The 144179-nt window shown below is 43.7% G+C and overlaps 2 protein-coding genes and 1 pseudogene across 2 annotated transcripts; all 3 read right to left on the minus strand.

The window, feature by feature from the left end:
- Positions 1-7654: 7654 nt before the first annotated feature.
- ZW10 (zw10 kinetochore protein) lies at positions 7655-77075 on the minus strand. The gene is made up of 16 exons (XM_089673081.1): positions 76925-77075; positions 64241-64375; positions 62879-62980; positions 57494-57571; positions 53447-53606; positions 51826-51975; positions 51556-51747; positions 50936-51096; positions 50660-50842; positions 47768-47994; positions 45689-45760; positions 25130-25299; positions 24888-25018; positions 21313-21444; positions 14237-14439; positions 7655-7855 (listed from the first exon to the last, which is right to left on the minus strand). The coding sequence occupies exons 1-16, from the start codon at positions 77027-77029 to the stop codon at positions 7735-7737; spliced, it is 2322 nt and encodes a 773-aa protein (XP_089529207.1). The 5' UTR covers positions 77030-77075; the 3' UTR covers positions 7655-7734.
- On the minus strand, positions 66958-68491 carry LOC149465995 (uncharacterized; annotated as a pseudogene).
- Positions 77076-92954: 15879 nt separating the features above from the next.
- Positions 92955-117465, minus strand: LOC149465996 (G protein-activated inward rectifier potassium channel 4-like). The gene is made up of 3 exons (XM_089673103.1): positions 117190-117465; positions 113097-114336; positions 92955-93558 (listed from the first exon to the last, which is right to left on the minus strand). The coding sequence occupies exons 1-3, from the start codon at positions 117406-117408 to the stop codon at positions 93194-93196; spliced, it is 1824 nt and encodes a 607-aa protein (XP_089529229.1). The 5' UTR covers positions 117409-117465; the 3' UTR covers positions 92955-93193.
- Between the last annotated feature and the right edge of the window lie 26714 nt (positions 117466-144179).

A 144179-nucleotide genomic window follows, 5' to 3' on the forward strand; every position in this document is an offset into this window, starting at 1 on the left:
GAGAGCATGAAGGAGATTCCAGGAGACAGGCAGTTACTCTAGGAGAGCTGGACAGGGCCATAGAAGGTCCTTAACCCATCAGCAGGAGTGGTATCTGCTCCTTTGTACAAGGAGGAACAAGATGCGTACTGCCAGAGCTCTACAAATTGACCTCCAGTAGGCCACTGGTGTGAATGTCTCTGACCAAACAATCAGAAACAGACTTCATGAGGGTGGCCTGAGGGCCCGATGTCCTCTAGTGGGCCCTGTGCTCACTGCCCGGCACCATAGCGCTCGATTGGTATTTGCCATTGAACACCAAAATTGGCAGGTCCACCACTGGTGCCCTGTGCTTTTCACAGATGAGAGCAGGTTCACCCTGAACACATGTGACAGACATGAAAGGGTCTGGAGAAGCAGTGGAGAACATTATTCTGCCTGTAACATCGTCCAACATGACCGTTTTGGTGGTGGGACAGTGATGGTCTAGGGAGGCTTATCAAGGGAGGGACGTACAGACCTCTACAGGCTAGCCCAGGGCTTAAAATTTCAAGTCCTGAGCTACTCACCACCAGTTTCCCCACCCAACCCCTACCCTGCCCCGCCCATAAACATGCCCTTGTAAATTATTTCATGAAATTACACTGCTAAATGTTACAAACATTACATCAGGGTCCCCAGAGTCTCCCTACATCACATCAGGGCCTCCAATGTCCCCCTAAACACTCCACAATGCTTAGACCATGCACCGCATACAACCATAACCCCCCATAATCTTTCACTCACAAAACCATAACTCTACCAAGCCTATCCTACCTACTATCCAACCCAGCAATACCTCAAATGCCCCATACTCTACCACCCATAATAACCACATAATCCTGAAGCTGACCAAACCACCCATACATATAGGTTTAAATACAGACACATGTACACACACGCAGACATGTACATACATACACACACAGAAACATGTACACACACGCACAGAGACACATGAACACACACACACAGACACATGTACAGACGCACATACACACTCGCCCCCACCATAATTTCCACTCGCCAATGCGAGCAGGGGAGTGGAAATTTCAAGGCCTGGGCTAGACCATTGTTTCTCAACCTTTTTTCAGTCAAGGCACCCATTAAAGTTATGAACAAGCTTGAGGCACCCTTTAAAAATATGGACAATCTCAAGGCACCCCATTCTAAAATGTAAAAAAATATTCTCATAGTTTTACCTAATGCAGCAACACCCACACATGAAGGACACCCAATGTTAGAGGGGATTTATTCTTCCAAATACACTTTTCTACACGGATACTAAATAGTATTACAATGTTTCTCCCTCAGTTTCTCTGTATCACTCAGCTGATTTGACCCCATTACTGACAGAGGGGCAGGGGAGGGTCAAACAAGGATGCAGTGCAGGCGACCGACATCCTTCATATCAACTGATGGAGTTATTGGTTGTTAGGGGGCTAGAAGGTTATAATGGTGCACAATGAAAGCCTGTGGCTTTGTGTAACTAAAAGTTAAGCTTGATTCACCCGCTGGCTTGTATACAGTTTTTGGGCATTTTTTAGGCATTTTGGAAAGTCACCCCTGAAGAAACTTCAAGGCACCCCAGTTGAAAAAGGGTGGTGTAGGGAACACCTCCAGGTTGACATATTGGAAGAAATGCGAGTTAAAAAAAATAACACTGCAAATTGAAATAAAAATGAATTATAATAAAAGTTAGTTACAAAATGGTCTAATAAAAAGGTGTTTTACTATAGATATAAAATATGTATAAAATTAGGAGAAAAAAATAAATAAAAAGGGAATTTTGACTTAACTGTAAACCACATTTTAGGAGTACTGTACAGGACACAAGCCTTTCAAGAAAGAAAATTGCTCAGTATCCGCATCAACACAGTCAGTGTAGATGGGGGAAGCTCTCCTGCAGTACTAATGTGTTCTGCCTACAGAAGCCTTCCCTGCTGGCCGAACACAATGATTACTGCTGATGGCTATAGCTTCCAGTAGATATCACAAGCAAAACATCCGACAGGCTGGTTCAGTAGGGACTAGTAGAGATGCGAACCATCTATGGCCAGCTTTACGGGTAATGGTGTTGCTGGCAATCTTTTAGGACAGCAGGGATGATTGGAACCTCCTTAACAGGAAACACAATTAGACAAGCAATGAAAAAGCTCTCCCACATCTCAGCTGAAATTAAAGTAGACTACCTCCACCAGTGCAGAGAGGGAAAAAGAATACACCATAACTAAACACCAAGTCAAGGGTGGTAAGTAGGCCTGCTGTCCTGGAGGGTTCCCAAAAACACCATTATTGGCAAGTCTAACTTGAATTTTTTTCAGTTGTCTTCCAGGACAGCAAACCTGAGAGAAAAACCAAGTAATCTGGGTCTACCTCAAGGTGGGACCACTGCCTGTAAGACCTTTCTGCTGTATACAAAGTCCTGCTCATGAAAGCCAGGGGTGCCTAAGGAGTTAACGCCCCTGCTAGACTGGGTTTGAAATCCTGGAATACTAAGAGGAACTCATTGAGCTACCATGGAAAAAGCTCCACTGCACTCAGCTTTGCAGATCTGCCTTTAACAGAGACCTCTCAACCCAATGGCCAGGAGAAAAAAACAAACAAACAAACATTGAGCTGTCTGCCAATAGGAAACACAATCTTTTTCACTGCTTGTCTGGTTGCATTTCCTGTTAGGGAGGAGGCTATCATCTCTCAAGTTTGCTGTCCTGGAAGAAGAGAGAAAAATACTTACCATGGACTTCAGTCTTTTAGGGAGCCTGCCTACGCCTAGTGAGGGTGCAAAATATTCCAAACTTGAGAAAAGACACTTCTGCACAGTGCTAGAGATTTTTCTCTCAGGATTTTGCATCCACGTCTTCTACAGCAGGCCCAGTCATAAGGGCAACTAGGAAGTGGCCAGACGGATTATTTTCCTTTTCTCTTTACGGTTTATTTTAGCGTACTTTGTTTTGTTTGACACAAGGCATGAGAGTCTACAAGAGGTTTGCATTTTGATTCCAGGTCTGCTTTACTATCCTTGAATCCTTGCACAGAATTCAAAAGTTAACCTTTACCTACATGGACTTAAACTCACCTCATATACAACTCCATATTTGTCTGTCAGTTTTTATTTTATTCCCTGCTAGCAATAATTTATTGATCATTTGTGCATTAGACAGCAATTTCATAAAATTATATGGTGCATTCAATGCTATTTTATTAGCAATATTAAAACTGTCCATGTAGATCGCAAGCTAATTTTTCATGAAGCCTGGGCAAATGATGTGGAGGATACTTCACCTTCATCTCAGCCAAGCAAACATTATGGCAGCTCTCAAAATTTTCAGTAACTGACAAATACATATAATAAATGAGGTTTTAGGAACCATGTACCTTCGAGAACTTCAGGGAACTATTCTGCTTTATCTGTGCAAAATAGGATTATGGGCAAAGTAATTGTCGTTTTCAGCAGACCTGCAGCTATCTGAAGTGAGAATTGAATAATTGAATGAAGCAATAAAAACCTCTTATAAAAGTTTGTGCAATCAAGAGCATCTTAATCGCTCTGGTTTTATTGGACAAGCAAGCTATCCGAGTGTTCAGAAAGCAGTTACTGGACTGAATGCTCTGAAAGACATTGTAATCCTCCATTAACTAAAGCTATAAAGTGTTAAGGAATGAGGAAACTTCTCAGGATTAAAGACAGTTCAACTATTATTATCCTCCAGGCTGTACAGAATCTTAAAGAACTATGGGAAAAGAAGTAACAGTTTTTGGGAATCTTCTAGGATGACAAACCTGAGAAATGATTGGCTCTGCCCTGATAGAAAACACAGTCAAACAAGTGAAATAGCCCCACACTTACAGTAGACCCTGGCCTGTGTGGGCACTTTCACTGGTTCTCACTGCCCTAGGCCTGCCCTCTACCAACCTCAGCGGATTCACCCACCAGGCCGGTGAGGCCTTTCCAGAAGGAAGATGGATTATTGTATCCAGTGAGTCCCTCTTCCTGCTCCAGTTGGAGAGTAAAAAAAATTAAATTCTCTCAAGTGCAATTAGGCCTAAGGAACTGTTGGGATGGTTGCCTTCATGAGACCTAGCACCCTCATAAATGTTCCTCCTGGAACTCACATGAGCATTGGCTAGTAGAGATACTGCCATAAGCAGCTTAAATAACTGGCTGATTTTCCAAATATTGACAGAGTCTAACAGCTTCTCTGCCAGAGCTGCTAGGGGCAAATGCCCAGCCACCCTTTCCAACTAGAAACCCATGTTCTTCCCCACAGAGTTACCGATAAGGTGGGAACCATGGCGGAACAGTTTCTGTCCTCAGTTTTATGATCCATTTGATCCTTAATAATTCCCGAGTCCTTGAAGGAAAGGTCCAAAATTTTAAGATACCCGGGATAAGGCTGCATGGAATCATTTTAGAGATGTTTTCTTCATTATCCCCCTTAAAAAGGAAATCATCTTTTTCAGACCTTGAGCTTAAAAACTCTTTTTCCAGCTCCTTCTACTCTTTCAAGACTAAATCCATAAGGGTCTGACGAAACAGAAGGACACTGGCCTGCAGTTTTACTAAGCCTCTGTACATTCTATCCTGTGTAGAGAAAGCTCCTTAGGTGCATCAGGAATCTATGATCTCTGTAGGATAAAAGACTTTCCATGTCTACTAGAGCAAACAAGTGTCTGGTTTGTTTCAATACCTCACTTTTTATGTCAAGCTCCTTCCAGTGAGCTATGTTCGTTTGGCACCCGAGAAAAAAGAATGACTGAAGAAGGACCCTCATGGGCATTGAGATCTGCCTGGAAAGAGTATTCCTCCTGAGTTGACCTAGTGCCCTGTAGGGGAGATACCTAGGCAGTGAATAATGCCACTCTAAAGTATTGAAAGTTGGCCACCATTTTGGACTGCATAGTGGATATGAAATCCTTCATGAGGCCTGAGGTTTCTTTCCCAGCCAGAGTGTGGATGCACAGTAACCACAACAGCAATACCTAATACGAGAGGTAACTGGAGAGGAGGGGGGTTTAACAGCAGCAGCCTGGGCCATCTTTTCTGTAGATGAAGATTCTAGAAAGACAAAAAAAAACGAAAAAACAAACAAACAGGATGTAATCCCCAGACCTTTGGACTCAACCAATCAACTGTGTGTAAGGGACTCTGCTACCTCAGGCCACCATCCCAATCCAAAAAAAAGAGACTCACCCCCTGTAGTCTTCAGTTTTGCTATACTCATAGGTACCACTTTTCTATCCTCAGTATCCATAAGTCTGAATCACCTCAGACTGCTGTGTACACACTTGCCAAGAGCCATTAGCCACTTCAGCCATGGACCCCAACGGTGCTCATCTACTGCCAATAAATGCTGTCTTCCCCACCTGGTCGACTACCCTAGCCTCCATTTCAGCTACCAGGCATTGTTTCTGTAAAGTGTCCAATCCCAGACCCTGCCCAAATCGAGGCCTGGAACACACTCCACTTCTGTTCTTGCACCTTTAGGACCAGAAGTTGTCAGATGCAGCCAGGGGACAACCGATTACCAATTGTTACCCAAGTCAGCCATGAGCACATAGCCATCCGAGAGCTCCCCCTTCCACCCTGGGAGCCAGGAAAAACAGCATCTAGAAGTACCTCAGGAGTCAGACCATCACTATCGATAGGTCCTAGGATCCCGCAATACAAGAAAAAGGGGCAACACACCGAGTCTCCTCTGAAGCAGCTCCACTAGCACAGTTTGCACAGCTTCACCTCAGAAGGGGACCTTCCTGCCCAACAGCCCTCAGATGAAAAAAAAAAATACATTAAACAATGTTCAGTCCTGTGGCAAGAAACACAATCTAATATGAGGGATGAAGGAGAGGGTGGGGATAATTAAGCACTTGTTTCCCCTGTCAGGGAAGAGCCAATCAGGTTTGCCGTACTGGAAGATGATTAGAGAAATAGGCAAGTATATACTTTTATTTTTTGTTTAAAACAGGTTAGACAGCAAAGGTGTTAGGAGGGGGGAAAGGGACATTTTCAAGGCTAGTCAGGTTTAAGCTGGAATACTTTAACTCTACCCTACCTAAAACCTTTTCATCAATCTTTTCTCTAGCTAGAAGAGACACCAATATATATGATAACCCCAAAAATGAGACCATAACACCAACACTGAAGTCCAAGCTCAAATAAAAATTAGGGATGCACCGACCCCGGTTTTATCAACGAGTACCCATACTTTCGGTCAAGTACTCGCCGACACTGCATTGCGGTGCAATCTGCATTAATAGACGCAAATTGCATCGCAAAAGAATAGTATGGATGTGCATGGGCTGGCCAATCAGATGCCTCCTAGCCTGAACTGTCATCACTGCAAGGAGAGGAAAGAAAGCAGCAAGGATTTCAAATCCCCGCCACTTTCTCTTCTCTCCTGTCACTGACACTCGGCATGGGATACCTGCAGGTAGTTTTCCCGCACCGCTCCTATGTGAACTCTTGCTATGCCATGCCTGGGTTCACACAGCAGCAGTAGGGAAACCCAATGTGATTTATACAGGAATCGCATTCCTGTACAAATTGAATGCGAATCTTTGCAATGTAAAAAGAAAGGTGCAGGAGGCGCTACTGAGTGTAGACTGTAAAACACGTTATTACAAATTGCTTGACAATGCATTCACATTTTGGGAGACATACACAGGCACATCTATGATATATGGCTATCTTCCAGGGTGGATGTGGACACACTGCGGATGTAAATCATGCAGAAGCTGGATCTAGATCAGGCTTTGGGGCTGCAAAAGCTGAGTCCAGGTCAGGCTGTAGCAAGGAAGGAAGCTGGATGAGCTCCGCAAGATGAAGTGGAAAGCAGGTGGACCGCAGTGTTCCCTGTGACGTGACCGGAAGTGAAACAATGACATTTTAGAGCATACGCACCAGCTACGGGGCAGTGATCCTTTCTCAAGTTTCTGAAGTATGCACTGCTCTAGAAGCACTGAGAATCCTCTGTCAGACTCAGCAGTGGGTTTCTCTTCCAGCTTCCCCCTCCATCCCTTCTTCTTTTCTACCAAACTGGGACTATGGACCAGGGGCGGACTGACAATTTGGAAACTTGGCCACTGCCCGAGGGCCCAGGGTCAGTAGGGGGCCCCATAAGATGCCCCTAGTACCTTTTTCATAGGCTTTATTGAGTTTGGGCAAGGACACAGGGGCCCCATGATCCCCTATTGCCCGGGGGCCCCATGAGTTGTCAGTCTGCCCCTGCTATGGACTAACCAGAGGACATTCTTTGCGCCAACACCGTTCCATGTAATCTGTGCGGTGCAATTTTCATCCATTAAACACAAATCACACCGAAAAGTATCGGTTCAGGCATTGGGAGGATTTTAATGAGCACTCAAGAAAATACTCGGTATTGGCACCGATGGCGCATCCCTAATGAAAATAAAAAAATTAAGATGGCAATTATGAAAGGACATATGTATTATGTATTGCTGGGCTGTTGGTAACCCATAAAGCTCTAGGAATTTCTTGGCATGTACTAAATTTTTAATTTAAAAAAAAAAAAAACATATAGCCATAAAAAGAAGAAAACGCATACAAAGTTTAAACATATATGTAATTATTAAAATATAAATACATGAATCAAATCCCACCAGAAGAGAACAGAAGCTTTCTTAAGAATGTATTTAATAACGTTCTCACAGTGAAGTATGTACATAATATTACAGATCGAATACAAGGCATCCAAATTATTTAATTCTGGCTAAAGCTGCTGCTCTTCTCTCTGTGTTCTGGAAGAGAGCTCTGATCAAACTCTTTACTTCATTGGTGGAGAACTCTGTAGCAAGGGGTCCTTTACCATCGGCCCACCTGAAGATTGGGAAAGAAAAGCACAAAGTGACTTCAAGCTATCCTGCAGAGCAAAGCATTATCAGCACACAATTGCAGATAAATATAATTATATCTAATATATAATCTCCAAATCCGAGTTTCTTGTCTCCCCCCAGCCCGGACACCACCCCCCATTGACTTCTCCGTCACATCCAACAACGCCACCATCAAACCCGCCCCGCAGGCCAGAGTACTTGGTGTCATTCTGGACTCCAACCTATCCCTCCAGCCCCAAGTCCAATCTTTAGCAAACTCGTGCAGACTCCACCTCCGCAACATCGCCAAAATCCGCACGTTCCTAACCCCAGAAACCACTAAACAGCTCATCCACTCCCTCATCATATCACGACTCGACTACTGCAACTCCCTCCTTACTGGCCTGCCTCGCCGCTGGCTATCCCTGCTTCAGTCGATCCTGAATACGGCTGCCAGACTCATTCACCTTTCCAACCGCTCCGTTTCCGCCACCCCCCTCTGCCAATCCCTCCACTGGCCTCCGATTGCGCAACGGACCAAATTCAAAATCCTAACGCTGATGTACAAAGCCATCCACCATACTGCCCCGAACTACATCACTGACCTAATATCCAAGTACCGCCCAGCACGCACACTCCGCTCCTCACAAGACCTCCTTCTCTCTAGTTCCCTGGTCTCCTCCTCCCATGCCCACCTCCAGGACTTCTCCAGGGTGTCACCCATCCTCTGGAACTCCCTGCCCCAACCCATCAGATTATCACCTACTCTCCTCTCCTTTAGGCGCACCCTGAAAACCCATCTCTTCAGGGAAGCCTACCCCACCCCCTGCTAACTTGACTGACCTTCTCCACTCTTCCCACCACTCCATCCCCCACAGCTATCTCCTCCTGCGCCACCATCCCCTCCCTCCTAGACTGTAAGCTCGAAAGAGCCCTCGATCCCCTCATGTTTTGCATTGTATTGGTATTGTTCTGTCACATGTTCTGTCCCCCTTTGTAATGTACAGCGCTGAGCGAACTATTGGCGCTTTATAAATACTGTATAATAATAATAATAATTAGCAGTGCAGAAAGAGCAAAAAGGTGTATTCTAATTCTGTCTGCCTGCACAGCCCAGCTCCAAAACAATTTTTGATAGTATGGACAAAAGGTTACAACCTCATCAGACTTATTTTGATGTCCTGTCTCAGTGGGGAAATTTCCTTTCACTTCCTAGTGACTACATAACTGAGCATTATTGCACTTAACAGACACAGACAGCAAAAAAAAAAAAAAAAACTGACAAAGGAAATCTCTGCAGAGAGTTCAAAGATCTCTTCTACAATCACTCTGTATATACAGTAAAGCACAGGTGTCAAACTGATAGCTCTCCAGCTGTTGCCAAACTACAAGTCCCATGAGGCATTGCAAGATTGACAGTTACAAGCATGAATTCCAAAGGCAGAGGCATGATGGGACTTGTAGTTTTCCAAAAGCTTGAGGGCCACTAGTTTGACACCCCTGCAGTAAAGCATGCTTCTTCTACTCACTGTGGAACATAAGGGGTTAATCCTCTGCTTTGTGTAAAAAGGATGTTTGATCCTGTCTTCTCTGATCCTCCACTTCTTCCATGTTCCCTATTTCATCTCCTGAAAGAACACAGCCTCGGGGACACACTGCACATGCTCAGTTTGGTGTGTACTGTTTTTTTAAAGTTTTTTCTTTTTTCTTGGGAGGGTGCATGTGATCAACACAGGGCCAAATCAGCACTGTCCAGACAGAGGGTCATGGGTTATGCAATCTCATAGGGCAGGGTGAGGTGAATGAAAACTCCTCTGACAAGCTTTAACCAGTGCTCGGCTGGAAACTGATAGAAGTCAAAAGACTGCTATATACTGCTGATGAGAAAAGGTATTTAGCAGTTTATATTTACTAAAATAATTGCATTTCCATGTACTGTGTACTGTGGGAGACCAGATATAGTGAATGCAGGGTCCTGGGAGACCAGATATAGTCAATGCAGGGTCCGGGGAAACCAGATATAGTGAATGCAGGGTCCGGGGAGAGCAGATATAGTGAATGCAGGGTCCGGAGAGACCAGATATAGTGAATGCAGGGTCCGGAGAGACCAGATATAGTGAATGCAGGGTCTGGAGAGACCAGATATAGTGAATGCAGGGTCCGGGAAGACCAGATATAGTGAATGCAGGGTACGGAGAAACCAGATATAGTGAATGCAGGGACCGGGGAGACCAGATATAGTGAATGCAGGGCCTGGAGAGACCAGATATAGTGAATGCAGGGTCCGGGGAGACCAGATATAGTGAATGCAGGGTCCGGGGAGACCAGATATAGTGAATGCAGGGTCCGAGGGGACCAGTTATAGTGAATGCTGGGTCCGGGGAGACCAGATATAGTGAATGCAGGGTCCAGAGAGACCAGATATAGTGAATGCAGAGAGACCAGATATAGTGAATGCAGGGTCCGGGGAGACCAGATATAGTGAATGCAGGGTCCGGAGAGACCAGATATAGTGAATGCAGGGCCTGGAGAAACCAGAAATAGTGAATGCAGGGTCCGGGGAGACCAGATATAGTGAATGGAGGGTCCGAGGGGACCAGTTATAGCAGCGGTTCTCAACCTGGGGGTCGCGACCCCTTTGGGGGTCGAACGACCATTTCACAGGGGTCGCCTAAGACCATCGGAAAACACATATTTCCGATGGTCTTAGGAACCGAGACACCGCTCCTGTCTCAGGCGATCTGTGGGCGGGATGATATGCTGCCCCTGTAACCTGGCCACACCCCAGGGATCACTCAACAGCTCCGCCTCCTCGCCGCTGATTGGCCACCGGAACTGTAGCTCAGGAGAGGCACACAGGCGGCCAATCACCGGTGAGGAGGTGGAGCTTGGAGGAGGAGCCGAGCGGCAGCACGCGGAGATCGAAGAAGATCGAGGGAGCTGCAGGAACGAGTGAAGAGGAGAGCGGCCAGAGAAGGAAGACAGCTGACAGGTAAGTGCAAATTTTGCTGCTGCAGCCAGGTATGCAGGCTGTAGATGGGAGAGGGAGAGAGCGAGCCCAGGCTGGAGCAGGAGTCAGCAAGGTAAGTATCATTGGTGTCAGTGGAAGGGATAATGCCCCATCATTTGTGTCATTAATAGAAACGATGGGGCACTATTCCTCCCCCCACTGACACCAACGATGGGGCACTATTCCTCCCCCCACTGACACCAACGATGGGGCACTATTCCTCCCCCCACTGACACCAACGATGGGGCACTATTCCTCCCCCCACTGACACCAACGATGGGGCACTATTCCTCCCACTGACACCAACGATGGGGCACTATTCCTCCCACTGACACCCATGATGGGGCACTATTCCTCCCACTGACACCAATGATGGGGCACTATTCCTCCCACTGACACCAATGATGGGGCACTATTCCTCCCACTGACACCCACGATGGGGCACTATTCCTCCCACTGACACCCACGATGGGGCACTATTCCTCCCACTGACGCCAATGAATGGGCACTATTCCTCCCACTGACACCAATGATGGAGCACTATTCCTCTCACTGACGCCAATGATTGGGCACTATTCCTCCCACTGACGCCAATGATTGGGCACTATTCCTCCCACTGATGCCAATGATTGTACACTATTCCTCCCACTAACACCAATGATGGGGCACTATTCCTCCCACTAACACCAATGATGGGGCACTATTCCTCCCACTGACGCCAATGATTGGGCACTATTCCTCCCACTGACACCAACGATGGGGCACTATTCCTCCCACTGACACCCATGATGGGGCACTATTCCTCCCACTGACACCAATGATGGGGCACTATTCCTCCCACTGACACCAATGATGGGGCACTATTCCTCCCACTGACACCCACGATGGGGCACTATTCCTCCCACTGACACCCACGATGGGGCACTATTCCTCCCACTGACACCCACGATGGGGCACTATTCCTCCCACTGACACCAATGATGGGGCACTATTCCTCTCACTGACGCCAATGATTGGGCACTATTCCTCCCACTGATGCCAATGATTGTACACTATTCCTCCCACTGACGCCAATGATGAGGCACTATTCCTCTCACTGACACCAATGATTGTACACTATTCCTCCCACTGATGCCAATGATGGGGCACTATTCCCCCCACTGACGCCAATGATGGGGCACTATTCCCCCCACTGACGCCAATGATGGGGCACTATTCCTCCCACTGACACCAATGATGGGGCACTATTCCTCCCACTGATACCAACGATGGGGCACTATTCCTCCCACTGATACCAACGATGGGGCACTATTCCTCCCACTGATACCAATGATGGGGCACTATTCCTCCCACTGATACCAATGATGGGGCACTATTCCTCCCACTGATACCAATGATGGGGCACTATTCCTCCCACTGATACCAATGATGGGGCACTATTCCTCCCACTGACGCCAATGATGAGGCACTATTCCTCTCACTGACACCAATGATTGTACACTATTCCTCCCACTGATGCCAATGATGGGGCACTATTCCCCCCACTGACGCCAATGATGGGGCACTATTCCCCCCACTGACGCCAATGATGGGGCACTATTCCTCCCACTGACACCAACGATGGGGCACTATTCCTCCCACTGATACCAACGATGGGGCACTATTCCTCCCACTGATACCAACGATGGGGCACTATTCCTCCCACTGATACCAACGATGGGGCACTATTCCTCCCACTGATACCAATGATGGGGCACTATTCCTCCCACTGACACCCAATGATGGGGCACTATTCCTCCCAATGATACCAATGATGGGGCACTATTCCTCCCACTGACACCCAATGATGGGGCACTATTCCTCCCACTGACACCCAATGATGGGGCACTATTCCTCCCAATGATACCAATGATGGGGCACTATTCCTCCCACTGACACCCAATGATGGGGCACTATTCCTCCCACTGACACCCAATGATGGGGCACTATTCCTCCCACTGATACCAATGATGGGGCACTATTCCTCCCACTGATACCAATGATGGGGCACTATTCCTCCCACTGATACCAATGATGGGGCACTATTCCTCCCACTGATACCAATGATGGGGCACTATTCCTGCCACTGACACCAACGATGGGACACTATTCCTCCCACTGACACCAACGATGGGGCACTATTCATCCCACTGATACCAACGATGGGACACTATTCATCCCACTGACATCAGTGATGGGGCGCTAGTCCTCCCACTGCAAAATTACAGTTATGAAGTAGCAACTAAAATTTTATGGTTAGGGGTCACCACAACATGAGGAACTGTATTAAGGGGTCGCGGCATTAGGAAGGTTGAGAATCACTGAGTTATAGTGAATGCTGGGTCCAGGGAGACCAGATATAGTGAATGCAGGGTCCGGAGAGACCAGATATAGTGAATGCAGGGTCTGGGGAGACCAGATATAGTGAATGCAGGGTCCGGGGAGACCAGATATAGTGAATGCAGGGTCCGGGGAGACCAGATAAAGTCAATGCAGGGTTTGGGGAGACCAGAAATAGTCAATGCAAGGTCTGGGAAGACCAGATATAGTGAATGCAGGGCCCGGGGAGACCAGATATAGTGAATGCAGGGCCTGGAGAGACCAGATATAGAGAATGCAGGGTCCGGAGAGACCAGATATAGTGAATGCAGGGTCCAGGGAGACCAGATATAGTGAATGCAGGGTCCAGGGAGACCACATATAGTGAATGCAGGGTCCAGGGAGACCAGATATAGTGAATGCAGGGTCCGGAGAGACCAGCTATAGTGAATGCAGGGTCCGGAGAGACCAGCTATAGTGAATGCAGGGTCCGGAGAGACCAGATATAGTGAATGCAGGGTCCGGGGAGACCAGATATAGTGAATGCAGGGTCCGGGGAGACCAGATATAGTGAATGCAGGGTCCTGGGTTTACAGTGTATTCCTTGATATGCTTTGCTTTAGAGGGCAGATGGTTGGAGAAAAATACCGAGTCTGCCATTGCTAATGTACTTTTCAAAATTCTAGCTCATTGGCATGCTAAAGAAGATTTATCAATGGAAAATGACTATTTCAGCTGTGGGGATGGGGGGGCGGAGGGGAGAACTAAACAATGGTTTTAAAGGAAACACTTTAAAACCTATTGAAACTAAAAGCTTAGCTAAACCAAAGAAATTACTATTTTTACAGCACTTTCTATAAGGTATCTGCCCCTTGAAGATATAGTGCAGGACAAAGATTATTACTTATAGTCTCTACCAATGAACATTAAAGGAGGAGATGCTTGAAGCCTCATTAGGTGTAATATGGATTGCCTAATCTCATTTCTTTTTTCTCAGAAAGGAAACCTGACACCTACCGATCAATGATCTCCTGCAGGTTGGCTTGCAGGATGATCATAAGCTCTTTGAATTTCATCCACTTCTGTACATAGACTGGTACTTCCTCCTGAAACTTCTTGTTTTTGCCTTCTTCAGGAAGCGGTGTAAACACAAGGGGTCCCTCCTCCACCATGGTCCGGCACAGAGCATACAGTCGTTCTCCATCTTCAGTGGAGATGTCCTATCACACCAGAAAAATACAACACCTGTTGGAATTTTTTTTCCCACCTAAGACATGCAGAATACGTTTTGGCCTAAATTTATGAAGAAATTGGATTTTTTAAAAAAAAATTTTATTGGATAGGTTTTATAACAGATAGTAGAAAATATTATTTATTGTCTCAAATTTCTGTTCTTTTTTTCATTTATATAATAAAAAATAAAAAAAAACTAGTGGTGATCTAATATGGCCAAAAAAGGCTTTATTTCTGTGCAAAGAATTATCTAAATTTCATTTGGGCACAGTGTTGCAAGACCACACATTTGCCAGTTAAAAGTAGTGCAGTGCTGCATAGCAAAAAATGCCTTTTTTGGGGGGTGAAACCTTCCAGAGCTCAAGTATTTAAAAACAAAAATGTCAACACATCTCTGTGCAGAGTCACTGTGGCTTTAATAAGCAAAAAATAGATAGGTTTGCACTGACCCCGAAGCATCTCTATCGTGTATCGGTCACTGACCACCTACGAGGTGGAGTAAGGACTTTTCTTCTCATCTACTACAAAAAGGAAGCCCCATTCATACAGTTCCTGCCCATGTGTGAAGTGGCGATATTGCTTCCTGCATCAGTCACTACACAGTGGGCAGGACCTGGCAGAAAGGAAAAACAATTCCGAACAACTGGATTCTGACACAATAATGAAACGTCAGACAACAATGTGTCTGTACTGCGGAATCTAGCTCCACTAGACATGAATTTACATAAACCTTTTGAAAGTAAAGTATATGGGATGCAATCTATGACCTAACAAAATGCTCGTTACCTGGCTGTGTTTGCTTTCAACAATGTTTGCATCCATAGACACACACACACAGTGTCTAGGCCCTGCCCCCTTCAAACAGGATATGATTGACAGCTGCAGGAGCCAATGGCTCCTTCCACTGCCTTTGTGTCCTGTGAGGAAAGTAACAGAGGTTAGCGCTGCTGCAGACAGGCAAGCCGCTGGACCAAGACAGGGCTCAGGTAAGTAAACAGAGGGATAAGGGGGCAACACTACTACTGTGACATTTTTTACCCTAATGCAGGGAATTCATTAAGCTGTAAATGCTCTGCCTTTAGAACTACTTAAGAATCAAAATGATTGGCAAAGAACAAACACTCTTGAAAAGGAAGGGTCATCTTGGTATATCCCTGGACCCTCGGGCATAGGGACCACGTGTAGACCAACGAACTCGTTTGTGCTGTCGCCCACCAGCAAACTTAAAGTAAAATATTTGTTGCGCACCATTTTGCTCATGCTTACTTAATGCAATTCTTATTGAATTTCCCCTGCTTTGGTGATCTACTGTACATTTTATCTTTGCTGCAACAAAAATTATTGTACCAGAAAGGAAAGGGTCAGCAATGGCAGCCTACACAATGCTCTAATGACAACACCTCTGGTGGGTAGATCTACTCTCTGAAAATCTTCTATGTAAATTCTGTATTCCCAATTAAATTCAAACTTCCACTGCTCCTCTGAATCTGGCTGGTGGCTCCGAGAAACCCCTTAGTACTGACCCTTTAATATATGCTTTCTGTATATGAGACAGCGTGCCAAGAATGTGTTTGGAAAGCTCTCTCCTACTTTGTAGACAGGTAAGTAAAAGGTTCCCAGATCATAGAATCCCTAAAAAAAGAAGAGAGTGACGTGGACTGGTGCACCGAGTGAACCCATTCTTTGCCCATGCAGGGAAAAGCAACAGGTTCATTTTAATATACATACTTCCCTTCCTTTTACTGCCCCGCTGCTCTGTTCAGCCGACAGGAGCAAACAAAAGTCCTGTGGAATCTGCAAGTTGCTGAAACTGTAGCTGAGAGATAGCTATGGACTATGCGTGTGGCATTGCTGATTGGCCTGAAGTCATGTGCAGACGTAATGGGTATTTACTTTACCACCAGATACTGAACAGGAAGGTTAAAGCATTCTGCTTCCACTAAGAATGCCTTGAATTTTTTTTTTTTTTTGTGTGTGTTTTCTCTGACAAGGTGGAAAGCTGGAGAGGAGAGGCGGTGATGTCACAATCTCCACCTAGTCCAACCAGAAAACACTTTGTATTCATTGAAAAATATACAAAGACGTTCTGTGAGTTGTGGCAGTGAGTGACCCCCTGTGGTCAGTGCGCAGTGGGACCCAGAAGATAGGGGCGATCACTGTAGTAGCACTGGACTATCACAGTGACTGTCAACTGCCCCAGAAGTATGAAATATGTATACTTACACTGGTGTTCACTACTGATCATATCTGGAGTTCAGCTTTAACTATAGGCTGAACAGATAAAAAGCAAAGTTTGCAGAAGGAGTGAAAGAGGCCCATAGTTCCCTTTCCAAACCAGATGAAACAGCTGTTTATAGATGAAAATCAGCCACATAGGAGAGAATGAGATTTCTGCTTGAAATACATTTTCATGTTATAAAATGTGTGAGTTTTCCTGCAGTACATATTACGTGACATAAAAAATGCAGACATAAAATGAGCGATTTTGCTAATTATTTTCTTCACAAAATTTGAACAAGTTTTGCTACTGAGTGCTATAAATAATATAGAGACATCAGAAAAAGTCCAGGAAAAAAACTAAGTGTACGTTTCTAGGCTGCTCGCATTTCAGGAACATCTCCCACTATATTCATGTACAACGTCACTCACTTATGACAGCTTTTCACAAGAATGAGCAGAGCAATAACATTTCAGTAATGAGAAGTGGAAACTCGCTTCTGATGACCCAGTACTTGGAAATAATTATAATGACATATGCATGGGCAGGCAGTCATTATTTTCTATTCATGCTCAAACCTCAAGATTATATGGAGTGATAACTGTGCGTGGAAAGCATCCAGTTATAAGCAAGAATTATGAACTAAATCAACTCGGATTCATAATGTTTCAGTTGTGTGGCTATTTATAGCTGGGTAATGAGCATTTTGTCCTCCTATATTGGGGTGTTCAAAGACATATGCTGCAAAGCTTGTGTCTATCATGATAATGGGCAACTGTCTTCCCAAGATCTACCAAAGAATGAAAAAACATGGTGGCCACCCAGAGATATAGCCAATAAAACCATGTACAAAGTAACAAAGTAAAGCACACCGACCCACTACCAACCCCCATAGACGTAGCCATTAAACCCATGTACAAAGTAGCAATGTAAAGGACAACGACCCACTACCAACCCCCATAGACGTAGCCATTAAACCCATGTACAAAGTAGCAATGTAAAGGACAACGACCCACTACCAACCCCCATAGACGTAGCCATTAAACCCATGTACAAAGTAAAGCACACCGACCCACTACCAACCCCCATAGACATAGCCATTAAACCCATGTACAAAGTAGCAATGTAAAGGACATCGACCCACTACCAACCCCCATAGACGTAGCCATTAAACCCATGTACAAAGTAGCAATCTAAAGGACATCGACCCCCCTATCAACCGGACTACATATGTGAAGTAAGCTGTGTAAAGAAAATAGAGTTGAGACTGTATTTGAAAAAGCATTGGCATGGTACACAACCCAACTCTTCCTTCCAATGGGGCTGCCTTCACGCTGCAAGGGTTAACTGTCCATTTTATGTCTAGGGGACGGGACAAGCAGTTTTACTTACCCGATCCTCAGCTCTACTAGCAAAGAGAGCTTCCCCATCTCCAGTAGTGGTCTGTTCTGGGCACCCTCATGTCCAATACAGGCCAATGTAGTCAGAGAACATCAGACCACTAAAGCATAGGTGAGATGAGGCTGTAGGGACCGGTATTGCAGCACAGAGGCCCTTGAAGGAGCTAAGGATTGGGAAAATAAAACTGCTTTGCTTTTTCCCCTAGACCAAACTGTGGCCAGGGAGCTGGATGTGGCCCTTTGCTTGCTTTTATTATGCCCTTGGGGCATTATTCTCCTCACTGTCAGAAACAGTGGAGCATAGTTCCTGCCACAGACACTGACAATGTGACACTAGACCTCCCACTGACACCAATGATGAGGCACTATTTCACCCACGAACACCAACGATGAGGCACTATTTCTCTCACTAACACAAATTATGGGGAACCATTCCTCTCACTGACACCAACGATGGCGCACTATTCCTCCCACTGACACCAATGATGGAACACTATTCCTCTCACTGACACCAATGATGGGATACTAGTCATCCTACTGACACAAATGATGGGGAACCATTCCTCTCACTGACACCAATGATGGGGCACTATTCCTCCCACTGACACCAATGATGAGGCACTATTCCTCTCACTGACACCAACGATGGGACACTGGCCACAGTTTGACCCCCCTAAAGTTTGAAGGACGGTAAAGTGACCCTTTGTTTAGAATTTTTGGAGACCCCTGCCCTAGATCTACAGTAAATAAGCATTTAACCCTTGCAGTGGAGATTTTAGCTTGTCCCAGAGTTCAGCCTAAAGTATTTTGGATAAAAGTAGGGAAGAGGTAAACCCCCTTCTGGGTTATTTCATTTTTGCTGCCTGCGTGCCATTGTGGAAATTTCCCTTTACTTCCTGTCCCCGAAACACAAAAAGAAGTCAAAGGAAATTACTCAAAGTGAGGGGCATTCTTCTGTTACCTGTCCCTAGATTTCCGCTTATCTTTGGTGAAAACCATAACATTTGGGACTTCCTCTCACTTTCTTCCCAATGACAATGAACATCAGGACAAACAGAGGACCGAATCTCCTCAGATGGGCTCTAGACAGACTAAATAGTTAGACAGAGGGTCTAACTATTTCCACTCTAATAAAATGTAAACTAAAAAGGTTTTGCCTAAAGATACACCTTTGATTTAATAGTTTAAGCCTAAAAAAAAAAAAAGATAAAAAAATAAATTAAAAAAGATTAACAGTTCTGAAGTGCAGGAGGCAGCTTGTGCTAAATTGTCTGCACCTTGTGCTACCTTCAATCAGATACATGAGGAGCCCTTGTAAGCAGTATGGGCATGGGATCCAAAGAAATGGATATTAAAGGATACTTTCAACCTTTAAAATGAGAAAATGTGAGAAATCAAAAACACACATACTCAGCAATATGGCTGCAGCATTGGTCTGATAATGCAGCTGTACTCCGCTGATCGCTCAGTTCTCGGTCTTCATTGAGCCAGTGACTGTCGGACACTGCTCTCTCCCTCCAGTTCTTACTGGAGCTCAGGGCTGTGGATGGCAGGAAAGCAGCTGGCTCAGACTCTTAGTAGCGTGCTGAGGGTCTGAGCCCGCTACCATTCAGGCATCTGGTGGGGATCCGGACAGTAAAGTCAGGATCCTGGTAGAGCCTGGACTGATTCTGTGACACCAGCCCACTGTCAGCTAAATCTGGCTCACAGGAGTGCAGAAATAAGTGCACTTCTATGGTCCAGAAGAGAAGTAAGCTCAAAAAACCTTTGGCCATACTTCTCTTTGAACCAAAATTTCTCAGCAAATAATTTGTTAGGCAAGCCTGAATAAATTTCCACCCATTTCACATTTGATTTCCCTCCTCATGCACCTTTATCACAATAACTCCTCCCCAGTTTAGCAATTCAACCCCCTCAGCAGATTCAACAAGTGTGGTTACACGGAGATCAGCATTAACCGCTTTCCCTCCGCTTTATAGCAGAAACACTGCTGCAGGGCAGCAGGGGTGCGCAAAATCACGTACATTTGTCAATTTGCATTACCGGATAGGGGGCGCGCGTGAGCCCTACCTGCACTGCCATTCGTGGCCTCGGCTGTCAATCACCAGGTCCTGACCTGTGATTACTCTCCAGCATCCGGTGATGACTGAGTATTTCGGACGAGGGAGAGAACTGTATGTGGGCAGCACAGTGGCTAAATGGTTAGCACTCCCGCCTGGCAGTACTAGGGTCATCGGTTCAAATCCCAGCCACGGCACCACCTGCCTGGAGTTTGCATGTTCTCCCTGTGCATGCGTGGGTTTCCTCTGGGTACTCCTGTTTCCTCCCACACTCCAAGGACATGCTGGTAGGTTAATTGGATCCTGTCTAAATTGTTCCTAGTATGTATGAATGTAAGTTAGGGATTAGATTGTATGCCCCTTGAGGGTTAGGAACTGATGTGAATGTACAATATATATGTATGTAAAGCGTTGCGTAAATTGACAGCGCTATATAAGCACCTGTAATAAATAAAATTAAAAAAAAAAAACACAATACAGTTCTCTCCCCTGTCGGCTCTAGCACACTGCTTTGTATGGCTCTGCATAGCAGAGCCATACAAAGCAGTGTGCTTACAGTGGAAAACACAGACACACCTTCATATATATTTTTTATTATATATATATTTTTGGGAGGATTATTGTAGGCTAAGAGCGCTGCACTAATTTTTGGAAATATTGTTATACACTGTTAAGGTATCAGTTTTAAGTGCTGGCTGCTATTTTGTAGGCCACTTCCATAAGCACGGGAGGATTTTTATTTGTATTAATTACTGGCTAATGCCTTCTCTTTCTTAGAAATTCAGTTTGTAAGATTTTTCAAAAAGCAGTGTGTTCCTTCATTATTATATAGGATTAATATAGTGTAAAAGTTCCTATATATTCAAATGAAAGGTATCCTTAGGCTGGACCCTTCCCAATAGATTGCTTACTATACATTATAGAGCTCCTATAGGTAATGAGCAACATCATCTATTTCTTTGAAAGGACACATTAACTGGTTGGGACATCTAATGGTATAATTTTTGGATATTGGAAGTCCAGAGGAGATATAGCCTAGTATGTGTTATAATCCATTAGCAACAAAAACAACCTGGAGCTCCACTTTAAGTGTATTAGTGGATGGATGAAGGAAGAGTAGAGATGGAAAGAAAAGCTATCGAAATTGGAGTAAAAAGAAAAAAATTATAATTTTTAGCTTACCTGCAAAGCAGTGATTTTGCTGATAATTTCTGTGATGGCTGTGTTCAGCAAGGTGCCCATAGCTTTGCAGTATAAACCCACAGGAAGAACATCCTGCCACACCTTTCCCAGGCGACTCAGCTGATGGATAACCTGTGAATTATGGATCCGTCAGACATATTGCTAAAATTTGTACCAGCACTCCTCTTAGGCCTGTCACCACTGGGTAGACATGAAAACTGTCAGTGTAGCGCAAGAGGGTGGGCAAAGACACAAAATATTACACAGTGTGAGGAACTAGACTACATGAAAGTGGCTCTACTGCAACAGAAGGAGGCAAATGGATTCAATTGGACACGTGTAAAGACCTGCTTGTACAATCTAAGTTTTAGACAGAATTATACAAAAATGTAAAGGTATTTTGACTCATACTGTACAATGAAGTGGATTCAGAAAACTGGAAGGAGGTTGCATGAAATGTTAACTGAATAACTTAGAACATTTTCTATCAAAGGGAATTTTAAAAGAACAATTCCCCTTTAGATTAGCCAACAACTATACAGTGCAAGAGCATGCTTGATTGCATGTACTTTGAACTGATCGTTTCTAAAGGTCTTAAAAGCGAATGTTTGGCTAGCTTAAATATCAAAAACAAAAAGTCCTGGGAGAGGAACTTGGGCGTTAACCTTTCCCCAGAACACCAGGAACACGTGCTTTGCTCACTACTCCTCCATGCCATGCAAATACCAGCAACTAGGCTATAAAGTACTTACCCGCTGGTATAAAGTTCTTATGCTGCTGAAAAAATACATCTCGATGCCTTGAACATGTGCTGGCAATGTAAAGAGGAGGAGGAGAGTATCATCCTTCATATAGTCTGGACTTGTAAAAAAAAACTAGATGGCTTCTGGTCTCAGGTGCAGGACCATAATAATCAGCTCACCGACTTTGACCTGGGTAGAGACACAGCCAAGTCTAACAGTTCACGTTAAAAACGTTGTTTTTAGTTAGCACATGTCTGCGACAACATGTGTAAGCTGTAGAGCCACTTCAAGGCACTCCAGTATTATCTGCAGTCATACCTATAAATTTTGAAAAAAAAAAAAAACCCAAACAAGGGCGCACTCTCATCGTGCATTACCGTGGTATAACACGTAATTTATAAAATAGAAATGGAAATGCCCATTATCACGTTGGTTTGCGAGTATACATCCTTTCTATTTAATAAATTACGTGTTATACCACGGTAATGCACGATGAGAGTGCGCCCTTATTTGTTTTTATTCATCAGTGGTCAGATTTCCCGATCTCAGAAGGGCAGCACCTCTTCGGTTGGCATTTGACAATTCCTTGGTTTGCATGAAGATTGGAGCGCTGGTTTCGTTTGTTTTTCTATAAAAAAAATTTTTAAAGCCTACATAGTAGGAGCACATACAGTATATAATAATGGATAGATTGAGGGCAGGTATGCCTGGAGGGAGCCCACCCATCCTTAAAGGCACAAGAAAACTGGACAGCCAACATACAACACAATGACAGCAAAGGTGTCCAGTACCCCACCAAATTACCAATGGTACAAACAAACAGCAACTGCCTCAACCTATAACTGGCCTTTGCAGCTAGGAGCACATGGAAGGGCGACGCATGTCAAATAACAAGAAAAATTCCCAGCTGGCAATTTTTCGTTGTTATTTGACATGCATTGCCCTTCCATGTGCTCCTAGCTGCAAAGGCCAATTGTAGGTCGGGGCAGTTGCCATTTGTATTGTTGGAAATTTCGTGAGGGGCGCACTGGACACCTTTGCTGCCATTGTGCTATATGCTTGCTGTCCAGTGCACACCTGTGCCTTTAAGGAGGGCTGAGCCCCCTCTATGCATACCTGCCCTCAATCTATCCATTATTATATACTGTATGTGCTATACTATGTGTTTCTACTATAGAAGCTCTCAAAATGTAAAGAGTTAGGACTGCAGATAATACTGGGGTTCCATGAAGTGGCTTCTGCAGCTTCCACATGTATTTGCAAATGTGTGCAAACTAAACCCATGTTTTTTACGTGAACTGTTAAACGGGACAATTCAGTTTGTTGCAGGCTGGCTGGTAAGTGAGCTGGGAATTTTTCTTTGTTGTAGTTTGTACTGACACAGAAGTACCTGCTTCTTCTATTGATCTCCCCAAAACAGCATTTTAAACAATCTATGCTGATCCACTTGCTGAATGCTGCTAAAACATTTATCCCGGCTCTATGGAAGTAGGATTTCCCGCCCCTAAGCTCACACAATACTTGTTAAGAATTGCAAGCATACATTCCATGGAAAGCCTCTCTGCCTCCTTGCATGGTGAGGAGGAAAAATTTCACAGGAGGTGGTTCCACTGGATACTGTCCATGTGCTCCCGGGAATATGAAAGGGTTCTTGCTGAGGGGAACTGAGACTTTTCCTATCTCCTACCCTTTCCCTACTCCCCCTCCCTTTCTTCCCGTTTTTTTCCCACATCTGTTCTATTGTTTCTTTTGGGGTGACCCCTATTAGAGAGGGTGAGGATGTTGGTCTACTTTTGTTTCTGTTTATACAATAATGCAGGCAGGATGCAAGATGGCCACAGTGTTTTTGACGTTTCTATCATGTCAACCCGAACACTGGATTCTTTCATTATTGTTCATGATCTTGCCTATTTGTTACTGTTGCTTGATTTGCTGTACAGTACTGACCTGCTTGCATCCTTGCCTGTACCTTCTGAAAAATGTAAATAAAGAATGTAAAAAAAAAAAAAAAAGTCCTGCACAAAGAAGAAAGTTCATTCTTGCCCCTTCTATTGCTGATCTGACTTGTCAAGAAATAGAGCTTCTTGAAGAATCTTCAGCATTCAACAAATATTTTGGGTGTGTTGGATTGTTATTCACTGCTGCACTGGTTAGTCACTGGTACGATCTGCTGACCCATATGCCACCACTGAGGATCCAGAGCGCAACAAGGGGACAGGAATCTGACACTACAGAAAATTCAGGAAATTCACTGGGAGGTGGAGCAAGTATGAACTGCAATAAACTATTTCAATTGCTAACCAATGCGGCCTCTGAGTGTGCTTACTATACTGTAGCAGCATCAGCTATATACAGTATGTCTTTTTAAGTCCATCAGAAGTACGGACGACTTCCCGTCTGCTGAAGGAACTAAATCAAGTTTGTTTGAATGCTTCTCCACCATTCAGAAGCTGCCTTGTATTTTTAGCAATGAATAAAAGGTTCCTCTGATTGGCCGAGGTGAAAATCGCAGCATTATCTTCCCACTTCTCCACCTCAGCCAATCAGAAGCCTTGTATTCATTGCGAAAAATACAAGGCTTCTTCTCAATGCCAGAAGAGCAGACTCGACTTAGTTTTGACAGCAGACGAGAAGTGGCCCATGCTCTTACTGTATTGTAGCTGATGCTACTACAGTATAATTCAGTACAGACAGCGGCCATATCAGTTAGTAATGTAAAAGGTTTGTCTGGGCTAGTAAACCTGGATCTCTACTTTAAAAGTGTATCAGTTTATTTTTGGTCCACCATTCTTAAAGGAAACCTTATGCCAAAATAGGAAAGTCCATTTTCACCTGTCGTATTGCCTTATGGGCTGCGGTGTAATTGTCTTCATCCTCCATATTGCTAAAAGATCTAGCATTTGATAAGCGGTCAAGCAGCTCCTCCTTCTGTGTACGCATCTGTGCCAGAAAAGTCTCTGTGCCTATGTATGAATGAAAAGGACATTTAAACACATGTACAAAACAGACTATCCGTTTACATTCTGTAATAATCTAAGCAGAAATCACTATACATGTCCTATTAGTATGCCCACCTAGTCGTCTGTAGCCAGGTACCATGTCAACAAATGTAGCCGCTCCATCGTTGAGCGGAGAAGGCAGATGATAGCGGAACTGGTGCCCGAGTGTTATTAGATGGTGGGCTATGTACATGCAGTTGTTGTGGTGAATGGCAGACAGCTGAGGAAGTTTCTGAAGGTTCTGTCTGTAAAACAAAGACAACCAGAATATGAATGTAGTAGCAGTAGCAAGACAAAGAAATACTGCGCACAAAAACAATAACCAGGGCTAAGCTTGACCCTTCACTTTCAAGTTACCGATACATGCTCAGGAATTTACACATTTAAAAAGAGACTTCAGCAAAAATGTTACATTTAAAGTGTTCATCTTTACAGAAAAATGTAAAGGTGAACACCAAACCCCATACACACCCCCAGTCCCTGCTGTACTTACCTTCAGGGCTGCCAAGCCATCAGCACCCCCACAGCTGCTCCAGGGATTTGAAATCCCTGCTCCTTTCTCGCTTCTCTGTTTGCGCTTCCAAGATGGACTAGATGGGTTCTGATTGGTCAGCACCGGCATAGACCAGAATTCATCTGGTCCATCCTGAAAGCGCAGACTGAAAACGTTGACTGAGAAGAGCAGGGATCTGAAATCCCTAGTTCACAGGAGTGGCTGAAGGTGGGTGCTGACAGCTTAGGTAAGTACAGTAGAGACCAGGGAGATGGGGAGTGTCCAGTGTTAGTTCACCTTTACATTTTGTCTGTAAATCTGAACTAATGCAGGCCATAGACGGTTTGTTTATTGGCTGATTTTTCGTTCGAAAAACGAAACATCGGTCGTTCTGTTGCCACCAATGATTGTGAATATCCGCCGTTTTTCAAAGATTTTCCAGCATGACCAATAAAAGAAATGAGGAGGAAAAGCGAAAAATCGGCCGATGCCATTGCCCCACTAAAAGTGCGAAAATCGGCCAATTATTCTTTCGGAAGAAAAATCGTCCGATAAACAAACCGTTTATGGCCTGCATAACTCTTTAAAGTTTATTCATAGCTTTTTTTTGCAGTTTTGGTTAGAAGAGGGAAAGGTTAAAACCCATCATTTTATTTCCTTCTGTCTGTGTCACGACAAGAAGGTTCCTCTTCATTTCCTGGCCTGGAAACACAACAGAAAGTGAGAAAAACACTCCTCTAAGACTGTTGTTAACCTCTTGCCGTCCGCCTGCTGTTTATAAACGGCAGGACGGTAGCAGTTCAGGGGCGGGTTACCGTTCATAAACGGCACCCGCCTTTTCTAGCTGTGCGCGCTCCCTGGGAGCGCGCAGCACCGCGATCCGGTGCCCGCTGTGTCCTCAGGACACAGTGAAACACCGATCGTCGGACGGACCTCTGTACGAGGTCCCAATCATGTGATCACTGATTGGCGAATCAGTGATCACATGCAAAGTAGTAAGCAAGATGTCACTTGTGACATCATTGCTTACTACGTGTGAAATCTGTGAATGATCACAGAGGTCACATGGTACAAGGCTATTCACAACAGCCTTGTACCATGTGACAAGCTGTGACCAATCACAGCTCACTCAGTACTTCTCAATGACTGCAAGAATGCAGACAGAGAGAAAGAGAAATTATTGCTTTTACATCCTAAATGGGTGTAAAAGCAATCAGTGTAAAAAAAAAATCTTCATCACCCCCCACAAGTAGTAGTGTCACCATGGTGACACTGTACTGCTAGGGTGACAGTATGCAAAAAAAAAATTAAAAAATAATAAAAAAATAAAATAAAAATGTAAAAAAAAGTTTAAAAATTATAATTTTTGGTTATAAACTAATTTGGATTTTTTTTTTACTAAAAAAATAACGGAATAAATTTTGGCCAAGATTTATGATGAAATATTTATTTGCAAAATTTTATTAAAAAAAACACTTTTTTTCAAAATTTTTGGACTTTTTCATTTACATAGTAAAAAAAATAAAAATCTCAGCGGTGAATAAATACCACCAAAATAAAGCTTTATCTGTCTCAAAAAAATGGTAAAAAATTCATATGGGTACAGTATTGCATGACCGCGCAATTGTCATTCAAAGTGTGATAGCGGGGGGGCGCTCGTGAGCAGCAGCCAGGATGGCTGCCTATTAATTTACTGTCTCGGCCGCCGGACACATCGGCCGATTTCTGACCCTCAGGGGGGGTCCCTCCGCTTCCTCCCTGGCCCCCTGTCCCTCCAGCACCCTGATGGGGAAAAAAACCCCGGCCCCCCGCACCTCCAGCGTCCGGCGGACCGTTCGGGAGGTTGCGGCCTACCCGCCGGAGATCGCGGGTGAAGCCGCGGCCTCGATTTTAGGCCGGCCGCCGGAGGCTTCCAGGACCCCGGCCGCGGATTCGCGGTTTTCGCCCCGGACAACAGCTGAAGCCCTGGCTGCAAGTTTGGGTCCCCTGCCATCACTACCTGCAGGTGAGATGGATCCTGGCAGTGGGGAGGACCTGGATCCCGAGCCATCCCAGCGGTCGCACATTCCATCCCTGCGGGATGCCGAGCTCCTGCGCCGCTTTAAAAGTATGCTGCAAACAGAATTGTCCTCCGCTACCACCAAGCTGGCCGACCGTCTTTCGCGGGAAATTCGGGATTTGGGCAATCGGACGAATGATCTCGAAGATAAAATAGACGCTGCGGCCACAGTCATTGAAAATCACGAACAGGACCTGTGCGACCTTAAGAAGGAATTGGCGGACGCACTTCTGCGGCTTGAGGATTTCGAAAACCGTTCCCGCCGTGGCAATTTGCGATTAAGGGGTATTCCGGAAACGGTCACGGATCTTACCTCCACTGCTACTGCTCTGTTTCAGGAGCGGACACCCACTATTCCCATTGACCGGCTCGAATTTGACCGCATACATCGTTCTTTGGGCCCCAGACGACCGGATGGGCCCCCGAGGGACATTGTCATCAAGTTTACTTATTACCGCACTAAGGAAACTATCCTCTTGGCGGCCAGAAATAACCCTGATCTTAGCTTCCAGGGGCACCGCTACCAGCTTTTCGCGGACCTCTCTCAGACCACTCTCCAGAAGCGACGCCAGTTGAAGCCCTTCACCTCGGTCCTGGTGAAACACAGAATTAAATATGCCTGGGGCTTTCCGTTCCGCCTCACCTTCACCTACCAGGGCCGCAGTCATTCTGTGGCTACGCCGGAGGAGGCCCATTCTCTCCTGGAATCTCTACATCTTCTCTCGCCGGAAGCTGCTGATCGGAGCCCGGCTCATTCCTCTGGATCCTCGGCAAGGCCGCCCCCTCTGGGCCGCATCTGGGAGCGGTCGTCCAACAGGAGGGGGGCTCTCCCTCAGACCCCTTCGCGATCAAGTCCTTCCTGTTCTTCTCCAGGCTGAAGATGCGCCTTGGAACTCCCACATATCGTCTCACCGAGGGACTACCCTGACGAGATTGTGAGTTTGGCCCTTAGGGCCTCCCCGGTTTGTCGACATTCTAGGTTGAGACTGCTCCGGCTTGCCCTTTTGGGTTTCATCCCGGGTTGGGGGGGGGTCTCTTCCTGGACTTAGGAATCGGGACTTTTTGCTGCCGCAGCCTGTTTTGGGTCCATGTGATGGTGCTTGGGTCTACGTGTGTGGCATTGGGTGATGGTTCCCTTGGGCTCCAGGGTGGGAGGTTGACCCGGTGGGCCTGGTTGGGTGGAGGGGGGTTGGCCCCCGTGGTTCTCTGGGTTTCTATGGGAGGGTCGTCGCGGAGGTTCCTGCTCCTGGGACTTTTAGTTTATTAAGATTTACTATATTCTATTATGTACATTGCCTTTTTGCCCCCTGAGGGCTTCTGTTTTGATGTTTCCATTTGCAGCCATGTGTCCGGTGGTAGAGTTACCCCTAACTGTATCCTTCATGTGTAGGATGCACGTCACCATTGGTGTGACACGATTGCACTGTTGTGTATACTTTTTGTGTCTTTTTCCTTTTTTCTTTCTTTGTTCTTCTCTTTTTCTCTGTTTTTTTTTTGTTTTTGTTTTCTGCAGGGTTCCGGGACGCCATGGTCCGATCGCCATTGGGAGTGGAAATTGCTGGCTGCTTTGGGCTTTTTTCTGCTGAGCGTGTTGCGTTGATACCGCCATGGCCTCACCCCTTTTGAAAATACATTCACAAAATGTTCAAGGCTTCAATTCGCCTCAGAAACGGACTAAAGTTTTTCATCACCTCAAGTCGCAACAAATAGATGTGGTATGTCTACAGGAGACCAGGTTTTCTCAGTCCTCCGCTCCGCGTTATCTTTCACCTCACTATCCCATCTTTTACACGGCCTCGGCTCCTGAGAAGCGTCGGGGTGTTCTGATAGCTTTTAAACGCAATCTCCCCTCTGTCTGTGCTCGGAATATAGCGGACCCCACGGGCAGGTATTTGCTTCTGCAAGGCACCCTCTGGGACCAGGAGGTTACCTTTGTCTCTTACTACGCGCCTAACCGTTTCCAGCATAAATTCTTTTCGCATCTTTGCACCATTATTTCTCGACACTCTAAGGGTCTTCTTCTTGTTATGGGGGATTCGAATGTTACCTTAGATTCCACACTGGATAGGCGCTACGCACAAGGAGCGACCCACTCTCATGACTTGGTGCTGGAGGAACGTATGCGCTCTCTTTTGCGGACGGCGGGGCTAGCGGACGTCTGGAGGGAACTTCATCCAACTGAACGCGACTTTACGTTCTATTCTAACCCTCATGACAGTTTCTGTAGAATTGATCATATATTCATGCAGGTCCAGCAACTCCCCTCGGTCCGGCGGATAACTATTCCCTCCTCACCCTGGTCAGACCATGATCCTTTGGTACTCCTCCTTGCCCTTTCCGGGTCAGAACGACGCCCTTTTCATTGGCGCATCAATGACTCTTTACTGACCACTCAGGCTACCTGCCAAGAAATAGAATTCTTCTTACGGACATACTTTACGGAAAACTCGGGATCGGTCTCTTCAGCAGTGCCCCTATGGGAAGCGCATAAGGCCACGGTGCGGGGTCATGTTATACAACTGGCTGCAGTCCGGAAGCGGGAGCGGGAACGTCGACTCTCGGAGCTTCATTCTCTCCTGGCCTCTGCGGATGCGCGTTGGAAGTCATCTCCATCCGTGGCCCATAAACGCGCTCGGGACGCTCTGGCGACAGAATTGGACCTCCTTGCCTCTTCGGAGGCGGAACGGGCCTTGCGTTGGACCAAACATAAATTCTATTCCTGTGCTAATAAGCCCGGTCCCATGCTAGCCAGGAAACTCAATTCTGTGGGGAAACCCCATAAACCGATTCGGGTTCGACTTTCCACGGGTGGCTGTACTTCTAATCCCCAGCAGATTGTTTCCCGATTCTCGGACTTCCTTTCGCGCCTCTATGCTGCCCCAGATCCCTTCCCTGTGGCCCAGGCAGAGGCATTCTTTCAGGACCTCCATCTTCCTGGATTAACCGAGGCAGCACAGGTGGCCCTCAACGCAGGTGTCACCGTACCGGAAGTGCTACAAGCAATCAAATCTTTACGGTCCACCGCGGCCCCAGGTCCAGACGGCTTCTCCGGTCTCTATTATAAAAAATTCTCAGCCCTATTGGCGCCCTTTTTAGCTGCCTACTTTAATGAGTTACGACAGGGCTCCTTGCCCTCTCTGGACGCACTTAGGGCACATATCTCTATGATTCCTAAGACGACCGCTGATGTCCAGGAACCGCAAGCCTTCCGGCCCATCTCTCTTCTTAATGAAGACTTGAAAATATTGGGCAAGATCCTTAGTTTTCGCATCAATAAATATTTGTGTAGCCTGGTCCACAGGGACCAAGTAGGGTTCGTCCCCGGGAGGCAGGCGGGTGATAATGTCCGTAAGGTGGTCCATCTTATACATTTTCTGCAACAACGGAAAATCCCAGGATTCTTACTGTCCTTGGACATATATAAAGCTTTTGATTCTCTATCCTGGGAATATCTGCGGTTTGTGCTGTCTCGCTGGGGTTTCGGGGATTCTATTCTCTCTTGGATTCAAGCCTTGTATTCCTTTCCTTCGGCTTCCGTTAAATACGCTGGGTATTTCTCGGATCCCTTTCCTGTTGGGCGAGGGACGAGGCAGGGCTGCCCGCTGTCCCCGGCGCTCTTTGTCCTGGCGCTTGAGCCACTGGCTTTAGCGCTCCGGACCGACTGCAATGTATCGGGAGTTCCATACGCGGGACAGGAGTTTAAGCTGAGCCTCTTTGCGGACGATGCCCTCTTGACCCTTACTAATCCTCTGACGACGCTTCCTAATTTGCAACGGGTTCTTGAGCACTTTTCCTTGATCTCGGGTCTACGTATTAATTTGGATAAAACCGTTGCTCTCAATATTACTTTGGCTTCAGATTTGGTTTCGCGCCTACAATCCCACTTCCCTTACCGGTGGGCTTCCTCTTCTCTTGAATACTTGGGCATTCGCTTGACCCCCACCTATGACTCCCTTTTTGCTGCAAATTATTATCCTTTGCTTAGCTCCTTATCTTCTCTTATGCATTCCTGGCAATTTCCGCACCTGTCTTGGATAGGACGGGTTCATTCAGTGAAAATGACCATCTTGCCGAAATTGTTATATTATTTTCGCACCCTCCCAGTGCAAGTTCCCCCTCATTTTCTTTGGTTGCTTCAGGCGAAGTTTATGCGTTTTATCTGGGCCAATAAGCATCCCAGAGTTTCTAGAAATACGCTCTTTGCTCATAGACTCCAAGGTGGTCTTGGGGTACCCAATGTAACTAAGTATTATCAGGCGAGCCAAATTGCCCCGCTGTCTATGTTGCACGCTTCCTCCGATGTTCCTCTCTGGGTCCTGCTGGAACTGCCTAATTGTGCCCCTATCGCACTATCGACACTTCTATGGCTTCCCCCTGCCCTGCGCCCTACGGTGCTGAGTCCGATGTTGCTCCATGGCCTACGAGTCTGGGACTCGGTACGTTACTCCAGTGGCCTGATGTCACCTTTCTTGCCCTTGCTTCCAATCGTTAATAACCCTCTTTTCCCGCCGGGTCTAGATCACCCGAGGGCATTTTCTTGGTGGGTGGCTCATGGTTTCTCACATGTGCGACACTTTTTGATTTTTCGGTCCTTTCCCACCTGGAATGTCCTCCGGGAGTCTCGGGATGTTCCCCCAGCGGAATTTTTTCGGTACCTTCAATTGCGGCACTGGCTACTCTCGCTGAGGGCCACTTCTGCTTTCCCATATCAGACATCTGCCTTTGAACGGCTTTGCCAGCAGCGTCCGGGCGCCCCGGGCCTTATCTCCCTTCTTTACGCAGCTTTGAACAGATGCTCGTCGCACACTTCTCTTTCATATGTAGTTCAGTGGGAACGCGACCTGGGAGTGGCTGTGGATCCGGAGGACTGGAATTAAGCCTGGTCACTCATAGCTAAATGTTCGTTTAATACGACCACGCTGGAAGCAGCCTATAAGGTATTGTTTCGTTGGTATTGGGTGCCGGCTCGTTTGGCCCAGGCTAACCCTGCCTGTAGTGATCGATGTTTTCGGGGTTGTGGCCATCGTGGCGATGTACTGCATATCTGGTGGTCATGCCCGAGGTTGGTTCGTTTTTGGTCTCGTGTGTTTGGCCTCCTTTTCACTTTGTTTCATCTCTCCATACGCCGGGATGCTCGGTATGTTTTGCTTCATTGCCCCATACCGGGCCTCTTGGCTCGTCAGCAGCGATTGGCTTCCTATTTGTTTTTATCAGCCACTAGGACAATTGCCCAGGCCTGGAAGAGTCCGTTTGTACTTTTTCAGGGGGTGCGGGATCGTATGACTACTATGATGCTCAATGAACAGATGTCAAGTATATGCAATGACTCTCAACATAAATTTTTGAAAATATGGGAACCGTGGTTGCAATATGCCTTTCCCACGCTCCCCCCGGCCAGTGTAGGGAGGTGATGGAGTTTTGTATTGGCGCTCATGGACCCTTGCTCTCTGGTGTGTGTTTTTGTTTTTTCTCTTTCTTTCTTCTCTGCTTTTCTTCTTTCCTTTTCTGTTTGTTTTGATGTGACAGTGGACAGCTGTCTTTAGTTGCGATAATCTGAGTTTCACTGATGTTATTGTTACCTATGTGCCATTGATAGCCCCTACGTGGGCATACGTTTTGCCTTATTGGAATTAGAGCGTTGTCTGCTCTATTATACATTTTCTATCGGTGCAATTGATAGCCCCTGCGTGGGCGTGTTTTGTTGCCTCTGTTTTATACTGTTTAAAATTAATAAAAACCATTGAAATACAAAGTGTGATAGCGCTGAAAGCTGAAAATTGCCCTGGTCAGGAAGGGGGTAAAAGTGTCCGGACAGGAAGTGGTTAACTGATAAAGCTACATTTTCTAACAAGAATATCCTACCTTTTCTCTTCCGGAGACAAATCCAGTATTTTGGATTTCATCACTTTCTTTCAAAGGGAGAACGGTCACCATATAGTGATGCTGAACCTCCATAACAGCGGCACACCAACAATTAAAACTTGTCAATAGCTCTAACCCCTTATCTCTCTATTGAAAACTAAAAAAAGTTTTAGTGTTTCCTTCACTAAGTCGTTCAGAGATATATGAGGGAACTTGGAACTGCAAGTCACAAAAAAGAATTTTTTAATCTATTTATTCATCAAACAACCTAAATTATCTTTAAAGTGTAACTATGGGGTATAAAAGCACCATATAGTCTGCAGTCTGTCTTTTAGCATTCACACCAGGTTTTTTTTTCCTGAGCCCCTTATAGCCGTTTTATTACTATTGTACTGCCAGTAGATTTTTTTCCCCCACTCTAACAGGGTGACAACAGTGTTGGATCTGCAGTAAAATCACATAGCAGCATTGTCACCCTATGGTCAGGATAGTCAGATAAATATCCGATTTCCGGTACACTTTAACCAAAATGTAAAGTGCAATGCCAGCAAAGACTTTTTACAGTTACAGCAACAATTTGTTTTTTCTTTTTTTGGAAGCATGGAAGCTGACCTCCAGCAGTGTTAGGTAGTCTGTCCCAGAACATGTCAATTTGCTTGACAGTTTGGCTTGCATGTAAATGTGGAGAAAAATATAAATAAAGGCATTTGAAATTTAAAAAGGGAATTCATATACATAACATTATCACTGCGCTCATCAAAATACAATGGGGGAATTATTAAAGGGCGACATGTCCAACCTTTAGAATTCAATAGGGCCACCGCACTGAAATTTGTTTACAAATCCCCCAATTGCATTCTGCTGTCAATGAAAAGTAAGGCAGACCACATAGTTAACTTGTTTCCCATCAGGCTCCACCCACTCAGTGACTTAAGTCATTTCCCAAATCTGGGTTTGCTATATGTGGGTAATGACAGAACCAATATCTCATGTCCCTTTGTTTATATTTAGCTTTCTACTGGGGAGTCTGCCAGCTGACAACTGAATGTGACCTGAGAAAGAGAATCTGTCACATTCATGACAACTTTCCAGCACAGACATACCCCAACCTGAGCACTTTTGTACCTGTGCACACTAGCTCAAAGCTGATCTTTAATTACCACCAGTTTCTTCATCTGCAAACTGGTGGTAAATCTTTACGTTTTTTTTTGCTTCCACAACAACAAGTTAATAAAGTGAATGATCAATTAAAAATAAATAGTGTAGTGCTAATAATACTAACAATTACGTGTTACAATGCACAAACTCTATATACATCCCCTACATATATATATCCAAGGTGATAAATCAATACATAAATAATAAAATAGTTGTGTCATACGTGAATTCCCTCACGGGGAATATTTAGTGAAAAAAGTGACAAACATTCCCCGTGAGGCATTGTAACACGTAATTGTTAGTATTATTAGCGCTACACTATTTATTTTTAATTGATCATTCACTGACTTGGGTATAAGTTTGGTGTCGGCAGCTTTTGAAGGATAGGATTCCATTTAAGCGCAGGAGGTTGTTTTTGGAATTTTAAGTTAATAAAGTGGCATTACTTAGAATGACCTACAGTTGTGTCCAAAATTATTCAACCCCCACTGAAATTGAGTGTTTTGGCCAGTTTGACATTGCTTTTGATCATTCAGTCATCTTGCTTACATTTACATTAAAGAGGCACTTGTAGGTCAGACAAATATAACATAACAGTTATAATGAAATAACCACAAATGTCTTTTCTGTGCTCACAGCATTATCAGTTTTATTCAACCCCCAAGTGACATTCAATCTTAGTACTTAGTACAGCATCCTTTTACAGTTATAACAGCTTTTAAACGTGAAGCATAGCTTGACACAAGTGTCTTGCAGCGATCTACGGGTATCTTCGCCCATTCTTCATGGGCAAAGGCCTCCAGTTCAGTCACATTCTTAGGCTTGCGCACTGCAACTGCTTTCTTTAAGTCCCACCAGAGGTTCTCAATCGGATTTAAGTCTGGTGACTGCGATGGCCACTCCAAAATGTTCCAGCCTTTCCTCTGCAACCATGCTCTAGTGGACTTGGAGGTATGCTTGGGATCATTGTCCTGTTGAAAGGTCCAACGTCTCCCAAGCCTCAGGTGTGTGACGGACTGCATCACGTTTCCATCCAATATCTCCTGGTACTGAAGAGAATTCATGGTACCTTGCACACGCTGAAGCTTCCCTGTACCTGCAGAAGCAAAACAGCCCCAAAGCATGATTGACCCTCCACCATGCTTCACAGTAGGCAAGGTGTTCTTTTCATCATAGGCCTTGTTCTTCCTCCTCCAAACATAGCGTTGATCCATGGGCCCAAACAGTTCTAATTTTGTTTCATCAGTCCACAGAACACTATCCCACAACTTTTGTGGTTTGTCCACATGGCTTTTGGCATACTGCAGTCGACTCTTCTTATTCTTTGGAGACAGCAAGGGGGTACGCCTGGGAGTTCTGGCACGGAGGCCTTCATTACGCAGTGTGCGTCTTATTGTCTGGGCTGAAACTTCTGTACCCACATCTGACAAATCTTTTCTCAGTTCCTCAGCAGTCACACGGGGACTTCTCTCCACTCTACGCTTCAGGTAGCGCACAGCAGTCGAAGTCAGCATCTTCTTTCTGCCACGACCAGGTAGCGTTTCAACAGTGCCCTTTGCCTTGAATTTGCGAATGATGCTTCCTAAGGTGTCTCTTGGTATGTTTAACATCTTTGCAATCTTCTTATAGCCATTGCCCTTCCTGTGAAGAGAAATCACCTCTTCTCTTGTCTTCCTGGACCATTCTCTTGCCTTCACCATGTTTGTAACCACACCAGTAAATGTCTAGAAGGAGCTGAGTATCACAGTCATTTTAAAGCTGCCTAATTGGTGCTTATTATGCTTGATTGCTGCTCGGTGACATCCACAGGTGTTTTCAATACCTGATGGAAAGCACCTGTATGAACCTCTGTTCTTCAGAGTGGTAGTCTTTAAGGGGTTGAATAATTGTGGCAATGAAGAAACCACATAAGAACCATTTACTACTGTATTACATAAACAATTGATGTCATTTTAGTTGCATTTGGGTAGTTACAACGTCCTTGTAGGATTTGATTCTGAATACAATTCCAAATGTACACTATAGTCCCTAAACCCCTTTACAGCATTGGGGGTTGAATAATTTTGGACACAACTGTAAATATGGTACATGCATAAGTAATGTTGCTGAAGGTGGCACAAAATAGTTCCCTGAATTAGGCACATGTATAGCCAGAAAAGTGATGTTAACGCTTTATTAAATCCCCAGAATATTTTTAATGTAGTAGTCCTCTAAAGTGGTTGTAAAGATACTTTTCTTACTATTATTAAAACAAACATATTATATTTACCTGCTCTGTGCAGTGGTTTTGCACAGAACAGCCCCGATCCTCCTCTGCTCGGGTCCCCAGCCAGCTCTACCGGCCCCTTCCCGCTGCCAAGTGCCCCCAGAGCAAGTTGCTTGCTCTGGGGGTACTCAAGTGTGCTCACTCCGAGCCAGCCCTGTATGCCCATAATATCGTATGTACTCTCCAGCGCCTCAGGATATGCACAGCCAAAAGGGAAGCCAAGGGTACCAGGACAGCGACAACCAAAGGAAATGTTCCAGGGGTGCAGCCCTCCTCAGACGGGGAAATCAGCCACTGGATAGAGAGAAAACAGGTGGCGCACACACCTAGTGCATTATCCAAGGTTTATTGTAGGAATGAAATAATAAAAACATACTCACAGACGAAGCATGTATCTAAAAAGCATAGAAAAATGACAATGGCAACAATGGCAGGCAAGGTGTTCTCACTGTCAGTGCGGTAAAATTCCTGACGCGTTTCGGGGACGAATCCCTTTCCTCAGAGCTGATGACCAACCTCTGATGCTGATGTATGATGTGTGGACAGAAAGAGCCTCGCATCAACAGCGAGGCTCTTTCTGTCCACACATCATACATCAGCATCAGAGGTTGGTCATCAGCTCTGAGGAAAGGGATTCGTCCCCGAAACGCATCAGACATTTGACCGCACTAACAGTGAGAACACCTTGCCCGCCGTTGTGGCCATTGTCATTTTTCTATGCTTTTTAGATACATGCTTCGTCTGTGAGTATGTTTTTATTATTTCACCTTGGATAATGCACTAGGTGTGTGCGCCAACTGTTTTCTCTCTATCTGTATGCCCATAAGACACACAGAGCATGGCTTGGCCCACCCCTTCCTTACTGGCTGTGACTGACAGCAGTAGAAGCCCATGGCTCTCGCTGCTGTGTCTCAGCCACCAAGAAGAGAGAGACCCAGGAGAGCTGAGGCTCTTGGGCACAGCACTGGATCGAGATGGGGCTCAGGCAAGTATTATGGTGGTTGAGGGGGCAGCTGCACACTGAACGTTTTTTACCTTCATGCACTCTATGAACCACTTCAACATTTAGAAAAGGTCTGCTTTAATTGGTAGGCAAGATAACGCAAAAACTTGTTACACGACCTCCATCAGCTACACAGTTAAAGAATACTTAGCAAATTCTAACATTACACCATCCTTGTCTGGCACCATTTAGTGTGACGAAAGCTCAGTAACATCTACAAAGCCTAAAGTCTACCATATGTTACAAACTAGTTATTTCAGTAACTTTGCTGAGAATTTTACAAACACCCAGCCTTCCATACTGCAGAACTTGTTTGCACATATTAACATACAACATGCCTTTTATCAGGCCAAAAGCAGAATATTCGTTATAACTGTTCATACAGCAGCTGCTCGCTCATGCTGATTTTTTTAGTGCACTTCTATAGGAAAGTACACTATTTAAAAAGCTTACTGCTAAAAAAATGGCATTGCTACAAAAAAGGCAATTCCCTTTATGCAGGTTTCCAGATTTAAAAAAAAAAAAAAAAATAGATTTGATCTTCCTAATTTTATTAGCGCTGCATGCTTTTATATATACATTTATCATTGAGGCCTTTGAGGTTTGCCTTTCATGCTAGTCGCTCCTTGGTTTTTATCCAGCGCTCGTATTCTCCATTCTGTTGTATACTCCGTGACTTAAGCTGGTCATACACGTAGATTTATTTAAAAAAAAAAAGAAAAAAAAAAAAGACACCTGCACTGGGTTGCCTCATGCAGAAAAAAGGAGCTCTACAGATCAAGACCTGTAGAAGTCAACCTGAATGAGTTTACGGGGGACCATGTTCTTTTAGACATGTTTTACCCAACTTAAAAAAAAATAAAAATAAAAAGGTTCTTTCATCTATGTAAACCCGAGACATCCTGCTTTTTTCTATCTAAGGGCTCAATATAATGAAGAAGACAAGGCATAAGTGGCAACGCTACAAGCAGTGCAGAACCACCCCAAAATTACAAAGTGAGAGGGAGATATGACAGAATATCCCACAAAGCAGCCAATAGGTTACATGTGGCAAAGAATTTGTAATTCTCTTCACCGAAACTTGTGAGTATCAGACTTCCACCACCCTGCACAGCCAGAGAGATTACTCTACTACTCCCTGACTCCCTGCGTTGGTGCGGTATGGGCGTCGCCGTGCGCGTTCGGTCATCAGAAGAGGGCGGCTTAGAGAAAAACACTGTAGAACTACCCTGAGGGTGCGACACTTGCCTAGCTGACGCTGGCCAGAAGATCCTCGCTGTGATCCAGTTCCCAGATGTGGATAACCAGGAGTTGGTTACTAATTACCCAAACGCGCATCTAATAGGCGCACCCTGAAAACCCATCTCTTCAGGGAAGCCTACCCCACCCCCTGCTAACTTGACCGATCTCCTCCACTCTTCCTACCACTCCATCCCCCACAGCTATCTCCTCCTGTGCCACCATCCCCTCCCTCCTAGATTGTAAGCTCCAAAGAGCAGGGCCCTCGATCCCCTCATGTTTTGCATTGTATTGGTATTGTTCTGTCACATGTTCTGTCCCCCTTTGTAATGTACAGCGCTGAGCAAACCATTGGCACTTTATAAATACTGTATAATAATAATTGCGCTATCCGGTTAGTGCAATCTACACTCATCTCCTTACAAGTAACACGGTCACAGAAGTCACCAATTGTTTTTCACTATCCTGCCTTGAAAGTTTCACTGTGCACTCCTTAACACTAACTCTGGACGTTTATATTCATCAGTATTGATCACATCTCTGAACGTCATTTTACCATATTATCTTTTTATGTATAAGATTAAGCCTTGAAGGGTTTACTTGTTTGGTATTTGCGTTTCAGGATATTATATTTGATCGTCCTAATTTTATTAGCGCTGCATGCTTTTATATATACATTTATCATTGAGGCCTTTGAGGTTCGCCTTTCATGCTAGTCGCTCCTTGGTTTTCATCCAGCGCTCGTATTCTCCATTCTGTTGTATACTCCGTGACTTAAGCTGGTCATACACGTAGATTTATTTTTAAAAAAAAAAAAGGAAAAAAAAGACACCTACACTGGGTTGCCTCATGCAGAGAAAAGGAGCTCTACAGATCAAGACCTGTAGAAGTCAACCTGAATGAGTTTACGGGGGACCATGTTCTTTTAGACATGTTTTACCCAACTTAAAAAAAAAATAAAAAGGTTCTTTCATCTATGTAAACCCGAGACATCCTGCTTTTTTCTATCTAAGGGCTCAATATAATGAAGAAGACAAGGCATAAGGGGCAACGCTGCAAGCAGTGCAGAACCACCCCAAAATTACAAAGTGAGAGGGAGATATGACAGAATATCCCACAAAGCAGCCAATAGGTTATATGTGGCGTCTGAACGTCATTTTACCATATTATCTTTTTATGTATAAGATTAAGCCTTGAAGGGTTTACTTGTTTGGTATTTACGTTTCAGGATATTATATTTGATCTTCCTAATTTTATTAGCGCTGCATGCTTTTATATATACATTTATCATTGAGGCCTTTGAGGTTCGCCTTTCATGCTAGTCGCTCCTTGGTTTTTATCCAGCGCTCGTATTCTCCATTCTGTTGTATACTCCCTGACTTAAGCTGGTCATACACGTAGATTTTTTTTGTTGAGCCGGTGTCCGGTGTTAGTTCACCTTTACATTTTGTCTGTAAATCTGAACTAATGCAGGCCATAGACTGTTCGTTTATTAGCCGATTTTTCGTCCGAAAAACGAAACATCGGTCGTTCTGTTGCCACCAATGATTGTGAAAATCGGCCGTTTTTCACACATTTTCCAGCATGACCGATAAAAGAAATGAGGAGGAACAGCGAAAATTGGCCGATGCCATTGCCCCACTAAAAGTGCGAAAATCGGCCGATTATTCTTTCGGAAGAAAAATCGTCCGATAAACAAACCGTTTATGGCCTGCATAACTCTTTAAAGTTTATTCATAGCTTTTTTTGCAGTGGGCTGAATGAAAACAAAAAAGCCTTACATGTTCCCCGCTCAGCAGTGCAGATGAAAGAAATCGCCTGCACTGTCTATTGTATTTTGACAGCTGGAACTGCTATCTGTCAAAATACCAGGACAATGCTTACATCTGAGGTGCTGTTCGGCTGACAATTTTTCACCCAGCTCCTTCAAATTTTCAAATCAAGGAATGTTGGGTGGGAGAAGGTTGAAAGGTCCACCCAATGAGGGAATTTCAGCCGTTACATCAGATACCATAGAAACATTTACTCCATGTGTGCCCAGCTTTAGCTTACAGCAATCCCCCTCCTTCCTGAAAAAGGTAATAGGTGCAGATTAATTGCTCAAGCAGACTGGAGGCAGATAGGTGACAAAGGAAGCTGTATTGCTAAACCATAATGCAAGTGTGTCACGTGCCTGCTGTGCAGTGCAAAAGATGTATCTAACTCCCAAGACTGAAAAAGGTCTCAGAAGCTCACAATGAAGACCGTCATAGATCACAGAAAGGGCACAATAAGGCAGACATCAGTTTCTTGTAAACAGAGAAAGGTACAATTCTGCACTTAAAACGTCCTAAAATACTAGTCCTGAACCGCCTGAGAGGACTTCTTTTCCGTCAACAAAATTGGAATTTAAAGTTAATAGCTTGCAGTTTGATTGATGGTTGTACATTGGCAAGCTGGTCAGGCCTGTTACAGATCTGCAATAACCTCAGTTGAACAGACTTGTAGCTCACTGACTCTTAATCCTTTACAATGGTTATAAACATAAACAGGACAAAGCTATGACTTAAGCCTTTCCTGTGCACTCTATAGGTTTGGGACTGATCTTGCAGAGCATCACCAATAGAGAACAGGTCTATAGAATTTACTTTTACGGGACTTTAGAGCTGTTTCTCAAGCTTTTTTCAGTTAAGGCACCTGGTAAAATTCTGCAGACATCCCATTTTGTAATGTTAAAACTAAGGGCACTAAAAAGCAGACATCAGTTGTAAAAAACTAAACTAATAGTTTTACATATTACAGCAACCTTCACAAAACATCCTCTGGAACTCACTACCCCAATCCATCAGACTGTCACCTTCCCTCCTCACCTTCAGGCGCTCCCTGAAAACCCACCTCTTCAGGGAAGCCTACCCCACCCTCACCTAACAGCTGTTCCCCTTCATTCCTCCTACCACTCCATCCCCCGCAGCCACTTCCTCCTGTACCACTACCCCCTCCCGCCTAGATTGTAAGCTCGAAAGAGTAGGGCCCTCTAACCCCTCGTGTACTGTTTGTTGTTGCTGTACTGTTTCATGTATTGTCCCCCCCTCTATTGTACAGCGCTGAGCAAACCCTTTGGCGCTATATAAACTCGATGTAATAAAAATAATAGAACACCCAACACTAGAGGTGGTTTATTCTTTCAAACCAAATACACCTTTGCACACAGGTACTGAATAGTATTCCAGTGTTTCTCTACTGGGGTCTGCTAATGTGACCCCAGTGTTGACAGAGAGGGACAGGGGGGCAGCAAACAAGGATGCTGTGCAGGTACTGGATGTTCTCTTTATCAAGCGATGAGGTCATCGATTGTTAGGTCATTGGATGTTAGGTTAGCCTAAAATGCAGGCTTCATCCACCATTCTAGCTTTTATACACTTTTTGGGCAATTTTTAGGCATTTTGTCAAGGCACTCCTGAAGAATCCTGAAGGCACCCTGGTTTATTAAAGGCTGCTTTAGAGTATGGCCAACACAACAGTCCTCTTAAAATGTCTCAGCCAGAAAGCATAATATCTTTGTGATTAGGGAATTACAAAAGCAGATTACAGAACACCACATTCTAGCTTTAAAGCAGTAACTTGGGCTCCCATAGATATGGGACTAAAGCTGGCCATACAAATAGATTGTTTTAATTCAGTCCGCAGGCTGATTTCTTCATGCACACTAAACAGCATGGATGGATGAGTCTTCTGCTGCGGTTATTGTATTCTGACAGTCGGTGCAACTGGCTGCCAAAACACCCAAACTGTGCCTGCATATGACTGGATGTAGGCACTGTTCAGGCAACAATTTTCTGCTCGGCTCCTTTGATTGAAAAATATCTAGCATGAGGGTGCCAGTAGGTCCACCAACAGAGCAAGTTTTATTGAGTTCCTAATGAACCAGATGACATTTTCTCAGTGTGAATACAAAATTGATGTCCACTCAGCATCCCTCAAATGGCCTGAAAGATTGTACCGCAAACAGCTTAGTATACAGGACTATGTCCAAAACGTATAGTTTTGCCACTCATTAGTTAAGGTGCCACAACAGGAGATAGTGAAAACACTGCTTTTTCTGACAGGACAGTTGGGAGGTATTAAAGTGTTACTAAACCCCGGACCCTGCATTCACTATATCTGGTCTCCCTGGACCCTGCATTCACTATATCTGGTCTCCCTGGACCCTGCATTCACTATATCTGGTCTCCCCGGACCCTGCATTCACTATATCTGGTCTCCCCGGACCCTGCATTCACTATATCTGGTCTCCCCGGACCCTGCATCCACTATATCTGGTCTCCCCGGACCCTGCATCCACTATATCTGGTCTCCCCGGACCCTGCATCCACTATATCTGGTCTCCCCGGACCCTGCATCCACTATATCTGGTCTCCCCGGACCCTGCATCCACTATATCTGGTCTCCCCGGACCCTGCATCCACTATATCTGGTCTCCCCGGACCCTGCATCCACTATATCTGGTCTCCCCGGACCCTGCATCCACTATATCTGGTCTCCCCGGACCCTGCATCCACTATATCTGGTCTCCCCGGACCCTGCATCCACTATATCTGGTCTCCCCGGACCCTGCATCCACTATATCTGGTCTCCCCGGACCCTGCATTCACTATATCTGGTCTCCCCGGACCCTGCATTCACTATATCTGGTCTCCCCGGGCCCTGCATTCACTATATCTGGTCTCCCCGGGCCCTGCATTCACTATATCTGGTCTCCCCGGACCCTGCATTCACTATATCTGGTCTCCCAGGACCCTGCATTCACTATATCTGGTCTCCCGGACCCTGCATTCACTATATCTGGTCTCCCAGGACCCTGAATTCACTATATCTGGTCTCCCAGGACCCTGCATTCACTATACCTGGTCTCCCAGGACCCTGCATTCACTATACCTGGTCTCCCAGGACCCTGCATTCACTATATCTGGTCTCCCCGGACCCTGCATTCACTATATCTGGTCTCCCAGGACCCTGCATTCACTATATCTGGTCTCCCCAGGCCCTGCATTCACTATATCTGGTCTCCCCGGACCCTGCATTCACTATATCTGGTCTCCCCGCACTCTGCATTCGCTATATCTGGTCTCCCCAGGCCCTGCATTCACTATATCTGGTCTCCCCGGACCCTGCATTCACTATATCTGGTCTCCCCGCACTCTGCATTCGCTATATCTGGTCTCCCCGGACCCTGCAGTCACTATATCTGGTCTCCCCGGACTCTGCATTCACTATATCTGGTCTCCCCGGACCCTGCATTCACTATATCTGGTCTCCCTGGACCCTGCATTCACTATATCTGGTCTCCCCGGACCCTGCATTCACTATATCTGGTCTCCCCGCACTCTGCATTCGCTATATCTGGTCTCCCCAGGCCCTGCATTCACTATATCTGGTCTCCCCGGACCCTGCATTCACTATATCTGGTCCCCCACAGTACACAAAACATGGAAATGCAATTATTTTAGTACATATACACTGCTAAATACCTTTTCTCATCAGCAGTTAGAGCAGTCTTGTGACTTCTATGAGTGTCGAGCTGAGCATTCTGCTATGAGTGTCCTATGAGCCTTAACGACCCCTGACCCTCTGTCTGGACAGTGGTGACTGGCCCTGTGCTGATCACATGCACCTTCCCAAAAACAAAAACCTCTCTACCAATACACACCAAACTGAGCATGCTCAGAGTGACTCCTAGAGCTCTGTACTATCAGCAGATGGATTGAAGACAGTAGAAGAAGGGGAGGATCAGAAAGGACAGGATCAAACAGCCCTTTTACACAATGTCAAAGATTAACCCCTTAGGTTCCACAGCAAGTATAACAAGCTTGCTTTAAGGTACAGACTGATTTTACTGTTGTGGGTTTAGTAACACTTTAAGAACAAAACTGGAGCCCAAGCACTGGATGCAAAGCCATTGTGTATTCTGCACTCATAACAGCGCTTAGTGGACAGGTTTAGCTTCACCACACCATAGTTAGTGTGGTGAAGCTAAACCTGAATAAGAGACAATTTTTTAAAAAGTCTAGGTGTACATGGGTTTTGCTTCTTGCTGAAGTCCCTTTTATTATCTCCATACTAGTCCTCAGCTTTTTGCAGAAGTTACTACAGACTTAATTTTTTTTCCAGAAACTGCAAGCATATTTTCCAACATGCATGCTTTGTGAATTAAATATCTGACAAGACTACTTATAATTTCAAAACGACTTGCTAAATTGCAGATCCTAGTTTTGCACTAGACTTACTTTTATGTAACCTCCCCATTATATGTTTTAGTTCTTTTCTCAAACATAGGCTATTTGAATGCTTTTTTTTTTTTTTTCCAAATTTTGCCAACACCCCAGCTCCTTTCTTCAAATCAAGACCTCTCAATGGCACTTGAGGCCAAGCGTGGGAAATGCTGCTGTAAATGTAAGCAAGAAAAAAAAAAAGAGAAAACGCATGGAGCACATACCGGGTCACCTAAGCACAAAAATCTGCACAGTTCATGCAAACACTTCAAGCCATGAGGTTCATGAGGATGCTGGAACACTCACTTGTGATACGTTGGGACAACATCATAGAACAGATGAAAAATGTTTCTGACAGTGTAGAATAGCTGGATGGAGCTGGAAAGAAGGGAAGGTGATGGAGAAAATAAATTACAACTACTAAACACAAGCATAAAAACATGCACAGGTATCATTAGGTAAAAAAGCAAAAAGTACAAGATTTATCCAAAGTATTAATATGGGTGTCATGGTCATATGAGCTGCTGCTTTCAAAACAAGGAAGGTCAGATTTAAAAGGACACATGTGAGGAGATAAATATGGGGATTACTAGTCCTGGTTTCTGCACATGAACTCCATACTTTTCTTACAGAAAGTACTGAAGCCAACAGGGACTGCATAAGAGCCAACTAACATGTTCAGAAGGAAAGCAGCCGTGGCATCGCCTATGTTTGTTTCATGACAGATTTCCTTTAACAGATATAGATATTCTTGCAAGATATCTCAGAAACGAGAATGACTGCAGAAGTGTGGGCACCCTTGGCCAAATGGAAGATTTGCTGGTTGTTGAAGTGAAAAGTAAAAAAAAACATGCTATATTCCAGAAAATGAAAATGACATATTCGCTCATCATCAATGACTGACCATCTTAGAAATATCTTAAGAAAAGTAATAAAAAGACCATTGGCTGGCTGCAAGGATGGTTTCTGCTACTAGACAGTTCAATATTTATCCCAACCTATTAAATTCATACAATAAAAATTGCCTATTCAAATGTGCAGACGGATAATCAAGGTCAAAGTTTAAAGAACAATAGGCAAAACCTTTTATTTTCCCCATTTTGGATAGAGCAAGGAAGGGTTATAACCCCTGTCAGATTCCCCCCTCCCCTTCCCATTTGTGTCCCATTGCGGAGATTGCCCTTCACTTCCTGTTCCATGACCAAACAGGAAGCAAGAGGAAATTCCTGCAAATTAAGGGAATTCCTTGGGGACCCCCAGGGCACCAGTACTAGTGTCCCCATTGGAAAAATTTCCCCTCTTTTACTTTTTCTGGGGACAACCCAAAATTTGTGATTTTCATTTACTTTCACAGATTATGGTAAACAGGACACAGAGGATGAATCTCCTTAACAGGGGCACAGATAGCAACAACAACTGACAGGTGTTCTAATCTCTCACCGCTCTATCCAAAACTAAATAAAAAAGGTTTTATTAATTTTTTCTTTATTCAAAAGCCAACTAAGACTAAAAACGTATTCTCACCCCCATTATAACCCTATTCTATGTAAACCTGTAAAGAAAAGATTTGTATACTTACCTATTCTGAGAATGCTCTGGTCCGGTCCCATAAGTTGTCAGCAGCAGTTTTAATGTAAAGGGGGGACAGCCAACAATGGATGCCCCATAGCAAGCCTATGGGTGACAATCTCCCAGGCATTTGCAGCCATTGTCAGTGATCTCTCCTCTACACAGAAGTCGCTGCTGGAGGCTGGAGAGATCATGTCATTGGACCGGAGCGGCTTCGGAATAGGCAAGTATTCAGATATTTCCCTAACAGGGTTAGATAGAACAGTCTTAGAATGGGGTGGGATTAGGTTTAGCCTTAGTTAGCTTTTGACTAAACCACTTTAACTCTAGACAAACCTTTTTTTATTAGGTTCGGCCATTTTGAAAAACTAATGACACTTGAAAGAATATACAAGTAAACGAAAGGTCTATTTCTATGACTTTAGCCAGAGCCAATTTGACCGTCTAGTTCACTAGGTACATTTTGTGTAAAATGGCATATATTTCTAAATCATGGACAAGATTAAAAATGGGATGGAGTTTAAGGGTCCTGTGACCACCGTGATTCGCTGTCACGGCAGTCACATGATCTGAAAAAGTCCCGATTGCAAGGGGAGATTGGAACCTTTCTGTGAGACACCCACATATGTGCTGGGAGCACTCAGGGCGTGTGCTCTCAGCACATATGTGTTTTCAAATGGTACGCAAATACGCGGCCGCTCGGCGTCAAGGCCCAGCCGCCGAGAGGTCGCATATTTGAGTACGCTCGGCGTCAAGGGGTTAATAACTGTTTGCAAGTTGAGACCATATGTTAGCATGCGTATTTTGCCTCCTTACCAAGGTGGATTGCTGGCAGTGGCCTCAGAGAGGGTCTGGTAAGCGAGCTGCATCAGTTTCTGAACAGACTCACTGATCCTGCAGGTAGGCAAAGAGAAGGTATGTTGGCTGAGCTTGGACTCATTTTCTAGACCTGACAGTTCATGTGAAGGACTCTTCTGCATCTTCACCTTCTCTCCACCAGGGCTTTGGAGTTTTGGCAGTGTTACTTTAGAATCAGGCGTAATCTAAGATTGGAAAAACAAAACAGCACTAGATGAAAAATTCAAAACCTGAACGTCTCCACTGAAAACCATTTATTTTATTCTGAGGAAAAAAAAAAAAGTCTCTAAAGCTATTTTCTGCACCTCTTAATACCGTTTAATGTATGTAGTCTACCCTTATACATAATAGTTTTCAAGAAAGATAAGGCTTTGAACTGATATATTTAGATATATTAGGATTCTTGTAAATCCTTTTCTTGAGTTGACGAGGAGGCACTGAAATTCAGATACAGTTGGGTTATATTACCACTCAATAAGAGGGCCCTGCAATTGCAAAGAAAAAAAACAGGCCTTACAAAGAGAACCGAGGACTGTCTGCAGCCCAAAAGGCCCTTGAAGGACACAGACCCAAAACCTGAACAGGATGAATTTTAGCCCCACAGAGAAACCATCAGACATGGCCAGAGCTAGAACACAGAGAATCAACCCACACAAGAATGACTCCTCATGGAAAAGAGCACTGAAAGTGAACCAATGAAGGTGATCAACTAAAAACTCAACTAAAAATTGAAAACCATAGCTAGAACAGAAGACCCACAACATGATGTGTATGCAAGGGACCAAAGCCTTGCATCCCTGACCTTCTAAAATCAAGGGGATGAGAAATCCATGTCTAAAATGGGGTTGTCTGGCCTGACAGCGCACCACAGCACACAAGGAGTGTAAAGTAACTTCTGAGACCCCCAGAGAGTTCAGAGCTTTGATTCCACAAAGTCAATGTGACTTAAGAGATAGGTTGCATGGGAAGTGCCCTTGCTCATGATGAAGAATTGCCCTGCCTAACAATGGACATAAGAAAAAGGTCTAGGAAAAAACTACTGATCTACCAGTCCAGCAGAGCATTAGATGCAGTAAAGAAATGGACAGGAATATTAGCAGAACAGCTAAAAGTGTTCCCCTGATTAGGGACAAAACAACAGAAATCACCTAAAGAACCCTCTTCAAGAGGATGCGGATCCTGACCCTAAGTTGACTGAAGCCAACAACAATGCTCTGTCTCTGGCAGAGGATTCCTGCATCAAAGTCTAGCAAAGATCTCTGCCTGTAACAAAGAATCAGGGGCGCACTCAAGTGCGAGAACCTCTCCACTCAGTCCAGAGACTGCCGGCTGAGATGAACCAGTTCCCAAGGCAATGGGGTTGCTTTACTAAAACTGGAGAGTGCAAAATCTGGCTACCATCCACACCTACACCAATCAGCTTCTAACTTCAGCCTGGAAGCTGATTGGTTTCTATGCAGAGCTGCACCAGATTTTGCACTCTTCAGTTTCAGTAAATCAACCCTTTTGTCTAATGGAAACAATGCAAGCTAGATTAAGACTCGGCATTGTCAAGCACAGAGACCAAAACTACTTTTTCTCTGCTGAAGGAAGAACTCCTATAAAGTCTGAACAAGGAGATCTGCTTGAGGCAGGATCCACAAACGTGGAAAAACTACCCATTTCAAAGATATACAGTGGCCCCAAGCAGGTGTGTTTTTTATGTATCAGAGAAATGGTAAAGCTCAAAATGAATGTTAGTGTCTTACTGTGGAGCCTTATACTCCTGTCAATGCTAGACTGTGATGAAGGAAAAAAAATTGGTTGGCTTAAATTGTTAGCAGAACATTTAGATAAGATAGAGTTGGGTTGGGAGGACAAAAAACTTGGAACATGGACCATGGCAACATTTTCAAAGCTTTTTGATTGTAAAATGTGAGCATTAAACACTCATGCAGCTAAACACAAATGTCATCTACAGCATCTGATGTCATTGTTGCAACCCAGACATAAATCTGGGAAAGGAATAGTTGTGATGACTAAAGAATATGCTGACAAGAGGAAAGAGCTGAGTGAGCAGAGAGATTAGCTGATCAGTTTACTGTTGCTCCTACTGTCCGTTCACAGGGTTAGCTGCTTGGGGTTGGAGATCACGTTGGACTGACTAGCTAAGTCATGGGTTGTGGGTGGGTGATAACAGGCCCTGGCTGCTGCCTCTAGAAAATGGCCTAAAGGTCTCTGGACGTGAAACTGGTAAGGTCGGTAGAAAGGAGCGCCCGATATCCAGTACATGCAAGTTGGAAGGTGTGTTTGAAATCATTTGAGTAGCAAAAGGTATGTCAAGCCAACATGTACACTGCCTCTGTAAGAAAAGCCAGAGATCAGGCTGATCTTTTCCTTACAGACACACCTGTCTGGGGTCCTCCCCATTTACTAGCATGCAGCAACAGCCCTGAAGAAGGGGGAGTCTCTGCTCCCAAAAAATGAGTTGGATTGATATTGTTGCCACTCTCAAAAAATTATTTCAAACTCACTTTCCAACTGGCATTTACTGGATATCGAGTGCTCCTTTCTACCTACCTTTCCAAATTTGCAGGTTTAGGAAGAGAGGTGACCAGGATGTATTTTTTAACTGAGAACAGAAAAGACAGGGCCCCAGTTTGGCACTGCCATGTGGAAGGACTGTCTAAATTTCAGAACAGGATGAATAGATACAAGAATCCAATCAGCTTTCATACTTCTATTTCAACTGAATATTTTGAGGTTTACCTGCAGCTCAATTTTTGTGCCATTTTGCTGAGCCTTTAAGCTTAGGTTTACTTTAAAGCTATTGAAAACAGAGTATTAATATAAGAAGTGTACATGTCGCACCTTCACTGTGTTGTGTATTTCAGAGGTCATGAGGTTCCTTGCGGTCACAATGACATCTTGGCATTTCTTGCTGGCAAAGTGAGCATTGACATTTCGAGCATATTTCAGCAGCTCTGTTGCATCACCCTTCAGATATCTCATACCTTTGAGAGCATTTTCAAATTCTTCCGTAGCCTTTATAACCTGAATTTTAAATAAATAAAAAAAAATCAATAAATACAAAATGAAAGCCTTCAGCGGACAAAGAAATTAACTAGCATAATATAACACGTGTACCTCCTCATACTGCTCAAGTTTCTTGCTGTTGGTAGGAATGGAGTATACCAGACAGTCTTTAATGATGGCCTCAGAAATCTCTTCCCAGATCAGATCACCAAGAACCTCTGCTAGAACCACTTTATCAGCCTCCTGGACATTCTGACCTTCTACTGGGACATCTGGAGGAGACAATGCACAGAAAAAATCCATTCCAAGGAGTTACTACTCCACTGTTGAATAGACTGAAGACAACTCAATAAGCATAGCAAACAGAGAATAAGATCTATTGCACAGGATAATGTAGCATATGGACTACCACAAATTGTCTGGAAATAGCAATAATTATTAGGAGGGATCCCCATATAAACTGAGGAAATGCAGTAGCAATTTGTACTGCACATGCCTCGGTATTCATGATCTTCCACATTCTGATGCAATTAACTTCAATGAAGAGGGCATATATACAGTACAAGAACATAGGTTGGAGATCTCAGGACTTAGTCTGTAGTAGGACCTTCAAGAAGCAAATCATAAAACCTAATGACCCACATATAAATACACTCAGCCTGCATGGAGCAACCCCTTAATAGGACAGGTTTACCACTCCCATTACACCAACTGCTAGAGCCGTGCCATACCCAGTAAGTGCTTGTGTAGTAGCTCCAGGACCAGCTTCAGCTTCATGAACACATGAGGTGGAGTTGGATGTTCCAACCCTGTCTTAGTGCTTTCAAAACGAAGTATTACTCCCTGAGGTTGAGACTCCACCAGAACGTGAAGGGATGGATATTTCACCAAAGGCTTAAGGATATAATTCAGCAGTAACTGGCCTGCAGCAGAAAAGGAATACAATTACAAAAAACATTCTGCAGAATAGAATGGTCTTAGTGAAAGAAATCTGGTCTTACTGAAGAACTTGAGCTTGGTGTTTAGCTCTCCTAGGATGGCCAAAGCCTGAAGGACAGAACCTAATATTGGTCCAGAAGGTGACTCATCAGCTGAATGCAAAGCACATAATTGCAGTTCAGTCTTCAAGATCATATCCAGACTTGAATAATCTGGAAAAGAAGGAGCAGAATTATTAAAAAAAAAAGAGGCAAAGTTTAGTATTCGCTTCCTTCAACTATAAGTTAGTACAGTACATTATTTGATTTGACTCACAGAGCCTCTGCAATGCTACAGAGATCATCTGCGTGTCTTTGGACGTGCCAGAAGGGGGAGCATATAAAAGGCAATACAATCCCTCATTTCTGTGTCAAAGAATATGCCTTATCCTCCCTGTCTGTGGAATTTTGATGGTCTTGATATAAAGTACTGATTGACCAGATAGGACACTTCAAAAGGCATAAACTGTGCAATAAAATATCTGCCTCATCCTAAAACCTTCATAATAAAATTAAAAATATGAAGTTTGTTTTAAAGTGTCCCCCTGCAACCCTGTGTATGGTTGATGGAGCTCCGCTCCAAGCATCAAAGTTATAGCTCTGCTGTCCCACTCTGGATGGGGTGCTGGCATATATGCTAATCCCTTAAAGTGTCCCCTCTTTAAAATATTAATATACAAAACCTATGATCTGTTTTTCGATACAGTAAAGAAAATGTGCAAAATACTGTATATTACAAAGGCTATGTGGTTCTTTAATGGAAACCTGTACAAAAAAAACACCGGGACTTCCAATGCTTCTCTCCTGAAAACACAGCCTGTGCCCAAATTCAATCCAGTCACTGAGAACAAGCATACAGGTTTAAAGACAGACAATGTCAGAACTCCTCATATCTAGAATTTACTTTTCCTGTTGGAGAATAAGAAAACGGAGGTCAATATATCAGCGTGACAGCAAGGGTAGTTTCTGTTCACACATGCTTCCAAATTCAGCTGTATGAAAGGTACTGTATTTACCTATAGTTTGAGAATGCAACATAAAAAAAAAATATTTAAAAAGTGGTAGTAAACAGTTTAAAAAAAAAAAAACTGTTTTCCCCGTAGGCTCATGACAAACTTGCCTAAGAAACATATCTCTCCAGCAGCGCACTGTCACAGCTGACAGGGATTCAATCTTAACCTGGTCTTCCTTCCCATTTTGTAGGTTCCGGCCATTTGAATGGCTGATCTGCAATGACGTCACTCTTACTTATGCGTGCAGGAGTTATGGCCACAGCACAGCTCACTCAATGGACAGCATTCGGTCCATTGAGAGTGCAGTGCGCATGCGCCAGTGACGTCACCAGCAGCTACACATGTAAATATATCCTAAACAGAGCAAGTTTAGAAGATATTCACTGTACCTACAGGTAAGCCTAGAAAAGAACTATGTGTAGCAGCTGGGGACATCACTGGTGCATGTGCACTGCGCTGTCAATGGACGGCATGCTGTCCATTGAGTGAGCTGTGCTGTGGCCGTACAAGATAAAAAGCAGATCTGTGAGTGACAAAATTAAGAAATTCAAGAGCCAATCTACATTTCGCTGACCACTACACTCACATCTCTATTGAAATGTATAAGCAATGGCCTACATGAACCCCGTTACCTTTGGACGGCGGAAGTTTCCATACCGCCAGTTTCTGCCATTCCTCTCCAAGGTGGTACAACATATTCTGCTTCTGTACGGTCAGCTCTATTCCCAGAGATTTCAACACCTGCAGCTCAAAGCCCTTTCGAGACTTCAGGATCTTCAGACAACTCTGTGCCTACAGAGAACACCAATACTGATCACTACAGAATCCTGGTCTATTCCAATGGGCAACAAAACTGAACTTACTACTATACTTAAACCTAATAGGCACCATATGCAAGTACGTATTTATTAATAACAAATAGGTGTGTAGACCGGTACTTATGTTCTGTCTCTGACTTGATTATGAATGTGAATTCTGAACTACATCTTGAGGAGCAATTTTTACTTGCATTTATTGCTGCATTGGAGTAGCTTTACATTTAAGTGAACGTCATATTCTGTGGTATATTAAAGCTGAACTCCAGGAATTCAGTCACTTTCTACAGTGTGCAAGCATACTGAAAGTTAACAAAAATTCAAATTAAGTGATTGTGGAGCCCAGTGAAGTGTTGAAATGAATAGTGGTATAACCATTTATTAACACCAATGTGCTGAGCGAACAGTTGGCGCTTTATAAATACTGTATAATAATAATAATAATAATAATAATGTGAAACAACAGCTGCCCCTAAAAAGTGAAATTGTACACCTGAGCGTGAAAGATTAATGAATAGGTAGGCGCTGTGCAATAAATTGTTATAAATTCAAAAATGAGACAAGCAATCCCATCATTTCCATGTGCCTAAGTAATGTAATGACCTGTATCCAGTGTTGATCCTTAAAATCTGCAGATATAATGTGTAATAACAGATAATATTCCTATATAGAACATATTATAAAAACGAAAATATAGATGATATAAACGTATTGTAAATCATAAAAGTCCATGTGCCTTCACCACGTGCCAAACACAAATTGATGGTGATATCAATCAAGGATTAAAAAACAGTCCTTTGGGACTTAATGTTGACGACAGAAATCCATGTATTCACAACCTGGTGAAAATACGTGAATGTCTCACTCAGCAGACCTATAGGACCATGGTTAAGATGGTCAAATAGCGTGTTTTGGTGGTATAAGCTGGAACATCCACCTCTAATTATCTCAGGTTGGTCCTCCCAGTCAACAATACTCCGCAAGTAATGGCCCAAGGAAGGATTGCCAATGGACTCTCCAAAAAAAGGGGGTGTCTTGTAGCACGTTCTCCTTGTATTGTAGTGCCAAGCCACTCAAAGAAACCAAGAGAGATTTGTGCAATCTAAGTGCATTATTTATTTATAAAAGAATGTATGTATAGCCTGTGAAGTCTAAGATGGCCAACATGCATTCCAAGCCTCGCTCTCGCTGGCGCCAGATGTTATGTCCACTGGAACCCAGAAGTGACGGAATCATGCTTCAAAGTCGAAGTGACTTCCTGAAGACGCAGCCAGGCGAAACGTACATCGATTTGGTAATGTCCGGCCCCAGCGAAAGCGAGGCTTGGAATGCATGTCAGCCATCTTAGACTTCACATGCTGTACATACTGGTCCCGGTGGAATAGGCACCTTTACATGTGAGTGCACAGCATTCTTTTAAACATGTTCTTTTATAAATAAATACTTCGGTTGCACAAATCTCTCTTGGATTCTTTGAGTGGCTTGGCACTACAATACAAGGAAAACCTGCTACAAGGCACCCCCCTTTTTTTGGAGAGTATTGTTGACTGGGAGGACCAACATGGGATAATTAGAGGTGGATGTTCCAGCTTATACCACCAAAACGCGCTATTTGACCACCTTAACCATGATCATACATGTCTGGTGAGTGACATTCACTTATTTTCACCGGGGTGTGAATACATGGATTTCTGTCATCAACATTATGTCCTAAAGGACTGTTCTAATCCTTGATTGATATCACAATCAATTTGTGTTTGGCACGTGGTTAATGCACATGGACTTTTATGATTTACAATACGTTTATGTCATCTATATTTTCGCTTTTATAATATAATGTTCTATATAGGAATATTATCTTTTATTACACATTATATCTATGGATTTTATTGATCAACACTGGTTACAGGTCATTACATTATTCAGGCACATGGAAATGATGGGATTGCTTGCCCCATTTTTGAATTTATAACAATTTATTGCACAGCGCCTACCTATTAACTTTCAGTATAAAATATTAGTGAAGTCCAACGTGGTGCATGCCATCTCATGGACTTTTCTCTTTAATTTTCATCTGACAATTTTACAGAACTCCAGCTATCATTACACGTCAGGCATACTGACAGGAGAGATGTTGCCTTTTCACACACAGCATCTGTCTGCCCTGCCCCTCCCCCCTGCTCATCCATAGAAGACTTTGTATTCTGTGAATAAGTTTACTTAATGCAAGTCTTTTGTGATTGCATAGTAGGAGAGAAGGATGGGCACAGCAGCTGCATGTGACTACAGCCTAAGGAGGCCAGAGAGTCCAGCATCGGCAAGCATAGCAATGTTTATGCTTCTGGAACTCATAAAAACTGTAAATTAAAAGGATAAGTTGACAAGGTGGCATGCACCTCGTTGGACTTAACGTGGCAGTGAACTCCCATTGGACACTTGAACCTGCAGGTAAGCTTATAATAAAGCTTACCTGTAGTTACAAGGAATATCTCCTAAACGTGCATTATTTAGGAGATAATCAGTCTCTGCGCAGCCGATGCATGTGCTCACCAGGTCACCGATGCATGCGCTCTTAAGGAACGGCATACCCGTACCTTTTCTTCAGAGCTGTGTGCGTGGTCAAGACTGCCAGGAGTGGCGTCATCGTGGCTTAGCCATTTAAGCGGCCGCAGTCCAGAAACCCAGAAGGAAGACCGGGAGAAGATGGGAGCCCTGTCAGCAGTGACAGCGCACCGTGAGAGGGCTTCATTTCAAGGGAAATCTTTTATAATGTGCTAGTATGCGATGCGCAGAAGAAAACTGATCTCTATCAAACTGAAAACATTTTTCTTTTGATCAATGCTTTTGTTATTCATTTTCAAAGACCAGCTCACTATTTAGTCAACTACTGCATTATAATACTATGGAAAGCAATTGTTGAGCAGATTCATAATAACCAAGGCTATGAGGATCTTCAACATGGCCCTGGAAGCAACAAAATCAGTGAGCCACATCTGTCTATGAACCCTGTCCACCTTTGTCCATTTTAGGCCCCTTTCACACGGGTCGGACACAAGCTGCGATCCGCTTGCTCAGCAGGGGATCTGTTCAATGAGGAGGCGAATGACAGGTCTGTGTCCACTCCACGTATTGCAAAGCGGACATGCACATAGCCTGCTCTCCTCTATGAGTGGTTGGATGTAAAGGGATTGCCTGTCCATTTACACTCGATTGTCATCCAATCCACTGGATGGAAGGGGAACAGATCTCCATCAGTCTGTTTTTAGCAGATCAGATCAGATGTCAGTGGGGGTTTTTTTTCACGTCTGTTTACACCCACTTCTCTAGAGAATGGTGGTTCCGATCAGGACCACCTGAAAAACGGACAGGTGGAACCGATCAGAACGTTCATGTGAAAGGAGACTTACTGCCTGAAAATGCTTTTTAAACAGAATTCAAACAGAATTATTGTTAAGTGGCTAGTACATAGTATGTGTTGCGCCATAGCGGTTTCTTTTTTTAAACAGGCACAAAACCACATGAATTGCTTGTGTGTTTTAGGTCAACCTGCACCATTACATCTCTGCAGTTTTTCCCCCCTTTGCATAAAACATGAGCAGGAACATATGTCAAAAATACATAACAGCATGCACATCTATGTAAAAGGATCCTCAGCCTTGAACAATGGAGCCTGAGATCATTGCAGTACAAGGGGCTGCTATGTGTTGCCAACCAGATTTGTGACATTCCAGCTACATCTGGCTACACAAGATATTTAAAAATTATGAAACTTTAGCAAGGTTTACTTCTAGAACACTGGCAGATCACTGGCTGATTCAGTTGTCACTGGGAATGAATGTGTAGTCAAGATTTTAAGATCAATACCTTTTCCAGATGTCTGGCTGCACTAATGTAGTTCCTCTCAGACAATGTCAGGTTGTACTTCTCAATAGCACTATTAAACTGCAAAAAAAAGAAAAAAAAAAACGAGCCAAATTAGCTACACATGATAGCTTTAAAGTGCACCTCTGCCCAGACTATCAACTTTACAATTCATATTTGCTCTTCCCCCTAATTGTGCGCAGGATTCTTTGATTTATATTCTCTAGAACACTTACATTTGTGTGGTGGCTCCTATTACCAATGCAGTGCATATGGAGTCACCACTACATGCACGCTTCCCCCTAAGGACTATACTGTTGCATCCAGTCACTGCGTGCTGACAGGCTAGATATGTATGGGGCCTGTGCCGCTCACCTGCTATTGACAGATGGAAGGAGAAACAAACAGAAAATAAATGAAAAACTGAGCATGCACACTTTTGAAGAGATTCTAAAGGCTGCATTTTTTTTTTTTTAATAAAAAAAAATAACAAACATGTTACACTTACCTGCTCTGTGCAATGGTTTTGTACAAAGCAGCCCTGGTCCTCTTCTTTTTGGGTCCTGGCTCCTCTCACCTGCCAAGTGCCCCCCAATAGCAAGCCTCTTGAATTTTTTCTTAGGATTCTTTGATTTACTTGTACATCACAGGACACTGGAGTTCATATTTATGACTACTTGCGTGATGTTGCTTGAGTTTTCTAGCAAGCAATGAGGAACACTGCAAGAGGGGAGAGATCTGTGTCCTCTGATGTACGCCAAGAAAATTATATTACAGTAAACCAAAAATCCTAATTTCCTAATCATACATTCATACTGATGACTACCTGGAATATCTCAAAACATTGAGCATGATGGGGGGGAAGAAGAAACTAAGCCAACATGCCCAAAATCCTGCAAGACCTTTGTCCCAATGTGCCATCCACAGAGACAGAAAACACCTATCTGGTAGAACTTAGCAAACGTGAAGAGAAGACCAAATAGCAGCGTTAAAAATTTAAGCAACAGAATCCTAATGTTGATTAAGCCAGGAAGCACCGACACTCCTGATGGAATGAGCCTTGACTGGGAAAGGAGGATCCTTGCCCCTGATACCCATAGGTCTAAGAAATGAACTGACAAATCCACCCAGAAATATTCAATCAAGAAGCAGCCTGTCCCTTGTGAGGGCCCTCAGGCAGAACAAATGGGGAAGATTGTCAAAACAAAGCTGTAGTCTTCACATAAGCTCAAACAGCCCGAATTGCATCCAAAGAGTGAAGTGTCTTCTTTTTAGGATGCATAGGATTAGGACAAAAGGATGAGAACACAATGTCCTGATTTAGGTGGAATGAAGAAACCACCTTAGCTAGAAAAGGAGGAATGAGACATTTTCCTATTGAGGAGCCAGGAAAGGTTCCTTCCAAAAAAGTACAGCCAACTCCAATACTCTGCGAGCTGAAGTAATGCCCACCAAAAAAGACAACCTTACAGATAAGGAGCAAAAGCAGAATCTCGGAGACGTTTAAAAGAAGACAACTGCAAAACAGACATAACTAAGTTAAGGTCCCACAGAGACAAGAGAGGCCTCACAGATGAACAATCCTTGTGAAATCCTGCACAAAGGCTATAACCAAAGAATGAGATTAAATAGGTCTCTGAAAGAGAGCACACAGAAGGCCAACATTTGTCCTTTGGTGTGGAGAAATCTCTGGCTTTGGGTACCATCAGAGTGGAGAAAAGTCAAAAGTCTTGTGACATATTGTCAGGGATGAAACTTATGAGCTTCACACCAGGTGAAATAAACCTTCCATGTACAATGGTATACTTGCCTGGATGTCAACTTTCTGGAGTTAAGGGTAGGGATTGCAGAATCAGAAAATCCTCTATCCCTTAGGACTTGGGCTTCAACAGCCATGTTATCAGAGACTGCAACCATAAAGAAGAAAGAAGATGGGACCATGCAAAAGCAACTTTGGTTAATCTCAAAGAGACAAGAGACATACAATATCTGCACACCAAGTTTTTCTTGGTCAAGCTGGTGCAATTAGAAACACCAGAATGCCCTTAACCTTTACCCTGTGTAAGGGGTGCTGGAGAAGCTGCAGTGGAAGGAAGGCATATATAAGGGGAAACTGATCCCAAGGAGTCACTAGCTTGTTAGGATTGGAGACCTTGCTGGACTGACTTGAACAGTCACTGGTCGTGGGTGGGTGACTGGGGTGGGTGAGCGAGAATGTTTCATTTTCAATCCTTTGTGCCCAACTTGGAAAAGGGTGATGGTTAGCCCTTTTTAGGGCTGCTGCCTCTGGGTATGGCCATATGGTCATTTCCACATCTATACTAAGAAAAGTAGGTAGAAAAGAGCGTCCGGTATTCAGTAAATACAAGTTGGAAGGCAAGTTTGAAGGCCTTTATTGGAAACTGCAACAAGTTTGACAAGCAAACATGTTTCAGAGGAACAGAGACTCCCCCTTCTTCAGAGCTATTTAACAAACATAAAATTTGATTAAACAATATAAAAATTATATAACAAATATAAAATAATAATAAAAAATGAGTCAGTAGGGCACCCACGGCAAATGCAGAAAATATTCTGGTAACACAGCCAGAAAGTGACATGCCACCTGTCATCAACCTGCTCAAACACTTTTTGTCCATGAGAGCTTAAAGCAGAACTAGAGGCAAATTTTTTTTTTGGCTAGAGTAAGGTAGGGTTATAGCCCGTCAATTTTTTTTTTTTTTACTACCTGTGTCTCATAGTAGAGATTTCCATTCACTTCCTGTCCCATAGCCAAAAAGGAAGTGAGAGGAAATCCCTGCAAATTAGGGGAATTCCTAGGTCACCAGAACTAGTGTACCCATTGAAAGATTTCCCCCCTATTGCTTTTTTGGGGACAACCCAAGATGTGGGATTTTTATTTTACTTTCACTTTCAATGATAATGGTACCATGACAAATAGAGAGGGTGAATCTCCATAAGAGGGGCACAGACCGCAATGCAGCTGTTCTAATCCATCTCCACTCTATTCAAAAATAAAAAAAATGTTTTGCCTTTATTGAAGTGGAAGCAAAAGTTAAATATACACTAACAATAACATATAAAGCCGTTCATAACACTGCCCCAAATGACATCACCGATCTCGTCTCTAAATACCACCCAAACCGTACTCTCCGCTCCTCGCAAGACCTTCTGCTCTCTATCTCTCTTTTCTCCTCCTTCCATGCTCGTCTCCAGGATTTCTCCAGAGCTTCTCCCATCCTCTGGAACTCCCTACCCCAATCAGACTATCGCCTACTCTGCTCACTTTAGGCGCACTTGGAAAACCCATCTCTTCAGGGAAGTCTACCCCAACCCCAGCTAATACTGGAATCCTCTACTCTTCCAACCACTCCATCCCCCACAGTTATTACCTTTTGTAACACTATCCCTTCCCTCCTAGATTGTAAGCTCCAAGGAGCAGGGCCCTCTGATCCCTCTTGTATTGTATTGTTACTGTACTCTCTACCTCCATAATGTAATGCGCTGAGCAAACTGTCAGCGCTATATAAGTCCTGTATAATAATAATAATAATAATAAAATATAAAAATGTGACACCCCAAAGATGGTCTAAGAAGGGAAGTAAGCATTGGAGTAGCAAAGCGAATAACTAGATAGAATATGGATCGCTTCTTTTTTTTAAGGTGTAGTTCTTGTCTATGCGTTTGTGTGTGTTTTTCCTTATAGCAAACAGTGGGCAGCACACTGAAAATTAAAATGCAAAAGGTCTTTATTCAAAAGGCAATTTCTGTCTGTGGACACACTGAAAAATGGTCCACAAAGTCACAAGTGAAGAACAGAAGGTTCAATGTAAATCAAGCAACTAGCATCTGTGGATGTCACACGAAGCTTTGTTTGATTTATGATAGACCTTCTGTTCTTGGCATGTAACTTCGAGGACCATTTTTATTTATGAAGGTACATTCCTATTCTGTAAGATACTCACCTGAAATACAAGCCTGCACTGAGAATATTCTTCTGCTCTGAGGAAACGCATACAGCTTATTGACAGGACACAGCTATCTCTGAGAGATAAGGATACGCTATTACAACTAATGGATACACAGAAATTCAAATTTCACATATGTCCATTATTGATGATTTTTCCTCCAAGTTTTCTCTTGTATCGCCTACTCACGTTCACTTGTATTTGTAAACTAAGCTGTGTTCAGTTATTGCTTTCCAACTGGGAAGCAGACAGGGGTGAAGTTTAATAATGATGGGTGTGTTAAAATGAAACACCCAGTCTTTCAAGATGCAGTAACAAGTATTGTAATGATTAGAGTTTTACAAGACAGGCATTATTACATACACACTGCTATAGAAACATGATAAGAGTACGAGATCTCTCTAAAAAATACATAAAAAATTATATATATCAAAGTCCATTGGTGCATTCATAAGGTATCCAGACAAAGCGAAAACAACATTTTAGAAATGTTTGCAAATGTATGAAAAAGAAAAAAAGGTAAATATCACAATGGCAAGTATTCAGAACCTTTGTGACAACACTTGAAATTTAGCCCGGGTGCATCATATTTCTCTTGATCATTGCTGAGATATTTCTACACCTTGATTGGAGTCCACTTGTGGTAAATTAAAATGATTGGATATGATTTGGAAAGGGAGACACCTCTCTACAAAAGGCCTCACAGCTGACAATGCATACTGTATCAGAGCAAATGCCATGAGGTCAAAGGAACTGCCTAGAGCTCAGAGACAGGATTATTGTAAAGCACAGATCTGAGGAAGGCTACAAAAAAAAAAAAAAAGTTTCTGCTGCACTGAAGGTTCCCAAGAGCACAGTGGTCTCCATAATTCTCAAATGGAAGATGTTTGGCACAACCGGGACCAAGAGGTGACCAAGAACCAAATGGTCAATCTGACTGAGCTCCAGAGATCCTGAGTGAAGATGGGACTAGGTTCCAGAAGGACAACCATCACTGCAGCCCTCCGTTGATCTGGGCTTTATGGTAAAGTGGCCAGAAGAAAGTCTCCAAAAGGTACGTCAACAAAGTAAAGGGTCTGAATACTTATGTCAATGTGATATTTCCTTTTTTTATTTTTAATGAATTTACAGACATTTCTAAAACTCTATTTCATTTTGTCTTTATGGGGTACTGGGTGTAGATTAATGAGAAAAAAAAATGTAATTTAAACAACTGTAGCATCTGTCTGCAACATAACAAAATTGAAAAAAGTGAAGGGGGTTTGAATACTTTATAAATGCACTGTATATCCAAAGGTTTCATCATAAGAGAAATATGAGAGCTGACATTGTTGACCTCCTTCAAAAAATGCTGGTTCTTCTCTCTGTTAAAAATACATTCATACTTCAAAGGCATTACATTGGTTCTCTGTAGTGATACCTCTTGAAGCTGTTGCAGAACTGCGAGGATAATTGTGTTCTTTTCCAGCTGTTGCTTCAACTCTGTGAACTCACTAATTGCCACTTTAAGGTCATTTTGCACCTAAATAAAGGAGATATGCATTAAATGACTAAAATTCAAACACACGGATGTCAGTATGTAAACTACTGATCACAGTAGACATCATATGCATAAAAGAAAATCAGAAAATTCATGTCAAGTGAACATTGATTTATTCTTGGTTGTTAGAGAAATTAGCATCAATAAAACAGGACAATGAACTTCTTCCAATAAACAATTATGAAAGCATACTCGGCAGTTACTAACTTGCTCAGCAAGCCATTTGCCAACTCATACTGACAGTTATTCTGCTAAACATTAATTTAAAGGGCAGCACAGTGACTAAATGGTTAGCACTTCCGCCTGGCAGTACTCGGGTCGTTGGTTCGAATCCCGACCATGGAACCACCTGCCTGGAGTTTGCATGTACTCACTGTGCCTGCGTGGGTTTCCTCCCACACCCCAAAGACATGCTGGTAGGCTAATTGGCTCCTGTCTAAATTGGCCCTAGTATGTGTATGTATAAATTGAGTTAGGGACCTTAGATTGTACACCCCTTGAGGGTTAGGGACTGATGTGATTGTATAATATATATGTAAAGCGCTGCGTAAATTGACGGCGCTATATAAGTACCTGTAATAAAATACATTTTAAAATGACCACATAATCTCAATGTCAATGCCAAACAACAAAAAGATTGTAGAGATGTTGAAGAAGAAAAAAAAAATAGGATTCTAGTATGGCCACTAAGTTGTTATAGCTGGACAGGTCTGGATCACAAAAAAAAAAAAAAAAAGTGACCATAAAGCTTTGGCTCTGTTATGTAATGTAGTGATTGACAGTAGCAGGAACCAATGGCTTCCACTGCTGTCTCAGCCAATGAGGAGGGAGAGACCCAGGACAACTGAGGCTCTCGTCCACGCCGCTGGATCGCGATGGGGCTCAGGTAAGTATTAGGGGGGCTGCTGCACACAAGTTTCTTTTTTTACCTTTATGCATAGAATACATGAAGGAAAAAAAAATTGAGCCTTTATAACTACTTTACAGCCAAGCAGACAAGTCGGACTTCATGCTTACACATACTGGGTTACTCCATTCTCCAGCAGCACATTCCTTAGTATGAGTAATATGTTTTATATGAAATGTTTCGCATTCTCCAGAACATTTACAGCGCTTTTGTAAACCTACAAAAAACATTTTGATTTTTACAAGAAATGCATCTGTAATTGGACAATGATTTTAGAAAAGCAAAATGTCTGCAGGTAGCTCTGTGTACACCAAAGCCCCTATAGCTGTACTCGCCTCGTTCTCTATCCGTAACTTCAGAAGGTCTACATCTTTATTCAGGTTGTTTACTTGTGTCACCAGATCTTCAGCACTTTGCATGCTGGGAAGGAACTCGTCATATTTCTTATTTATCATGTCACATACTTCACCCTGCAGAAATATCAATGCAAACATTCTTAACCAAGTCAGGAGCAAAACCAAACATTATGCAGACAAAAAAAAAAAACAAAAAAAACAGTATTCCCTACAAAAAGTCTCAATACATGAAGATGCTACAGACAGCCATTTATAGAGACGCGTCTCAAACTGGACTTTTCCAAACTGCCCTGCAGTGAAAAAACAATGGAGTCCCATTCATCATCTACAAAATCCAGGTCTTTATAGGTTTTTCTTCTCAAAAGGATAAATTAATTTTAAAACAAAGTTCACTAATCGTTCTAGCCACCCTTCAGAAGCATGCTTACCTTGATCCAACGCACATGGCTGCGACTCTTTTCTAACATCCAGAGCCATATTTCTGAAATCTTTCAGAACTGAAAATACACTGCCATTTTTAAAAGATATCAAAACGATGTATGTTTTTCTCTCAAATAAGCATTTGTTAAAATGCAGAGTTCCAGATTTCTATGACATATGACATGGCAGCATTATGAAACTAGAAACAGAAAAATATAAAGAAGGTCCTCAGGTAAGTGAGAAAAATGAAGCCTAAATACTACTGAATTGTGAACGCCAGGTAATCTGCTACAGTATATACACAGTTAAAATATAATGGAACGTGTGTTCAAAAAGATTCTGTGCAGCCACCTCTGTGATCCGTACGCCCCGACAAACAGCACAGCCAGGTCCTGAACACCCCCCCCCCCTCTACAACACAGTATGGTCAGAAACAGGGCCAGGCTGCCAACACCAACCACCGGCAGCACAATGACAAGACCATTCCTATTATGCAGTCTCTTCCTGACAGCTCACATACAGTAGGACCCGATTGGCCATTAGGTAGGCCCATGCCTCATCAAATTCAAGCAATGCTGTGCAGGGGATTACAGGAAGCCGATGTCCAGACAAATTCAGTTCTTTACATTGACTCCATTTAAAAACATGTGGTCCTTTAAAACTGAACCCCAGGATCCTGACTCTTTCCTCACTCTACCACCAATGTGTAGGCCAATGAATTGCTGTGGACAGGCCGTTACCAAGTGCTGTGCAGATCTCGCCCACATACAGAGGAAAGGAAGATGTAAGCATGTCACTGTTCTATTTCTGAAGACTACTCAGAGAAGGAAGTGCAACAGAGAACAGTTTCTCCATAGGGAAAAAAAAACTGCAGGGCCTGGGTGCACGAACCAGAACACACTGTAGATGGAGGCAGTGGGATCTGTTTGGGGGTGAATAAATAGTGGACTATGAGACTACAACAGAGATGTTTTTGATGAAGATACGCAGGTACCGTAATAATTGGCTTCTCTTGGCTGGAGTTCATTAGAGATTTCTTGCAAAACTAAAAATGTTATAAAATACAACAGCTGTAAAAAGTTGAATTGCAGACAGATCATATACACTTTCCAAGAAAATACTGAGCTGAAAGTTTAGATTGGTACATGCCATTCCATGAGCACTGAGCCCCAAAAAAAGATTTCTCAGTGTCAACTGGCAAATATAGTAACATGTCAAATACAGCAAACATGCAGCTGTAACAGTAATATTCGGTGTATTTTCAATCTAAGAATGAATGTAGTGTATGTAGTTACTTCAGACATGATTAAAAAAAACAAAAAAGGTCAGTGCCTTGCTCCCTACTAGATCACACTCAATTTCTATAAAACATCTGGTTTTCTCCCTCTGATATAGGTGCTTGCTCTAGATGTTAAATCCTAGGTTTTTTAAAGGCTTTGAGTAACGGCACATTAAATTAAAGGTCATATATAACTTGTTCCCCGTTCTCTCAACAGGCCACAATAAGACATTGCTTTATTGTTGAGGCAGACTTGCAAAATGTCATAATGTACTCACTTTTGCTTGGCACAACTCCAAAAGGAGCCAGAGAAATGCTTCCTCAATTTCTCATCTCCAGAGTACCTCAGCTGCTTTGGCAAAAAACAAGAACATGACTTCCCAGTGTCCCCAGGATAGAGAAACACCTTTGTGTTCTCACATGGTGGGCCAAGTGGTTTCTTCCACTATTGATTAGGAGATCTTACTCCACCATCTGCTGCTCTGCAAGTGACATCTCCACCAAGTCCACCACTGGCTGCTCTCCAACTCCATCATCTACTGCTCTGCAAGTGACTACTCCTCCAAATCCACCATCTGTTGCTCTCCGAGTGACCTCTCTAACGCCACCATCTGCTGATCTCCAAGTGACCTTTCCACCAACTCCACCATTGGCTGCTCTCCAAGTAACTTCTCCAACTCCATCATCTGCTGCTCTGCAAATAACTACTCCTCCAAATCCACCATCTGCTGCTCTCCGAGTGACCTCTCCAACTGCACCATCTGCTGATCTCCAAGTGACATCTCCTCCAACTGCACCATCTGCTTCTCCGCAAGTGACTTCTTCTCCAATTTCACCATCTGCTGCTCTGCAAATGACTTCTCCTTCAACTGCACCATCTGCTGCTCTGCAAGTGACTTCTCCAACTGCACCATCTGCTTCTCCACAAGTGACTTCTTCTCCAACTGCACCATCTGTTGCTCTGCAAGTGACTTCTTCTCCAACTGCACCATCTGCTTCTCCACAAGTGACTTCTTCTCCAACTGCACCATCTGCTTCTCCACAAGTGACTTCTTCTCCAACTGCACCATCTGCTGCTCTGCAAGTGACTTCTTCTCCAACTGCACCATCTGCTGCTCTGCAAGTCACTTCTCCAACTGCACCATCTGCTTCTCCGCAAGTGACTTCTCCTCCAACTGCACCATCTGCTGCTCCGCAAGTGACTTCTCCAACTGCACCATCTGCTTCTCCGCAAGTGACTTCTTCTCCAACTGCACCATCTGCTTCTCCCCAAGTGACTTCTTCTCCAACTGCACCATCTGCTTCTCCCCAAGTGACTTCTTCTCCAACTGCACCATCTGCTTCTCCCCAAGTGACCTCTTCTCCAACTGCACCATCTGCTTCTCCCCAAGTGACCTCTTCTCCAACTGCACCATAAGCTTCTCCCCAAGTGACTTCTTCTCCAACTGCACCATCTGCTTCTCCCCAAGTGACTTCTTCTCCAACTGCACCATCTGCTTCTCCCCAAGTGACTTCTTCTCCAACTGCACCATCTGCTTCTCCGCAAGTGACTTCTCCTCCAACTGCACCATCTGCTGCTCCGCAAGTGACTTCTTCTCCAACTGCACCATCTGCTGCTCTGCAAGTGACTTCTCCAACTGCACCATCTGCTTCTCCGCAAGTGACTTCTTCTCCAACTGCACCATCTGCTTCTCCCCAAGTGACTTCTTCTCCAACTGCACCATCTGCTTCTCCGCAAGTGACTTCTCCTCCAACTGCACCATCTGCTGCTCCGCAAGTGACTTCTTCTCCAACTGCACCATCTGCTTCTCCCCAAGTGACTTCTTCTCCAACTGCACCATCTGCTTCTCCGCAAGTGACTTCTCCTCCAACTGCACCATCTGCTGCTCCGCAAGTGACTTCTCCTCCAACTGCACCATCTGCTGCTCCGCAAGTGACTTCTTCTCCAACTGCACCATCTGCTGCTCTGCAAGTCACTTCTCCAACTGCACCATCTGCTTCTCCGCAAGTGACTTCTTCTCTAACTGCACCATCTGCTGCTCCGCAAGTGACTTCTCCAACTGCACGATCTGCTTCTCCGCAAGTGACTTCTCCTCCAACTGCACCATCTGTTGCTCTGCAAGTGACTTCTCCTCCAACTGCACCATCTGCTGCTCTGTAAGTGACTTCTCCAACTGCACCATCTGCTTCTCCCCAAGTGACTTCTCCAACTGCACCATCTGCTTCTCCCCAAGTGACTTCTTCTCCAACTGCACCATCTGCTTCTCCGCAAGTGACTTCTCATCCAACTGCACCATCTGCTTCTCCGCAAGTGAGTTCTCATCCAACTGCACCATCTGCTGCTCTTTAAGTGACTTCTCATCCAACTGCACCATCTGCTGCTCTGCAAGTGACTTCTCATCCAACTGCACCATCTGCTGCTCTGCAAGTGACTTCTCATCCAACTGCACCATCTGCTGCTCTGCAAGTGACTTCTCATCCAACTGCAGCATCTGCTTCTCCCCAAGTGACTTCTTCTCCAACTGCACCATCTAATGCTCTGCAAGTGACTTCTCCAACTGCACCATCTGCTTCTCCGCAAGTGACTTCTCCTCCAACTGCACCATCTGTTGCTCTGCAAGTGACTTCTCCAACTGCACAATCTGCTGCTCTGCAAGTGCCTTCTGCTCCAACTCCACCTTCTGCTGCTATGCAAGTGACTTCTCCTCCAACTCCACCATCTGCTGCTCTGCAAGTGACTTCTCCTCCAACTCCACCATCTGCTGATCTCCAAGTAACTTCTCCTCCAACTCCCCCATCTGCTGCTCTCCAAGTGACTTCTCCACCGTCTGCTGCTGTCCATGTGACTTCTTCTCCAATGCCACCATCTTCTGGTCTAAGTGACTTCCTCAACTCAACACACACACTCTTACATGACTGGGAAATAATTTCACCCAGAGATAAGAACAATACCATGGTGGTTAACAGGAATCAGGTCTCAAAGTTATCTTAAATGCTCACTGCCTAATATATAATGAGACAGTTGGTGTCAGGGTCTGATTCGCAGGCGATCATTGAGAGGATTCATGTGTGTCAGTCACCGAATCACTTCTGCTCACTACAAGTGCCCCCGTTAAAATATTTGGAAGAGATTAGCAAGCAGTTATCGTGCGTTTAGAAAGTGACCATAATATTTGCTACTTTCTGAGCAGTTCGGCAGCATTTGGGATGCTTTTCATCAAACAACATGAAAATGCTAACAACCACCTGTGAGCAGCTAGTATAAATCGCAGAGCATACTGTCCGGTTTCAGACAGGAGAGCTTTACATACCGTGTGTTTACTGGCAGGTTCTAATAATGCTAAATCCACTGTACTTAGTCTCTATGTAAAATGTCACGTGTCTGCCTATGACTGAACATAGCCACATTTAGTAACACGGCATTAGCTGCACAGCAACAAATGCCAGCTCCAGGATCTCATGTCATAACAATACTTCACAAGAACATACCAACCCTGCACTGTCCTAATATGCAATATAGAGGGCTGTTCTATGCAATTCCAGAAGGATTGAAGTGTCAGAGGAAATATCAGGTAAAGATCAAAGGATAGTTCCACTTAGGAGTGAACTCAGATCAAAGAATGTGCAAAAACAATGAGAACCAGCAAACCCAAGAAGAATGGTCATTCACCAAATTCCTCTACATTCCAGTCAGTATAATGTTGCGCGGATCCAAACGGAATGTCCAAATTAAACTACTTTTTTTATTTATGTACGGAGGGGAGGAGGGAGGATTTGGTGTCCCCATTGGTGATTGGTGTCCCCATTGGTGATATTTACTCTCACTTCCTGTCCAGCTGACAAGTGTCACACAGAACAGAAAATGATTGAATTATTGGAACAATGGCCCAGACAATGATAGTAAACAACTAAAGCTGAAACTGTTTTCTAATTTATATTGTAAACTGCAATGATCTTACTCATACCATCCTCCATCCAACACAATGACAGGTAGAGATCCATTGTTTCCAACAGGTCCAGTTTACACCAATGCTGCATTTAGGGCTCATTCAGGGCCAGTTTACACCATGCATGCATCCGTATGATCCACATGCAGTCCTGTGTGGTGCGATTGCAGCCCAATCATTTGGAAAGGACTGAAATCACACTGCACCAAAAGTATTGCATGCACTACTTTTTAAAACGCATGGTACGAGATACCATGTGATCCGGTGCAGGAAAACACACTGTTTGCAACATGCTGGTGACATACCTTCCTTGATGCATTTCCTGCTCATGCAGGTTTTTTCTGTAGAAGTAGAATGGTTGTTAAACAAAACCCTACCAAAAACACCAAAATGTAGGTACATACCTCCCATGGAAGTCTATGGAGCCAAAAGCACACCGTCCTGTAAGAAAGTCCCGGAACCATTTCAGGTAATGTACTGCAGGAAACTGCACAGATGTGTATGGGGCCCATAGGAAATCATGTTAAAAGAGTATGGTCAACGCTTTTTTTTGTCCATCCTGCTCTTCTGGGCCACAGGATTGCACTTAGTTCTGCACTCCTGTGACCTAGAAACAGCCGAATGAAGGGTAAGGACTGCTGTCGGCTGACATCCGAGTCGAACTAGGCTCTGGAAGAATCTAAACAATGCTGTCGGGATCCACCCAGATGCCTCAGCAGCAATTGGCTCAGCCTCTCTGTGCACCGCCCCCTCCACAGCTGACACTCCAATGAGAGCTGGAGAGGCAGAGCAGAGAGTAGTGACTTACAGTTACCGCTCCCGGCTCAGTGAAGACAGAGAACTGAGCCATCAGTAGCCGTCTTTTGGCAAGTGGTTAAAGCGGAGTTCCGCTCGACCTATCAAAAAATAAAAGCCAGCAGCTACAAAAACTGTAGCTGCTGACTTTTAAAAAACAGCCACTTACAGTTAGGTCCATATATATTTGGACACAATTTTAGTTTTTTTCAAGTATTTACCAAACATATTCAAGCTATACTGTAGTTATATAATGGATATGGTCAGGTTTAATTTGAGGGTATGTACATCCAAATTGGGGGAAGGGTTTAGGAATTACAGCTCTTAACAGTAGCCATCCCCCCTTTTTATGGGACCAAAAGTAATTGGACAGTTGAATCAAAAGCTGTTTCATTATCCAGGTGTGGGCTACTCCTTCATTATTTCTTCATCAATTAAGCAGGAAAAGGTCTGGAGTTGATTCTAAGTGTGGTATTTGCATTAGGAATCTATTGCTGTGAACCTACATCATGCGTTCAAAGGCGCTGTCCATGCAAGTGAAACAGGCCATTGTAAGGCTTCAAAAATTAAACAAATCCATCAGAGAGATAGCAGGAACATTAGGAGTGGCCAAATCATCAGTTTGATACATTCTGAGGAAAGAAGAATGCACTGGTGAACTCAGCAACATAAAAAAGCATGGACGTCCATGGAAGACAACAGTGGTGGATGATCGCAGGATCCTCTCTATGGTACAGAAAACTCATTCACAACATTCAGACAAGTGAAGGACGCTCTCCAGGAGGTGGGCGTATCATTGTCAAAGTCTACAATCAGGAGAAGACTTCACGAGAGCAAATACAGAGGGTTCACCACAAGGTGCAAACCATTCATAAACTTGAAGAATAGAAAAGCCAGATTAGACTTTGCCAAAAAAAAAAGACTTTGCTAAAAAAGCCAGACCAGTTCTGGAAAAGCATTATTTGGACAGATAAAACTAAGATGAATCTGTACCTGAATGATGGGAAGAGAAAAGTGTGGAGAAGGCTTGGAACAGCTCATGATCCAAAGCACACAGCGTCATCTGTAAAACATGGTAGAGGCAGTGTGGTGGCATGGGCATGCATGGCTTCCAGTGGCACTGGGTTATTGGTGTTTATTGATGATGTGACAGAAGACAGAAGCAGCCGGATGAATTCTGCAGTGTTTACAGATATACTGTCAGCCCAGAGTCAGCCAAATGCAGCAAAGATGATTGGACGGCGCTTCACAGTACAGATAGACAATGATCCAAAACACACTGCAAAAGCAACCGAGGAGCTTTTGAAGGAAAAGAAGCAGAATATTCTGCAATGGCCGAGTCAATCACCTGATCTCAACCCAATTGAGCATGCATTTCACTTGCTGAAGGGAAAACTAAAAGGCAAAAAGACCCACAAAGAACAACTGAAGACAGCTGCAGGTAGAGCATTGTAAAGCATCAGAAAGGAGGAAACCCAGTCTTTGGTAATGTCCATGGGTTCCAGACTTCAGGCAGTCATTGCCAGTAAAGGATTCTCAACAAAATATTACAAATGAACATTTTATTTATGATTATATTCATTTGTCCAATTACTTTTGGTCCCTTGAAAAAGGGGGGATGGCTACTCTTAAGAGCTGTAATTCCTAAACCATTCCTCCAATTAGGATGTACATACCTTCAAATTAAACCTGAGAGTGCACTTTCAGCCCATATCCATTATATGACTATAACTTGAATATGTTTTGGTAAATACCTGAAAAAATCTAAAATTGTGCCCTTGTCCAAATATATATGGACCTAACTGTACCTGTCCCTCAGTCCCGTGGTGTGTCCCCCGCAGCTCGTTTCACCAGCCGTTCTGTATTCCAGGAGGCCGGCATCTTCAGTGTGGGCACCCGGCTGTGATATCTTGCGGCTACACAGCCGGGTACCCACAGCGCATGCGCGAGTAGCGCTGCGCTTCGTGAATGGTTCTGTAATCTTCTGGGACCTGTCACGTGTACCAAAAGACTACAGGGAGGGAGGACACCTTCCGCTTCCGATCGCCTAGGCAATCAGACCGGACGTGGGAGCGGGTATCTATCAAAGGTGTCAATCCTTAATGGGGAGCAGTCCTTAAAGTGGAACTTCTCCTTTTGGGTGGAACTTACCGTATTTTTTGCTCCATAAAACGCACCTGACCATAAGACGCGCCTAGGTTTTAGAGGAGGAAAACAATAAAAAAAATATTCTGAACCAATGGACTGCAGACACAGCGCAGGGGATGACCAGAGACTGCGGACACAGCGCAGACCGTGCAGGGGATGACCAGGGACTGCAGACCGTGCAGGGGATGACCAGGAACTGCAGACCGTGCAGGGGATGACCAGGAACTGCAGACCGTGCAGGGGATGACCAGGGACTGCAGACCGTGCAGGGGATGACCAGGGACTGCAGACCGTGCAGGGGATGACCAGGGACTGCAGACCGTGCAGGGGATGACCAGGGACTGCAGACCGTGCAGGGGATGACCAGGGACTGCAGACCGTGCAGGGGATGACCAGGGACTGCAGACCGTGCAGGGGATGACCAGGGACTGCAGACCGTGCAGGGGATGACCAGGGACTGCAGACCGTGCAGGGGATGACCAGGGACTGCAGACCGTGCAGGGGATGACCAGGGACTGCAGACCGTGCAGGGGATGACCAGGGACTGCGGACCTTTGGGGAGGGAGGGGGAACGGGTACCTGAATTTGACAGGTACCCGCTCCCACTTCCGCGGAGTTGTCCTTCCTTCTTCCTCCCGCGGCGGCTTCTGTGACAGCCGGGTGCCCACTGCGCATGAGCGAGAAGCGCTGAGCTTTGTGAATGGCCCGGAGCCTTCTGGGACCTGTCATGTGTCCCAGAAGACACTGGACCATTCACAAAGCGCAGCACTTCTCGTGCATGCGCAGTGGGCACCCGGCGGTCACAGAAGCCGCCGCGGGAAGACTGCAGCACTGGAGCGAGGAACAGGTAAGGTCCTGCAGGAGAGAAGAGCTGAGCAGCCGGCCTGATATTCTGACTTGGTGGCGGCAGAAATACCGGACCGGCCGCTTTACATTCGCTCCATAAGACGCACTGACATTTTCCCCCTTTTTTGGGGGGAAAAAAGTGCGTCCTATGGAGTGAAAAATACGATAGCTTTAAAGAGTATGTTACCTCAACATTTCATCGAGTAGAGATCGCGGAGCGAGTAGAGAGCGCGGTGCAATGTGTGTAGAGAGCATGGAGAATAGAGAGCACAGAGTAGAGAGCGCGGTGCACTGTGTGTAGAAAGCATGGAGAATGGAGAATAGAGAGCGCGGAGTGTAAATAGAGAGCATGGAGTGTAAATAGAGAGCGCGGAGCGTAAATAGAGAGCGAGAGCGTAGAGAGAACGGAGCGAGTAGAGAGCGCAGAGTGTAAATAGAGAGCGAGAGCGCGGAGCGTAGAGAGAACGGAGTGAGTAGAGAGCGCAGAGTGTAAATAGAGAGCGCAGAGTGTAAATAGAGAGCGAGATTGCGGAGTGTAAAGAGAGAGCGTGGAGTGTAAATAGAGAGCGCGGAGCGTAAATAGAGAGCGCGGAGCGTAAATAGAGAGCGCGGAGCGTAGAGAGAACGGAGTGTAAATAGAGAGCGCAGAGTGTAAATAAAGAGCGAGATTGCGGAGCGTAAAGAGAGAGCGTGGAGCGTAAAGAGAGCGCGGAGCGTAAAGAGAGAGCGCGGCGCATAAATAGAGTGCGGAGCGTAAATAGAGAGCGCTGAGCGAGTAGAGAGCATGGAGTGTAAATAGAGAGTGCGGAGCGCTGAGTGTAGAGGGTGTGGAGTGTAAATAGAGAGCGCGGAGCGAGTAGAGAGCGGAGTGTAAATAGAGAGCGCGGAGCGTAAATAGAAAGCGCGGAGCATAAATAGAGACGGCGGAGCGAGTAGAGAGCGCGGAGTGTAAATAGAGAGAGCGGAGCGAGTAGAGAGCGCGGAGTGTAAATAGAGAGAGCGGAGCGAGTAGAGAGAGCGGAGTGTAAATAGAGAGCGCGGAGTGTAAATAGAGAGCGAGAGCACGAAGCGTAGAGAGTGCGGAGCGAGTAGAGAGCGCGGAGTATAAATAGCGCAAAATGCAAATAGAGAGCGAGAGCGCGGAGCATAAATAGAGTGCGAAGCGAATAGAGAGCGCAGAGCATAAATAGAGCGCGGGCAGTGCAAATAGAGCGCAAAGCGTAAATAGAGAGCGTGCAGTGTAAATCGAGTGCGGAGTGTAAATAGAGAGCGTGCAGTGTAAATCGAGCGCGGAGTGTAAATAGAGAACACGGGGTATAAATAGAGAGCGCGGAGCGAGTAGAGAGCGCGGAGTGTAAACAGAGAGCAAGAGCGCAGAGTGAGTAGAGAGCACAGTGTAAATAGAGAGCGCGGAGCGTAAACAGAGAGCGTGGAGCGTAAACAGAGAGCGTGGAGCGACTACAGAGCGCGGAGTGTAAATAGAGAGCGTGGAGCGACTACAGAGCGCGGAGGCTAAATAGAGAGCGTGGAGCGACTACAGAGCGCGGAGGCTAAATAGAGAGCGTGGAGCGACTACAGAGCGCGGAGTGTAAATAGAGAGCGCGGAGCGTAAATAGAGAGCGCGGAGGCTAAATAGAGAGCGTGGAGCGACTACAGAGCGCGGAGTGTAAATAGAGAGCGCGGAGCGTAAATAGAGAGCGCGGAGCGTAAATAGAGAGCGCGGAGCGTAAATAGAGAGCGTGCAGTGTAAATCGAACGCGGAGTGTAAATAGAGAGCGCGCAGTGTAAATCGAGCGCGGAGCGTAAATAGAGCGCGGGCAGTGTAAATAGAGCGCGAAGCGTAAATAGAGAGCGTGCAGTGTAAATCGAGTGCGGAGTGTAAATAGAGAGTGTGCAGTGCAAATCGAGCGCGGAGTGTAAATAGAGAACACGGGGTATAAATAGAGAGTGTGGAGTGAGTAGAGAGCGCGGAGTGTAAACAGAGAGCAAGAGCGCAGAGTGAGTAGAGAGCACAGAATGAGTAGAGAGCACAGTGTAAACAGAGAGCGCGGAGCGTAAACAGAGAGCGCGGAGCGTAAACAGAGAGCGCGGAGCGTAAACAGAGAGCGCGGAGCGTAAACAGAGAGCGCGGAGCGTAAACAGAGAGCGCGGAGCGTAAACAGAGCGCGAAGTGTAAATAGAGAGCGTGGAGCGACTACAGAGCGTGGAGGGTAAATAGAGAGCGTGGAGCGACTACAGAGCGCGGAGTGTAAACAGAGAGCGCGGAGCATAAATAGAGAGCGCGGAGCGTAAATAGAGAGCGCGGAGCGTAAATAGAGAGCGCGAAGTGTAAATAGAGAGCGTGCAGTGTAAATCGAGCGCGGAATGTAAATAGAGAGCGTGCAGTGTAAATAGAGAACACGGGGTATAATTAGAGAGCGCGGAGCGAGTAGAGAGCGCAAAGTGTAAACAGAGAGCAAGAGCGCAGAGTGAGTAGAGAGCACAGTGTAAATAGAGAGCGCAGAACGTAAACAGAGAGCGTGGAGCGTAAACAGAGAGCGTGGAGCGTAAACAGAGAGCGCCGAGTGAGTAGAGAGCGCGAAGTGTAAACAGAGAGTGCGGAGTGTAAATAGAGAGCGCGGAGTGAGTTGACAGCGCAGAGTGTAAATAGAGAGCGCGGAGTGAGTAGAGAGCACCGAGTGAGTAGAGAGCGCGAAGTGTAAACAGAGAGCGCGGAGTGTAAACAGAGAGCGCGGAGTGTAAACAGAGAGCGCGGAGTGTAAACAGAGAGCGCGGAGTGTAAACAGAGAGCGCGGAGTGTAAACAGAGAGCGCGGAGTGTAAACAGAGAGCGCGGAGTGTAAACAGAGAGCGCGGAGTGTAAACAGAGAGCGCGGAGTGTAAACAGAGAGCGCGGAGTGAGTTGACAGCGCGGAGTGTAAACAGAGAGCGCGGAGTGTAAACAGAGAGCGCGGAGTGTAAACAGAGAGCGCGGAGTGTAAACAGAGAGCGCGGAGTGTAAACAGAGAGCGCGGAGTGTAAACAGAGAGCGCGGAGTGAGTTGACAGCGCAGAGTGTAAATAGAGAGCATGGAGTGAGTAGAGAACGTGGAGTGTAAATAGAGAGCGTGGAGTGTAGGGGGCGTGGACACAGGTAGGTACACCGCACACCCCCCTCTCACACTCCGCCCTGTCTATCCCTGTACAGTGTATGTGATCCAGTGACAGGTCCTCTTCATTCTCAGACATACCTTCACCTCCTCCACCTTCCGGGACAGCCGATTGATCTTGGTTCCCAGGTCCTCCTTCTCCAGGCGCCCAGAACTGGCCAGCACCTCGGTCACAAACGACGCCATCCCACCCTCCCGCCACTAATCCCCCCCCCACTCCGTGCCCGGCGCTGACGGGGCCGCTTTCAAACTGGAAGAGTCAGCCTTAAGCGCGCGGCATGCCGGGATTGTAGTCCTGACTCCCGGGCTCCGCGCACACCTTCCACCAAACAGCTCAACCACGGAACTACAATTCCCGGCATGCACTGCGCACGTCCAGTGACAGCTACGGACAAGATTAGGATTCGGAAAGGATGCTGGGAGACGGAGGCGGCTGCTTGGCTGCGATAGGGCGGAGCGAGAAGGACAACTACAGGTGTGATAGGTGCAGGGTAGTGGGGGCGGAGTTTGATGGGCAGCCTGTCCTATGTACTTCCGCTCTTCTGTCCTCGCTGAGGGAATGTTTACATTACTGACCCATAGAGGAGAGGGAGGGATGGAGTCGTCCTGCAGTCTGAGAGAGAACATGTCACCCACTGACCTCTAGAGGAAGGAGGAATTATTACCCTCTGTTCCCTTATTGGGGAGAATTCACATCAAAGATCAAATAGAACTGAAAGTAGAACTATAGAAACACGTTTTTGTTTCATTTTAGATTTGGATTTCGCCATTTGTTTCCCATTGGAGAGATTTCCCTTCATTTCCTGTCCCATAGACAAACAGGAATTAAGAGGAAATCCCTGCAAATCAAGGGGATTTCTCTGGGTTTTCCCAGGTCATCGGCACAAGTGTCCCCTTCGGAAGATTTCCCCTCTGTTACTTTTCTGGGGACAACCCAAAATATGGGGATTTTCTTTTACTTTCAATAATAATAGTAAACAGGACAAACAGAGAGGGGAATCTCCCTAACGGGGACACAGACAGCAATAAAACCTGACGGGGCCTAATCCATCTCCACTCCATACAAAACTAAAAACAAAACGTAGACACAAAGGCCGAAGCTTTTTTCACTCGGGGTGTAGTGAGGGAGGGTTCTATCCAGATTTTTTTTTTCAGTTATACTTTAAATCTCAACTGAACCTTCGATGCAATCCGTAAGGACATCACCAATGCTCAACCTACCTGTCAGGGCAGGGCTGTGGAACGGACAGGTAGGCCTAGTGGCAGGGTAACGCACTGGCTGACGACAACCACCACCAACAGACTGAAGTCCCTCAGGGCGCGGAGTCTAAGTCCCAGGCTGCCCTTCACCAGGGCCCCTGATGGTGGGGATGGACTTGACGCAACCAGGGACCAGGTCGCGGCCCCCGAGACACCCCAGCTGCGGTAATGGCCGCCGCCAATGGCGTGTAGTTGGTGAGAATGACAATAGCGTAGTCAGACAAGCCGGGTCAATAACAACGGGACAAAACAGTACAGAACAGTAGACAGAGAATCACAGGTCACGGGCCGGGTTCAGCAACGGAAGGTCAGATCAAAGGGAAACGCAGAGAATGGTCTTAGTCACAAGCCGAGTCAGAATACCAGAAGAGTCACGAGCGTATACACAGAGCTGTAGCAAGACAAAGACACAAGACACAAGTGCAAAGAGCATGTGCAGATCCCAGGCTTATATGTACTCAGCCACACCCCTCTGGGGGATGGACCTCAGAGACCTGAAGGCATAAAAGATTCCCATCATGCTCAGCAGAAATCCAAGATGGATGCTAGCACATGGAGTAACATAACCTCTGGGAAAAGGTAGGACCTTGACAGTACCTCCCCACCTATCCTCCCTCCCACCATAACCCCACCGACTCTTCCCTCCTCTGACCTCGCAACCGCCCTACCCCCCACCACACCTATCATCCCGCACACTATAACCTCCCCAACACTCTGCTCCTTCAGCCTTGATACCACTGAGGAGGTCACTAAGGTCTTCTCAGAAGCCCGCCTCACCACTTGTCCCCTTGACCCTGTCCCCACACAACTCCTCCGGGCACCCTCCTCCTCCATCCTACGCTCCCTCAGCCACATCTTCAATCTCTCCCTCTCTACTGCCGCATTCCCCTCCCCCTAAAGAATGCGCACATCACCCCCATACTCAAAAAACCCTCCCTGGACCCCACCGACCTGAACAACCTTAGACCCATCTCCCTGCTGCCATTTACTTCCAAGCTCCTTGAGCGCTTAGTCTACAATCGCCTAAGCGCCCACCTCACTGACAACCTCCTCGATCTACTACAGTCCGGCTTCCGTCCCCTACACTCCACCGAAACCGCCCTACTCAATCACTAATGACCTGCTAACCGCCAAAGCTAATGGCCACTATTCAGTCCTCTTACTCCTCGATCTCTCCACGGCCTTCAACACAGTCGACCACCCCCTCCTCCTTAACAAAGTACACTCCCTGTTGGGGTCCCCCAAGGCTCTGTCCTCGGGCCCCTTCTCTTTTCCATCTACACCTCCACCCTCAGCAAACTGATACACTCCCACGGCTTCAACTATCACCTCTATGCCGATGACCCGCAAATTTACCTCTCCACCCCTCGCCTCACCCCTTCAGTCTCTGCCCGTATCACCCACCTACTGAACAACATATCAGACTGGATGTCGCTCCATTTCCTCAAATTGAACCTTTCCAAAACCTGATTTTCCCTCCAGCCCATGTCCCCCCCTCCCCCCACCCTCTCCATCATGACCAACAACACCACCGTCAGTCCCACCCTACAAGCCAAAGTCCTATGTGTCATGCAGGCTCCACCTCCGCAACATCTCCAAAATACGTTCGTTCCTAACCCCAGACACTAATAAACAACTCGTTCACTCCCTTATTATCTCACGACTGGACTACTGCAACTCCCTTCTCACCGGCTTACATCATCGCAGACTATCCCCGCTTCAGTCTATCCTGAACTCAGCGGTCAGACTCATCCACCTTACCAACCGCTCCGCTTTTGCCACCCCTCTGTCATTCCCTCCACTGGCTCCCGATTGCCCAACGCATTAAATTCAAACTACTAACACAGACATACAAAGCCATTCATAACGCTGCCCCAAACTACCTCACCGACCTGATACCCAAATACCACCCTACCCGTAATCTTCGCTCCTCACAAGACCTCCTACTTTCTAGCTCCCTGGTCTCCACCTCCCACGCCCGACTGCAGGACTTCTCCAGGACTTCCCCCATCCTCTGGAACTCACTACCCCTATCCATCAGACTGTCACCTACCCTCCTCACCTTTAAGCACATCCTGAAAACCCATCTCTTCAGGGAAGCCTACCCCGCCCTCACCTAACAGCCGATCTCCTCCACTCCTCCTACCACTCCATCCCCCACAGCCACTTCCTCCTGTACCACTATCCCCTCCCTCCTAGATTGTAAGCTCGAAAGAGCAGGGCCCTTGAACCCTTCGTGTTTTGTTTTGTTACTGTATTGTCTCATGTACTGTTCCCCACTATAATGTACAGCGCTGAGCAAACCTTTTAGCGCTATATAAATACTGTATAATAATAATAATTTAAATAAGCTCCATTCCAGGCATATCTAAAAAAAAGTGTGTAAAGTCTTTCTTTTAGAAAACAGCCACAGCATGAGTAGAACAGTCTGTACCCTGCCAGCATGTTGCAGAGTAAGTCCTCGCTCACACCATACATGCAGAAAAGCTGATGGAAACTGATGTGCAGATTTCACTTGCAGAAACTAATGTGCAGATTTCACTTGCAGAAACTGATGGAAACTGATGTGCAGATTTCACTTGCAGAGACATCAGTTTATATCAGTTTTCATGTGCACATCTATGAGTTTTATACATGTAGCACCCTACTCGATTGCTAGGAGAAGCTAGAGCCTAATTGTTGGGCAGCTGAGTAGCAGCCTGGGTGTGATAGCTAGCAGGGTCAAATTTAGGGCAGAGCTGAGAGGCTTTGCAGACTTCTCTGAGACGTCCCCTGCGCTAGAACTTTGGAAAAAGTTCTAGAAGCAGTGGGTGGAGGGGAGGAGTGGCTAATCTGCACTTTCAAGGGATCCTGGCTAAGCCCCAACAAGAGGCTTAGCAAGGGGCCAAGACAACCGTTAAGAGTGACCAAGCCTGCTCAGAAGCAGGAGAGTTCCGGTGGAAGATGGAGAAGTGAGGCTGGAGAGCAGGAGCCTGGGAGGGTGCCCAGACGGGAACGGGCTCACCTCCAGGCAAGAATGCTGGAAAAGAGCAAAACTCAGCACCTTATTGGCTCCCAGAGAGAGGACCACCTGTGTAGCAGGGAAGGAGCGGCCCAGCTAGAAGGCCTGGTAGCGGACACCAACCCATGTCTCTGTATGGAAGCAGTTGCCACTCTGCTGAGTTCTAACACACCTGCTACTGAGTCAGAGCCAGAGTTCTCCAATCAGAGGGGAGCATGGGTTTTGCTGATTGGAGAGCTCTGGCTATAACAGCAGGGGCTGTGTTGGTCCTCTGCAGGGTGTCCACTGCTTCCCCACAGAGAGCAAGGGTCCAATCTTCAACATGCTGGCAGAGGACAGGCTACTGGAGCTGTGGATGTTTTCTAAGCTCTGGTTCAATCATTTCATGCTTGACATGAGGAAGCTAAAAAAAGCACCATCTCTATGCTGATGACACACAAATCATTCTACTCCTCACCTCACTCTTTCAGTCTCCTCTCGCATTACTAACCTACTAAGTGACATATCGGCATGGATGTCACTCCACTTCCTCAAACTAAGTCTTTCCAAAACTGAGCTCTTAGTATTCCCTCCAGTCCGTGCCCCCTCCCCATGTTCCCTACATCAAGATCAATAACACAATAGTCCCTCCCCTCATGCCAGGGTACTCGGTGTAATCCTAGACTCCCATCTGTCCTTCTAGCCCCAAATCCAATCGCTGTCCAAATCTTGTAGACTTCACCTCCACAACATCTCCAAGATACGCCCGTTCCTAACCTCGGAAACCACTAAGCAACTTATCCACTCCCTTATTATATCACTCCTTGACTATTGTCACTCCCTCCTCATTGGCCGACCTCATCGCAGGCTATCCCCTCTTCAGTCTATCATGAATGCTGCTGCCAGACTCATCCACCTTACTAACCGTTCTGTATCTGCCATCCCTCTCTGCCAATCCCTCCACTGGTTTCCCATTGCTCGACAAATAAAATTCAGAACAAATTTAGCCATTTATAACTCTGCCCCAAGTTACATCACCAATCTTGTCTCCAAATATCACCCAAACTGTCCTCTCCACTCCTCGCACGACCTCCTACTCTCTAGCTCTCTACCCCAATTTATCAGACTATCACCTACTCTGCCCACTTTTAGGCGATCTCTGAAAACCTATCTCTTCAGGGAAGCCTTTCCGGCCTTCAGCTAATAACAGAATCTTCCATTCCTTCTGCCAGTCCATCCCCCCACAGTTATTACCTTTTGTACCACCAGCCCCTTCCTCTTAGATTGTAAGCTCCCAGGATCAGGCCCTCCTAACCCTCTTGTGTTGAACTGTATTGTTGCTGTATTGTCTCCCGTTATATTGTAAAGCTCTGAGTAAACTGTTGGCGCTATATAAAACAGTATAATAATAATAATAATCCCTATAGACTTTAAAGCAGTAGTAAAGTTTGTTTTGTAAATTTTACTTACTGGTAAGCTTATAATAAAGCGTACCTGTAGGTAAAATGATTATCTCTTAAACGTGCACCATTTAGGAGATATTCTATTGAGTAGCAGTCAGTGATCTCGCCGGCGCATGCACTCTGAAGGGACGGCATACTTATGCCATCCCTTCAGAGCTCTGTGTCACAGCCATGACTCCAGCATGGGAGTAGGGTTGTCACCTCATTCCTTTAAGTCCTCATGCACACGGGACATTTTTACAGCTGTTGATTTTGGCTTCTGACGTTTTCTTTATACAGCTAGTAAACCCCCCAGCATGTTATCCAATGTGTCCAGACTGTAATCAACGTTTTTTGGCCAATAAAAGAAAACCCAGGGCTAGTGGGTTTCTAGAACAGTTTTTTAGCTGTAAAAACGCTCTAAAGCTGAAAAATGCGGCAAAACACGGTAAAATGCGGTAAACCGCTGCAAACCGGTGCTTTTGGACTTTTGTTGACCAAAAAATAATAATTTTGTGGGTTAAAAAAAAGCTAAGAAATGCAAACTTGGAAAAACGAGGGAAAACGCAGCTAAACGCCAATACAAAAACACTACAAAAAGCTGAAAAACTCAAGTTTTTAACGTGGCTTTACACAGCTACCATTACCAGCGTTATCAAAATGTCCTGTGTGGAGGACTTAAAGCAAACACATTAATGGCACAGGTTCTGTGGCTGATTAAGGTGGTAATTAAACTCATTTAGTGCCTTATCTGTATTAAATTTCCCTCAGAACCTGTGTAATTAATATATGTTCTGTTTTAAAGGGATGAGGTGGCAAACCTACATGGGAATTACATCATCGCAGCTCAGCCAACCAAACAGCCAGAGCCTGCAAACTGGAATAAGACCGATTGAAGATGGAATCCCTGTCTGTGGAAATCAGAACTAATGTCAGAAAAACTTACTTTAGCTCCAGAGGTCCCATGCCTGCAAGATCCCTCACCAGCACTGCCATCTACTCACCAACTGTTTCCGGGTCCCACCTTAGTTGGCCAACAGGCATGCGCAGGAGTTCAGTCATGGACACAGCTTCACAGTGCTGGAATGTATACTGAGCTACGCATGTATAAATATGCTCTGACTTCAGCTTACTTTAGGACTTGGTGCTATTCTTCTCAATGAAAAAAAATATCTGGTCACATGACCGCTCAAAGTCTTATGCCAGCCTCTACTCTAGTTTGTTTTGCTGTGTTAAGCAGAGAAAACTCATTAAAGGCTCGTTTACATGTGCTTCAAAATGTGGCATTGGACACGCTTTTTTTAAAGCACTCTGAATGCCAATCAAAGCACCTGTCACTAAATAAAATGGTAAGCTTACAGCCCTGTTTACATGTTGCATTTGCTTTGCTTCAGAAATTATACCCCATGTCGCTTTCTTGGTGCTTCAAAGTGTCTCCAAAGCCTCCATAGAAGTCTATGACAATGCTCTCTTACAGTACCTGCAGCTCTTGAGGGGATTTGATTCAGTGTATTCTTTGCTTTGTTTTGTAGGTATTGCAGGGGTGAGATATCCCAGGATGCACTAGGAAACCAACAAGTGAACCAAAAAGACATCATCATCATTAACTTTAGGTTCATGTGCATTTATTCTGGAAATGTCTAGTGCAGATGTCACATCTGGTGTGCAGCATTCAGGTCAGCAGGGTCCGGACTGGAGTGGAGCAACTAGCAGATGACATATGGGGTGTGCAACATGGGAACAATATAGTTGAAGATGAGCAGGAACTGGAGAGAAAGAAGATTGAGTGGCAGAGGATCAGTAGAGGTGGAAGAACAGAGGATAAACTAGCAATGGCAGACATGGTGTCTAGTGTGGGAACAATATAGTGGGAGGTGAGTGCGGACCAGAGAGAGAGGAGGATCAGCAAACCAGAGGATGAGCAGAGCTGGGAGTTACTACTGAGTAGGAGATCGACAGAGCTGGTGGTTACTATTGAGTGAGGGATCAGCAGAGTTGGGGGTTACTACTGGGAGGGGGACCAGCAGAGCTGTGGATTACTACTGAGCAGACGATCAGCAGAGCTGGGGGTTAGTATTGAGCAGGGGATCAACAGAACTGCTGGTTACTTCTGAGTGAGGGAAGCAGCAGAGCTGGGTTTTACTACTGAGTGGGGGATCAGCAGAGCTGGGGGTTACTACTGAGCGGTAGTCTCCTCTTCCCATGCTCGTCTCCAGGATTTCTCAAGGGCTTCACCCATCCTCTGGAACTCCCTACCCCAAGCTATCAGGCTATCGCCCACTCTGCTCTCCTTTAGGCGCACTCTGAAAACCCATCTCTTCAGGGAAGCCTACCCCGCCCCCAGCTAATACTGGAATCCACTACTCCTCCTACCACTCTATCCCCCACAGCTAATTACCTCTTGTACCACTATCCCCTCCCTCCTAGATTGTAAGCTCCAAGGAGCAGGGCCCTCTAATCCCTCTTGTATTGAACTGTATTGTTACTGTATTTTCTCCCTCCATAATGTAAAGCGCTGAGCAAACTATTGGCGCTATATAAGTCCTGTATAATAATAATAATAGATCAGCAGAGCTGGGGATTATTACTGAATAGGGAATCAGGAAAGCGGGAGTTACCACTGAACAGGGGATAAGCAGAGCTGGGAGTTACTGCTGAGTGGGGGATTAGCAGAGCTGGGGGGTTACTACTGAGCAGGGGATCAGCAGAGCTGGGGGTTACTAATGAGCAGCGGATCAGCAGAGTTGGGAGTTACTACTGAGTGGGGGATCAGCAAAGCTGGGGGTTACTTCTGAGTGGAGGATCAGCAAATCTGGGGGTTACTACTTACTGAGGGATACAAAGCAGGGAGTTACTACTGAGTGGGGAATCAGCAGAGCTGGGAGCTACTACTTAGTGGGGGATCAGAAGAGCTGAGGGTTCTACTGGGCAGGGGATCTGTGGGGATCTTCTGAACAAGGATACCAATGGGCTGGGGATCTGTTGAACAGGGATAGTAATAATCTGGGGATCTGCTACGCTGGGTTCTACTGGGCCCTATTGAAACAAATTGAAAATCAACACACACACACAGGGCATTTGCCAAGCTTCATTAAAGGTTCAAAAAAGCATCAGTGAAGCATCACCAAAGCTCAACATGAGCTCTAATGCATTTCAGGCTCCAAACTGCAATCTGCATTTTAGTAAATGCAACTAAATAAAAAACATCCAAGGGGCGCTGTGACTTAGATGTGAGTTCATGCAAAGAAATGAGAGGACAGAAAGCATTTAGAGAGTTCACTGGCTCTGGTCAGGCTGCTCACAACACACAAGGCTACCCTCCTAAGGGTTTGATCCTAAGATCTTGATTGCTCACGCAGATACTGCTGGCCAGTACAAAATAATAAATTAACCTGGACTATTTTATCCTTTGGTCCGATGCTCCTTCCATTAGTGCATGCCTATTGTTTCTGCATTTTAGGAATGGGATGCAAGATGAAGGCCATAGTTTGTGAAGCTTTGTGTAGTATAACAGAGAGCACATAGCATTATCCACCCTTTGTTATAAGTGAGCCCCATAGTCTGTGTTACTAGTAATATTGTGTTTTAGACTTAACACATACCCTCTATATAAAAAATAAAAGTCCTCAATAGTCTTAATCCTTTTGTCCTAACTGTATTCTTTCAAGACTTTCTTTTCACATCAGAAGTTTTGTATAGTTTTCATACCATACAATGAAATTTGATTTTTGAAAAACGTGACTTCGCTTGCCTGTTGACCTCAGGCAGTTTTAACAACTTTTTTTTCTAACTTTTAGTGTGCAAGCTCATGCTTTGTTGGAGTTTCACTGATAGCAAATGACAACACCATTGAAAAGAAAAAAACTAGTAGGCCAAGTGTGTGCTGCTTCTGTTTCTGAGTTTCAAATGATAAAGGAAAAGGTTCCTACAGGATAGAGGGCAGGGTAATACTTCCCCAACTCTTGTTCTTTGGAGACTTCTGACCATCGATGGCCATCTCTAGGCTCAATACAGTCAAACTCAATTTTCTTTTGCTATGTTCCTCTTTGAGATTGCCCCACAGTGCCTCCAAGGTAGGAAGTGAGTGAAATATTTCCATCTGTAACACAGACAGCAATAAAAACCTGATAGTGGTGCTAGCTCTCCCTTTCTAAAAGTTTTGGATAGAACTGAACTTATGTACAAATAATGCAACAAAACCCAACCCTGATCCATATTTTAAGGTATGAATGTTGCCATTGTAGGCACTCTGCCGTATTCTGCTGTCCCTAAATAAATTTTGAGAGTGTTGTTACTAGGCTGTAACCAGCCTGAGCTGTTGTCTTTTTTGTAGGGCTCTGTAGATCTTCTCTATGCTCAGTAAGCTGATTTCTTCCTCCTGTTACTGAGAAGTAGGTCACAGTAACAGTGTGGGAATGTCATTCCCGGAGTTATAACTATGCATCTAACCCAGATGATCCCTGATAATGACATTGGTATGTATTATGTTGGGAGATGATAAATATTTGGGGCACCTTTCGAGAGTGTTCTCTCTTCCTGTTGGCTCTGCGTGGACATGATGTGTTTTTGGAGCAGGGGCGGACTGACCATTTGGAAACTCGGGCACTGCCCGAGGGCCCGGGGTCAGTAGGGGGCCCCATGAGATGACCCTGCTACCTTTTTCATAGGCTTTTTTGAGTTTGGGCAAGGACACAGGGGCCCCATGATCCCCTATTGCCCGGGGGCCCCATGAGTTGTCAGTCTGCCCCTGGTTTGGAGTGTATCTTCACTTGGGGCTTGCCTCAGCCTGGGGCATGTGCCAGGGGCCCAAGAACTTAAGCTCTCTGCTGGAGTTGTTATCTGGAGGATGTTGTGCTGCTAAAGAGCGTTACAGAGGAGCTGAGTAAAAACTGCATTTTAGACATTCTCAGAAGGATTCATTGTCCACAGATCAAGGTACTGTATCTTTGACTGCCATTAGAGTGTCAAGGAGCATATTGAGTAGAGAGAGATCCACCGAAATTCAAGACAGATGTGATGGATCTTATAGGGTCAAAGATCTGCCTGGCTCCACTTACAGGGCCAGTAATGACCAGGTTGCTTTTATATGACCTACTATTGTACTACTATTGTATTCCTGTCCTATTTTTGTACACTTTTGGGGTATCTTGCAGCCTCAAACCCTCTCCCCTACTTTTGAGCTCATTGATAAAATGTAAAAAGAATAAAATGACTGGCACCCAGCCTGTTTTGTCCCCAACAATACACCAAGGACCAGACCCTGCAACTGAAATGTTAGCTTGCCTTGTTACTTAAGGGGTCATTTCACACGACCCCAAAAGAACGGGTTCTGCATCATTTTTTTAAGTTAACATATAATGAAGTGTAATACTTTGTTCCAGAATTCCTTCCAATAAAATACATTATTCTCAAGATTTATAGATCATTTTTTTATTTGCAATATTTAAACATTGTTCAGCTGTCCAGTTCGTGTTCTTAAATTTACAGATAGATCCTTGACTGTTGGGGATTTCCATCCAATCACGGTATGCATCAGAACTCCTGAGTTCATCTGTCCTGAATATATTGACTAAGAATATGTCGTCTGTATTGGGAACACTGAACATAGTAAACACCTCAGCAGGATATAGCATACATACCTCTGACCTTACCATTTAAAACTAGGGTCCTGCCCACCATATAGGAAATACAAGACATGCCCTTCAAGCAAACTGGATAGTACTGAAAAAAATTAACATTTTTGAAAATTAAACACACAGCAATGTCTTCCAACACTTGGCAATTCATTTTTTTTTTCTTACTAAAACATGGAAATTCTTGCTTCCAGGTAAACATTATTGTTACATTATATGGGGAATGAAGGCCTTGCTCTTGATAGAATACCAACCCCCCCACCCACCCAAAGCAACCTATAGACACCAAGCTAGACATGTGCAGTTTGTTTAGTTGAAATTCGGACAAAATTTACGTTATTTACGTTATTCGGAGACTTGGATGTATCCAAATTTCTGAATTACAAAAGTAATGAATTTAAATGGATTCCAAATTAAGAAACAAAATTTAGTCCAAATTTTGAATCAAATTTGAATCAAATTCAAAAACGAAATTCAATTTGAAAAACAAATTCGAAATATCAACATATTGCTGACTGTTACTGATTTCCTTCAAAGCCTATGTGTATTACTGTTAGAATATATCTGTCTTCCGAAATTTGAAATGGGAAAAGAATAGAATAAACAGAATAGAACATAAATGAATAGAATATAAATGAATAGAATATAAAATAAAAGAATTCAATACAATACAATGCAATAGAAAATAAAGGAATAGAAAGAATATAGCTGTCTTTCAAAATTCAAATTTCAAAAAGAATAGAATTGAAAAAACAGAACAGAAAAGAAAAGAGTAAAATAGAACAGAATAGAATATAATAGAAAATAAAAGAATATATTAAAATAGAATATAAAATAAAGGAATAGAATAGAAAAGACTAGAATAGAATACAATATAAAGAATATAGCCGTCTAGCAAAATTCGAATTTCAAAAAGATGAGAATAGAATAAAACATTACAATATTAATACTAATAATAAAAGATTACAATAGAAAAGAAAACAATAGAGTAAAACAGAACAGAACAGAATAGAAAATAAAAGAATAGAATAGAAAAAAATAGAATATAACCTTCTTCTGAAATTTGAATTTCGAATAGAATAGAACCAGCTATTCTTCACAATGAATTCAGAACGATTCGATATTTTCGATTTGAATTTGATTTGAATACTTTGAATCCATTGGAAAATTTGAATTTGGACAAAAACAAAAAAACTAAACTAAACAAGACTAATTTTGTTACAAATGCAACTAAACGAAATTAAATTAGTAACTTAATGAATCAATATGAAATTAAACAATTTTTTTCTTTCTGCACATTTCTACACCAAGTGCTGCTTTTTAGCCACTTCCCCATTCAGTTGAAGAGTTGTAAGTGATACTAAACTGCTGCAGAATAAAAGCAGATCTTCTGTCCTGCTAGAATGGGCTGTGTGAGTGTGTAAGAGCTGTATAAATTTCAGGAACGGATGTAGAGAAATACAAAGCTTTTGGCATATAAAATTCCTGTCTTATACTGTATGTAGTCCATCTTTGCATAGGCTTTTCGCTTGGAGTTCAGCCTTAAAGTGTTACTAAACCCAGGACCCTGCATCCACTATATCTGGTCTCCCACAGTACACAGAACATGGAAATGCAATTATTTTAGTAAATATAAACTGCTAAATACCTTTTCTTATCAGCAATTATAGCAGTCTTGTGACTTCTATCAGTGTCCAGCAGAGCACTGATTAAAGCTTGTAGAAGGAGTTTTCATTCTCCTCTGACTGTCCTATGAGGCTGCATGACCCCTGACCGTCTGAACAGTGCTGATTGGCTCTGTGCTAATCACATGTACTCTCCCAAGAAAAAAAAACTCTCTAGTAATACACACTAAACTGAGCATGGGCTCTGTACTATCAGCCGATGCATTGGGGACTGTGGGAGAAAGGGGGGATCATAGAAAACAGGATCAAACATCCTTTTTGCGTATTTCGGAGGATTAACACCTTAGGTTCTACAGGGCGCATAACAAGCATGCTTTACTGCATAAGCAGACTGATTTTACTGTTGTGGGTTTATTAACACTTTAAAGGAAACCTGTATTGAAAGAAATTAAGAGGCTGCATACTGCTGACCTCTTTCTGAAAATGCTAGTCACATGGCTGTCTCCTGCTTTCATACTTTCAGACATTCAGCTGGAACAAGCATGCAGATCATAAAAGTCAGAATTCCTAATCGGTGTACTTGTTGGTAGTCACTGACTTAAAAACTTATAAACAGGGGCGGACTGACAACTCATGGGGCCCCCGGGAAATAGGGGATCATGGGGCCCCTGTGTCCTTGCCCAAACTCAAAAAAGCCTATGAAAAAGGTACCAGGGGCATCTCATGGGGCCCCCTACTGACCCCGGGCCCTCGGGCAGTGCCCGAGTTTCCAAATGGTCAGTCCGCCCCTGCTTATAAACTCTTTGGATCAGGATGACAGCTACTGATAATTATTGAAAACAGTAAGAGCAGTGCTAAATCCACCAAAAATAACAACAAAACACCTCCTAATAAATGTGATGCTTGAAAAATTCAAAACAAATGACATGTAGAAAAGTTCAAATAAATACACATACAGCAACAATTCATCTGTTTCAAGACATAAAACGTGCAGAATTTAAGGTGCAAGGCAAATCATAATCAGGGGCGGACTGACAACTCATGGGGCCGCCAGGCAATAGGGGATCATGGGGCCCCTGTGTCTTTGGCCAAACTCAAAAAAGCCTATGAAAAAGGTACCAGGGGCATCTCATGGGGCCCCCTACTGACCCTGGGCCCTCGGGCAGTGCCCACGTTTCCAAATGGTCAGTCCGCCCCTGATCATAATAGTCCAAATAAGTGAATATAAACAGCAACAGTTGATCTGTTGACCCGATGTGCATTCACATTCCTGTTCCCAAAGTGCTTCCACCACCATGTGTCACCAGTGAAAGAAGCCTCTTACCGCACAGTATGGACCATATACGGAACTAAGACTGGGATGTCATGTGCGTATAAAGGCAGGCCTCCCAATACTTGTGGCAATATAGTGTATCTGAAGGATGAATACCTTATACCTGTAAATAGGACATTGTATATAAAGTTTCAAAAGTATGGGGCCCAGGGGCGGACTGACCATTTGGAAACTTGGGCACTGCCCGAGGGCCCGGGGTCAGTAGGCGGCCCCATGAGATGCCCCTGGTACCTTTTTCATAGGCTTTTTTGAGTTTGGGCAAGAACACAGGGGCCCCATGATCCCCTATTGCCTGGGGGCCCCATGAGTTGTCAGTCCGCCCCTAGAGGGGCCATCACCCTAATCAACAATTTGCGGGTGCAAAACGCTACTTTTTGTTATGGTTTTTATTAGTTTTAAGGCTGTTTTAATGTGCATCAATAAAGTTTGTAAAGTTTTATAACTTGGTGTGGTGCCCATAAAGTCCATGTACTGCAGTCCAAGTTTTTTCCTTATTCATTCAAGTGGCTTCTTTCAGTGGCGGGACATGGTGGTGGAAGCATTTTGAAAACAGGAATGTGAATGCACATGGGGTCAACAGATAAACTGTTGCTGTTTATGTGCACTTATTTGGACTATTACTGTATGATTCCTTTGCACCCTAATTTCTGCACATTTTATGTCTTGAACTAGATGAATTGTTGCTGTGTGTGTATTTTTTGCATTCCAGCAGCCATTTCCCTATAGGGATAAAGCACACTCCCACACCATCCCACTCAGGCATCAACAGCAAGGCTCTTACTTTCCATTCATCATACATCTGCATCAGAGGTTGGTCATCAGCTCTGAGGAAAGGGATTCGTCCCTGAAACGCGTCAGCCATTTGACCGCACTGACAGTGAGAACACCTTGCCTGCCGTTGTGGCCATTGTCATTTTTCTATGCTTTTTAGATACATGCTTCGTCTGTGAGTATGTTTTTATTATTCTTTCACTCCTACAATAAACCTTGGATAATGCACTAGGTGTGTGCGCCACCTGTTTTCTCTCTATCCTGTGTGTGTATTTATTTAAACTTTTGCGCATGTCCTATGCTTTGAAATGCAAGCACAAGACTTCCTAGCACAAGACTTCCTTCCAGGCAGCATAGTGGCTAAATGGTTAGGACTTCCGCCTGGCAGTACTAGGGTCGTTGGTTCAAATTACAGCCATGGCACTTCCTGCCTGGAGTTTGCATGTTCTGCCTGTCCCTGCATGGGTTTCTTCTGGGTACTCCGGTTTTCTCCCACACTCCAAAGACAAGCTGGTAGGTGAATTGGATCCTGTCTAAATTGTCCCTAGTATGTGTATGTATGAATGTGAGTTAGGGACCTTAGAGTGTACACCCCTTGAGGGTTAGAGACTGATGTGAATGTACAAAATATATATGTAAAGTGCTGTGAAAATTGACGGTGCTATATAAGTACCTGAAATAATAAATAAAATTATTAATGTTTTAAGCATCACATTTATTAGGAGGTGTTTTGTTGTTATTTTTGGTGCTCTGACTGTTTTCAGCTTTGTTACAATTTACATAACAATTGCACAGCAGCTACTTTATTATTTATACGGATTGCGTTTTTTTGGACCTAGTGTGGATTTATTTTAAATGTATCATGGGTAATGATTGCTTCTCTCCATTGCCCCTGTAAATTGTTTTATTGCCACATAGAAATAAAGTGTAGTGTAATGCAAAAACACAGATAGTGTAAGAAACAAAAATGGCAGAAATAACTTGAAAAGGCATGAATGGATGAATTGATGTTGGGGGATATAACGTAGATATGGATGCAAACTCTGGTATAAATTAGGTGGATTACATGAATGAAAAAGTTTTCATTTTTAATAGAAAGCATTTGCACATCGATATTATAGCAAAAGACACTTGGATGGAATTGTATTTAGAAACTGAATTACAGTACAGTACAGTAATTACTGTAGGTTACATTTGACTTGTAGAAAATGTTAGTTTTAAGGATGGAAGCATGTTCTGTTTAGTATTTTTTTTCTCCCTGCCGTAAATCATTACACATTGGCAACTAAAGACAAAGAGTATTCTATCAGACATCAAGGTCATTGCTTTCAACATCTCGAGTGTTTTCAGGAAAGCAGGGAAAGTCCACCCTGGGTCCATCTTGGGTATCCTGAGATGCGCTCTCCATTTCTGCATTTGGGTCCTCAAGAACTGTCTGAAACATATTATTGTCCCAAAAGAGGCTGAGAGTTGATCTGTCATTCTGCTCACTCTCTTTGAGATCTTGCATCTCTTTTGCACTTCCCCAGGGTGTCTGGACATCAAATGTCTTGTCAAAATGAGAGTAGTCAACGCGGAATGCTCCTTTCTCCAGAGTCATGCAAGGCTCAAACCGGTGACCCCACAATATTTCATCTTCGGTATAGGAAGTCTTGGCTTGACATGTCATTCCTGTATGGAATGAGAATTGAGATTTATTATATTAAGGGGCGGCAATATCCTAATATTGAAAAGATCATTTATTAAGGTACAGGGAGAGTTGCTTTATCGCACCCTTCTATCTGTTTTATAGTGTAAGTGCACTTTCAGTGAGTAGGCTAATACACTGGAAATGCTCAGGAGATGACCATCTACAACTCTGTGGCCACTTACTGTACAGGCACAGCCAGCAGGACAGAAACATGCAGAAGAATCCTACAAACGGGTAGTCTCCAAGCTACGGCCCGGGGCCTGGATGCAGTCCTTTGCTTGCCTTTATCTGGGGCACTATTCCTCTCAACGATGCGAGACATTATTCCCCCTAATGACACCAATAATGGGGCACTATTCCTCCCACTGACACCAACGATGGAGTACTATTATTCCTACTGACACCAGCAATGTGGCATTATTCCTCTCATTGACACCGATGATTGGACATTATTCCTCCCACTGACACCAACAATGAGGTATGACTTCTCCCATTACCAATGATGGGGTACTATTCCTTCCACTCACGCCAATGTCTGGCCCCCCTAAAGTCTGAAGGACAGCAAACTGGCCCTTTGTTTAAAAAGTTTGAAGACCCCTGCTATATACAAAGCTGCACCATGAGCAAGCTATGGCTATCCTACTGAAGTAAGTGTACAGCTAGAATAGGTGGGGAGCAGCTAGGAAGGGTGGTTTAGTCCATGAAAGTGCACTTTTTATGACATTATGTACTTCAGTTTGTTTATTATATACTTGTTTGATATACCACATAATGCCTACTAAGTTCCACTCTTTTGTCCCCATTGAAGACAATCTCTCTCCATGGCTGCTGTAAAATATCGTATTTTCCGGCGTATAAGACGACCCCCTACTTTTTCTGTTAAAATACAGGGTTTGGGCTATACTCGCCGTATAAGACTACCCCTCTTCCAATGCACACCAAATAAAAATTAAAAAACATCAGATTTGATTTCAATATGGTAGGGTATTACAATGATGGGGCACGATTCCTCGCTCTGACACCAATGATGGAGCACTATTCCTCCCACTGACACCAATGATGAGGCACTATTCCTCCCACTGACACCAATGATGGGCACGATTCCTCGCTCTGACACCAATGATGGAGCACTTTTCCTCCCACTGACACCAATGATGAGGAACTATTCCTCCCACTGGCACCAATGATGAGCCACTATTCCTCCCATTGACACCAATGATGGTGCCCCATCATTAGTGTCAATGTGTGAGGAATAGTGCCCCATCATTAGCGTCAGTGGGAGGAATAGTGTCCCATCATTGGTGTCAGGGGGAGGAATAGTGTCCCATCATTGGTGTCAGGGGGAGGAATAGTTCCCCATCATTGGTGTCAGTGGGAGGAATCGTGCCCCATCATTGGTGTCAGTGGGAGGAATAGTGCCCCATCATTGGTGTCAGTGGGAGGAATAGTGCCCCATCATTAGTGTCAGTGGGAGGAATAGTGTCCCATCATTGGTGTCAGGGGGAGGAATAGTTCCCCATCATTGGTGTCAGTGGGAGGAATCGTGCCCCATCATTGGTGTCAGTGGGAGGAATCGTGCCCCATCATTGGTGTTAGAGCGAGGAATCGTGCCCCATCATTGGTGTCAGAGCGAAGAATCGTGACCCATCATTGGTGTCAGTGGGAGGAATAGCACCTCATCATTGATGTCCGTGGGAGGAATAGTGCCCCATCATTGGTGTCAGTGGGAGGAATCGTGCCCCACCATTGGTGTCAGAGCAACGAATCGTGCCCCATCATTGGTGTCAGTGGTAGGAATAGCACCCCATCATTGGTGTCAGTGGGAAGAATCGCGCCCCATCATTGGTGTCAGTGGGAGGAATAGCACCCCATCATTGGTGTCAGTGGGAGGAATAGCGCCCCATCATTGGTGTCAGTGGGAGGAATAGCACCCCATCATTGGTGTCAGTGGGAGGAATAGCACCCCATCATTGGTGTCAGTGGGAAGAATCATGCCCCATCATTGGTGTCAGTGGGAGGAATAGCACCCCATCATTGGTGTCAGTGGGAGGAATAGCGCCCCATCATTGATGTCAGTGGGAGGAATAGCGCCCCATCATTGGTGTCAGTGGGAGGAATAGCGCCCCATCATTGGTGTCAGTGGGAGGAATAGTGTCCCAACATTGGTGTCAGTGGGAGGAATAGTACCCCGTCAGTGGGGAGAGGAATAGTGCCCCATCATTGGTGTCAGTGGGAGGAATAGTGCCCCATCGTTGGTGTCAGTGGGAGGAATAATAGAAATTCTGAAGGACCCTCTGCACACTGGTATATACCCTTTCAAGCAGACTTTGCAATAAATAGGGATATTTAGTTCACACATATTGCAATACATGCTTAAGCTGGCCAACTGCGTCAAAGTAATCCCTCTATGGCCAGTCCTACTCTGCCTTGCCTACGCAAATGCTACTGTGCACACAATGCTAGCATAGGGGAAAAGACACAATGGGGAGAGCTACAAGGTTCAGGTCTGGCTACTGACCCAACAATACAACAAACAAGAGATCCCTGTGCTCAAATCCATACAACTAGTGCATGCATTTATCCTATTGGATAAATGCATGCACTAGCTGTATGGATTTGAGCACAGGGATCTCTTGTTTGTTTAGTGGGAGGAATAATGCCCCATCGTTGGTGTCAGTGGGAGGAATAGTGCCCCATCATTGGTGTCAGTGGGAGGAATAGTGCCCCATCATTGGTATCAGTGACACCAATTATGGGGCACCATTCCTCCCACTGACACCAATGACACTTGCTGACTCCTGTTCCAGTATGGTGCTGTTGCAGCCAGCATATGTGGTTGCAACAGCACCCCTGCACTGCACACTTACCGGCTTTTCCCTCACTCGATTTTCGCGGGTCCACTCGGCTCCGCCTCCTCGCCCGTGATTGTGTGCCTTTCCTGAGCTACAGTTCTGGCGGCCAATCACCGGTGAGGAGGCGGAGCCGAGCGGCAGGAGTGAGGGAGTGGCCGGAGTGACTGAAGGAGCAGTGCTTCCTGGACTCGTGGGAGCCAGGTAAGAGACAGCAGCCCTCTACCCACCCCTGTACTTAGTGTCCCTTCCGTCGGAAGGGGGGGACGGCGGCGGCACCGCGCCGCCCCCCTAAAAAGTGTTGCCCTGATGTATACCGGCGTATAAGACGACCCAGACTTTTGAGAAAATTTTCAAGGGTCAAAAAGTCGTCTTATACGTCGGAAAATACGGTAGTATTACCATAGAATCCTACCACTTTATTAGAAAGTTGAAGCATTAAAGGGTCAGTCCACTCAAAACTCATATTTCAGTTTTTGGTAAATGTTGGAGAGGTAAAGTATATGTGATCCCTCACCTTGTAAAACAACCCATAGAGTTTAAAATAGAAATGAAAGGCAAAACATCTGCATATGGCTACAAGAAATCATTATAAATACCATGTTTTCCCTGTTTTATAAGTGATCACAAACCCTCTAAGCTCCTTATGCAGCTGAGAACAGAAAGTTGGGGGAGGAGACATAGCAGCACACTGAACTTCTCCGTGAATAGCCATGTGGGGGGGGGGGTTGTCAGCAGGAGCCGATTATTGCAGGCTGAGTTCTCAGCACAGCTACAAAACTGACCATAAAAGAAATGAAAGGCAAAACATCTGCATATGGATAAAAGAAAGCATTATAAATACCATGTTTTCCCTGTTTTATAGATGATCACAAGCCCTCTAAGCTCCTTATGCAGTTGAGAACAGAGAGGTGGGGGAGGAGACACAGCAGCACACTGAACTTCTCTGTGAATAGCCATGTGGGGGGGGGGTTGTCAGCAGGAGCCGATTATTGCAGGCTGAGTTCTCAGCACAGCTACAAAACCGTCCACACTTTGCTCTCCTACGTAGTGTGGCCATTTTTTAACTGGAAAACAGAGGGACTCTCAGGAACACCAGAGATTTTTAATATAAGTACATGGTACAGCAGGCTCCTCAGATCAGAAATATGAAATGTTGGGTTTACATATTCTTTGAATTGAACAAGCAGTAAAAGCACTTTACAACAAGCCATCATTCACATTGGCATTGTGGAGAAATCCATCCTCAAAGTTCACTTTGAAATCTCAGTAACTTTCCAATTTACTTATTATGGAGAGCATACAGTAAGTGTTTATAACTTGTTACAAACTGACTAAAACTCAATTTAGAGTCTTTGTTGTGACATTTGAGAATCTTTGAGAATGAATTACTTAACAGCACAATCAAGTAGATTGGTCAGCTATGACTAAGGCCCTTTCAGGCCAAAAGGAGTAAGTTATATCTGTTTTAAGTGTGACTCTTCAATATAGTACAGTATATCTTGAAGACTTGTCTTGTGTGCCAACTTGTTTAACCAGTTGAAAACCTCCCTATAGCAGCTTTAGTGCTACAGGGCGACCGCTATGTGCAGAATCACGTATATGTTTGTGATTCTGCACTTCCTGGTAGGTGCGCGTGCACACGCGCCCCTGCACGCTGCTTCTGCTGTGATTAGTCACAGAAGAAGCTGATCAGCGGATGCCAGCCAATGGATGGCCGCCAGAACCCGCTGATTGGCGAGGAGAGAGATAGAACATAGCTTTGCCTATGTAAACAAGGCAGAGCTGTGTCCTGTATGTGCTGGATTGTGTTTCCCTGCAAAGCAGGGAATAAAATCTGGCACATCTCTTAGTAAAAACATCATATATAAACACTGGTTATGCACACAGTTAACCCTTTGAGTGTCCTAGATGTTTACCCCCCTCCCAGCCAGTGTCATTAGTACAGTGACAGTGTATATTGTTAGCACTGATCACTGTATTAGTGTCACTGGTCCCCACAAAGTGTCAGTTAGTGTCAGATTGTCCGCTGCAATATCGCAGCCCCGCTATAAGTCTCTGATCGCCACCATGCTAGTATAAAAAATAAATAAATAAAAATTCCAATATATATACCATATTTTGTAGACACTATAACTTTTGCTCAAACGAATCAATATACTCTTATTGGAGTTTTTTGTACCAAAATACATATTGGCCTAAATTTATGAAGAAATTTGTTTTTCTTAATTTTTTAATTAGATAAGTTTTATAGCAGAAGTAAAAAATATTGTTTATTTTCAAAATTGTCGCTTTTTTGTATACAGAAAACAAAAAGCCAGTGGTGATCAAATACCACCAAAAGAATGCACTTTGTGTGAAAAAAATTACATCAATTTCATTGTACATTCATGTTGCATGACCGCGCAATTGTCAGTTAAAGTAACGCAATGCCATATCACAAAAAATGGCCTGGTGAGGAAGGAGGGAGATCAAGTGGTTAATTCTTAGATTGGTCAGCGAGCGCTGGTTTCAAAGCTCTTTTACTGCTTGTTGTAAATTCTTTAATGTCCATAATCTAACACTTCTGCAGTCGTTACAACAGCAACACAACTTATGCTTTATTACTTTATAAAACAGTAACATTTACATGCATTAGTATGCATTACATTGTATTTCTCCTCCCAGTTCTGTCCATGGATTTATAATGCAAAACTTGAAGACTACAAATATTTTCTACCTGTTTAATGCTGCGTAGAACCTATTAACTAATATTTTACGACAATGCAGGAAAGATTTAGGATTGTATATATATATATATTTAACAGCACAATCAAGTAGTAGTGCCCAGTGGCAGAACTGTATCAATTAGCTGTGAAACTTGAACTTCAATCTGCACCACACATGTGTGAATCAGCTCTAAGAGTTTTCTCCTCTCTACTGGATAAGACAAGAAAATAACCCTAGCAGTGCAGGCACAGCCCCATTGCAAGGGATCTTTTATTTTTTGCCTGGAGTTGGGCTATAAAGTGACACTAAACGATATCCTTATTCTGCAAAAATAATCCATACACATTCACTACTTAACCTCCCTAGCGGTATGATTATTTCAGATTTTTGGTGCTGAAAGCGGTACCATTATTTTGCATGGAAATATGTATTTTTTTTATTGTAGGCTGTAATTTTTAGGAATAACTCACTGAAATCTGTCCGAAAAGAGTCTATTAAACATTCCGGATATGATAAAATTTGAAACACAAAATCATAAATTATAATTTAATAAATAATCATAAAAAATAATAATATAAGAATAATACATTTAATTCAATAATATAATCAAACCGAAAACACTGAAATTTGAAATATAGCTCCAAGTTTGCACATTGCTGAGCAAGGTCGCAAAATTGTTTTCAGTGTCTGATGACGAATTTCCCCGCGAATCATTATCACTCAATTCTGCAAGTGGTTCTGATTTACTATCGCTGTTCTCTAGCTGATCTAAACCCGCTTTTGACATAAAGGGACACTTTTTGGACGCCATGGACATTTCTCAGTTTCCAGGCAGAAAGAACAGACAAAACGCAGGCAGGGCACAGGACAAAGCACTCGGGACAAAATGTATGTGAAATAGGTTGAAACAGCAATGTTTTACTATGAAAAATGTGTTTTGAAAAAAATGAAATTTTTTAAAATTTTCAAATTTCCCGCCGCCGGCGGTGCCCGTACGTCCCGACGTCACAGGGACTGGAACACAGAAGCTGGATGCCGGCATCGGCTGGAGGAGATGGCCGGGGACGCTGCAGGGGACACATTGTGGGAGCGAAGGACAAGGTAATTGCTGCAGGGACTCCCTATGCAGCGCCGCATGGTAAGCCCGAGTGTAGCTCGGGGTTACCGCTTTTGGCACTGACATTTTTACCCCGAGCTACACTCGGGAATACCGTTAGGGAGGTTAATGGGCCTGTGATTGTCAGAGCTCTAGTAAGGGGGGGGGTGGCACAACTGGAACCGATCCCCCTGTGTGGCAATGGGGGGATGGTGGTAATTAGAGAAGTGGGGAAGGGGGGCATTGGGTACAGATACTGGAACCAGTCCACATGCAGAGCAGCCAGCAGGAGGGCGAGAAGGAAAGCCGACTGTGCTGTAGGAGGATTGGAGCCCAGGAGCAGAACAGGGGAATTAGTAGTGCCCAGTGGCAGAACTCATTCCAGCACTGGGCTCCAAGATTCAGCCTGGATTTGCGGGATGCCAGGATTTCAATGATATCTGGGGACAGTCCCCATGGTTGGGAGTTATGCTATGTTCCTACATACAGTAGGACCATGGAGAACAAACATAGCCACCCTATAACAGGAAGTCAGATCAGGGGAGTAACAACAAAAAAGGAATTTGGAGAAGGCTGGGAGCAATAGAAAGTATTTTATGAGTTAACGTATAACTAAAAGCAATCTTTTTTTTATAGTTTTGGGTTGAGTGGAGATGGATTAGAACACCTGTCAGTTTTTGCTCTATGTGACCCAATTAGGGAGATTTACCCTTGCTTTTTGTCTTGTTTACTGTTATCATTGAAAGTGAAAGTAAAAGAAAATCCCAAATTTTGGGTTGCCACCAGAACAGGAATATAGGGGAAATCTTCCAATGAAGACACTAGCTCTGGTGACCTGGGTTCTCATGAGATTCCCTTAATTTGCAGAGATTTCCTCTCATGTCCTGTTTTGGCTATGGGGCAGGAAGTGAATGTAAATCTCTGGAACAAAGAGGGCAAAAATAAACCTTACAGGGGTTATAACCCCCCTTACTCTATCCAGAAAAAAAGAAAGTTTTGCCTACAGTTCTAATTTAACAATACATGATTGAATAGAATTTTCTTTTTTTAAACCAGAGTTTAGTGTCACCTTAACGGTGAATTGTACTGTAACTACAAAATTGATATACAATCCAAAGATTTGTGTTTCTGTCCATCTGGCCCAAAGATTTAAACAGAGACCCAGAATGTGCAACTAGATTAATAACATGTTTAATCTCTTCGGCAGTCTAGCTATACAGCTAGATCCTTTTACTGGATAATGGAAGAACAACAGAAACAGCATTTCACCCCTCTTCCTGTAAGCATGATCCTTGCCAGCATATGTATATGCAGCACAAATGAATGGACATAGCTTACAAAAAGCCAATGGCAAGTAAAATTAAAGTGGTTGTAAATGGTGAACGTTATTTACCTTCATGCATTCTATGCATGAAGATAAAGAACCTTCAGTTGGCAGCTTCCACCGCAGCCACAATGATACTTACCCGAGCCCAATATTCATCCAGTGTTGTGCGCGGGAGCCTTGGCTCTCCTGGGTCTCTCTCTCTCCTCATTGGCTGAGACACAGCAGTGGGAGGCAGTGAGGAGGGAGTGAGGGGCTGGACTGAGCTCTAAGGGACACGCAGAGCTGGCTTGGAAGTGAGGGTGAGGAGCCACATGCACTGTTGGGGTGACACCAGAAGAGGCTGCTGTGTGCAAAACCAGCCCAGTTTGGTCCTAATAACTAGAGCAATGTCCATGGTCTGGACACTGGTACCTTTGTGATATTGTGGTGATATTGCAGAAATCTAAAGATTTTCAGTAGCTTAGCAGTTGGCCTTAATCTAACTGTAGCCTGGACCCTATCCTCAATCGTATCTAAGATGTGATCTTAGCCTTAACTCTATGACTAGACCTAAATTTAGCTCTAACTCTAGTTTAACCTTAGCCCCAATTTTAGCCTTAACTCCAGAGTAAATATAATGCTAGTGCTAACCCTAGGTGTGACCCAAGAGTTAAACCATAATTGCAGCTCTAATGTTAACCCAACCCTCTTCTTAATTTAACCTTAGCTTTTCTCTTTAAAAATCTCAAAAATGGGTCTATAGTAGAATTTTCAGTAGGCTCAGTAGACCAAGTAAATTAATATTTTATTTAATGTATCTTCCTTGTAGTATCAGTCTACACATGGTATAAATGTGAAGACAACAAAGCAGTCACTGTATTGACATCTGCTGAACCAGTTGATTTATTGTTGCACCATACCTGTTGATTGGGGCTGTCAGATATGGATGACTAAACCAGGAGAGCTGCCAGTTCATTACATTTTAAATACTTGCATGCACATTTGTCTGATTTATGGGAAATCACGAAATATGGGAATTAGGGGAAGAGTGGAAACCTTTGGCCTTGAGACCAACCAACTAACCCTTTTTTGGTAGGAACATATTTCTGTGGTCTAAAGAGAAGATACCGTACAAAGTGTGCCATGTGCTACAGTAAATTATGGTTTGTTAAAAGGTGTGTGTTCCTAAACCACCGAGTTTATTGTAATACACCTTTTCATACATTCGATCATCAGCTTCCTTTGTGGCTTTTTGCTTTCAGACACATGGCATCTTTAACCTTGTACACATTGCATTTTTTTTCCGCACATTGAATGAAAATAAAATCTGATAGATTGGTGTACCTACACAAGCGATGTTGGTGCAGCGATCTCCCCCGCTTGTGGGCGGGTCCAGGTGTGTGGTATCAGCTGGGGAGGAAGTGCTCAAAGAGACCAGGTTCATAGTAAACGTATTAGCAGAAAAGTCCCAACAAGGCAGTACAGGCCACAACCAAACTGGCAAGCAGCACTTACAGAGAGCAGAGCAGATATACTTGAAGGGACTGGTGATGCCATCAATACCTATCAAAGGGGTTGGCTGGAAGGTGGACTTGCAACAAGGTACTTGTATGCGGAAAGGCTCCTGCTGAGACACTGGTGAACAGTCCCTATCCTGGTACTCTTCCTTAGGAACCTCTCCCTACGCTAGCAACACTATCCCTATCCAGCGGGTTCCTGTCCCTGACCTAGCCACCAAGCCAATGCGCGCAAGCTGAAGGGGGACAGTGCCCACACTAAAGATGGCCTCTCAGGTTACCCAAGGCATCAGGGTCTAATCAGAAAGCTACTCTCCTGGTGACACCTATTGAGGTCTCAGAGGAACATCATGGTTCTGGCTGGGTCCGAATGAACTGGGAAATTTTGGACAGTGTGCACCCAGCTTTAGAGCTGCAAAGCAGGCTGGAGCTGGAAGACCTCTCTCTGCCATACACTGTGATTTTTGACTGAACAAAGAGCAGATAGTTATGTAATAGATGTGTCACTGACTCCAGGCCCAAATCTGATTGATATCTGAATGGTGAGGTATCTCTATTCAGGGCCTCTGGTCAACAAATTTGTTAGAACTTGACAGGGGGAAATTGCCTCCCTGACCCCAGCTCAGTCCCCCCCGATTGAAATTTAAGCAATTATGATTTATGAATGATATGATTCTATACAGACTGGACAAATGTGCAAGTATATCTTACAGCAGAACTAACCTCTCTGAATCAAATGTTGTAATCTTTATGCTGCTAGCACCAGTCAATAGATAGGAAGGTATATTATATTTGCTAGTTCTAACCTTATTTCTACATTTTTTCAGTTGCTTCCTGGCTTCTGGCCTAGGCCAAAATGATGTCAAAGATCCCAAAAGTCTTTGTGGGTATTTTTTTCTTTCATCTGGAGGAGGGAAGGAGGGGTTTTCTTAGCTATACACACCCTCCTGCCTGCATGTCTGAGCTAAAGACAGCTGGATTCCAGGAAGTAAATGCTACATGAATCATCTGCCTTTATGGCTAGAAATGTTTAGCACAATAAAACATAGAGACATGGATGAATGAGTGGGTTTGGTTTGGATATTAAAAATAAGTTAAATTGTCTTTTCAGTTTGTGATACTCAGATACAGTTTAGTTTCACTTTAAGAAGAATTAAATAATGTGCAGATTCATCATCTGGTTTTAAAATCGATTGACTCATCAGCACTATGAAGTGCTTTACATTCAGCAAGAACACACAAATAAAATCAGCCAGGCTCTAAGTCAATGGTTTTTAGACTATATGTTTGCATACCTAGGCAAGCTTTTACTTTGAACACAATATTAAATGTTTACAGTCCATTTCATTGTCCATAGTAGTGACAGCTGCAGACTTTCATTTTACAGTAGCTCTATTTTTCAGAGATAAATGCTAAACCAAAATGCTTCAATTCCTTTTAGAATTTTGAGTATAATATAAAATAGAAGGAATGGGTTGTCCACATTTCCTTATGCTGTACATCAGAGTGACAGATCTGCATATTTAGGCAATTTTTGGAAAGCTGTGAAAGGCAATTTCTCAATGACATCACAAGCTCTGTCTTTGAACTAAGTGGAAACTGGTTGTCAATAGTAATCTATTATAGAATGTGAAGTAATGATAAACATGTTCAGTGACTTATTACTTTATGTTAATAATCAGAGAAATATCCAGTTGAGCAGCACATGTGGACCAAGATTAGAAACAGCACATTTTCACATTGAAATAAACTCTAACAATGTTGGCCACAACTGCCACTGATTAGAGCAGGGGTCTTCAAACTTTCTAAATGAAGGACCAGTTTACTGTCCTTCAAACTTTAGGAGGGCCGGACTGTGGCCAACGGAAGTAAAAAATGTCTTGGTGTCAGTGGGAGTTAACAGTGTCCCATCATTGGTGTCAGTGGGAGTTAACAGTGTCCCATCATTGGTGTAAGGTGGAGGAATAGTACCCCATTATTGGTGTAAGGTGGAGGAATAGTACCCCCTCATTGGTGTAAGGTGGAGGAATAGTACCCCATCATTGGTATCAGTGGGAGGAATAATGCCCCATCATTGGTGTCAGTGTGAGGAATAGTGCTCCAACGTAGGTGTTAGTGTGAGGAATAGTGCCCCATCGTTGGTGTCAGTGTGAGGAATAGTGCCCCATCATTGGTATCAGTGGGAGGAATAGTGCCCCATTGTTGGTGTCAGTGTGAGGAATAGTGCCCCATCGTTGGTGTCAGTGTGAGGAATAATGCCCCATCGTTGGTGTCAGTGTGAGGAATAGTGCCCTATTGTTGATGTCAGTGGGAGTAATAGTGCCCCATCATTGGTGTCAGTGTGAGGAATAGTGCTCCATCGTTGGTGTCAGTGGGAGGAATAGTGCCCCATCATTGGTGTCAGTGTGAGGAATAGTGCTCCATCGTTGGTGTCAGTGTGAGGAATAGTGCTCCATCGTTGGTGTCAGTAGGCGTTAAAGTGCCACGTTGTCAGCGGCAAGACCTTTGCCCCACTGTTGCTGCTTATGGCCTAAGGGCCGGATAAAGACTAGCAAAGGGCCACATTCAGCCCCAGGGCCACAGTTTGGAGACCACTGGTTTAGAGTAATAACACACTTAAAAAAAGAATGATATGATACATACAGTAATGGGGTTGATTTACTAAATTTGGAGCATGCAAAATTTGCTGCAGCTTTGCATAGAAACCAATCAACCCGTTGTGTTTCGTTTTTTTTGTCAAAGCTTAATTGAACAAGCTGACTGACTGCCATGCACAGCTGCACCAGATTTTGCAATCTCCAGTTTTATTTAGTATATTACCCCCGTAATGTAAGAGAAACTAAAAAATCTTGCCCCCAGGAAACAGTAAGTTAACCACCTCCTGCCCGCCATATAGTAATATGATGGACGCAAGGTGGTTCTCTCGTTCTGGGAGGACGTCATATGACGTCCTCCCATTCTCACCATGCATGCGCGGTTCAGGGACACAGTGGACACAGCAGATCACCGATCACGGAAAGAGCCGAAGATGTCGGCTTGGTCATGTGATCAGCTATGTCCAATCACAGCTGATCACATGTAAATGCTGGTTAATCGGCATTTTTCTCCTCTCGCGCTGTCACGCTGACAGCTCGTGAGGAGAGGAGAGCCAGTAATCGGCTTTCCGCTGAGGGGACATGTACACTGATCATCAGGGCATTGATGATCAGAGTGCCCTGATGATCAGTGTACCCCCTGCAGTGCCACCTGTCAGTGTCCATCAGTGCCTTGTGTCAGTGCTCATCAGTGCCTCGTGCCAGTGCCCATCAGTGCCACATCAATGCCACATATCAGTGCCTGCCAGTGCACATCAATGCCACATATCAGTGCCCATCTGAGCTGCCTTTCAGTGTCACCCATCAGTGCCAATCAGTGCCATCTATCAGTGCTGCCAATCAGTGCCACCTATCAGTGCCAGTCAGTGCCGCCTATCAGTGCGCATCAATGCTGCCTATCAGTGCGCATCAGTGCCGCCTATTAGTGCCAGTCAGTGCCGCCTATCAGTGCCAGTCAGTGCCGCCTATCAGTGCCATGTATCAGTGCTGCCTTTCAGTGCCCATCAGTGATGACTGTCAATGCCCATCAGTGCCTCCTCATCAGAGCCCATCAGTGCCACCTATCAGTGCCCATCACTGCAGCCTCATTAGCGCATATCAGTGAAGAAGAAAAATCACTTATTTACAAACTTTTATAACAAAAACTAAGAAAAAACTTTTTCAAAATTTTCAGTGGTTTTTGGTTTGTTTAAGAAAAAATAAAAAACCCAGAGGTGATTAAATACCACCAATATAAATCTCTATCTGTCACAAAAAAATGATACAAATTTCATATGGGTACAGTGTTGTATGACCGCGCAATTTTTATTCAAACTGCGACAGTGCTGAAAGCTGGAAATTGGCCTGGGCAGGAAGGGGGTATAAGTGCCCTGTAGGTGAGGGGTTAAAGTGTAGAACATGTGTAAATAAATGATTCCTGTGAATTTAGCTGCTGTGGATTAAAACAAGTTATAGCTATATAATCAAACCACTGAGTACAATAGATCATTTCATAAATAAACCGCGCTGCTCTAAATCTTCATAAATAAAATGTAACCATGACCATAACAGACATGCTATAGCAATACAAAATAAAATTAGGGCTAAGAAGTCTTGTAAACAGTGAATAAATCCAAGTTAAAAATCCAGAACACAAAACAGGTGCTCCACTTCTCAGTGCCTCCAGTGCTCCCATACAGACAGACACTCACTACAAGTTGTTGATCTACTATTGCTAGTCACGTCAGTGGCGCTTGTGTTTGTTGATATACCCCTAAGTCTCCAATGACTCGTTCCTATGGGTCCTTCTCAGATGGTGTAAAACACCAGGGACAATCTCAAAGCATAAAACTATTCGATTTTATTAAAACACTCAGAAGTATTGTAAAAAATTCACACTCACATTTTGTAGGTGCTGTAAAGACCAGCACTGGGTATGTATAGCTTGCACAGGGAGGAAAAGATGGCCACAGCTGTGCATGTGTAGGAAACCAGCATGTGCTTCCGGAAGACATCCAATCAGGATGAAACTGATCGAGGTGTGGTCTAAGTGCTGACGCCACTTCTGGAGAAGTCATATCCTTCTGTTGGAGCGCACGCTGGTTTCCTACACATGCACAGTCAAGTCCATTTTTTTCCTCTCTATGCAAGCTATACATACCCAGTGTCGGGTCTGATTTTTTACAATAGATCTGTGCGTTTTACTAAAATTTAATGGTTTTACGATATGAGATTGTACCTGGTATTTTATTTGCATGCATGAAGGTACACCGTCTGAGAACGACCCATGGGAACAAGCCATTGGAGACTTAGGGTTATATACCCAAACACAAGCGCTACTGACCTGACTTGGTCAACAATTTGTGGTGTGTATGGGAACACTGGAGGCCCTGAGAAGTGGAGCACCTGGTTTGCTTACACCTGCAAAAGCACTTTTTAATCTGGGATTTTTCACTTTGATTTTTTCACTGTTTATATGACTACTTAACCTTAATGTTATTTTGTATTGCTATAGCATGTCTGTTATGGTCATCTTTTATATTTTGTTTATGAAGGTTTAAAACAGCACAGTTTATTTATGAAACTAGCTTTCATCCCCATAATGTCACATCAATGTCACTGGGATAAAGCCTGGTTTCTTGGAGATGATGGAAGGCTTCATGTGTACGAAGGACATTGTAGTAACCTGCTTATCCACATTCCCACAGTGTAGAGTCTATAGATGTCTACGAGTGGCCTGTGTCAATGGGCTTTGGGCTTGTGTTGATGGCACCAGTTTAAGATCAGTTCAATTATCTTCTGAGACCATTTAGAATTCACCAACAGGTACATTTGACTTGCAGTTGACCTGCTTTCATAGGAAGCAAAATATATCTGACACAAGCAAAACCCTAACGACACAGGAACTAGAAAGATGAAAATTTATAGGGAGCTTATGTATAAGCTTGCCAACAAGATAATTTATTCTACTAACCCAGTGTTTCTCAACCTTTTTTCAGTCAATGCACCCTTTAAAATTATGGCCAGTCCAGAGGCACCCTTTAAAATTATGGGCTGTCTTGAAGCACCCCATTACAAAATAGGGTGCCTCTAGACTGTCCACAATTTTAAAAGGGCATCCCATTCTAAAATGTAAAAAACTATTCTAATAGTTTTATACAATGCAGCAACATCCACACATGTAGGACACCCAACATTTGAGGGGATTTATTTTTCCAAAGCAAATACACTTTTGCACACTGGTACTGACTAGTATTCCAATGTTTCTCTTTTCCCTCGGTTTTCTCCATCACTGAGCTAATGTGACCACAGCGGTGATGGAGAAGGGCAGGGGAGGGGCAAACTAGGATGCTGTGCAGGTAATTGCCATTCTGCTTATCTACTGATGAGGTCATTGGTTGTCATGACACTCGGTGGCTAGAAGGTTGTAATGGTGCACAATGAAAACCTGTGGCTTTGTGTAACTAAAAGGCAGGCTTGTTCCACCCACTGGCTTGTATACAAGTTTTGGGTAATTTTTAGACATTTTGCCAAGGCACCCCTGAAAAAACCTCAAGGCACCCCAGGGTTCTTGGACACCCTGGTTGAGAAAGGCTGTACTAACCAGTTAAATACTTTTTCAAACTATGGACTGTAGAAATTGCAGTTGTGAATTGACTGGTTGTTATGAGCAATAAGAAATGTTCTTGCTGGGGGCCCTTGTACCAGGAGTTTCAAGCAGTGGAGGTTCAGGGCACAGAACTGTGTGTAATTATATGGTATACTCATCCCTTGCACTGTTCATACCCACCTGTTGATTTGTGGGGGTTACTCTTTAAATTGTTGGTAACTATGAATATTGTTGTGGCTTTAATTAAACATATTCACAACAAAAAACTTGTTACATTGGAGTTGATTTAGTAAAACCGGAGAAAGCAAAATCTGGTGCAGCTCTGCATAGATACCAATCAGCTTCCAGATTTTTTTTGTCAAAGCTTAAATGAACAAGCTAGAAGCTGATTGACTATCATTCAGAGCTGTACCAGCTCTCCAGTTTTAATAAATCAACCCCATTGTGTTAGGTCATCTTTTTGCATGCAGATGAAACACAAAGGATAAATGTAGGTAAGGGAGGACAGCATTATTTAATGAAAAGTGAAAAATAAATATAGCCATGATCCACGGCGCTTCCAGGGGCATAGCTGCAATGATTAGGCTGTGACAGGTTTTGAAGCCACCCACACACTTCAGCTGTCACCTTTTGTCAGCTACTGTTATCAGCACAGATTTTGCTGGAGGAGGCTCTTGATTGTCCAGGATTCTGGACACCAAAGAAAGGGAGTAGACTTTACAGTGGACTGCATAGTGGTGAGAGGCCACTGGCCCCAATTGCATTACCATTCTTCTTGTTCAAATATTTTATTGATTTGATGTACAACAAGATAGGTTATAAGTAACCAAATGGGACATTGGAAGTGTACAGTAAATGAACAGTAAAGGTTCCCATTAATACAAGTCAGGCAGCACTAACATGAGTGAACAACGACTATCGAATAAAGCCTGACAAGAAGGGGAGGGGGGAAGAAAGGATAGAGTAGGGCGTACGGCTCCAAGGAAGGGGGATAAGGAGAATAGCCAAATAACCGCAATATCAGCAAGGGATGGTTCCAGTAAAGCAGAAAACATAGATTATGGGTTGAGAAGGAAATCGTCAAAATTGGATGGGAGGAAATGCTCCACCCAGGGGTTCCAAATCTTTTTAAACTTGAGGATGGAATCTAGGATAGTGGCTTCTGTTTTTGCGTGGATCATTGCCTGAGTGACCCTAGTCATAACTGCAGTCATACTCAGTGAGGGAGATTTCCATGATTTAGCGATAACCTGCTTGGCCGCAGTGGTGACTTGTAGAATGAGTTTCAAATTTGCCTTCGTAATGTCTGGTGGTCAGTGATTGAGAAGCGCAACTAGCATTACCATTCTTTTAAAGGGAAAGCACCATCCTAATTCAGCCTTTAGTAAGGGGATTTACACCCTTTACTGTTGGCATACAAATTTATTTGAGCACTCCAGTGCAGATCTTTGGCCCCCAACACTAGTCAATGTCTTATACCACACTGGTCAGGGTGAGGGGTTATAGACAGATTCTAAAACTTTTAGCCTCTAAATGAGTATCACCTGTATTTAGGGCATCCCTAGAGTCAGGGTTCAGGTACCCTGAGGATTTCAGTCCCAAAATACTGGGTTCACACTTTGTTATTGCTGTATTGCTGCCCAATGGTAGTGAGAGCAAAATCACCACTCTGGCCTGAGTGTAGTTCTGGATGTCCCTGGAGTCACCTGAGAAGAAGAACAAATCCATCAGGAAGTGGTGGTCTTAGCCTCAGAACAATGAGTTTTTGTGTTGAATTTCAAAGTGGACCAGGTAAACTCCTGCACCTACACACTGTTAGGGTGTATGAGAGGAACCCAGACTATTTCCAAAGGGCTAATCTATAACTGACCAACAGCATCATGGCTGGTATAGTCCAACTGCGGATGCTAAGCATCAACCCACAAGTCAGGCAATGTTGATAGAAAGGGCTTCTGTATCAACAAACTAAGTTACCATATGGACCGAGTTCTTCACTGCCATGGGAGATTTCATGGCCAGGTGTAATCAGGCTAGCGCTGTCCATTCAGGAGCAGACTACAGAATGTTAAGACTCTTCTCTGGGACACAGCCAGTGCCCACAGGATAAGAAGATGAATAGAACTAGCTGCACAGGCTTTGGAAGAATGGGATGTTTCAGAAGTTCCAAGAAAGCAAGGGATCACTGAGAGCTTAAGAGGAGCTGCTGCGGAGGCCATCAGAAAGTTGAAACTCAGTAAGAAGACTTGTACAATTTAAGATTACCTTTGCATGCTACAAGAGGAATTTTTGTGAAAGGAGAAAACTTTTGACCTGATTTATTAATCTGAGCATGTGAGTGAATGACCAAGTGTATCAGATGACTGAACAAGATGCTGTATCAAATTGTCTAAAGAAAGGAATGGATCATGCAGGTGTAGATTGAGCCAGAATAAAGCAGTTTCTTAAACATATCCTAAATTGTGATTCAATCTAGATCCAGTTGAAGACTTTTGGAAACAGACATTGCTAAGGTATCCTGAAAACCTTAAGGTATAAATAAAGGCAAAACATTTTTTAGTTTTGGATCAAGTGGAGATGGATTAGAACATCTGTTTTTGCTGCTGAAAACAAATGAGCAACAAAGACAAGTGCCATCTGAGTGCAGTGAGTAAATAAAAACAGGTTTTATTATGCTGTTGTAGCAACTCTTCGAACTGAAATACTGAAGGCCTCCGGGTGTAGTGGGGAAGCGAACGTGACATCACTCATGTTGTGGCATGGATATGGCTGCACATTTGCGGAACATGCAAGCTCCTTCTTCAGGCCTGGCTATACCTACAGACCTTTGAAGGTTTTTCCTCCATCTATGCCATATCAGTTCTTTTTGTTAGGTTTTTACTGCTGTCTGTATCCTCATTTGGAGATTCAACATCTCTATTTGTCCTGTTCACCATTATCATTGAAAGTGAAAGAAAATCTAAAATTTTGGGTTGTCCCCAAAAAAGTGGAGGGGAATCTTCCAATGGGGACACTAGTTCTGGTGACCTGGGGGACCCCAAGGGATTCACTTAATTTGCAAGGATTTCCTCTCATTTCCTCTTTTGGCTATAGGACAGGAAGTGAAGGTGATTCTTCCCAATGAGAAACATATGGCAAAAAACTGACAGGGGTTATAACCCTCCTTTATTTAAAATGAAAACAAAAATGTGTTTTCATCCGTCCACTCATAGAGCAGATTGGGCTGTACTCGTGTCTGCTCTGCATAAACTGGGCAAACACAGACCTATCATCTGCCTGCTCTGTTCTACTCTGATCAGCAGGGGTTCAGTGGATAGATCCCCTGCTGATCGAATCAGAGTCCGCCCCATGTGAAGGAACAAAGGACTAGGAAAAATAGATGCAAAATGGTATGTACTATATACTAAAAAATGTGGTAATAAGGGCCCAAGGAGGGGTGTAGGATTTGTGCCCACCCTGAAGTTGGAACTTAAATGGAGGTTGCTTAAAAAAAATTGGATAAAATTGTGAGAAGTGATTGGATACTCTAGGGCTTGTTCCATTAGATTTTTAAAACAACTGTTTATGCACGTGATCCCCAAATGGAGGAAAGACTAGAAGAAGAGGAAAGAGAACACGGAATATATATGTTTATACACCACTTGACTTTTTCCCTTGGAAAGACATATATCTTATCCCAGAAGTGGGGGGATGGCTGAGTAATACCTGCCTTCGTTTAAGTATTTTAAATATTGTTTATTTATATAAGTAAAACATACAAAGTACCTAAAACTGAATCAGATTCAAATATGAAACTTTTTATAAACAGGCACTTAAATTAGGCATTTTAGCTGTACAGATACAGTTTCAAATGTTTTCTTACCTGTGGCTTCTACAATGCCCTCTAATATGACAATAATTTCAAACTGCTCTCGTTTCAGAGACTCTGCAGACATTTCCCAGAAAGGGCTGTGATCATTTATGATGTGACAGATGATCTGAGGTTCCACCAAAAACAGACGATCCTCTCCAGTATCATAACCCAGGTTGATCTCCGATTGTTCCAGTGGAATAAATTCACCTTCCTTTGTCTGTCTGGATTTGATAAGTTTAGCTCTTATCTTGGCATCCACCATGTGACTATCCCGTAGATCTCCAATTCTGAACATCAAGCATAACTTTTCATCTCTGTGCGACACCACACATTTCTTACTAAAGATCAAAGTCTCGGCTCTCTTCTTAGGCCGAGAAATCTTTACAAACATACAGCCCACCATAAGTGCATCAATCATGGACCCTAGGATTGACTGAGCCATGATTAATATTACACCCTCCGGGCAATAGGCAGTTACCATTCTAGTGCCATAGCCAATCGTTCTTTGACTTTCAACAGAGAAAAGTAAGGCAGAAAGGAAGGAGTCAACATTATCAATACAAGGTTTCCACTCAGGATCCCCGATGTGATTCACGTCATCTCTAAGCAAGGCGTCCACAAAATAAATAAATCCAAATGCAACCCAGGTGACAATGTAACATAACATGAATACAAAAATGAACCAGCGATATTTTAGATCCACAATGGTAGTAAAAATATCTGATAAAAACCTCTTCTTTTCATCAATGCGTCCTAGGTTCACCCTACACTTCCCATCCTTGGTGACATACCTCTGACGTGTTTGACGATTAGTGAGGTTAAAGAGTTGACGGTCATCATACATGAGCTTACAACGAATCCTGTGTGATTTAGTAGTGGCTGGAGCTGAGACAACACTACGGGTTGGAGTTTTACTTCGCAAGGGAATATTTGGAACGCTAAGGGCATGTTTGGAATTCCATTTTGAGCTGCTTTCCTGAATAGGTGTCTCCTGCTTGGCAGCTCGTTGGTATCGGGGTAAGTCCTCTGTGTTAATAGTCACACTAGGCCTTTGCTTGGCAACTGGAGGGGGAGCACCAGTATTTGTAGGTTCTATAGAACTGAATCTCCTATGCCGAGTTCCTTTGACACTGTTGGTGTATGACAATGGTATGAAACTTGAGATGATGCCACCTTTTTTGGGTGGAGGTAATTCCAGTTTGTGCTGGTATTCATCACAAGATGTGGCAGAGACAACCATTGTTTCAGGCTAAATGAAAGCAAAGAAAACAGTAAATGAGATGTTACAGGAACAATATTTATAGCTAGCTTCCTAATAAACCCATGAAACAAGAAAATTCAGTTACTTACCAATATTAGTTTTGTTAAGACACAAACCCCCAAGGTCAGTTATATCATTTAGGATCCAACATACTGTTTATAAACTTTCTGCACTACAGGAGTATGGGCTAATTAAAAGAGAAGTGTAGTAAGTTAAAAAAAACAAACTTATATACTCACCTAGATGGATGCAGCACTGCTCTATACCCACTGCTGACTGCTCAATTCTTGGGTCCGCTCTGAGTACAGAGTGGTGACTGTCAGTCTCTGCTGTGTGCTCTGCCCCTCCATAGCTTGGACTGGTTCTGTGACATCAGCTGATAGCGGGCTTTAGCCGGCTTCAGCTGAATCTGGGTCACAGAAGTGCAGGAGAAGTATGGCAAAAAGAGCTTACTCCATACTTCTCCTTTAAAGTGTACCTAAACCTTGTTAGACCATAGATGTGATGGCTGCATATGTTCTTTTTTCTCTTTTTCCTTTATTTTCACCTGCTGACCAATGGGAGAATATTGGCCAAAGGAGCCTTGGCCATACTTCACCTTTACCCAAATGCATGCAACACTGGTGCTTTTCCCCAGTGAGCCTGACAACCTCACCCACTTGGCAGGGGATAACTTAGGAATGTTAGGATTACTACTTAAAGTGTACTGTACAGGGCGGACTGACCATTAGGAAACTCGGACACTGCCCGAGGGCCCGGGGTCAGTAGGGGGCCCCATGAAATGCCCCTAGTACCTTTCTCATAGGCTTTTTTGAGTTTGGGCAAGGACACAGGGGCCCCATGATCCCGTATTGCCCGGGGGCCCCATGAGTTGTCAGTCCGCCCCTGGTACTGTATATATACACAAAATTTTGGATACAATAGGAAAGGGTATATCTCCTGCCAGTTGAGTTATTGCTGTCTGTGTCCCTTTGATGAGAATTGCTTACACTGTCTGTTCCTGAAGTGAGACAAAATCTCTAAAGATTTCTGCCATGTCTACAACACACTTTAGGGAAATCCCATATGTTCTCTAAAGAAAGACTTGTAGATTTTCTACAGATAGAATAAAAGCATTTTATTTGGTCATTTAGGATGCATTGGGGTTGATTTACTAAAACTAGATGTGCAAAATTTGGTGCAGCTCTGCACAGAAACCAATGAGCTTCCAGGTCTTTTGGCAAAACCTAGTTGAACAAGCCAAAGTTAAAAGTTGATTGGCTACCATGCACAGCTGCACCAGATTTTGCTCTCTCCAGTTTGAGTAAATCAACCACAAAGTGTGTCTTGTGAAATTCATTCTAAAGTGCAATTGCAGAGATCTCTTGATGGTTACAGGTAGGGCTGAATTTAGTATTAGGTATTCACAGTTTTTTCCTGTAAGCAGTAGAAGGAAAGAGGCTACTTTTTCTTGTACAGTTATTGGGCATACATTTTATGTCCATTATCAGTAGAAATACAATCAGCTTCTATTATCTTATTTACACATTATCATAATATGCTAAGCAATGTTAGGATGTAAAACAAGAGGTGATTACAGTTGAGTGGCATTGCTTTGAGAGTTGAAGGTTGTGTGTGTACAGGCGCAAAGATACAAAATGCAGGACTGGTTACATACTAACATACTGTATGTGTGACTTCATATTAGGGATGCACCGATACCGAGTATTTAAATGAGTACTTGTACTTGTGAAAATACTACCGATATCTTAACCGATACTTTGTAGTGCAATTTGTGTTAATGTATAGAGAAAACCTTTTCTTCAAACTACTTAGTCCCATTCCTTAAATACAAAATAACCTAAATCAATTCAAAATAGTCCACTACAAGTCCACAACCAAACCGCCATCTAATCTAAGGGCATCTACCGCCGATTACCCCAAAATCCTATGAGCGGCTTTCTAAATGGACAATAAAACCGGATAACTATACTAACATATACAATATACATACCATTATATATATATTATAAAAACAATGCAATAAACAGATTAAAAACAATTTTTTTTCTCTCTTTCTCCTCACGAGTGTTTTCTTGCATGGTATCACAATATTTGATTGTTGTTAAAAGTTAATGCACTATATTTAGTTTATTTCTTTTGAGGTTTCTTGGATTTGAAGTGATGAATGGGACAATTTTCAACGCTTGAAGACCTAATAATAGTGTGGACTTGTGGTGGACTATTTTGAATTGATTTAGGTTATTTTGCATTTAAGGAAGGGGACTAAGTAGTTTGAAGAAAAGGTTTTCTCTATCTATTTGTACTTTCAAGGGTGAAAGGTTTAATTTTCTTTGGGGATATTTAGAGAATCTGTTTTATAATTTGTGTTAATGGACCGAAAGTATCGGTTCTCGGAGTACTTGTCTGAAAGTATTGGTATTTGTACTAGCTGATAAAAAACCAGTATTGGTGTACCCCTGTAAAGTTATGCACATAAATAATATTGTTCCACTTGGAAATATTTTTCTATTGATTTGAAAAATATGTAATACAAAGGTAATTGTAGCCATATTAGTGCATTTGCGACAGAAACAATTGAGTACTGTCTGTGATACTTTTTTATTTGCACTAACATACAATTTTGAGGACAAGCTTTCGGGGAATGTCCCCTTCCTCAGTTCCAAGCAGTACTTATTCACTACTGCTTGGACCTGAAGAAGGGGACATTCCCCGAAAGCTTGTCCTCAAAATTGTTTGTTAGCGCAAATAAAATAAAAAAAGTATCACGGACAGTACTCAATTGTTTCTAATACAAAGGTAAAAAGTAATGAAAAGTAAACAGAAAATGCAATGCTTTACCTTCTGAGGAAAAGTTCCATATCTGTTGGTATCTGTAGGCGGCCTGGGAAGGTAGGCAAGCATATGCTTTCCTGTGGGTGTTTGAACTGGAGGAATGGAGTTTCTTCTGATTCGAGGGTCATCTACTTTCAGCCTGTTGTCATTGACATGATGATTACGCACGCAGGCCCCATTATCCTGCTGCAAGTCCATGCTGTTGCTAGGAACAGCAGATGCCATTGTGGGTCAGATGATGACCATATAGATTTAGGCAAGAGCATGGAACCTCCTCTCTTGAATCCTGTAATGGTAATCATGAGTAAGAATTAGTATGAACATAATCCCAGAGCTATATTAGGAGCCACTCTATTGTTTAAATCAAATACAAGAATAACACTGCCATACGGTTACATTGAAAAGGCCACTCAGGTTTTCGCAGATACCACAAAGTTTATTGTATTGCTAGAAACCTAGGTATAATCTGAAATTTATAAAGTGATAAAGAAATGTTTTATTGCAACTTAGGGAAAAACAATTTACTGAGTCAAGAAAGACTCAAGAACAGGATTTACTTTTCTTTTCTTTTTTTGTGAAAGATGGAGGAGATTGCTTGGTTGGAAGATTGTCTTCTTCTGCTAATGCTTAAATTATAGGCAAAATACAATAATCATTGCTGTAACGTAGTCTGTCTTTCACAATAACATAACCAGTAGAGTCTGGTAATTTTTAAAAAATGTATTATTGTTGTTATTTTTCTTTTTTTGGGCCAAATTGGTGTCCACTCTTACATATTTTGACGCTTATACTTTCTGCAGGAGAATAACAGTCGAATTCCATAAAATGCAGATTATTGTCTGCTTGGTAGTTATCATTTGTTATGGCAGCACAGTGGCTAAATGGTTGGTACTTCTGCCTGGCACTACTAGGGTCGTTGGTTCGAATCCCAGCCACGACACCTCCTGCCTGGAGTTTGCATGTTCTCCCTGTGCCTGTGTGGGTTTCCTCCGGGTACTCCAGTTTCCTCCCACACTCCAAAGACATGCTGGTAGGTTAATTGGATCCTGTCTAAATTGGCCCTTGTATATGAATGTGAGTTAGGGACCTTAGATTGTATACCCCTTGAGGGTTAGGGACTGATGTGAATGTACAATATATATGTAAAGTGCTGCGTAAATTGACGGCGCTATATAAGTACCTAAAATAAATAAAATAAATTGGTTATGTTGTCTACGTGGGGAAATTAATTGTTTGATTCAATTCTATATACAGTATATACTCTGCTGTTACAGACAATTTTAGAACTTTTACACAAATATCTTCGTATCTATGCTTATCTTAATCTGACTATTATTCATGGTGTTTGTAAGTGACATTGTAAATAAATATTAATTTATTTTCGATAGCCTCAATCTATACTTACACCAATCTTATCATGTTTTCTTTAAAGATTTCTGCTTGGCAAAATAATTCAAAATAATTAATTAGGTCAGATAAATTACTTTTAGAAATTATTTTTGTATTGAAGGCACTGTGGCTCAATCTATTTAGTTGACAAAAAGAATCGTACATTTCCTGACAACAAACTATGGAATATATATCTGATAATTGATTAAACTTGATGTACTGACGGCCAATCTAATTTCTTAAGGCCTGAAAATACCAGGACAGTACAAATATCCCCCCACTGACCACTTTTTGGAAAGTAGACCGTACAAGGTATTTAGTAGGAGGCATGTCAAGTTTTTTTTAAGTTGTAATTCTTTTGAAAATTAAGAAATTAAAAAAAAGGTTTTTTTACATTTTTTATTTATTTTACATACTGAGGACACACTTTACGTTTGGAGGAAAAGAAATTTAATCTCCAAATACGGAAAGGTTTCTTCACAGTAAGAGCTGTGAGAATGTGGAATAGACTCCCTCAAGAATTGGTTCTGGCCAGCTCAGTGGATTGCTTTAAAAAAGGCCTGGATTCTTTCCTAGATACACAGAATATAACTGGATACTAAAGTTGATCCAGGGAATATCCAATTGCCTCTCAGGGGATCAGGAAGGAATTTTTTCCCCTGAAGGAGCAAAGGGGATCATGTTTTGCTGGTTTTTTTTGCCTTCCTACGGATCAACTGTGGGTGTAGGATTATAACTTTTTTTTTTATGGTTGAACTGGATGGACTTTTGTCTTTTTTCAGCCAGACTAACTATGTAACTATATGTAACTATGTAGCTATGTCACCAGCAGGGGCGGACTGACAACTCATGGGGCCACCTGGGAATAGGGAATCATGGGGCCCCTGTGTCCTTGCCCAAACTCAAAAAAGCCTATGAAAAAGGTACCAGGGGCATCTCATGGGGCCCCCTACTGACCCCGGGCCCTCGGGCAGTGCCTGAGTTTCCAAATGGTCAGTCCGCCCCTGGTCACCAGTGCAGTACAGTGTCATCATATAATTGGTGTGGCGGTGATCAGGGACACTGACTGGTGACAGTATGTAAAAAAAACAAAAAAATAACATCCACTCAGAATGAAAGAGCTCCTGCCCGGTTGTCATTTGTCTATAGGATGGGCAGGAAATATTTAAAAGAGGCAATGACACCAATGTTTGTCTCTGGTGGCCCAGTTTCTCCCCTCATATCCCTATATAACCTTTGATGTAGCTGTTGGGGGAGAAGCAAAGTAGAATACTATGGAGAAGCCTTTTGAAGCCAGGGTTCCATAGAACCCTAGAGTTCCTCCAGAGGTTGTTAAGGGTTCCTTGAGAAATTAGCACTTTGTGATGTAGTATATTGTGTGTAATATATATGTAGATAAATAGATATTGAAACGAATACTGTTCATTCTTGGACAGGCCAGTGACAAGACCACTTTACACATCAAAAGAACTCTGCTATGTTAATTTTATGCAAGGTCACCTTGGTATTTGGGGAATAGCCTGTTTATCTAATTAGACATTTCAAAGGGTACATTGTTTACATGTTTAAGAATGATAAAGAATGTGATTTGACCATACAAGAAGTATTTATTGATACTGATTAGACTCAAGGGCGTATTCATGGGAAATGGTGAAAGGGTGACTTGTTTACCTGGTAAACACTATAATGACCATAATTGTTATTTACAATAATGGCAGTCGAAGTCTTTTCATGTTATGAAAGTGTTTTGTCAGCCATTCAGAAACCCTACCAGCTTTGCCTACTGATTGTAAACTTTTTGGCTGGTAATAGAGCTATTTCCATTCATCATCATGGATGCACAGGTATAGATCATAACACACATTGTTGCACACATGGAAGCTACCTAGGTGCATATTATAGATTGGACATATGCTGGATAGTGTAGTATCTTTATGCTTGATATGAAATATATTAAATGGGACTCTGAGGGCTGTTGTTTGTTGTAATATATACAAATATTCAGCTGGATTTTTGTCATCTGTTGCAAATACCTTTATCCGAATAAATACACCTCTCTCTGGAAAAGAACCATTGAATTTGTTGCTGCGGGAAAATACATTTATAAATACACTTGTCATCATCCAATTGATATATGACAACAGATTGGTGCCGTGACCCGGATCACGACACCAATTTGTTGTCTTATATTACATGAGTACCCAGCAATCTGTTGTCTTATATCACATACAAGAAAGACAAGTATATTTATAAATTTATTTTGTGAAGTTATTTCAGAGGTTTCTTCATTTGTAAAAGGTTGAGAAAGGCTGTTATAGAGTGTGAATTCATTCACAACTTTTAGTCTGCTAGAGCTGTTGGCATCACATCTAAGATGTTGGTTCTCAGAGCAGTCTTGGGACTTTGAATGTCTACACAAGGGAGGCTTTTACAGCTAAATAACATGCATAATATACATTAAATGCAATATATTACATATATAATGTCTCTCTAGCAAACTGTTAACAAGGCCTTAAGGGTGTCAAAACATGGTTACAACTCACTGATTACTACAACACAGGATCCAAGGATCTTGATGGTCACCTTTGGCGGTGACCAAACCTTACCATTCCAGATGTTTACACTTCCTGCCAAAAGAATCTCATTATTATTATTATAATACAGGATTTATATAGCGCCAATACTTTGCGCAACGCTTTACAATGTGGAGGTAGACATTACAGTTACAATACAACTTGGCACAAGAGGAACCAGAGAGCCCTGCTTGTTAGAGCTTACAATCATTATTTGTAAAGGCAGATATATGAATGATAAAGGGTAATTTTTTGGCTAAATGTTATGAACTTGGGCTTGCTTATTAGGAATAATGGAAGATATCACACTCACAAACCATTGCATACTAACAATAATTTTACATTTAAAGAAAAGTCAAACCTATTCTGTGGAACAAAACATGTATTGCCTCAAATGGGGTTTGGTTTTTGTGGGAGAACTGATTGCCTGGGGCAGGGAATAAAATAGATTGCCCTTTCTTTGTTAATTGTTATGCCAACAATGGTTCCAAAGCCTGAAGCTTTTTTACCTTAAAGCGATTCTAAAGGTTAATTTTTTTTGGTGTAAACTATCAAACATGTCTATAATTACCTGCTGCATGCAGTGGTTTTGCACAGAGCAGCCTGGATCCTCCTCTTCTCGGGTTCCCTGCTGGCTCTCCTGGCTCCTTCTGTTGGTTTCCCCAACAGCAAGCAGCTTGCTATGGGGTCACCTGCTGCCCTGTGTGTCCATTCAGACACGAAGCCACAGCTTGGCTCCACCAACACTCACTCCTCATTGGCTGGCTGTGATTGACAGCAGCAGGAGCCAATGGCTCCCGCTTGCTGTCTCAGCCAATGAAGAGGCAGAGACCTGGGACAGCTAAGCTGTCATTCACATCGCTGGATTGTGATGAGGCTCAGGTAAGTATTGAGTGGACTGGGGGAGCTGCTGCACATAGAACACATAAAGGTAAAAAATCTTCAGCCTTTACAACCACTTTGATGCATGCTCTGCATTACGGTAAATTGCCTTCAGTATGCAGCTCTTCCTCCAGCCCCCCCAATACTTACCGGTAGGGATGCACCGATACCCTTTTTTGATCGGTGAGTACGAGTACCGAGACTTTTGGTCAGGTACAGGTGCGATATGCATCAATACAAAATGTATGGATGCAAATTGCACAGCAAAGAATAGCATGCGATTTGAACAGGAATGCGATTCTTGTCCAAATCGCATGCGGTTCCCCCACTGCTCTTCTGTGAACTCAGGCTTGCCATAGCCTAAGTTCACACAGAAGCAGTGCAGGGAGGTTTCCTGCAGTGGAGAGTGGGAGAGAAGGATGTGTGGGGATGTATACCTTGGTGACAGATAGAGGAAAATGCTTCAGATTCTCAGCTGTAGGAGAGAAATCCACAGGGATTTGAAATATTCTCCTTGCAGGGATGACAGTTCAGGCTAGAGGGCCTTTGATTGGTCAGCACCGTCACATGGATGGTGCAGACCAGTCAGAAGTCATCAAGCCCATACTGTCATCCCTGCAAGGAGAGGAGAGAATGCTGCTTCACAGGTCTGGGGATTTCAAATTCCTGCGCTTTCTCTTCTCTCCTTGCAGGGATGACAGTATGGGATATACGGCCTCTGATTCATGGACGGTGCTGACCAATCAAAAACCCTCTAGCCTGAACTGTCATTCCTGCAAGCAAAGGAGAGAAAGCCGTGGGGATTTCAAATCCCCACAGCTTTCTCTCCTCTCCAACAGGTGAGAATCCAGAGCATCTTCCTCCATGGTATACATCCCCATATGCCCACTCTCCGCTCAGCAAGGGACCAGTTTGGACAGGAATCGCATTCCTGTTCAAATCGCATGCTATCCTATGAGGTGCAATTTTCATTTTTTTATTGACACAAATTGCACCACAGAGCATCGATTTCCGATATTGGGAGCATTTTCACGAGTATGAGCATTCATAAAAATACTCAGTATTAGCACCAATACCGGTATCGGTATCGATGCACCCCTATTTACTGGAGCCTGATCCCAAGCCAGCAATGTGCACGAGAGCAGTCTCTCTTCCCTCATTGGCTCAGAGATAGTAGCGGGGTTCATTGGCTCCTACTGCTGTCAATCACACCAGTGAAGAGGCAGTAGGTGGCAGGGCTGAGCCTTGCTCTGTGTGTTAATGTACACATAGAGCTGGCTCCTACGCCAGCACACATGAGTACCCCCCATAGCAAGTGGCTTGCTATGGGGGCACTCAACAGGGGGAAGGAGCTGTCAGTGCCTGTGGGGAACCCAAGAAGAGAAATATCAGGGCTGCTCTGTGCAAAACCATTACATGTAAGTATAACATGTTTGTTGTTAAAAAATGTAAAATCAAAGCTTTACACTCACAATGATGCAGTAATACTGTATATAGCACAAAACAAATTGTAACACATTTAGTATACTGTAAATTGTATAGTGATAAATAATTTGGAAACAATACATCATTTAAAATATTACCTAAAAAATAAAATCAAATAGTGCTTCTCAGAAACTGTAATGAGTGACCTTTCAGGTTGCCTCTTACCAGGACTTAATAAGATTACTTGCTTAGAAGACTGAAGAAGAAGGTGTACTGGAAAGCATACAGAACACAAAGTACCAGAAATGAAAGACAACAATAGCTATTGCTGCCAGTAAAAATTGTATCCAGAATTGGGGAGAGTGATAAGGACAAAGATGAAACTGTTGCTACAAATCAGTCATTTTTTTCCATAAACACAAAGATATTGGTCAGAATGTATTTTACTATGTACAGCACAAAGACAATGATGGCAGAATACCAGACCATAAATTATAATAAACCCCGGACCCTGCATTCACTATATCTAGTCTCCCACAGTACATACAACATGGAAATGCAATTAATTTAGTAAATATAAATTGCTAAATACCTTTTCTCATCAGCAGTATATAGCAGTCTTGTGACTCCTATCAGTGTCCAGCCGAGCACTGGTTAAAGCTTATAGGAGGAGTTCATATTCTGCTCTGACTGTCCTATGAGGCTGCATAACCCCTGACCCTTTGTCTGGACAGTGCTGATTGACTCTGTGCTGATCACATGCACTCTACAAAAGAAAAACTCTCTAGCCATACACATTTTCACATAAAAAGTCATTCTACATTTTCTATTAAATAAAATCTACCGGCTTCTGAAACTCTTAAAATCTAATGCATCCACCCCATCTAAGGACTGGTAATCTGCAATATATACAATTTATGGTTGTGCAATTAATACTGCTTTAGTCAAGCAAGACATTATTCACACTTCTACAACACCCCTTGCCCTCTACAGTACACATGATATAAAGAGAGACGTAGATCTGAGTGATGGAGGCTACACATAATCTGCTTTTAGTGAGCCATTGGCCTTGAGGGATTGCCCAGGCCCTGTTATGAGGGAGGGTCTGCATTTGATGAGAATCTCTTTAAAGTTTTGGGATTTGGCCTGGCTCTCTTTCCATGGCAGACTCTATGTGAAGGGCAACCTGAAGCATTGCTCTGCAGATGGTTGTCCTCGAGTGTGGTGGGGTGGAGGAGACAATGGGCCATTTCTTGCTTCAATGTCACTTCAATATAGAAGTCTATAAACTGGTGGGTGGGGCTCTGGGTATCTCTTTCCTTTCCTGCTTGAGTTAAGCAGAATGGTCTTATGGAGCCTTTCAAACTCACCAGGATTTTGATTCATAATCTTTTCTAATAAGCTTAGTAGTTCATTACTACACGTGGAATGCACAGTGTCAGGTTTTCATTCGCAAAAAAGTCCTTCCTGTCGAAGTGGTGGTGCACAACATTTTGGGTGAGGTTGGGAAGATTCGGGGTCTTGAGAAGAATGAGTGGCAGCCGGGAGCCTGGACAAAGGCGTAGAGGAATGTCAGGTCCCCGTAGCTGCTGTCTGTCAGTCTCTGGGGGTGTGACTTCTCTTTTCTGTCCTTTCACATCCCCTAGATTTTTGTAAGATCACATTTTTGAAAAAGGCTGCATGCATGGGATAAATGTTTAATAATTTCTTAGCCGGTGGAGTTAGGGTTTGTTGAGATATATTATAAAGATAATAATAATATTAAAATATGATTAGTTCTGTTTATGTTTTTTCCCGGCAAACAAAGCTGTTTCCTGTTTTCTATGCTGAAGTAGAATGCATGTAGATAAAAAGCTTTGAGCCTTTACAACCACTTTAAGGAATAATTGAAACTATAGCAAACAAATTACAATTTTATCATATTGCACGTTCTAACAAGGGTGTTTAATAAAGGGGTCACGTTGATATGTAGGTTTGCAATCATGGCTTGAGCATGAAGTTTCTGCCAATAGGGGAATTCTCAGAGCTTGTATACTTTACGTAAGCACTCATTATTCCAGCAGGGAGTATATTTAGTGATACCTTGTATCCATAGGAACTGTTTAGCCATAGCCCACAGTTTATCCAGCAGGTTCATTGTTGGGGGACCCTTTTACAAGTGAATGGGTTTGCCTTTGTGGAGTGAACATCAGATCACCACAGTGTATGAAATTGCCTGGGTGTGCTTGCCTTAATTAAATAATCTGATCATCACTGTTGATAGGTTTGCCTTGGTGGGCTTGCCTCGGTGGAATAAACATCTGTTCACCAAATATTTGCCAGATTAGCTGCAAATCCAGACTTAAGTGATTCTCCCTGCTCACCATTTTTTCACATAAAAAGTCATTCTACATTTTCTAATAAATAAAATCTGAACACAACTTCTGACAGATTTAAGTAGAAGTCCAGTCCAAAATTAAAATCACTCCCAACCCCATTCTAAGCTCTATATTAACTAACCTATAGAGGAAAAATGTGTATACTTACCTATTCTAAGGGCTCCCTGGTCAGGTCACATTATCTCCCCAGTGGCTGGCTTCAGTGAAGAGGAGAGATTGCTAACAATAGACTGCAATGCCTATGAGATGATGTCACCCATAGATTTACTATGGCGGATCTGTTGTCGGTTGTCCCTCCTCTACACTGTAACGGGCACTGGAAACCGAACATGTGACCGGACCAGAATGCTCAGGGAATAGGTAAGTATAAGTATCTTTCCTCTACATGGTAGTTAGTACAGGGCATAGAATATGGATGGGAGCAGGTTTAAATTTAGATTTTTAAGCTTTAAGCCGGCGAAAGATGGTTTGAATCTTGGCCAGTTCAGCAGTGACTAGCTGATTCGCACCATCTATGGGCAGGTTGATTGTACCCAGGGGCGGACTGACCATTTGGAAACTCGGGCACTGCCCGAGGGCCCAGGGTCAGTAGGGGGCCCCATGAGATGCCCCTGGTACCTTTTTCATAGGCTTTTTTGAGTTTGGGCAAGGACACAGGGGCCCCGTGATCCCCTATTTCCCGGGGGCCCCATGAGTTGTCAGTCCGCCCCTGATTGTACCCAATTCGATTGTTGTACAACACTTGGGTACAACCAGCCTGTAAAATTTGAATGCAATTATTGGCAGCTACTATAGCCATCAGGGAAGGCTCCCTCAATGAACCCCCTTCTAGCAGAACACAATAGCTCTGTGGGAAGGATTCCCATATCAACACTGACTGTGTTGATGCAGGAATCAAGCGATTTTTCTTTCCTTCAACCCGAAAGAAAATTGAGATTGGGACACAGGCTGTCATAAAACTGCTAGGTGTGCAAGTTACTGAATCAACACATGAATTTCATTTCTCCTTTAAGTATCTCCCAGGTACTGGGCAGCAATATTTAGGCTTTCCTAGTATATTATGTCTCCCACAAAGCTCTGGTTTATAAAAGGTTTTCTGTGGTACCAGAAGTGATTGCCTGTAAACTGGATAAATCACCATGGTTGTGTTGAGTCAAGCCTTAGTTTTGTTTTGGTTGAATAGAAGTCTTTATGGATGTTTAGTTGGCTCATTTGCTGTTTTAAGCCAATGATCAGGTTCTTCTAAGCTTATGCACTACTTCTACTTGAAGTGAAATTGGATCAATTATCTGCAATCTCATTGTGTTTCATTGTTTTATTGTCTCCTTTAACCAGATTATAAACACCTAATAAGCTGCATATACTCACCTTTCCTTCACTCACTGCTTCATTTGGCACCCAGGAATGAAGAGAAGCACGTGGTATTTTGGATATTGGGACCATATAACTTAAATCCTCACGTGATAGTTTCGGTGATTTCTTACTAGCTGCTCAGGTAGCCAACACTGTTAAAAAGGAATGAACAGACCTTTTTAAAGCAACCCTGTTAGGAGTAAAACATAGCTGAACAAGGAAAATCTAGAATCTAGTAAAGACCCTTTCACACAGACGTTCTGATCTGGTCTGCCTGCCCGTTTTTCAGGCGGACCCTATCGGAACCTCTATTCTCCTCTATGGAATGGCAGGTGTAAATGGACATTTACTCTTAAGGCGTCAGCATACCAAGTCATTTTGGACAATTTCATGCTCCCAACTTTGTGGGAACAGTTTGGGGATGGCCCCTTCCTGTTCCAACATGACTGAGCACCAGTGCACAAAGCAAGGTCCAGAAAGACATGGATGAGCAAGTTTGTGGTGGAGGAACTTGACTGGCCTGCACAGAGTCCTGACCTCAACCCCATAGAACACCTTTGGGATGAATTAGAATGGAGACTGCGAGCCAGGCCTTCTTGTTCTAGATCAGTGCCTGACCTCACAAATGCTCTTCTGGAAGAATGGTCAAACATTCCCATAGACACACTCCTAAACCTTGTGCACAGCTTTCCCAGAAGAGCTGAAGCTGTTATAGCTGCAAAGGGAAGGCCAACTCAATATTGAACCCTACGGACTAAGACTGGGATGCCATTAAAGTTCATGTGAGTGTAAAGGCAGGCCGACCAATACTTTTGGCAATATAGTGTGTATCCAATGTCCGAACAAACACAAATCAAATTAAGAGTTCAAATAATTGTGTAATCTATAGTGAAGTTGTGCAATCTTCTTCCAAAACCATGAGTGTCAAAATCACTGTGCGGCGCTCCCCTCCTTTATCCCCACATTCACAAGCAGTTATGGACTCTTACATGTATTGTAAAGAGTCATATACGCCTTATGAACCTCTTGTGATCGCTGGCACTTGTATTCCCCTCAGTCAGTCGCTCCTCCACTGCATTTCCAGGGGTCAAAAGGCTGATATCCTCTCACATGAAAGAAGGAATGGCAAGAGGGGCCCACATTGTATAATTCCATTTTATTAATATCACAGTTAAAGTTAGTTGCACTTACACAAGAATAGTAAAAGCATTAAAAACACCGGACCGGCGTGCGTTCCCCCGGCTGGATATGACGGCACGTCTAGTCTCCGTCTAATGTGTTTCGCCCCTCCCACAGGACGTCTTCAAAAGACATTGCGATGCATTATCGAGGGAAAGCAGAGAAAAGTGTAAAGATAACAAAACACTTTGATGTGTGGCACACACGCCCAATTGGCCTGGGAGCTGGTGGTGGTCTGCCATAGTAAATCTGCGGTAGGAAGCTGGGAAGTAGTTAACTAATCTAAAATAATCACTCACTCACTAGTCCCTTGGATGTCAATTATTTCATTTTCTATGGTTAAAAATATGAAAATATCAATTACTACATATATCTTTACAAGTACTGTTAGACACTTCTACAAATAGTTACATGAATGTCACTCTCCTAATCCATTAACGACGTACCAGCACTTTTACCGCAGTTTCTATGATACTCCCCACACATTTTGAAAATGTTGTCCCCAAAACTCTTACTGTTAAAAAAACTGTCTCACATTTAAAGTGCAATGTTGTGAACATTAAAGGAAAATAGAGTATAAGCACAAAACACTGATGTAAATGTCTATTAATACAGGCAAAGCAGACTGGGATGCACATAATATCGATAAAAGCCTTTCTGTTAAAATAATAGCCAACATAAAAAAAAAATGCCCAACATCTGTGCTTTGGTGTCTAAGCTGCCTTTTACTGGAGAGAGGGTCTTCATTAACACAGAGCGGCACTCTGTAAATGACACATGTATAATCTATGCAGAAAGAGGACAGGTTTAGGGCCTGGATTACGAAGGCCTGTAATCCCCACCAAATGAGGCCTGAAGCTCATCAAATACTAAGATTACTTTGCAGATCAGAGAGGAAAACCATTGCTTATCAATGGCAGTCCATTCGGAAGCACGACAATTTTCTTCTGTACATTCAGCTTCAGAAGGATTTAAGTCTCTGGGTTTCACAGCTAAAGGTGCATTTGCTATTTATAGATTCTAATTTGTAACTGATAATATCCAGGCTCAAACCGCAATCCAGAACTCACGTGTCTTGTACATAGTGCGCACAGGTCACATGACCCGAGCAACACAGACAAATTACCATCGTCTACACTCACCAGCCACTTTATTAGGTACGTCTTGCCAGTGCCAAGACAATCTCCCCCACACCATTACACCACCACCAGCCTAAACCGTTGATACAAGGGAGGATGGATCCATGCTTTCATGTTGTTTACGCTAAAATCTGACCCTACCATCTGAATATCGCAGCAACCAGTCTGCCCGTTCTCCTCTGACCTCTGACATCAACAAGGCATTCTCATCCACACAACTGCCACACGCGGGATATTTTCTCTTTTTCGGAGCATTCTCTGTAAACCCTAGAGATTGTTGTTCATGAAAATCTCAGTAGATCAGCAGTTTTTGAACTACTCAGAGCAGTCCGTCTGGCACGAATAACCATTCCATGGTCAAAGCCACTTTAATCCCCTTTCTTCCCCATTCTGATGCTCGGATTGAACTTCGGCAAGTCATCTTCACCACGTCTACATGCCTAAATGCATTGAGTTGCTGCCATGTGATTGGCTGATTAGCAATTTGTGTTAACAAGCAATTGAACAGGTGTACCTAATAAAGTAGCCGGTGAGTGTATACAGTATATCCTACATAGTCCAGGATTTGACAGGAATACATTTATTCATTTATTGTTTTTGTAATTTTTAGATTTACCTTCATGTTGCGTTTTTTAAAAGCCCAGCACCAGTCTTGCCCAATCCTCTGCCCTTCAAGAGACAAAAAAAAAGAAGATACCAACAGGCTAGGGACTTGCGATCCTGCACTGAAGTCTCCCCTTTGGGATCGGAACGGTTAGGCCACATTCCACCCCCTGATGACAGACGCTGTTGGTGCATATTAACTTGCTGCCCCTGCATTGAACTGAACTGTGAGTGTTACCCTAAGCAGCACTCTCCCGCGAGGGTTGTCTATAGTTCGCATTTTCTGCAATACAAATTCTGAGGCTACCTGCAACTGTACTCTGTGTCTATGTAGGAGTGACGTAACTTCAACAGAGAAAAATCAGGTCTCCTACCCTGTCATACAGGGCAGTGTTGTGTGTCAGAGTTAAAAAATATATAGACAAAAATACAAATCCTTTAATGGGTAAGACAGTCCCCATGATCCAGTGACAAATCAAAACAAGCAAAGGTGGAATGAAGGAGAAGCTGCTGACCAGAGCAGGCAGTCATTTTCCTTGATCTATTCCCTAGCGGTATGATTATTTCAGATTTTTGGTGCTGAAAGCGGTACCATTATTTTGCATGGAAATATGTAGTTTTTTTTTTGTAGGCTGTAATTTTTAGGAATAACTCACTGAAATCTGTCCGAACAAGAGTCTATTAAACATCCCGGGTATGATAAAATTTGAAATTTGAAACACAAAATCATAAATTATAATTTAATAAATAATCATAAAAAATAATAATATAATAATAATACATTTAATTCAATAATATAATCAAACCGAAAACACTGAAATTTGAAATATAGCGCCAAGTTCGTACATTGCTGAGCAAAGTCGCAAAATCGTTTTCAGTGTCTGATGACGAATTTCCCCCACAAATCATTATCACTCAATTCTACAAGTGGTTCTGATTTACTATCGCTGTTCTCTAGCTGATGTAAACCCGCTTTTGACCTAAAGGGACGCTTTTTGGACGCCATGGACATTTCTCAGTTTCCAGGCAGAAAGAACAGACAAAATGCAGGCAGGGCACAGGACAAAGCACTAGGGACAATATGTATGTGAAATGGGTTGAAACAGCAATGTTTTACTATGAAAAATGTGTTTTGAAAAAAATGAAATTTTTTTAAATTTTCATATTTCCGCCGGCGGCGCCCGTATGTCCCGACGTCACAGGGGCCGGAACACAGAAGCCAGATGCCAGCATCGGCCGGAGGAGATGGCCAGGGACGCTGCAGGGGACACATCGCGGGAGCGAAGGACAAGGTAAGCTCTGCAGGGACTCCCTATGCAGTGCCGCATGGTAAGCCCGAGTGTAGCTCGGGGTTACCGCTTTTGGCACTGACATTTTACCCCGAGCTACACTCGGGAATACCGCTAGGGAGGTTAAAGGATAAGTTCACCTTTTAGGCAAAAATAATAAATGCACATTTTTTTAAAGGTAAGAAAATGTGCATTTATTTTTTTTGTCTACAGGAGTCTGGAAAGCATTGCACCAGCGATCAGTAGATGTAGATTGCTGATGCCATGCAGGTCTCCTGCAGACCTGTCAGAATATCTGCTTGCCGTATGGAATGTACGAGCAAGAAGATATTCTGACAGGAAACTTCAATGAACTACCACGGCGCTCCACAGCACCATGGTAGTTCATTGAAAACTACAAGTCGACAGCCGTTAAGACTGTTGAGACTTGCAGCTCATTGATTCACGTAAGTCTATGAATGAATGATGTGGCCTTGTGGGTGGAGCCCCACACAGCCACACTGTTTTCAAATTTGACAGATAGTACGGGGAGACTTCTTCCCGTACTGTCAGAGGTGAGGGGGTTTGCAGCCGGCAAAAATCAGGTGGCACATGTAACATGTTCCCAAAGGTGAACTTATCCTTTAACAGCTGAATCTGAAAACTTAGATTCAGAGGAATGACTTGCCGGAAGAAGCGGAAGCATTCACAGTCACACCTACCTGAATGACATTGCAGCCCTACCTAGGAAGAACATCCTGTACACCTGTCACAAGTCATGTACAAACTGACAGCCATTAATCTGACAGTCAAACCCCGTACATTTCAGATAGACATGGCAGAAGTCCAGTGCTTGGAACACCAGGAAGGAAGAGGCACCCTGAGACCTAAAGCAGGGAAGGTCAAGACCATCATGGCTTGACCTTCCCCTTAAAACCAAAAAGCAGGCTATGTAATTTTGGGGTACAGCTGGCTACTGTTAGAAGTTTGTCTGACACTACAGTAACTTGGCCAAATGTTTAACTGTTCTAAGTTGAAAGAAACAATCTAAAATGCTGTCTTGGACAACCTAAAATGGTGTCTTGGATACCAGGGTGTAGAAAGACCTTGAAGGAGGTGCTGGCCAGTGCTCCTATGTTACTGACTCCAGATTTTGCTTATTGGTTTGTGGTGTAAACCAATGCCTGCTTAGGTGTAGGCCTAATCTAGGTGGATCAGTCAGAACAGGAACATCCTATCCTCTACCTGAGCAGGAAGCTACTCCCCAGGGTGGTGGTAGCATATGCCACCACTGGCAAGGAGAGTTTCCAGATCATGTGGGTACTACAGAAGCTGCAACCCTACTTGTATGATTGCAATTTCACAGTAATCACTGACAATGGCCCACTTTGCTGGGTAAACCCTATATTGCTTTCAAGAATGCCAAGATAATCCAGTGGAGCATGATTCTCCAGCAACATTATTTTACCATAAAGAAAATGAAGAGGGGTATACATGTTAGTGTTGATGGGTTGTCTTGCTTAGTAGAGCCAGCAAGAGCCAGTTGCATTGAAAAGGAACTTGCAGTCCCTTCCATTCAACTTTATAGTGGGAAGATGTGAAGATAATCAACGTCTGAGGGCTCTCACATCTCTAGGATTCGCAAGTCTTTGATATATCATTTAAATTTAGGTCTATTGCTTGTGCCCAGGCAGTTGCACTTTTAACTCAGTCTTTATCTGACCTCCCTTCCATACCAGAATATAGCTGTAGTACATTAGGATTGGAGTTCCAACAGTCCAAGAGAAATACAATCAAAGGAATACACACTTGTTGCTTGGGGAAGAAAAATATGCAGTTGAGTCATGGTTTTACCACACATTGACTGCCTGCCTTAACCTATAATGGCAGCTGGTGGGGGTTGTATACAAGCTTTGCTTTTTGAGCGCTGCTAAATTTATACCACAGGTCATGCTTCACAGCAGTACTGCAGTACTTCAAGTAGAAGAGGCCATGCCACAAACACCATGCAAACACGTGTGATGCAGGCAGTTACAGCACAGTGCTGTGGTTTCTCCAGTGTTAAAACAGAGGCAGAGGAGGCAACATATTGCCTCTTAGATGCTTGTCAAATGCTCTCTGAAAAGGGATCCACTGCAGATCATGTTTTAGAGGGGAGGCAATGATATGTTTACCTCTCTGAATGACACTGTACAATCCCATGAGGATAAGATAAATCATATGGAATTTAAAATGGCGGATCTGTATTCGGCCCATAATGACTTAGTGGACGCATATGCTGACCAAGAAACTGAAATCCAACAATTACATAATATGATCGCTGATTTGGAAGACCGTTCAAGACGCAACAATATAAAGTTCAGAAGTATTCCAGAATCAGTTACTATTGAGTTAACCACTTATTTCCAGCGCCTTATGAAAGCCCTGATTCCTACGCTGAGTGACATTGAACTATATATTGATAGAGCGCATCATATCCCCAAGCCTAAATTCGTCCTGGATACAGCACCTAGGGGTACACTAGCGAGGGTTCATTATTTTCATGCTAAAGACATAGTCATGGCAGTCGCCAAACAAAATCCAGTAATCCCAGATGAGTTTTATGGGGTCTATACACAGAAATATCGCAATAAACTGCGAACACCAGAAAGAAACTTGCACCACTAAAAAAGCTTTACAGAACTACAATGTTTCCTATAGCTATGGATTCCCCCACCTGAGAGATTGGACACAGAATGGTCCTAGGGGCATAGCTGTCCTCCTCAAGGACACTGGAATCTCCCCACTATAGATAACCAGTACTTCTAGTGAGAAGAATGGAGCTCATACGCTCAATTCCTCTTACAGAATGGTATAGTAGATACTACATTATCTGCCCCCCCTTACAAGCAGCTCAGCTGCCCATTTTCCCTGTCTTTTGATACAGGTTTGTTCTTAATATGTATCCCTTCCTTCCCCTTCTGCTACCCTTCCTGGCTTTAAATGCAGTTCAGCACCATCCGTGTACACTCCATGACTATATTCTCCACCTGCAAATTTGCTGGTTGATGACGTTCAATGGAACTGCATGAAAACCCAACCACCATATAACCTACAACAGTTAAGGTGGATCTAAATTCCACCACGACCACCAACATTCTCTACTGCTTATGGACTGCCCTACTCAGAGAACCCTCACCCTCTACTACCCCAACGTTGACCAGTGCCTCTACCAGCGATTCACTCTAGCAATGATACCTCCTTTAACATGCCACTGAAAATAATGTCTCTGAACGCTAAGGGCCTCAACAGCCCCTTCAAATGGAACATCCTTCTAAAGGAGACCCAATCCTCAAAAGCAGATGTCTTGATGGTTCAAGAGACTCACTTTGTGGACCTAAAATGCCCTCATTTATCGTTCCAACACTTCTCTAATCTGTATATGGCTAATGGTCCAAAAAAAATCTGTGGGGTCCTAATAGTAATTAAAGACTCAATAAAATAAATAAACATGATCTCAGATCCAGAGGGTTGTTATGTAATGCTCAAATGTGAACTCAACCAATACGTACTTACACTTGTGAACCTTTACACCACGAACAACAACCAACATAAATTCCTGGATGCCCTCTTTTCCAAAGTATTGGGCCTATGTCAAGGATCTCTTTTTATTGGAGGAGACTTTATTACCATTGTGGACCCTGTTATGGACTCCACCACTACTGATAAGAGATCCACACAATCCATTTTCTCGCTGCTCAGCAAGTACAAACTCTATGATGTATATAGATGCTTCCACGGCTTGGAAAATGACTTTACGTTTTTTTCCTCACCACACTTATCTTATTCTCGTATTTACCTTTTTTTAGCTGATAAATTTTCCTTACAGAATATCTTATGATCTGACATTGGTACAAGCGCTTGGACCAATCATCTCCCATTACCCTTGATGTTTGATGACAATCTCCGGAGCACTCCTCCTTCTATATGGAGACTCAGTTCCTCACTCTTAGTGAACAAACGACTGTACCAACAGATCAAACAAGAATACCACAATTTTTTCCAGAGTAACGACAGGCCTGAAACCAATAGATTTACATTATGGAACACCTATAAAGTTTATATGAGAGGTATTCTGATAAAATTAGCAGCCTTTGTTAAAAGACAGAGAACGAAGCAGATTGAAGACTTACTCTGTTCCATATCTTCCCGAGAACAAACTAACAAGATCAACCCAGATCCCCAAATCTCTCAAGCTATACTTAAAGATAGACAATCTTTACATTTGCTTCTTCACAAATTTACAACCCACCTCAAATTCCTAAAAGCAAATTCATATGGTTTAAGCAATAAATCTGGTGCCAAACTAGCTAGACAAGTCAAAGCTCAACAAACCAAACAACAAATTTCCTCTATTGCACACCCTCACTCCAACCATAAATGTTTTAATCCCAAAGACATTGCTAATGCATTTAGCGACTATTACCAATCACTCTATGATTACGCAAAGACACTACCACCCCACAACCAACACCGGCCATCATCACTACATTCCTCCAGTCTGTGAACTTACTCCAGACCAATTATTGTCTATCTCAAAACCATTTACACCCTCAGAAATTATCTACATTATAAAACATCTCCTTAACCACAAGTCTACTGGAGACGATGGGCTTACTAATGAATACTACAAATGTTTATCTAACAAAATAACGTCTCACAGAAATCAGCTCCCTATACCACATTTTGTGGCAATGTAAATCTTTACAGCCCTTTTGGAACCAAATCTTCCAAATAGGGTATCATATCGCAGGAACTCCGATAGATCCTGACCCCGCCTTAGCTCTGTTACACCTGGGCATCCATGATTTCCCTCCCACCACTAGGTTAGTTCTCATACATCTATTTTTGGTGACCAAACTTACAATCACCAAAATCCCTCTGTTTTAGACTGTATATCCACTCTCAATCACCAATGTGAAATGGAGAAACTGTTGTCTATTACTAACCTCACTGTTTTCAAGTTCCACAATTTATGGTCATTATGGTTAAATGACCTAAAATGTACTGTTGACTCTAATTGATATATAATACCTACTTATCATAATTTTGAATGCTTGAGTTGTCTAATGTACAGATTGATAGTTGCTGCATGCAGGGGCGGACTGACAACTCATAGGGCCCCCGGGCAATAGGAGATCATGAGGCCCTTGTGTCCTTGCCCAAACTCAAAAAAGCCTATGAAAAAGGTACCAGGGGCATCTCATGGGCCCCCCTACTGACCCCGGGCCCTCGGGCAGTGCCCGAGTTTCCAAATGGTCAGTCCGCCCCTGGCTGCATGCTATTCCTGAACTTTATCCCATTTTTCCCCCCCTCTTCCTACCCCCCAAATCCTAACTCTGCCCCCTTTCCCTCCCCCACTTCACCCATCTTTTCCCCTTCCTTATATCAATAAAAATTATAATCTTGTTTTTTTTTTTTTTTTTTACAATATAGGCTTCTTGTTATGTTGCATTGTTCATAGCCTTGTTATTCTACAAGCCTATCTCTATTTATACTCACTTAAACTTGCGTTGTCTGTATTTGTACTTGTACCCATTTGTTAATAAATAAATATTTGGGGAAAAAACAAAATATTACAAAGTCATATGCTTCCTCATGTTTAAAGCAAGGTAATGCCACAGATTTTTAGCAGACATCCTCCAACAATGCTCTAAGTAGGAATTTACATAAGGTTACACAAGCCCCCGTGAGGCAGTGCTTGGACTTAGTAATAAGTGCTGCATTGAGCGATGGTGAACGGGGGGGGGGGGGGGGGGTGCGCATGTGACCCATACCTAGATACCTAGCTCAGGTCTTTAAATAATGATTGACAAGCCTGATTCAAGTCTATTACATCTGAGTGCAATCATTAATTTTATTTAATGAAATTCAGCTAGGTTCAGTAGGTTGATGCACTCTTTTATGTTTTAAGTTAGTAATGGCAACTTACGTACTGTACATCTCTCAGTATAGGTGTCCTATAAACTGATAGTCCTTGCCAAAAAAACAAATGCTGAAACACTTAACCTGATGATTGTCCATGATTCTTGCCTTCTGGACATTTATCCCTGGGCACCCATCTACTTAAAATCTACCTAATTTTTCAGCCAGTTATAGATTTTCACAGGCTGCTGGTGTTACAGGATTATTAGTGAACTGAGTGCGAGGTATAACAAAGACGCAGCCTGCAGAATCTGTATCAAGAGGAGAACAGAAAACACGTTACTCACTTGCTCATTCCGAGTTTAAGGTGACAAACAGAAATGGATCACATTACACAGATAATTACTTTCTTTATCGTGGCAGCGCAGGTCACATGGAAAAGCGCTTCAATTCATGTTAGAGAGTTACCATCAGGCCTTTTTTTCTCATAGAATAGGTACAGGAACTCTCCCTTTCCAAGTCAGCCCTTGCCTCTGCCCCTACCAACCTCTGAGCACTGTTCCTTGGTTCCATTCCCCACCCACCTCCCAGTACTGCCCTTTTAAAGAATACAGCACCAAGTAGCATTCTGTGGTGCTATGTAATTTGTATGGAACTTTGTTAATGATAACAATAAAAACAGCAAAATAGATCCCCTGCAGCCAGAAACAACAGACCCCCCCCCCCCCCGAAGCAATAGATTTCCACAGCAACAATGGATCACCTGCAACAAAATACCCCTCCAGCAACAATAGACCACTGACAGCCAGTATCAATAGACCCTCCCAGGGGCGGACTGACAACTCATGGGGCCCCCGGGCAATAGGGGATCATGGGGCCCCTGTGTCCTTGCCCAAACTCAAAAAAAGCCTATGAAAAAGGTACCAGGGGCATCTCATGGGGCCCCCTACTGACCGCGGGCCCTCGGGCAGTGCCCGAGTTTCCAAATGGTCAGTCCGCCCCTGGACATAAGTGAGGAGTAAGGACATGTATATTGATTGGGCAATACTTGAAGGCATCCCAAACTAAATGTGCATTTATGTGAAGGGGGTCATGTGTAGCTTGTCACTGAGAGACATCTATATACAGTAAACCTACCATTGTGAAGCAACACATGTTGGTACTTCAACAATGGAAGCATAAAAAAAATTGTAAACATGCATGCACCCAACAGCAACAATAGACCCCTCCCTCAACAGTAAATCCCTCCCAGCAACAATTGACCCCCCCACCAACATAAGACCCACCCCTAGCAACAACAGATCCCCCGCCAGCAACAATCATCCTCCCCAGCAATAATAGCCCTCCCCACAAAAATAGGTCCCTTCAAGCAACAATAGATCCCCCAGCAGCCAGCATCAATAGACCTTCCAGCACCCTTTGCCATTACATATATTCAGTGTTCCCCCACATTCCCACTGAAATAAAGCCCTGGTTACCATTACTGACATATAGGATACTAAACAGAGAAAGCAAATGTCAGAACAAGTAAAAAACTGAACAAAGATAAGATGAACCAAGTGTGACTAACCTGCATCAAGAGGAGAACAGAAAACACATGTTGTTCTTGGGCTCATTCCAAGTTTAACGTGAGCTTGTTGGTCATTAGTATCCTGAAGTCACACTAAAAATCATTAGGGCTCTCTCTAGCTGCAGCCTAGAAACAGCATTACTTGGAGGTTTATTGATTTACTTGCTACACTGGCAGCAGGGTTGGGTGGTGCACCTGGGCCTTTTGGCTGAGGTTTTGGCCAACATCGGGATCTGAGGCACATGGGCTAAACGTCCAGCGTACGTGAGACCTTAAAGTGTGTGGCAAAGTTTTTTTTAACTTTGTGATCTGAACAAGCAGGACATTTTGCCTTGCTATGCATTGGGACTGCGTTAGAGGTAATCACATGTGCCATCATTAAACTTTTGGCAAATAATTTGTTTCTTTGATTGTTTTCCTGCATTTTTTCAAGCCATTATGGTGATAGTTACACCAGAATGATCAATCTGCTATTTCCTAGTTCAGGATTGCTGTGTTACTGCTCCTGGGTCAGACTGGGGGCCCAGAGAGGTGACAAAGCAAGCTACAAGGCTGAACTAGGAAATAAGAGTGTCACCCAACTGACTGTCAAGTGTGACAGAGGTGTGTCAACTGCAAGACTAACTTAGCAGAAGTACAAATCATTTGGTAGCATAAAGCAGTAAACATTTGTTCTTCGCCTGTTTATTAATTTGTTTGTCCAAAACTCCATTTTAGCATATGGCACCATATCATGGATATATGTTTTCTACTGTTTTGCTTACTTGAAAAAAATATAATGCTACATTTGACTTATATTTGGGCATTGTATGACATATTGTCCTCCTATTATTGACTTACATTGTATCTTATTTTCATATTCACAGGTATAACATTTACATCCTGAAGGCTGATATCAACTAATAGTTGAAGAACAACATATTAGATGCCTCCTTGATTTTCTCAGCTTTTCTTAAGCCATTACTTATAGATTTTCTGTCCAAATACCCCTTGTCCTTAATTTGCTGCAAAGGATTAGGTGTATGCTCCCATCTTGTCTCAATCTGCAGCCCCTGCAGCCACGGGCCTGTCAAAGAAATGACATTGCACCAGGATCTAGTGAATGCATGCTATGATCCTGAACGTCTTAGGCACACATGCTTGTAGGCAAGTTATTATTATTCTACAGTATTTATAAAGTGCCAACAGTTCGCTCAGCGCTGTACATTACAATGGGAGACAATACATGAGACAGTAAAATAATAATAGAATGCGATACACTGAGGATCGACTGAAGCGGGGATAGCCTGTGGTGAGGCAGGCCAGTGAGGAGGGAGTTGCAGTAATTGAGTCGTGATATGATGAGGGAGTGGATGAGCTGTTTAGTGGTTTCTGGGGTTAGGAATGGGCGTATTTTGGCGATGTTGCGGAGGTGGAGTCTGCATGAGTTTATTAGCGATTGGACTTGGGGCTGGAAGGATAGATTGGAGTCAAGAATGACAAGAAGTACTCTGGCTTGCGGGGTGGGCCTGATGGTGGCATTGTTGGACGTGATGGAGAAGTCAGTAGGGGAGGTGCGCGGGCTGGGGGGACAAGTGCAGTCTCTTTTCTCCACTGCAGGTGGCGCTGAACCGCAGCGGCATTACAGGAGTAGAAGAAGTCAGGAGGAACCTGTTCCTCTATGGTTCTTGGGTCACTGGAGAAGCAATCCAGTTGGATGCTGCCGCCCCATGTGATTCTGGCAGCCATCTTAGGCCAGGCAGAGTCTATTTAAGACCTGGGATCCTGGGCTTGGCGCTCATTTTCCGAGTAGACAATGTAGGGACAGGTTACCTGTCTGTCAGGGTAAGTGAATAGCAGTATGGAAAGGTTCTGGACAAGTAGGGACAGGATAGGCACCAGCTATGCTTTCCAAGAATCCCCCCAATTGGGTGCAGACTGGCCAGACCACATTCTATCCTCATTGACAGAAGCTGTCGGCACCTCTGGACCAGCTCCTCTCTGCATTACTGTTCAGAACTGTGAGTGTTTCCAGTTCGGTGTTCTCCCCCTGGGCTGTTTGTATATTTGGTTGTATAAAGTTCTGTTACTTTACTACTGCCGCACCACACTGCACCCACCCACAAATTGGGTCCCAGCGGGATGTCTGCTTCCATGGGCATGTTTACGTAGGAAGGAATTGTATAGTAGAGAAGAATGTACATCCCAACAAATCCTGGTAGTTTTGCTCTAGTGAAAACAAGGCTGTAGATCTGCACAGACCCAGCACTTTGCAATAAGAAGAGCATGCCTAGTAACTTAATTGATTGCTGTTTGCTGTGCTATAATTTGTGTATACACTAATACACTAAGAGGAGGTTAAAGGGTTTCCTTAAACCAGAATTCATGAAAGGTTGACTTATTTCCTAGCCTTCTACCCCCCAAAACACAAATTCTATTAAAAAAGAAAAAATGGAAGAAAAAAGAAAACATTCTTGCCTCACACCAAGCTTCTGGCGTGCCCACCTAGGTGAAATTGACATCCTCAGCCTTCCTAAGGAATCTAAGCACTAGATGCCAGGTATAAAGTCAGTAATTTTTCTTTTTTTCCTCTTGATTTTTTTTTTTTTGGCAGGGTGTCTACAAAATAGGTGCAATTTGCATTAAAATACAAGGTCTCCTTCAAGTTTGCCAGAACTATATGGTCAGGCCATGATGGCATAAGATACTGCAAATAGACAGGAGAAAAACACGTATGCGAAAAAATATATCTGATAATGAGGTTAGACAGTTCAGGACTAAGTAGTTTGGTCATTGAGTAACATTCTACATTGTATTTTTTTCTTACGAAAACATGTTTTTTCCTTCTTTTCCATATCATATGCTCCCTGTATTATATATTTGCATGCACACAAAGCTCCAAATGCCCAACATAGACCCACAACCTGAGCAGCATCTGTTTTGCTAATAGGCATCAAACAATCTCATGTCAATCAAACCAACACTGGATGACAAAGGACATCCTAAAAAAATTAGCCTTAAGGGACTTGAACACTACCCAAAAAACACTATGAACACTGGTGTCAGATCATATAAGCATAAGTTCCATCTGCTTTGATAGTGAAGCATCTGCACAACCTCTGGGGACTGGAAGACATCCTGGTAGTAATGGGACTGCCATAGAACAAATGAGCAGAAATGTCCCTAGGTGTACAGCCTTCCCAAAGGGTATCCACTACTGCCATCATGAATACCATGAATTCATGCCTAATAGCTCTCTAGGAGTCAGTTTTTAAGTGTGACTTCCAAAGAAATTATAGTTAAAGTGGTAGTAAACTCGTTTTTGTGATTTTTACCTACAGGTAAGGTTCTAAAAAAGCTTACCTGTAGGTAAAATGAATATCTGCTAAACATGCACCATTTAGGAGATATTCCATCGAGTAGCAGCCGGTGACCTCAAGGTCACATGCGCTAAAGTGAAACTTTAGCTTTGTTACAACAGGGTTATGGTGGACATTCTATGAAGAAATGTATTTTTGAATGGCATAGGTAGTTTAAAGAGAAGCAGGAAGATGTCCATGATGACGCAAGAAGTGGGTAGCAAAAAACACAAAGGACAGATGAAACTGTGGAAAATGAAAAGGTTACGGGAATCTATTCATCAGAAAAGACTGGAACTCTAGCCTGACAAGTGAATTCTCTACCATGACTTTGCTCCTGCACATGATACTTTAAATAGGAGGTTTGCTAAAAAAAAAATTAAAAGTCAGCAGCTACAAATTCTGTAGCTGCTGACTTTTAATAAAAGGACACTTGCTTGTCCAGGGATGCAGCGCCATCCTCAGCCGGGCTAGTTCTTCACTAGCCTTCAGGTTCCTGGTGCCAAGATCCTACCTGTGGGTAGCCAGCTAGGCTGCTCTCAGCTTCACACCCGGCTGCCCACTGCACATGCACGAGCCGTGTTGCGCTTTGTGAATGATATCGCAGTCTTCTGGGACCTGGGACATGTCTGCGGGGAGGGAGGGGGGAGGAGAACTTCTGCTTGGATTGCCCAGTTGATCTGAGCAGAAGTGAGAGTAGGCATCTGTCAAAACTAGGAACCCGCCCCCCCCCCCCCCAAAATAAAAAAAAAAATGGCATGCAAAATGTTGCAGGGGAGGAGGACTTAAAGCAGAACCCCTTTTGGTTGGAGTTCAGCTTTACATATTCGCGAGTTCCTGGCCCAGAAATCCATTCTGAAACTTGGCCAACCACCCTATTCCCCTGACTTAGCACCCTGCAACTTTTGGCTCTTTCACAAATTAAAAAATGCCTTAAAAGAACACCGATTTGATGATATTCCAGACATCCAGCGTGCTGCGACAAAGATATGTTCCGGAAAATTAATTCCAGAAATGTCTCCGGCAGTGGCACAGTCATCTAGAAAAGCGCGTCGCTTCACAAGGCGACTACTTTGAAGGTGACAACAGCCATTAGTGTATAGGTAAGCCAACCTTTTTTTTTCTTTTTACAGTCCCTTCTGGGAATTACATTGTCACACCTCGTAAACAAGCTCCAAACATGCATTGTAATATTGTATCAGCACTGGCTGTGTAAACTACTTCAAACATTTGGTAGTTATATAGTTACCATCATGATATGTATGTTTATCTTGACAGTATGCAATTTTGCACTTTTGTTGCACATTTGTTGACTGTCAGTGTTACTGGAGAACTCCCTCCAGGTCTCGGAGTATTAACTACTTGCCGGCCGTAGATAGCCGAATGACGGCTGCGCTGCGGCCGGCCAGTTCTGGGTGGACGTCATATGACGTCCTCCCAGAACGCGCTCTCCTGCGTGCCCCCGGTGGCGCGCCCCCGGCGATCTCCATGATCGCTGTGTCCTACGGACACAGCTGATCACGTGACGTGGTAAAAGGCCAACCACAGCGGCCTTTTACCACGTGATCAGCCGTGTCCAATGACACGCTGATCACCGGGAAATGCAAATGCGGGTTCTCGGCTGCACTTTCCTCACGCTGTCAGATCGTGAGGAAAGTACTGCCGAAAACCGTCAGTTGTCAGAGCGGGGCTCGGCACCGATCATCAGGGTCACTGATCATCAGTGCCCTGATGATCGGTGCCCAGCAGTGCCACACACAAGTTCCGCCCACCTGTGCCCAGCAGTGCGCCCACCTGTGCCCAGCAGTGCGCCCACCTGTGCCACCCAGCAGTGTCACCACCTGTGCCGAGAAGTGCCACCTACCTGTGCCCAGTAGTGCCACCCACCTGTGCCCACCCACCTGTGCCCACTAGTGCCACCCACCAGTGCCCATCAGTGCAGCCCAGCAGTGCTGCCAGTCAGTGCCACCAGTCAGTGCCCAGCAGTGCCGCCAG

The sequence above is a fragment of the Staurois parvus genome, unplaced genomic scaffold, assembly GCF_062004578.1.
Source record: "Staurois parvus isolate SC_StPar_1 unplaced genomic scaffold, SC_StPar_1.0 ptg000135l, whole genome shotgun sequence".
Lineage (NCBI taxonomy): Eukaryota > Metazoa > Chordata > Amphibia > Anura > Ranidae > Staurois > Staurois parvus.

Bases quoted from the DNA above. Each gene is read 5' to 3' on its own strand.
- ZW10 (XM_089673081.1), bottom strand. From the start codon at position 77,029: ATGGCGTCGTTTGTGACCGAGGTGCTGGCCAGTTCTGGGCGCCTGGAG. The intron at 51,976-53,446 runs GTAACGGGGTTC...CTTCTTTTCCAG, and splicing joins GAAACTTCCGCCGTCCAAAG to ATTATTCAAGTCTGGATATG. The intron at 25,300-45,688 runs GTGAGTGTTCCA...TTTGTTTTACAG, and splicing joins GTTGTCCCAACGTATCACAA to ACAGAACCTTCAGAAACTTC.
- LOC149465996 (XM_089673103.1), bottom strand. From the start codon at position 117,408: ATGGCATCTGCTGTTCCTAGCAACAGCATGGACTTGCAGCAGGATAAT. The intron at 114,337-117,189 runs GTAAAGCATTGC...GCTTTCATTTAG, and splicing joins ATGGAACTTTTCCTCAGAAG to CCTGAAACAATGGTTGTCTC. The intron at 93,559-113,096 runs GTAAGAAAACAT...CATTCCATACAG, and splicing joins GGGCATTGTAGAAGCCACAG to GAATGACATGTCAAGCCAAG.